This window comes from Aphelocoma coerulescens, chromosome 2, assembly GCF_041296385.1.
Source record: "Aphelocoma coerulescens isolate FSJ_1873_10779 chromosome 2, UR_Acoe_1.0, whole genome shotgun sequence".
Lineage (NCBI taxonomy): Eukaryota > Metazoa > Chordata > Aves > Passeriformes > Corvidae > Aphelocoma > Aphelocoma coerulescens.
The window spans coordinates 4902815-5033070 of NC_091015.1; the positions used below are offsets into that span (position 1 = coordinate 4902815).

The following is a 130256-nucleotide window of genomic DNA, read 5'->3' on the forward strand; positions in this document are numbered from 1 at the left end:
GAGGGTGGTCAAGCACTGGAGCAGGCTTCCTAAAGAGGTGGTCCGTGCCCCAGGCCTATCAGTATTTGAGAGGCATTTGGACAATGCTTTAAATTTGATCAGTCCTGAATTGGTCAGGCAGTTGGACCAGATGAACCTTCAAAGTCTCTTCTAACTGAAAACTTCTCTTCTCTTTCTCTGCCTCTTTCCCTTTCCCTTTCTCTTTCTCTTCTTATTTCTCCTTCTCAAGAGGACAGACAGGGATTTGAACACTCACCCCTCACTAATCATGTTTGGACAGGGCTAAATCCTCAAAGGTGCAGTTTTTACTCTGGTGTTTCCCAATCCAAATTCCTGTTAAACCCAAAAATACCCCCAGCCACTTGGCTGCTCAACTAGCACAGCTCCTGACCCTCCTGGAGCCACGAGCAGAACCTCAGAAACCACTGCTGCTTTAACCCACTGTCTTGGACCTTCCCAGTGGGGTTGCCCTAAACTGGGAGCAGCAGCACAGGGGGTTTTTGTGGTGTGGGGGATTCTGTGGTCTTGGGGTTCCCCGAGGCATGGGACTTCTCCAGGGTGGGGAGGCAGCAGGGTCGTGTGTGCCACCACCCTCCCGGGCAGGAAAGCTCTGGTTAAACACCGTGACACCATAGAGGAACCAACAGGTGGCCTGAGAGAAATGGTGGCCACTGAGAAGAGTTTCGGTTTCGTCTAAATTTTCCGTAGAAAAATTCCCCCTTTTCAGAGAAAAGCTACATGCCCTCTTGTTATGGGGAAATACAACTGTGTACATATACACACACTATTATACAAAATGTAAACACTTTCTAGTGTGTATGTGCACATCCATAATATATACATCTCCATGGACATCTTTTGCTTTGAGGGATTCAGTCTTTTCTCCAGCAACAAGTGTTTCCAAATTACAGTGAGTTCATTTGCAGAAAAAGGATGAATTTAAAACCCCTTTAATGAAAACTCAATCTTGAAAAGAAATTGATTTTAAAAGAAAAGCTTCAGCCGCTGCTGCTGATCAGCATTGACAAACCATTCTCAGAGGAGCATTCACTGGCAGGGATGGGGGGACTGAGGCTTTGCTGCTCATTCTCTAACCAGTTGTCAAAATGGAATAAATGGGCCAGGAGAAGGATTTTTTTTTTTGAAGAATTTTGCCTGTGCTAGGGCTTTTACTTACGGTGGCAAAGCTTGGCTGCTCTATCTCCCTGTAAATCATCACCTGGCACAGATCCAATTAGAGTCTCCACTGAATCACCCATCAGCAGGTGACTCTGGTGTGTCCTGGCCTGACCTCTTCATTTAAGTAGGTTGCATTTCTCCGGTGTTCTGGAGCTGCCCAGATCCTGCCTGGATGTGTTTCCTGCTGCTGTGCCCTAGAAATGTGACTCTGTGGTGCAGATGTGCTGGTCAGCCCTTGTGGACACTGTGAGTTAGTTGTTCCTCTCTCCTGAGGTTGTTCTGCTGCAGACTGTGCAAGTGCATGTACTTTGCAGGAGCTCGAAGCACAGTCACTATTCACTGGGGCACAAGGAATAAACAGCTGGAGAGACAAAACAACACAAGATCAGCAGCACTTCCCTGCATGAGTTGGGTTTTTCCTTACCCTCTGCTGACTTTATCCATAAACTCCCAAAAATGTCCTATATCTTTCTCCTCCTACACCGGGTGTCTCTTCTAAACCCCTCACTGCTCCCATCTCCTCTAAGGAAGCTTTCTTTTCACTAGGCAGGTTCTTCAATTCAAACGATGCCTGTGTTACACAAAAAAACCCCTGCCTCTTTGTTCTTCCTTCTGCACAAGTTTCCTTTTAAGTGGCTGGAGAGACCTTGATTTCTCTAAGTGCCAGAACCCTTTGTCAGGTTGGCTCTCTGATCAGGCTCCTCGGTGGAGCTAAATCCTTTGCCAAGCTTTCCCACATTTAGCCAACAGCCCCTTTGAGCTGAGTCTTGAAAAACTGGCTTGTCCTCAGCAGCAGCTCCCTCTTTGTCCAACTGAGCTCCATTTGAATGTGTAACCATCAAAGTTTAATGAGGCTCTTTTGTAAGCCTTATACCAGGTGGAAGCATTTTTAGATTTTTTTTTTTTTCCTTGTGGTTTTTGGCTCAAAAATCGGTAGGCAAGAAGAGAAAAGAGCAGAGAGCTCCATACCCAGAGCAGAGTTTGATGCTTGATACCTGCCTAAAATTCTGCAGGAAAAATGCACCAATAATTCAGAAAAGGTGCAAGGAAAGACAGGGAGGATGGGTCAGCACCCAGCACCTGGCAGCTGCCTGGGGCTTGAGCAGGATGTGGAGAGACACAGCCACAAACTGTTGAACTGGGGCTGAGAAAGTTCTTGGCTTGTTTAGAGTTAAGAGTTTCCAGCTATACTTATGAGAGGTAGTTGAGGGAGCTGAGATTGTTTAGCCTGGAGAAAAAGAGGCTCAGGAGGGACATTATTGCTCTCTACAACTAAAAGGAGGTTGTAGAGAAGTGGGGGTCAGTCTCTTCCCCCAGGTAACAAGTGACAGGGCCAGAGGAAATGGCCTCAAGTTGTGCCAGGCATGGTTCAGATTGGATATTAGGGAAAATTTCTTCACTGAAAGAGTTGTCAGGCATTGGAACAGACTGCCCGGGGCAGTGGTGGAGTCACCATCCCTGGAGGGATTTGAAAGGCTTGGATGTGGCACTTGTGGACAGGGTTTAGTGGTGAACAGTGGTGCTGGGTCAACAGTTGGACTTGATGATCCTACAGGTCTTTTCCAACCTTGATGATCCTGTGATTAATTTTTACACACTTTGCCTCCAGCCCAGCTCTCAGCTGCTGCATTTGTGCCCTATTTCTGACCCTGCCAGGAGCAGAAGAGTCTTAATTATGAGTCCATGACCAGAGAGAAGGAGCTTTTCAACTCATTGTTTATCTACATTGGAACAAACTCAACCAACCCTCTCCTGGAGCTCCACAAATGTAGAAAAAAAAAATCACTTTAATGAAACACTGCCTGCCTTTTCAGCTAGCTGGTGCCTCTGGTATGTCTGCTCTGATAATTAAATCAATTTAATCTCAAATTCTCTGTTGCTTCAGGGTTGACCTCTGCACATGGAGCAGATTTCTCCAGTTCAGCCTCTAGCCCAAGAATCAGGGAGGGGGCTGGAGATTGATAGCTGTGCTGTGAAGATAAGTTATTTTCTCAGAAAAGGTGAGTTCTGGCCTGCCACATGGTATTAATATGCATTTCATCTGGGCAGGTGACTTCCCTGAAGATTTTCTAAGATTTTTCCATCTCCAACCCCTCTGGACCTCTTCAGGCCATGAAGTGAAGTCCACAGCTCTCCAGTGGCCTCCTGAATGGACTCACTTCTCACCATGGTCCCAGAGGAGTGGTAAAGGATCCAAAAAGGGCTCAGGTTGAGGTGGATTTCAAGCAGTTGAGCTGTCAGCAGGTGCTTTGTGGCTGGCTGTGGCACTGTCTGGTGGAACATCAGGACCCAAAGGGGCACCCAGGCTTTAATTCAGCTCAGTGTCTTGAAGACTGAGGGAGAGTCGGAGCAAAATTAACCAGAAGTGAAGCAGGAAAGCCACAACATAACATGCTAAATTCTTTGAAATCAGGCCTTAAAACTAGGTATTATTTCCTCATTTTGCTGTGAGAGTTGAGAAGAAAACAACGAAACAAGGTTGTGTTTTAGCAAAAGGTTTGGGCTGGCTTTCTGGCTGGGAAATGTTGTCTTCAGCAGACCAGCAGCAGGCTGGGGCTGTGGTCTAACAAAGCCTCCCAAAGTATGTCTGGAGAAAAAAAAAAAAAAAAAAGGAAAAAAAAAGAGAGATAATCTGGCTGCATTCACACAGCCTGTTTACATCTGCCTGGTAAAAAATGCTGTGACAGATCATTCTGCTGGCAGGAACGGCTGTGGAGGCTGACTCCTCCACCCACGAATTCAGCTGCCTGTGGCCTTCAGGTACTCAGTTTCCAGGTAATGAGGCACTCAGGTTGTCCCCTGGGAAGGACCAAAAGCCATTTTTGTGCTCCTGCTGAGGACATCTTGAGTGGGGTTGATGTGTGACACTTGCCCAGAACATGAGTGTGAGTCAGAGACTCCTGCACGGGCTTCCCACACATCCATCCCTGATGTCACCTCACTGTGGCCAAACTTTGGTCACTATTCCTGCTTTCTTTATCACGCTGCTCTGCCTGGGCTTCCCATCTAGTTTAGTAATCCCCATGCAATGAGACATAAAGCAGGGTCTACATCCAAACCTATCACACAGCCATCAATATGGCTGGCAGGAGGCTCAGACCCAGGGATTCTCTTGGTGCTCATCTCTGACCTGAGATGGCAGCTTGACCCTTGCAATAGCTCCCTCTGTGTTCTCCAGTTGAATGGAGACCCATCTGAATTTAACCAACCCTCTTTGTGAGCCTTATGCCATGCATGAGTGTGACCCTGTCCTTTGGGGGATGGAGGCAGATAAGAATCAGACAAAGAAAATGGCCTTATAGCCAAAACTGTTCTCTCTGACACCAATGTTGCAACACTGTCAGTGCCACCATGGGACAAATTATCATCTTATTCCCGCAGGGAGAGGGGAATCTATCGATTAGGGTCACCATCTCACCGTTTCCCATACTCCACAGATCACTCCCAGTCACATTAGATCAATTCAAAAAGACCTCTGTGCAGCTTTTGGAGGTGTCAGGAAGAAAAACCTGGATGCTACTTTTATCTGATTATCGTCCAAACAAAGTCAACATGACACGCTTCAGAATTAAACAGTGCTTTAAAACCAGTTTGGCTGCTTTATTGCCACCACCTGAGTGAATGAAGCACCTGGATGGAGAAGGCAGGTCCCAACAGACCAGAGGCAGACTTTTGGCAGCGATATTGAGGGCATCTCTCAGCAGTGGGGTGGTTAAAACTCACGGACTTTTCCAGAGAAAGTGTTTTAATTGCTGAACACCAGTTAGCAGCGCCTGCTTTGATGGATGCACTGATGTCTCTACTTTCTCTCAGCACTGCTATTTCCAGCTTTCAGGCAAACAGCACTTCAAATTTAGCTAATTACTCTGAGAGAGCAGCAGGGTTTCTAGGGCTGCAGATTTCACACAGTTTCTATTAATATCCCCCGGGGCTTCCAGGTTTGTGCTTCTTGGGGATAACACTGATCTCTCTTTGCCAGCACCACTCAGGTCTTGTGCATCCACTCACTCCCAGCCACTTAACATGGCAGCTAGCTAATAATTTCCCTTATCACACAGCCCTCCTGATAAAGCTTCTCTGGCAGAATGATGAAGGCTGGTGTCTGGTTCCCTGAGACCTCCCTGGCTCCAGTGGAGGCTGGAGGCTCCTGGCAGGAGAGGAACAGATGCCTTGGGCTGGAGCTGTGTGGCGCTTGGTGCTGTCTCACCCCTCACTGTGATTTTTATCTTGCTGTCGCCAAAACCCCACTGCCTTGAGCTAAAAACCACAGTTCTAGAGGCCATGAGGAGGGGCAGGTGCCTAAAATCAGCTCCCTGCCTGGCAGCCTCCCATGTGGGTGCCCAGGGAAAAGCAGGGACAGGAAACACCTCCTTTTGCCCGCAGAGTGGAGGGATATGAGCACTGACATAGGAGAGCCCAAGATATAATGCTTTAGAAACCAAAGGCAGCTCTAAACCCCCTCATGCATTTGCAGCCCCCTCCTCCTGCCTGCACACAGCCGTGACTGCAGTGAGGATTCAGATGGGGCACATTCATTCTGGTTTAAAAAGCTCATCTGGCTTTGCCTTAAATTTATGGGGATCACAGTGAATCAAAGAGCGCAGGGCTGCGAGTTTAAGAAGTGTTTTGTTCTTCTGAATTACATGAATCCTAAAAGATCGCTGGCATCAAAAGCACCCATTAACCCCAGCAACTTTGTTATTGTCATGAGGGACTTGTTTTTACTCTCTGTTGCACTTCCCAAAGCTTAAAGTCAACAGAGACAGGTCTGTTGACTCCGCTGCACTTTATTAGCCTGATAGCAGAACCCATGACCATCCTCTTTGGAGTGATTACAGAAAACTTGAGATAGAGGGAGAAAATTTAGAACAAGACAAGCACAAGTAACTACATGTAAAAATGTCAAAAAATTTGCATCAGTCCATGAATCCTCCTGGTAGTCCTTGTGCTCTTGCCATCACAGCTTCTTTTTTGTAAAGAAGTTTTCTTTCCCACTTTCTTGAATGATTAACAGGAATAACTCACAAGTGAGAGACGGGGAAACAAGGTAGCAAAAAAGTACTGTCCTATCCCATGCAAATAGAGAAAGGAAAAAGCAATACTTATAATCCCCTAATTGCTTATAGCCCCAGTCACTGGCTGCCCAACATCTTTAAACCAGTGACAATCCTGAAACTCAGATCAAGACTTCATTGTTCTTCCTGGAAAAAAAAAAATCCAACATTGTGTTAGTGTAAACTAAAGACTTGCAGGCAATAAAAGGCTGTTTTGGGGATGGCTGGCATGGAGGTTACAGGCGACAGCTGGTGGGTGTCTGATGGGGCTGCCCTTTCTAGCTACCATCTGGACTTTGCATAGGACAGGCGAGAATAAGCTACTTATACCTTAATAAGGAAAAAGCCTGTAAAAATGGGATGGGGGGTGGCGGTTTGGCTGCGAGATCACTTTGTAAATAAACAGGAGCGCGAGCTTGGTCTTTGCTGCTCCGCCTGGGCTGAGGCAGGGACAGCAGCTGGAGACTGAAAGCACCTAGAAGTCTCAGGGATATATAAACATTCTGTCCCAGATGCATTAGAGTGTGTGAAATCTGTTTAACAAATTAATTTGGTTGTTATTATTGCTGTTTAATCACAGCAAGGACAGGAACACCAATGCACCGACAGGGCTGATTCTTCCATGGACAAACAAAAGGCAGAACTGCAGCTGCAGTCCATTGGAAACAGGTGGATGGTGCCAGGGTTGCAAAGTTAGAAGGAAATGATGCAGGAGAGAAATGCAGGACCAACATGACAAGCGTGTGGACTGCTGTCAGCATACAGAGATGTATGCTCCTCCCCTTTGGGAGGAGAGTTGCACTACGGTAGACCAAGTTTACCCCCTTTACTTCAAAAAGAGTAATTTTACTGGGCCTGGCATTTCCCCACAGCCACTTGGCACTGCACAAGTAATGTAAATTAGACATAAATAGGCAGTAAACTCACTTAAATACCAGTTTCCCTGCAGGAGGGGTCTAAAAGGTCTATAAGAGCTGTTGACTCCAACCCTTGGTTCACCTTGGCTTGAAGGTGACCAGGGTGAAGTTACCACAGCAGCAATGCTGAGAGCTGTCAGCCTAAAATAGAAGATTTTGGCAGATCAGCTCTGCCCATTCTGCCTGCAGCTGTTTTGCATTTCCCCTCTGCCCCACCAGCCCCGAGGGCACTTGGTCCTGGCACTGGTGCCTAAACTGGTGGTGGGATGGGTCCAACCCCAAGCAGCTGAGCTCTGAGGGCAGTCGCTTTTCTGACAGCAGAGATGGAAGCTGCCACAGCTCTTCCTGCCAAAGCTCATCTGTCATAGCCTTAATTTGCTCCTCTGCATCCCAGATCTGCTCCCTTCCCCTCCCTGCAGCTGGGCAAGAGGAGGCAAGGCTTGTCACCGTGCCACGTGGGCGCAGCCCCTGCCTATGGCAGCCCCTGCCTATGGCAGCCCCTGCCTGCGGCAGCCCCAGCTGAGGAGTTGCAGGTGGTTTCCAGTCCTTGCAGCGTGGCCTCTTTGGCAGTCTGGATGCTTGGGATGCCTGTCCTTCAAGCTCCTTCATCCCATCCTGTCCCATTGGCTCTGCGGGAGCAACATCACATGGAAGGCTATTTCTCTGTTTTACACCCATGCAACCCTTTGTTCCATTTTTAGCATTTTTGCCCCAAAAACCCTTTCCCATGCTAGCGTGCACATGCTGCCCTGTTGTAATTAACACACAGCATGACGAAGATGTGGAAAAAGCAACACCGGCAAAACTTTTGCTCCCTCCAGCAGTGCTTAAGCCACGTTTCAAGCCCTGTGTCAAGCAAGTCGCCTCCCTGTCAGCATCCGACGTGACCCAGTATCCAAACGCTCTGGGCCATAACTCGAGCAGGGAGCAGATACCCAGCAACATCAGATGCTACTTAGAAAGCATTTTGTTCCCAATTAAAGCGAAAACATGCGCTAAGAGCTATTGAGAGAAAGAGCAGAGCATCTGATTTCCCTCTTTTGCTAACACACTCCGAGGAAGAGGTGACAAGTTTGTGGAAATGGCTGCAATTTGCAGTCAAACGTGCGTGCATGAATAGGAATTGGAAGGGAGGAGACAAAAAGCAACGTACTGTACGGATTTCCTCCAGTGATTCTGGAGTTTATACAAACCAGTTAGCCCCTCATCAAAGAGCAACCCTATCGCTATCACCATACTTTTTATTTCCTAACATCTAGGTAGTTGGTGTTTCAGTAATTTTTTTTTTTTTAATTCTTTCTCTTCTCTTTAATTTTCCTGGGGGAAAATGTACCTGAAGATCCAGGCAATCGCTTCTCCGTGCTCTCACGTGGTTTTACCATGAGGTAAATTTATGGGTGTCAAATGCTTGCTCGTGATGCCAATGTCACAGAAATACGAGTGTGTGGGAGGGCTGGTGGCTTCTGCTTAGTGGAGTTGCCAAGGATTGTGCTAATTAGCAATTGGAAAGACTTGTATTTTGGAGGTTTGGAGTGATCCAGGGAGACAAGTCTAGGCTTGTCTAGAAACTTGTAAAGGCTGTTCTCCATAGACCAGCTGCAAAGGGACTTTGGGCTTTTTGGGAGACCTCCAAAAATTTGTCTGGCTTAGGTTCAGGGGTGTGCATCACTCAGCCCTGCCATGAGTGAACTGAGCTTGTAAGGGCTCTGACTGCATCTCCAGCTGCTACCTGAGCTCAGGAGTTGGAAGCTGATGGAAGCTGCTTTATGCTGTGCTCTCTTCACAGCTCCGGGCTGCTGCTAATGCCAGTGGCTGGTGGCTGTCTCAGGGCTGGGCTGTCCATCGTTTTACCCCTTGTGGTTATTTACAGTGGTGAAAAGAGGAAGCAAATCACAGGTGAATGAATGAAGCAATGACAGAATGGAAGGTGATGAGATGGTCCTTGGGTGATGTGAGGAAAGTTTTTCACCAGCCCAGATGCTGTGTCTGTGCCAGTGATCAGTTGAAGGGAAAAAGTTGTATGTCCTGTGTGTGAGCTGGAGCTTTACCTGCAGCCTGAGCTGCCTCATCCTTTCCTATGCCTCAGACATAACCAATAAGGAATTGTTTGGCCTGCTGTAGCCCCAACAGCACCCCATGGGAATCTCTAAATGGGTGCATGTTGGGGAACCTTCTCCTTTGTAAAGGCTGGAGATGACAGAAGGAGTTGCTTGTGCCCCTGCATCACTGTTGCCTCACTCCCTGCAGTGGCCACATATCCAGAGCTGGAATTGCTGGGTTGTAGCAGCTTTGACTGCTTGACATCTAAATAAACCCATCCCAGGACCCACAGCATCACCAGCACTGGAGAAGGTGTTTCTCTTTAGGGAGAGCAGCTGATCCAGGGTCCAGCAGCTCCAGCACGAGGGAAGCCTCTGGCCATACACATTTTCTGACATGCAGTGCCTCATGTTGGGGGGAAAGTTGGAGACCAGCTGAGACGACAGTGCCTGAGGGAGCACAGTGTGTCATCCAGCATGTCCCCAGCTGCCAGAGCCATGGGAAAGGCCCTTTTCCAGAGGACTAGCATGCTGATCTCAGCTCAGGGAGCTCTTCTGAGCCGAACAGACTGGGGTCTGGACTCCAGGGAAAAGTGGCAGCAGACTTGAGGTGAGAGGGTCTGTGTGGAAAGTGGTGGGGGCAGAAAGAGCAGGTTGGGAACATCTCCATCATCAAGCTGAATCCAGAAGGAGATGCATGTTGACAGCCTCAGTGTCTAGCTTTCGACAACTGATTTGGCAAATTTGGGCCTGTGCAAATAACGAAGAGCAGATGTGTCAAATGGTTTTTATTTCCTAGAATTAACACTAGATACGAGAATACTAAAGGAACTGGCCTGCATATCCCTGCTGTGGGAGGCCCCTGACGCTCTCATACCTTCTCTTTACCATCCCTTGACCAGATACAGCTTTCACTTGCACTAGAATAAATGAGATTGGCTGAAGGCACAGCAGGTATCAACCAGCACACAGGAGAGCTGAGGAGGAGTGGCTCTTTTCACACCATTTGCTGTGTACACGCAGATAATGTGTTTGCCTGTTACTTGTTTTTAGCTTCCTGCCTCAAGTCTTTCCAACGAGGGGGGATCACTCCATGACACCACATCTCCCCTGATTTCCGCTGGAACAGAAACGCTTTTGAGATCCCATTTATAACTCTGTTCACACAAAATGTGACAGTTTTAGCTATATTGGAAGACCAGCCTGACCCTGGCAGCCGCTCGCACTGTGATCAGAATAGTTATCAGTCAAACCCTGGTGTGTGATGTCTGGTGGCAGTGAGGATGGATCTGCTCTTGCAATAATGTGATCCACGCAGTGAGAAGCAGTGAAGCACAGCCCCGCAGAAACAGACAGGTGGAGGAGGAATTGTCTCAAAGTCAGGCACAAGTCTGAGCTAGCCATCCTGGACTCCCTGTATGGTCCACGGGGAAAAACAGGTTCTTTTAGGGAGTGACTCATCTCGGACTAAAATAGGTCAGAGGAGCTGCTCTCCAGCAGCATCTGACTCCTCTCCACAGGCTGTAAAGGGAACCCAAGGGGGACTAGTTCAGATTTAAGCAACTTCTTTTCACTTGTCCAGCATTCATTGGTAAGAGTTGCAGCCAGGCTGTACAAACTTCTCCTGAGTCAGTGGGAGTCAAAGGGCTTTGGACCTGACACTTCATGGTCTGAGTCAGACTTTGCATTTCCCAGAAAATCCCTGGATTTAAAGAGCTGGGCAGGGCTGAGCCAGAAGAAAAACATGCACCTTAACCCCATTTTCTAGAAAATAATGACAGGCAGCGCATCCAAACAGGGAAATTCTGTCTTTTATTTTAAAAACCTGAGCAGCAGAAGACACTGCAGAGTTCGGTGTGGCATCTTTTTTTCCCCTGTTATCTTTCCAGAGAAAATGAGGTCACACTTTTCACTGTCACAATTCCCGGGACTCTCATCATCTTTCAGCCCGATGCATTCTCCTTCCTCCAGATTTTCCCCTTGATCTGAAGTATGTTGAAGTCAATGAAAATCGACGACGCTCGTAAGACGCGCCAGAATCCCTTGCTGGGAGAAGGGCACCAGATTTCTTGCTAACTCCTCCCTTCACCCTTTCTCAGCAGAAGCCGATGACAGGATTATTTTTTATCAAGAAGCACATACTACACACAACCAGCACAAAAGATCAGTGATTAGCCTTTAGATAAGCAGCCAAGATTGCTTTTCCCTGACCTTATCAATCTGGTATTTGAATTTCTAGGGAGTTTTAGTGAGTGGGTTTTCTCGGGAAGCTGAAATCCTTCCTTTTAACCCTCATGCAAAGTTCCTGCTAACTTCCCCGGAGTTAGTTTCTCTTTCAGGATAAAAGCAGATAGCTGTCCATGACTTGTCTGAGGTCAGGAAGGCCTTCATGTTGCCAGGGATTTCCTTTGCCTTCCTTTGCCCCACATTTTGACACAGGCCATAAAATGAGAACGAGTTATTTCCTGTGTAGTGCAACAGGAACAAAAATACCCAAATGCACGTGGCTGCCTACCTACAAGCTACAAGTCTGAGCTTCCAGGGAGATCCAGGGTGGAATTCTGCTGCTTAAAGGCAGACATCTGGTCCTGTCTGAGATGCCTGACGGCATCTCAAATGTGTGCACAGGTCTGGCAGGTACAGCACAGGAACTGCAGGAAATTCTTCTAGAAATCCCCATCATTTGGCAACCAAGCTCCAGAACCCAGATAACCCACTTTTTTATTCAGCCTCAGCAAATGATGGTTCATTTAGGCATCTAAAAATGCAGTTTGACTGGGCATTTCCTGGTAGGTCCTGAGTACCCATTGATTGTGTGAAACTATAGATCTGTGCAAGAAGCAAGAGATCTGGCTCCCTTTAACACTCTCCTTAAAACAAATTTTCAAACTTAGCACTGAACTTTTCAGACAAGTTTCTTTAACCTGCAAGGGGAAAAGGGATTTTTTTCTCTCCCTGTGTCCCTGCAGTACTGTTTCACTGACTGAGCAGGATACTTTTAAAAACAACATCTCCTGGGGGCTGAGGAGCTAGAAGCCCACAGCTTGCTTTGGGTCTGCAAACTTGGGACCCTCCTTGCAGCTCCTGTGGCCTTCTAAACACTAAAAATCCATCAAGTCCACATCTGTCAACTTGGGGGGCTTTAGAGGAAGAGCACGGGGCAGTTTGGGAAGACAGGTCCATGTAGCGTGTTCTGTTGAAAGCCAAACTCATCCCTGTCCTTGTGACTGGACAGTTGCTGAAGGACTGAGCCAAGGGGCCACTGCAAATAGGAGCAGTGAAGCTCGTGGAAGTCAGCCATGTGGCTTTGCACTGCAGTGTGGATCTCAGGGGGAGGCATTTTGGCACAGAGGACAACCTTCCCCATGCTCACTGCTCTGCTTTCCACCTTCTGACCTGCAGTGCTCCTGACAGCATCCTTCCCGAGGCTGTCGCTGCTGCAAGGCTGCAGGTCCTTTCTCTGGCAGAAGCAGACACAGGAACTAAAGTTGGGATGAGCACTTTTCACAGCATTTGGTGTTTTTTCTCACCTACTTTAGCCCTAACTCTGCAAGGCAACAGGAGCACCATGTTAATTCTGGCCAAGTTTTACCCCTTGGTCACTTGGGTAATCCAGGTATTTTGTAGGAGGCCACAAAAGGAGGAAAAGGATTGGGTCTGGGTGAAGCACATGGATCCCAATCCCTGTTTGCAGGCAGAGGTGAAGATGAGCAGTTGGACCTCTGATCTTCTCGAGGGAGAAGCACAGAAGCAGCTGCTGCAGGGTAATAAAGGGAGCCCTGGCACGTCATACAAAGAACAGAGTGAAGTAATCATGAAGAAGTCATGCTGTGGATATAGAAAACAGCCAGGGGAGGGTTTGCTTTGCCAGTCAACAGGTCTAGTCTGCACATTCTGCTTTGCTTCAATGTGGAGGAGCTTCTCAGTGAGCCCCTGCTCCCGTCTCCTGTGTGCAGGCAGTTCAATGGAAAGCAGTGCATTTATTTTTAGCTTTGTGCAGCAATTAGGCAATGGTGGGGGGGATGTTCTCAGGAAGAAAAATTTTGACAGTTTCCTTGAAAAGATAAGACCTATCCCATTGCAGCAGGGAATAATACTTAGCACAGAAAACCACTGGGGGATTTTCTCTGCGTGTGTTGCTCTTGTGAAAGTCGCCTACTGACACCCTTGGATTTCGGCCAAGTGTCTACCTGAACAACAAGAACCTTCTTCCAAACTGCCTATCCACCCCAGGCAGGTATGTTCCCTCTAATCCCTAGGGACATGGTAGGCAGGTATTTCCTGGGCCTGGCTGTGATTCCCCCAGTTCCATGGCCTGCCACCTGGCATTCTCCACCCCACCCCTCCAGCTGCTGGTGGGGTCCTGTGACCTCCTTGAGCAGCCTCAGACAAAACCAGAGCCTTTGCCACAGCCAAGAGGTCTCACAAAAAGCATGTGAGTGCTCAGCAGACCCACCTACTCTGTGACCTTGGGGAGGGACTGGTAACACCAGGGAAGGGAGGAGGGCAATTGTCTTGCACTGGCACAGCTGCTTGCTCAGGGAACATCTATTCAGACTTAGGAGCAAACAGATGGTTTTCTCCCACTGGCCAACCCATTCTTTCTTTTCTTTCTAACACTGCCCAAAGGGGTCACAGCAAGAATGGTGATCTTCTGTGTCTCTAATGTATGTACATTGTCCTCCCTCTCCCACACAGAGCAGCAGTGACCAAAGTCAGATGGATTACAAAGCTTCTTGACCTATTGGATGAGTAAAAAGTGCAGCTTTCCCTGTCCAGCCTCAGATCTGCTCGTGCCACGGCCATTCCCGGCTGTTCCCCTGCAAGGCCAGGCACGAGGGGAAATCGGAGGCTGGTGACAGAGCCAGGGGCTGAATCGTATTTCAGCAGCTTGGGCATATCCGTGTGCTCTAAGCCAAGAGGAATGCAAACTGCTCAGCAATGAACAACTGCTCCAGCAGCCCCCAGCCAAAAGGAGCCACAGTGGGGCACGTCAGGCACTGACCCAGCCCGCCGTGGAGGGAGCTGTCAGATTGTGTTATCACAGGGGCAAAGCTGCACCTCCCGCTTGGGAAATAAATGTCGCTGCTTTGGCGTGGTGGTTGTAGAGAGGCAAGAGACCATTACCCAGCAATTATGCTCTATCTCACTGACGTTATCTCTTAATTGCACATTTGCAAGTGCTTCTACTTGCAGGGTGGTTGCAAGGAGGAAGGTGAAGTGGGGTTGCCTGTCTGGGAGATACCCAAGGGACCTACGCTGCTGCTAATTTTTAAGATATAACAGTACAGTTGCACTTCTGCACCAGTTAATAGTTATCCCTGCCTTTTCCCCGGAAAGAACTCCAAATGGTACAATTGGTGCAGACCTGCTCATCCAGGACTTTATCAAAGCCCTCACAGTGCCAAGGGTGATCAGATATACCTTGACAACATAACTTTTTATGAAGAAGCACAAGAACAGCCATTCAATACACAGACATTTCTATCTTCTTCCTTTCCTTCAGGATTTTCTACCAATCCATGGCCATCCAGGAACATCTGGTCCATCATTACGTTACATAACATGACCACTCGCAGCTTGACGTCGCCTGCAGAAACAGAACTCAGAACCACCCATCCTAAAAGCCATCTGACACCGCAGCAGGAGAATTGTCACTGGTGGCTGCCAGAACACGGCATATGACACATATTTTCAGGGCTGTCTCTTTCCAATGTACGGCAGCAACACTCACAAACATCTGCCTGTGCATTACAGCACGGCTGATTTTTGAAAACTGGGCCTTGGATCTTGAAAGACAGTTTGGCACATGGATCTGAGGAAATCATCCAGGAATTAGGCTTCTGAGTACTTCAGCTGATGTGTGTGTCTGCTCCTTAATTCCAAGGTCTGTGCTCTCTCTGCTAGGCTTTGCCACCTCTCCATTTTTTCTGAAGGTATTTTAGGCCCGGAGCCACAGTTTCTTTTTAGGACATTGGAATGCTCTCCAAAGGAATTAATTTTAATTTTTCTGAGTATTGCAATTAGCTGGGCGCCTTCAGCTTTGGTTAACTCCAAATTCTGATGGTTGTTTCTGTCATCAGTGTAGTTACAAACCCATAATGTAGGTGTCTGGCTAAAGCTGTACCTCATTCTTTTGGGACAATCTTTCCAAACACCCCAAGCTTGAGGCCAGTGTTGTTGGGGTGACAGAGGAAAACCCCAGAAACAGCAGTCTGAGCACCAATAATAAAACTGAGATATGTTGGGCTGTCCTTGGCTCTCACAAGACTGAGCCCCAAGATGACCTTGGCTCTGGGACTTGAGATACCTCTGCTTGCAGACTCCCCTGGTACTGGAACCACCAAGAGATGGGGACGTGTCACACCAGAGGGATGAGGCTGATTGAAACCGCCACTGAATGTGGCAAAGCCACAAGATCGGCTGTCACTATCAATGCTACTTGCTTTTGATGGTAACAGTGTTGTTTTGATCAAACCTTTGGTGGCTGAGAAGGTTGGTGATCTTTTCAATCGCTTTTTGAATCGAAAACTAAGCTGAGAGCTACGTGCAGGCTCAGAGGGAATAATCTGATTTCAGTTCCCTGGCGGGATATTGCCTGATGCTTCTGCCCTGGTGGATAACTGGTGTGGCCACACACCTTTCCATGTTTCACTGCTGCTTAAAACGTCTCTGAGATGATAATAAGCCTTTTTAGCTCAATTCTTTTTCTTTTTCGGTTTTTAGCTCAATTCTTTTTCCCTTCTTATGTTTTCCTTCATACATTTGAAAAGTAATTATGCTCAGCATTTTTTCCACCATGGTGCTATTGGAAATCTGGTCACTGCAGAGTCCCTGGGCACATGTCCGTGCCTCATCACAACCTGGAATGTTTTCTGCCAGGAATGATGAGATGCGACAGTTCCCATTGAAGGGTATTCCTCCCAGATAATTCCAGTTTCCAAGGTCCCAGGCTTTGAAGATAAACTTGTTGCTTGTTTGGTTTCCTAGCAACTTGTGCTCCGCGGCAGAAATGCATTCCTGGGACCCCGAGCTTGACGATGCTTGGAGCTGGGATGTGCTCTGCTCCGGTGGAAGCAGCTGCCTGAAAACACAGGACTAGAGAGAGAAAGCTGGGGCTGGAGCAAACACTCTGATTAGATCCACCAGTCTCCATCAGACTTTGTTGTTCAACAGAATTCTCATTTTAAATTAAAACAACACATCTGGCCAGCTCTGAAGGTGGAGGTAGCTTGGCTTTGGCTGGTTGTCCAGGTGCTTGCTGGGGAATTTGGCACCGATCCCACGATGTGGCTAAACTGATAATCCTGAGTAAAACATAACAGCCTTTACCAGAGCTTTAATCTTCAGAGGAGAAGCCCAAGGATCCATTTTGCCATGGAATACGATAAGGCAAATCATCACCACTCGTGAGACCCCTCAGGTGTGAATCTAGAGAAAAAAGCAGATTTGGTCACCTGTAAGGCACATGAGTCTTAGCCTTGCTATTTTTATTGAGCTGCTGAAAAGAACAAAGGACAAAGCCACCTTAATCTGCACATTACATGGTTATCAATATTTGTTTCATGGTTTCTTCTGGTTATTAGAAGCTCAGCTCCACTGCAACTTTTAGCATAGGTGCTTCAGCTCCAATGTCCCAAGGAACCCTTCAAGCTCAGATTCAGTTTTACAGGTCTGCATCCAGGTGAGTGAAGGGCAGACCTAAAAGTTATTGCATTTGATCTCTGTATTTCCCTCAGTCAGAGGCTTTTGCAGGTGTTGCTCACTGGGTGCCTGGTGGGAAAAGATCTCCCTTCCACTTGTGTCCCAGTCAAGAAAGGAAAAGATGATCAGTTCTCCAGCTCAAGAGAATAATAGCAAAAAGAGCAATGTGTTGATTTCAAAGAGGCTTCTAAGGCCTGAAAGTCTTGGGGTTTCAGCATGATCAAGAAAAGGGAACAGGACAATCCTGTGCCAAAGCCACTGTCACCTAAGTAGCTGCAGCATGGAATGAAAAAGTCTCTTACTTTTTAGACAGGGAGAGCATTGCTAAATACCAATGAGGTCTTGATCTTGGGGCTGAACAGGGTCTTCTGAATCCCAGTATTACACTTTTATATAGCCACCTTTTCTGAATTTGTCTAATAAATTTAACCAGAGCTGTCACTGACCATAAGAAGATTTTTGTCCTATTTCAGTTTACTCAGGGCATTCTTTCCTGAGGATAATCTTTAGTGAATATAGCACTGCATTGTGGTTCAGGGAAAAAACTGAATGTATTGTTCAGTTTGAATTATAGCATATTACTGTCAAGGGTATTCCTTCAAAAAGCTGACACCTTTTAATTACATCTGTGAGACTCAGAAAAATTGTATCCTGGGGAAAAAAATTGCTTGGCACCCACTTTGTTAGTTTTAGCCTGATGTTCATTTCTAGCCATTCATATAGGGCTGAGTCATACAAGAGAAGCCTGTAAGGGAATCACAAACAATCTGTCTGGCTTGAGGAAATCGGGAGCCATTTCAGGTGTGCATTGCCTCATTCCATAGTTAGTGGCAGGGGCTATTAGAGACTCTGAAGACTCTGAAAATAGAGAGGGCATTTTTCTACCTGAATAGTTCTGCAGATAGACTGGAGACAGGACAAAAACAAGTTTTGTGAGAGAAAGACCATCCCAGGCAGGGCCAGAATCAGATGTACCATTGGAATCAGATGCAATCATCCTTCACCTGCTCAGGGCATCTCTAAATCTCAGCTGACAATCTTTTCCTTCTGTCTTTAGGCAACATTTTTCACCTCCCCTGAGCTAGTTTGAAACCTTTCATTCCATTCTGCCTGTTCTTCCAAGAATGTGGTGCGACAAGTGGAAACTCATCTCCACATGGGGGAAGAAGGGGGGCGGGAAGAGGGGGGAGCACTGCGTGAATATTAAAACATTTGCAGTGTGAAATGTTGAGTTATGAGCAATGACAGCACACCTCAGGCTAATAGCATGGTGCCAGGGCTGTGCTGGTACATGGGGTGTCCCAGGAGGGCTGGCAGCAGTGCTTGGGGGGATGCATGCTGGGGGCTCAGCAGGAGCTGATCCAGGTCTGAAATGCTTTGGCTGAAGATGCACAAAACCCCTGCGTGGTGCAAACCTGCTGGTGCAGGAAGCTGGTACTCCCTGTACTGGTGAGGCTGGTGTATGCCTAGAGGCAGCATTATGATCCCTTTTAAACATCCATCCACTTCATGTGCACGCTCTGATTTACCCATGTTTGCTAAGGGATCCTCTTACTTCCTAGCCCAAACAGGTCAGTGTGGTGGAGAAAAGTTTTTATTCTTCTAATGCCATTTGGTGGTGGAGTTGCAAAGCTTTGGCCCTGCTCTGGTGGGGACCCAGAATGCCTGTCCCCCTTGGCTGAAGAGTGGAAGACAAGAGGTCAGGTCTGAGCAAAGCACCTTGTTCCTGCTCTTGGTGCTGATAAAGTACCAGAAAGGTTGTGCAAGTCCTATCAGAGGATGAGAATGTGCCTGAGGCTGTAGACTTGGTAAGCTCAGAGTAAAATGGTTACTGGCTGATGAGAAGGACATGGAGTAGTTTAAGTCTTGGAGGTTTCTAAGGTGTTTTGGGCCGTCGGAGCTTGAAAGGGGTGAAATGCAGTAGATGTCCAAGGCAGGGAGCATCTCTGCTGGATTAGTATGGAGTGAAAATGGGACACAAAATACATCCAGGGAACAGGGATGGAGAAAAATTACCCTGGCAAGAACTAGTGCTGTCATTCCCTGGAACCTAGGTCTCTGCTTCTCACACTGCTGCACTTCACATGGTCTTTGGCTAATTCACAGGAGAGTGGCTTGCTCCAATGTCTGGAGTAACAGTGCATTTCACTAGGAATTTTGGTCTTGGAGACCTTGCAACTCTAACCCTGAATCTATTACCCTAAGCCTAGATAAAAGAGCCTAAGATTTGTGGTATGAGAAACCTGATGTGCTGTAGGGAAGCAAGATGAAGCAAACATATTGGCAAACTTGGGATGCTCAGCTTCAGAAGGGTAATAAAGTGGAGTGGGAAAACCAGGAACGTGCTCAGAGAGCTCAACCAGGAGAGAGGCCACTGCTGTGGTAAAACCTGTGCTACAGAGATGTCTTTGCCAAATGTGAGATGGTGGGAAGGAGATGTGGGTGACCCAGAAAAGCACATTTCTTACTGTGCAGGCAGCACCAACACACTTCCCTGTCCAGGAGTTCCTCCAGCATCATTGCAGATTCCTGCTGAGAGGTACCTAAAGGGACAATGAGACCAGGGTGCCTCAGTTTCCCAAGAGTGCTCAGACCTTTGTGAGGGCCTTGATCCCTGCTCCCGGGCAGTGCCAGGTCAGAGCAGACAGCAACTCTCATTCCGTCGATGGATTTGCCATGTAATTTCACTTCCTGGCCCAATTTCTTGTGCAGTGTCTGGCTGAAAAGACACAATGTCCCTTGAGAGTGCAGTGGCTGAGAACTTGGTTTTAGCTTTCCCTTGGCACAGCAGCCCTCATCTGCTGGCTGTATTGGTCCTGCCCGACCACGGAGCTGTGTTTCTCCTGGATGATTTTATGGATGACTTTATCAGAGGTGAAGGTGAGAGCTGTCTGCTTTTTGAACGCAAGGGGACGATTTAGACCTTTTGTGAGGGATGATCAACCACAGTAAATAAAGTTGCTGCTTGTGGGAGTAACAATTAAAACCCATTATAACCTGCTTAACTAGTCAGGGACTGAAGTGCCTGGAAGAACTTGCTCTGTCCTCCCTGAGTGCTGTTTTGCTTGGCCCATTTGCCTGATTTGGGAAAAAGATTGTGTTCTGAGGGGGTTGGCTTGCAATTCCTGCTCTCGTGACCGGGGCAGTTTCCCAGTTCCTAAGGATGGCTGATATCATAGAAAACAAAAGTTCCCCAAGTGATCCTTCAGAACTATTTTGATTCATGGGACATGCAACACCTCGTGTTCAGGACAGACAACACATCACAAATTAAACCAAATTATGTTTCAGATCAATCTCTGAATTTATCGAACTGCCACTCCAGTGCTTTCCATGGAGACACCTGCAAGAAGGATGAGTTAGTGTGATACCTCCAAGCGTGAACCTGCCTCAAGATGCTTGGGGGAGGTAATTGTGTGGGCTTCTTGCTGGCTCAAGGTTTGGAGAAGGGAAAACAGGGGCAGAGAGCCCATGTCTGCATGGAAAAGGCAGGGTCTGAGCTGCTGGGGCCTGTGAGTTGATGACTCATGGGCTGTATTTATGAGTGTGAGCCATAGAAATTGGCTGGGTGTCTGATTGCCCCCACTGCCAGGCAGGAACACTCAAAAGCCTTATTTTCTCCTTTTTTTTTCTAGAAGAGTACACACATGGCAGGGCTTATCTCCACTGATTATTGCTCTGCTTTCAAGAACTGTAAGAGAAGAAAAGCCATGCCTTTTCCCATCCCTCTCTCTCTTTTCAGGAGGCCTGCTCATGGCCACGTTTTTTGCATGCCTTCCAGATACCATCAGAAAGGAATGGCTTTTCCCAGGTCTTTCGTGCAGCTCAAGGCATTTATTTGGCTTTTGTGGCTTCTCTGTGTGTTGCAGTGCTTTTATTTGGGGCAGCATTGGGACAGGTGGGGTGTCAGCCATAGTTTGTCAAAGCCAAGGGGCCCATTGGTTCCATGTGCTTATGGCATGGCCGTGGCATAAAGCTAGGAGCTGGGGTTTGATGTGCCCAAATATGTGCCTGTGGGCTGCAGAGTGACCACACCCCATGGCTGCTTGTCTGGGATTTGGGGATGTCTAGAAATTTTGTCCAAATAGGCAAAGTCCTCATATTGCACCATGTTGCGAAGTTAGGAAGGAGAAAGGTGACACATCATGAGGATCTTTTCTACCAAGGACGAAGCTGCCCATGATGTCCTGGCTAAGAATGATCCAGACATTTTGTACAGCTGGGTCAGTGGGGGAAAAGTTGCCTTTGGCACATGTCCAAGATGGGTGGTGAGGCACTGGGACAGGCTGTCCAGAGAGGTTGTGGATGTCCCTTTGCTGGAAATGTTCAAGGCCAGGCTGGATGGGCCTCAAGCTACCTGGTCTAGTGGAAGGAGTTGGAACTATGTGATCCTTATGGCCCTTTCCAACCCAGACCATTCTATGATTCTCTGACAGGTGCCAGGATGTCCATTCATGTTCCCCTGCCACCACCCACGCAGAAAAAGACAGATGTTTAACTTCTCTGTGCTCTCCAGAACACCAAGTCAAAAGGGCAGAGGTGTATTTAAATGTTACACCCCATCTGCCACAGTAAGACTGGCAGTCATTTGCTCCCTGCTCCCAGAAGGGACAGCCTTTTTCAGGGAGGAAAATGCCATCAAACCAAGTGCAAAGTACATGTGTTGGAGATACAATATCTCTTCAAGAACGGATGTTCTTGGCCGAGATGCCATTGTTTATTTTGCTGTGGGAAGTGTTCACTAGAGGTCTTGTTTGTCTTCCCTCTCCTCTCTGTGCTCTCAGTAGCATCTCTGACGTGCCCTGGATGACAAAACTCTTGTCCTTCCTCCTCCCTCTCCATCCCATGAGATGTCAGCCTGAAAGAAGGACGTGTTGCAGGACTAAAGCTGAAGAGTGTGTGGGTCTTTCTGCTGGGCTCTTGCCTCCCCTTGCTGAGAAGGAGCTGGCAGCCTACCAGAGAAGTGTGGAGAGAAGATGGAGAGAGGAGAGGCTTGTGTTGCTCTGTGATGTGAGATGGGACAGGCGTGCACCAGTAATGTGTCTGGTTTTGTCCAGCATAGTGACGTGGTCTGGTCCCACTGGTGACACCACGTGTCCCCTTGGCCACCCATGGAGGAAACCACAGAGGTGGTGGCAGGGCCATCCTTGTCCCCACACTGATCCAGGAGCTCACCCACACTAACCTGCTCCCTTCTCTCCCTGGTTTTAGCTCTGAGCTCACAGACCCTGAGTCTTCTGTGTCTCCAACAAAGATGATCCTCAGGTTTTTACCAGCTTGGACACAGCAGCCTCATGGCATGAGGGGTGAGCCAGGGGCAACCCCACAGGGCAGGCAAGGCTTCATTCAAGTGGTTTTGGCTTTTGGCCAGTTGTGCCATGTCCATCCCCTACTAAGTATTGTGATGGAGGGAGCCAGCCTTAGGTTAAAAATAAATATTTGTTAATTAACAGGCATGGTTGGGGTACTCCTGAGCACCACTCATTTCTCAAAGTTTGAATTCTCAAATTCAGGGCAGTTTTGTCCAACTTGCTTTTAGTTACACATCCACTTTGCTTTTCGAGGGGGGTTGCTGCTGTTCACATTGCAGTGACACAGAGGTATTTATGGTCTTAGATTTCTGCTTATCTGATCCACCCCTGCCCTCCACACTCCTGGTATGGTGCCAATCCTGAAACACTTTTCCTCCCTCTGTTTGTGCCTCCCCAGAGGAGGTAATATCCAAACACAACAAAAACCAGGTAGCTCTCCCAAAGGGCTTGTGGATATGATTTTTTTTTCAGTTTCAGCAGCCTACAGCAGAGGCAACACAGTGACTATTCTCTTTTGGACATGGTTTTCAAGAATAAAAATCCTTATGGTGTTTAATACAGTGGAATAAAACCTCTCTGTGACCATGTCACCACCGCTAAGGAAATTTCAAGTGGAACTCTGGCTGCTCTCCGAACTGCAGCCAGGATCTGAGTTACTGTCCCACAGGGGGTTGCTGTTGGAAAATAACGTAATTGACTTTGTCCCGTTTCCAGTTTCACAGAGAAACGAGCTCTAAGAGCACACAGGGTACCGGGACTGGCTGCTCCCGGGGCTTTGGGAGCATGATAAATGCAGTAATCAGCCCGGGAGTGCACAGAATGTCTCGTTGTGCTTTCCTCCCCTCCTGCCTGGGGGACAGCATCATCAGGGGCTGGTGCTGCCCCGGCCCCGCCGTGGACCTGGGGCTGTCACAGTGGAGGCACCGCTGCCCTGGGAAGCCACCGGCTCCCTCCCCCCGGGATCCCAGCACGGCTTTTAACCCAAATAGCTGACCTTTCATTAAAGATTACCTATTTTTACTGCTCCTCAGGATGGGAAGAAGAAAAGGCTGAGGCTTGCAGAGTCAGGCCAAGCCAAGATGTTGCTTATAGTGGGGACAGGGAAATTACTCAGGGCAAGTTTAAAAAAAATTTTTTTTTTTTTTTTTGTTAAATTAAAGTAGTCCCCAGTTAAGCCTGGACATTATTCCATTTGATCTGTTACTAACAAGGCAGCAAAGACCCTGGGGCCCAAGGGCTACTGGATAATGCTGCATCTGTGCTAGTAAGTTAAAAGTGCTTGAGTTGTAGGCTCTCAGACCACAAACACAAAAGGTTCTGTGTCCACTAAACCACTTTAGGCTCTGAATTATGGCAGACACATGAAAATTTTGTCTTGGGAATGGCTCCTGGCCTGTGCTGAACTGCAAAGTGTCCTGGGGAGCTGTTTGCAACGCTGCTGGCTGGTGTGGGGCAGAACTGCTGGGGGCTGTGCTGCTGAAGCTGCTGCCAGGGCCAGTGTACCTGCAGAGCCATCACCCCAGCTATGTCCCATCCCTTGGTACCAGGGGCAAATGAGGCACAGAGAGATGGGGTGACTTGACAGAGACTAAAGAAAGTCTGTGTCAGAATAAGGACTGGTTCTTCATCACTGTCATTCACATGGAGGACAGGCTTTGAAAGCTGCCTTTGCCTCCTCCAGATTTTCTTTTCAGAGACACACTGGATGTGCTTCCACTTTGGGGATGCTCATCTGGCCATTTTGGGCATCCTGGAGTCCACACTTTGGTACCTGCAGGCCCAGCACAGAGCAGAGCCAAGCACTGAATCCTCCCTTTGCCCCAACCCCACATCACCTTTCAGGGCAGTGTGTGGGCATTTGGAGCCAGCTGGGGGAGAAAGTCCATCCTCAGGCTGACACCCAGGAAAACACAACTTTCCTATCTTGTCAGACTGCCTCACATCTCCATTTGCAAAGCAGAGGTTGTCATCTTGCCTTGTGTGCAGGGCTGTGAGGAGACAGATACAACAGTGATATGCATCATACCAGCCATATCTAGATTAACAGGTAACTGCTACAACTAGATTAGCAAGGCAGCAATAGGAGAGCATAAGGAGAACAAACAGGCTGGTGCTGTGGGCTCAAGATCTTCTCCATGTGCAGTCCACAGTGGTTACTCCAGGTCAGATTTATTCCAGTCACCTACCCTGAAAATCCCCACCCAGCACACTGTCTGAGGCTGGCTGAAGGACCAGATACTCATTTATTACCTGACATTCCTAGGAGGGGTTGTGACAGAGCTTCTGGTTCCATTTCCACTGAGGGGAAAAAAAAAAAAAAAGATACAAAATATTAAATTGTCTGCATCAGAGCTGCTTGCAAACTGGATCACTCTGGTGTGGGGGAGGCCAAGCCAGAAGCTGCTATAAAACAGCATTACTGCTCTCAACCAAAATGCTAAGGCAGAGGCAGCCAGAAGCACCTCGGGCTTAATCCAGCATTCAGCAGAAAGATTCTCATTTACTGCAGTTCTCCTTGAGTCAGGCCCTGAGGGCTTGTCTGTACACAAAAATTAATCTGGATTAGGATGGGGCAGGAATTTAAGGTAAAGTAGCTCTTCTGGAATAACTTCACTTCATAACAGACAAGCCTCTGGACGGTTTGGTTCGGAAGCGTTGTGTTACATCACATTTGGGATGATGAAATGCGCTTTGAAGAGAATGTTCTTGTGGTATTTGGTCACAATTACGCAGAGAACACTTAAAAACACATCCATTTCCTGCAGGAGGAGAAACAGAGCTCCCTGCAGATTTGGAGTTCTTTCCAGGGCTGACTTGCCAGAACAGCTCAAAGGGGTTTCATCGTTCATCTGCTTCCATTCACACTGACAAAGGGCACAAAATCTCACATGTCCAGCACAGCAGCTCCCCTGACAGCAGTGAGTAGGGACAGGTGCAGCATCAGCCCAAACATGTATGTGGCTGTTACTTGAGGCCTGTTCCACACACACTGGCTCACATAGAGGGAATCAGTTCAGAGCTGTGTCTGAAATAATGAGTCCTGCAGAAGGGTGGCTCTGCATGGGTACAAATGCTCTCCCCAAGTGAGCCTGAATGACACCTGGAGTGCAGGTGGGTCCCCCTTTCCAATATCTGCACCTCTGCTTGCTCTGAGAATCACACATTAAGTAGAGGAAGACTAAATGATGTTATTAAGTTGGGTATCATTGAGCATAACCCCTGGAAGGACCACCAGGCCTCCACATCCCACTGCCCAGAGGAGAGAAAGGCAGAAAATACCTTGATGGTTGTGAGCCTTCCTCCGGCACTGAAACCATTTTTTCATTCAGGATTTTTTCTCCTACCTGACTGCTCCTGCACAGCTTTATTTCCAATCAGGTTCCAATGGCCTGGTAAATATTTCTACCAATAAACACCCACTCCCAAAGACTCTGTTTGCACTCAGCTCGAGTTAATTGTTCGTAAGCAACAGTCCATAGGCATAAAAGTTTCCACATACTATTTTTTTAGCTCTCTTGCTATTTATTCTGTGAGGTGATAACATTGGTTTCTCTCTGGCTTTATCAGTCTTGCACAAGGACAAACGAGGAGCAAAAGGGAACCTCCCTTCTCTCCTGTGGAGTGGAGTCTACAATCAAGCAGCCAAGGCAGAGGAACAAGCCCTTGTCAGCCTGTATGCACAGCCTGGCTGGCAGAGTACATTTTCCTTAACATGCCTAATCCCACAAGTATGTGGTGGCTTGCTCTGCAGAAACCTCAGCTTTTCAGGTGCTAGAAAATATGTGTGTTCCATGTTACTTGATAGTTTGCTCACATCCCTGTCTCCTGGAGGCGAGCAATTGCTGACCCTCTCAGCTTTAACCTACTCTGAATAAACCCCCCCACGCAACACTGCAAGGAATAATAATGTACTTCAGATTTCTTTATATTTTTCTGCTGTAAATCCAGGAAATGAGACCTGAATTATTCTTTTCTGTTTACAGTGACAGACACACAGTCCTTGCTTCCCAGCAGAGTGACCTGTGTATGCTGAGCTTTCTCACAGCTTCCTCAGAAGACTGGAAAGAGCTGGTGAAGTTGGGGTTTGATAAAGGAGCTTGTCACAACCACAGAATAAAAAGTTATCATTGCTTCCCGGGTCCAACCCCCCTCAGGAGTAGAGGTGCACCAGTTGGCCTACTGGGCAGCACTGGGAATTGAATGAGGGCCCTCCCAGTAGGTGGGAAGGATTTTTCCCCTTTTTAAAAGACTCTCTGAGGTTTTAAAAAAAAAAAAGTGCTTATTCTGGGATGAGGTGGAAGAACCAAATTGCCACATTTTTGTAACCTACATGAAAGGGCTCACACAACTGCATCCCACTTTGCACAACAATCACCTGCCCTGTGCGAGACCAGCTCCATCCCCTGCACTGTCATTATCTCCCGGGTCTCCCACAGCCAGGCTAGAGGACGATCTGCAGTCTCCCTCACCTCCTTTTCTTCTGGAGCTGTTCCACTCTGTATAAACACCACTCATTGATGCAGCTGTTGGGAGACTTCCCACATCCCAGGGGAGTGCTCCAACCACAAAATTATCCTCACCCTTGCTCTCGTCCAGTGGGTATTTAATTATTCTTACAAAGTGAAGTAATTCCAACTGAAGAAAACAAGAGGAACCCGAGTCAGAGTACCCCATCATTAACACAGTAGGGAGCATTCTCCTAGGACATGAAATTTCCCAATCAGACGCTGAAAACACCGGGGGAAGCTGGGAAGAGAAATGTTATTGTTTTCTCCTCCATTTTGTGAATAGTTCCTCAGAATTCATGAGAATAACAGAGTTTGAGGTAGATATTTATCTGTATGTGTATGTTTCTGGATATGCTGAAATGAAATGCTTCAACATTTCCAATTTTTTTTTTTGCATTTAATCCAAAGACATTTGAGAATATGCATCATATTTGGCAAATGACCATGGCCACCCTGAAACCACATTTTTAGCAAATAAATGATTCACTGAGTAAATTTAGCTCATCTTAAATGTCTATTTATATCACGGGAACACACCCTGTCACTGTTGGGACTTCACCATGTTGAGTACTATCCAGAGCTCACAGCCAGACATGCTCTACCACAAACAGCCTGAGAGGGAAAAATAAAGCCCTGCCTATTTGCTTTTTGCAACAGCACAGATGTCAGCCTCCCTGTCTCAGAAGAGCTGTGCCCCATCCTGTAAACCTACCCCAGATACCTCACACCATTTTGGGACCGGTGAGCAGAGCATCTTCTTGCCAATCTCTCTGCCACCAGCACAGCAGAGCCTTTTTCAGTCCCCTTTCCCAGAAAAGAGTCATCGCAGGAAAACCTTTGCCTTCCACTGGCAATATCCCGTGAATGCCGAATGGGTTAATCCCCTTTAACCAGCATCCCAGTAATGAAAGGTTTCACTCTTTGTCACCTAATGGTCTTGTGTCTAAAATAGAAGCGGAGCTGCCTTCACTCGAAATGTTTTTAATCATTGTGGAATAAAAACCTAGCCTGGCTAGTGCCAACCAAAGAGATGTTTGTCTGCTCAGCAGATTTTATCAAAGCTTCCTTGATGTCTTTGCCTTTGTAATGCTAAGCACTTCACTGTTTGGCATATTTAAAGTAGGATGCGGTACATGTGAAGCATTTCACAGAGTGATGATGTATCGAGTGTGCTTTAGGAAGTAATGAAAGCAGCAGACTCATGATTTTTGAGCTTTTAATTACTTATTAAGTGGCATGACATAAAGGCTACGGGGGAGATTTTTTTTTTCGGCATCCAACTTATTGACTTTGAAGTCGGTGCCTAAATACCCTTTGTGCCTTTGAAACTTTCCGTCTGCTCGCAGGGGAGCGTGCTGCTGCTCTGGGCTTTGTTTCACGCTGACCACATTTGTTCGGGGGAGAGGAGCCGAGGGATGGGAGCCTGCTCAGACACAGGTCTCTGCCTTCGCCATGGTGGATAAAGATGAGGCACAGGCTAAATGCGTGTCCTTTGACAAAGGATATAGAGAGGGCCCTCAGCACAGAGCCTGGAGCAATGAGTTCTGACCTGGCCTCAAAAATGCCAGCACTACAGGGGGCAAATAACCATAGCAGCCCCCAGGGTGCTTTTAATGAGCTGAATCACAGTCCGAGTCCAGCTCTTCATCACTCACAAGCCACTGCCACAGCTGGTTTTAGCAGATGTCCCCTCGGACAGAAAGAGCTCGGCAAAGCACAGTGGTTGGCCTTGCCACCACCTCCTTCAGGTCTGGTGTCACCGCTGTGACAAGAATGCCAAAGCTGCAGGAGCAATAAAGTCAGGAGAGGCCAGAAAGAAGAAAAGACCCTCAGATTCAGGTTGGAGGATTTGTGGGTACTTTATGCTGGGGTTTTTTTTTCCATATTCTGAAGGGGAAAGCTTTCCTCCCACTTATTCTCACTATAAACCAGGAGTCTGTGGCCTCATCGAAGGGTTTCTTTGTAAGGGTGGAGCCAGAAAAAAGCATTTTTCCTGATATTGAAGATGAAACCAGATCCTTTCCTCACCACCATCTGTACCGATGCTCATTGTGTCACAGGATGTCCTTGTGAGCAGGGATCTCTTTGCTCAGTCAGCAGGTGACCCAGCAGTGAGAACACATCCTTTTTACAAGTCCTACTGATTCCAAGAAACCTTCATGGACCATGAACTCAAGATGCTTGCTCTGGCTCCAGAGGCTGCTAAATTCCTGGGGATCATGTCAAAGTTGGAGCGACATACATGGGGAGAAACTCACCCTGCATCTGCCCAAGGCACCCTCTCATCCTCTGGTCTATGAAAAAGAGGTGTCATTCTGACATCTTGAATCAGTATCAAATGCTCCTTTCAAAGAAAAAGAAAACAGGGGGAAAAAAAGAATAAAAAGAAAGGGTTGCTGCTGAAAATCTGCTCTCTCCACTAATGGAGAAATGCAGTGCCAAAAGTGAAATATGTGTGTTTTTATCCCCACTGAAGGAAAAAGCAAAGCCACAGCTTCCCATGTTCAGTAAGTGACCAACACAAACATACAAGGGCTCAAGTGCATTTCTACCCCCTGGAAAAGTTTTCTTTAATTAGGACAGACACAGTGCTCAGTCAAAGCAACATCAATGTCCAGGCACACAATTTGATTAACCCACTTCTTACAGTCTTTGCTGCTTGTTCAGATATTGCAGAGGGAAAAAATAAAAGAGTGGAAAGACTAAAATCCATGTTTAGAACAGTTGGGGATTTTTTCTTCCTATCATTTTTCCCCCAAAGAATGACAAATACCAGTGAGATACTTTTTAAATTTTCTGGGTCTGCAAAACATTGTCTCTAACTGGATTTTTCTCAGTACTGGTCGGATCTGCACAGGGTCATCTGGGCAGGCAGCTGCAAGAGGATTTGGTTCAAGAGTAGAATGACTCAAGCTGCTTCCCAGTATCACAAGCAGGACATGAAAGGGTTGTGTCCTGGTATTTCCCTGAAGCTTTATTAGGTCATATTATTTAGAAAATGTGCTGCATAAAACAATAATTAGTTTTTTTCAAAAATTCCTGCAGTCTGTATTGCTCATGATAGATTAATTTGCAGGCCTATTTTGGGTATAATTATTTTGCATTTATTACTGCAGGTCCAATAATGAGCAGAGGTGAATGCTGTCTGAAAAAAAAAAAAAAAGGAAGGCAAAGGGCTGAATATTAACATCTTCATTTTACTACTGGGAACTAAACATCAAAAGGACTAAGGGCCTCGAAAAAAAACCCAACATCTAAGTTCAACATAAAGAGCCTGAAGGGTCCATTTAGCAGAAACTCAAGTCTGAAGGTGATGTGAGAATTTAATTTTTAGTTTTGCAGTATTTTATGGGACCCAGGGTTGCTCATGGACACAGTCAGCTGGAAGTGGCCTGGGGTTTAGGTCATGATGAGCTCCTCAGCATCCAGAAATGAGCCATTCCTCTGACTAATTCCCCAGTGGGATCCCACCCACTCAGTGCTCTGTGCACAGGATCAGCCTGCCCACAAAACGGGGCACTGATATCCCTTAAATCTTCCTGTGGCATAAAGCTGGAAATCCCAGGAGGTGGGAAGTGGGTGGTTGATGTCCTCCACAGCCTGAGGACAGCCCCAGCTCTCTCCATCCCACCCATGTCCCTTAACAGCAGGTCAGCAGGCTGGTCTGGGGGGGACACTCCTCACCCACCTTTTGAAACTGGGATGTTGCATATTAAACCAGTCAAGTGCAATTAGGTGCAAAGGAGAAAAAAGGTGATGGCTCTTTGCCCCTTTCACCAGATCTACCTGGGCTTGTGGGAGAGCTTCATTCTAGCAGGACTTTTGGGCTCTCTCCTGTTGTTCCAGTCTCTAAAGATTAGGTGCTACTATGGCTTATGTTGAAATATGGAGGATCCTTTATCAGACTGAGCCCCAAACAGCTTCATTTCTCACCATAAGCCAGTGGTACATGAGGGATGTGACCATGAACTCTGAAACTCACAGCTAATGTGGGGGGGATTTCTGCAAATTTGAAGCAGGAATTTGTGCTCCCTCACTTAGAGTCCACTAACATCCCTTTTCTGAGACTCCATCATTGCACTGGGCTTGTGGGGGCCATTCTCTCACCTGGGGCTTTCTGAATAGTATTTATGTAGTGGTTTATTTGTTGTTGAGGGAAGGGAAGTGAGCATCTCCCCTAAAAGGCCTGAAGGAGAAGTTGGCCTTGGCACAGATTGGAGGGGTTGGTGTCATGGTCATGCCTGTCACACTGCAGGTCACGATGGGAGAGGTGAAAACCACCCAATGGGGTGACACAAGCTGACCTCCACTGGAAGCGAGCAGGGGCAGTGGGAAAAGTTGCAAGTGGTTTTATAACACCCTCTTTTCACCTTTGCTAGGAGCAGTTCAAAACCACCCCAGGAAAGCCAGGAGAGGAACTGAACTTTTATCTCATTCTCAAAATCGGAAGGGCTTGTGTTTCCTTTAATCCACTCATGCAATTCATGCTATGAGGATATACCATGAAACACTTTGGGCCCAAATTGTATCCTAGCCATGTCCAGATAGCTCACCTGGAGTTGCTCCAGATCAACATCAGGGTAGCTAAAATCAAGATCTGATCTTTCATCTCCTCCAATGAAATAAGAATCAGAGGGTTTAGATGCTGATGGGCTATTTTCTCACTCAGTTCTCTTATGCCAATACAGAGGCTGAGGGATGCTGTCTATAAAAGAATTTAATTGCATTTATTAGAACAATGTATGGTTTCAGTGGGTGTCAGCTGGGAGCAGCTCCTCAGTCAGGCCAACTGCCACATGACAAATGAGCATAGACAAGTGAGATTGCTTGGTGTTAGCCACTGCAGGAGCCTGGAGTTCAGCAGCAGCTTTCTCTGCTCCAATCCCTGCATTAAAACTGGAAAACCAGGAGCGTGCAGCCTGTGTGTGTGGGAGAGTGTGTGCAGGAGGGGAGGTGAACCTGGCATCGCGTTCGTGGGTATTTAAAGAACTGCAGTGACTCCAGAGTAGTTTCCCATGTGGACACACACATATGTTCACACTCCCACTTACTTCAGGGTCTCTGAAATGAGAGTATTTTTTTTTCCTTTTTAGCTGGTTTCTCTTTAGTGGCATTTGAAATGGAACTGTAAGGAAGTGACTACGATTCCAGAGAAATAGTCTGATGCCTAAATGCTTCCTTTAGATGGCTGTATCCAAGCAGCATCATCCAAACTAGTCACCCCCACCTGACTAGCTACTAAAGACCAGCCCACTGAGGTCTGGAGCACAACTGATCTCCTCCTACAACAGATGACTAAAATATGGCAGAGGAACTGTAGCCCAAAGTGCCCGTTCCTCTCCACTGACCATCAGGGTGTGCTTGTGCAGATGATTCATAGCAAAAGTGCCCACGGAAGAAGAGATAATGTGCAGATCCACAGGGTCTCTCAGAAGAGCCTAAGGCATGGGCTCTGCCTTCCCTGCCCAGATGGTTTGTGTTGTTACCCACCTCAGAATCACAGAATCACAGACTGGTTTGGGTTGGAAAGGACCTTAATGACCCTCTTATTCCAAACCTCCTGTTGCAGGCAGCAATACTTTCCACTAGACCAGGTTGTTCAGAGCCCTGTCCAACCTGGCCTCGAACATGCCTTGTTGGAACAATAACTTCCATTACTTAGTCCTAAAATATAAAGAAGCCTTTACCAGTCCTACTCAGTGGTTTTGAGTTTTGCATCGCTGCTGTGTAACTTCCCAAGCAGACAAGCTTTGCATGGGGTTCAGTATCCTCAAAACCTTCTTCTGAGGAACCTTTGTTATTTTTTCTTTGATAAAGACAAAAAAAACCCCCAAAAAAACGGTTCAGATGAGTCAGCTCACGGGATCTGGAAGTTCCCTTCAGTCCATGTGCACTTGCAGCCAAAGAATTCACAATTCACACGAGCAGCACCCGGAGATAAGATTACACAGTGTGGGCGAGCATCGGTAATCCTCCACTCTGACCCACAAAGAGGGTATCTTTTATTATCCCATCTCGAGGCTTTCAGCTTCAATGGGCTGTGGTTTGCACATCCAGAGGTTTCTGCCCTGGTTGCTTGACTGTAGCCAAGGACTGATGGGGCAGAGGTAAGACTTCGAGGGATTTTTTATAAGGCCATGAAGTGATAGGACAAGGGGGAATGGCTATAAATGGAAAGAGAGTAGATTTAGATTAGATATTACAAAGAAATCCTTTACTGTGAGGGTGATGAGGCCCAGGCACAGGTTGCCCAGAGAAGCTGTGGCTGCCTCTGGATCCCTGGAAGTGCCCAAGGCCAGGTTGGACAGGGCTTGGAGAAACCTGGGATAGTGGAAGGTGTCCCTGCCCATGGCAGGGGATTGGAACTGGATGATTTTAGGGTCCCTTCCAACCCAAACCATTCCATGATTCCACATTCTTTTAAGGCTTCTCCCCTCAGGATGTGTGTCTGCAGCTGGGGGGGCACTGTGCAGCTCAGTTTGCAGGATCAGGTATTTGCAGAAGAGTAACTCAGTGGCATCTGATGAACTATTAAAGTAATATTTAGATGACATCTTTTAAAAGAAGCTTTCTGAGTTCACCACAGATATTCAGGAAACCTCATTCTTTGTTCAGGCTTAGTGAGAGTCCAGAGAGCAGCTCCAGAGCAGGTGACGAGGCAGCAGCCAGGACAGGGCCAAGCCTCCTGCCTCCTACCCCATGCTGCTAACCACAAAGCATCCCCTCCCCTTTGTCAGGAAGGCTAATCCTGTAATGTGACTCTTGAGCAACGCTTAGGAGCTTAAATAGAACTTCATTCCAAAATAGCACGTATGAAAATGAAGATAAGGCTCAACAAGTTGTAACAGATGCCTGTTAATTAGTCACTGCAAGGCACTTTCGAATGTGAGCTGAGTTTGGTGCACCAGCCATCCATAGAGGCTGCTGTCCCCTCTCTTCTCCAGGCCTGAGTAAGGGATAAGCCTGGACACCCTTATGCCCCTCAAACTCCCAGTCTGGCTGCAGCAAGGTGATCCCTGCTTGCTTTCTGACACTGGGCTCAGCCCAGCATTAAAAAGGCAGGAGTTTGGGTTGCACACTTGCACACAAATCCCAGCATCAGACAGTTCTACTGGGTGTAGGACAACCTCGGGAAAAATCAGCCAGGACTTATGTGCCCTTATATAAGCACAGACAACACACACTGGTATCATTTCATTACTTTTGTCTTGATACTTGCATTTTATCTTCATTTATATCTCATATTTCTGAACCCAGCAGTAAACAGTTTCTCCCTCTTTCATAACCCTTAATGACACAGGTTGCTTTTTTCCCCAACTCTTTCAGATTACCATTTAAATTAACTATATAAATCAGGCCCCGGCCTCTATTACACGGGAAAACAATTGGGTTCTGTTTAACTTAGGAATCTGCAGTGTTTATAGATAGACAACCCTGAAGGTAAGTTACTAAACTAGTTTCTAGTTGCATTGATCTGTTGCCAGAATACATAAATTATTAACTGAGAAATAACTCCGGAGAGTGTTGTGTATTTAAGTTCATATTTGGTAGGGCTGGGGATACGTGGCTTGGCCATAAGTCGACACTAGAAATATTAATCACTTTCAAGTAGAATTCTATATTTTAATTGCCGAGAGGAGACTTCTTTCTTTCAGTGTCTGAGTAAGAAACCTTTCCCTTGCTTAATTTAAGTTACCGCAGTGCAATCCTATGGGAAAACTCCCACTGATTTCCCTGAGGACTCTACTGTTGAGTCCATGGGAGTTTGACCATTTATTTTGGTTGATCAGAGTGTCTAGATCCCTCTGCCACCTAAATATATCTCCTTTGAACTCCAGCTACTGCAAATTTATTGTTCTGTCACTGGAACATTAAGTGGAGAGTGAGATAATAGCACTTTCCTCCCACAATGACACCAGGCACTCAAAACACTTGACAGTGCCAAGGTCTGGGTGAAGAACACTCTTTTCTGCTCTTTCATGTTAACCAGGAGGCTGACCAGAGGCTAGCTGTCCTTCAAAGCCTGGAGGGTCACAGAAAAATTTGAATTAGTTCCTTGGCTGCCTTTTTGAGGACTGAGACAGTCTTTTCTTGAAAATTAGGGGATGTCACTGGGGCACAGCATGTGCCCCTAGAGAAGCACAAGCTGAGAAAACAGATTTACTCTTTATCTTCCAAATCTCTTTAATTTCTGAGGTGTGGAACTTTGATCCTCTGGAGGTTAACAGGACAATATGTGGCATCCTGGCTGCTCCATGGGGCCAGCCTGACTGCAGAGGACGGGGCTGTGAGGAATGCAAGCTGTCTGCATGCCACTCGGTCCCTGGGTGGATTCAGCACTAATTCCAATTTGCCTCTCCCACCTCCTTGGAATAAATTCCTTCCCAGTTGAACTGCACTGCATCCAGCAGCTCAGAGAGCAGGGAAGTCACAGCCTGAGCAGGCTTGGTCCCAGCTGGGCAGGCACAACTCCACAGTCAGCCTTTTCTTGGAAAATGAGGGAAATTTAACTTTGTCTCCACAGCATGGGGTCTCAACCTACTTTTCACACAACAGGGAGAAATCCCAGTGCATTGAGTAACACCAAAAATAAATTGTCTTGCAGGAACAGCCTGGAGCCTTGAGGTGCCCCATCCCTCTGCTTGCAGCAGGTCCATTCCAGAGCAGCTCAGGGAACAGCAGGAGAGCCATTTGCATGGGCAGCAATTCAGAATTAAATATCTACATCCAGCCACATCTTGTCCAGGCACCTATGTACAGCATCCCTGCTGTGAGAGAAGGGTGTTCACCTTTTGTATAATCTTCACCACACCAGAAGGAAAGCACCTTTTTGGCTGTACAGGTGCCACAAATATTTCTGCAAAGCCCTGTGGTTCTTAGCAAGTCAGTGTAAGGTTTAAACTCATTAGGAGCTGGTTTTTTTTCTGCTTCAAAACCATGAGGGGCTGAAGGATGAAACCCATTGCCTTTGTTTGCACAGTACCTGAGGTTCTGCCATCCTTGTGTCTGGATCCTTCTGCACCAGGAGGCTGGTGCTGACACTGAGCAATGCAGATGTCAGGTGTGGATTTTAAGTGGATTTAAGCACTTAAATAACTTTAAGCAACAGGGATGGGCAGATTTGCGGGCTATCACCCAGGAAGTCCACAGAAATTCAAGGAAGGGAGCCCAGTTATCTAAAGATGTGCGACAGCTCTCAGGCAAACGTTTCCTCAACAATGGCAAGACTGGCAAATTCTGTGGAGCTGAGTGTTGTGGGGATCAATTTTGGATGCCTTGGCCATCCTATGTCCTTCTCTAATAGTTCCTTCTCTAGGGAAGCCCATTCTTCTGAAGTGTAGCTTTGAGATTAAAAAGAGAATTGTCTTTCTTGTATTAGGCATCATGGTTGGTTGCTAGAAATTGAAATAAAATTGGCCCTGCACACTTCAGAAATTCAGAGATTTTGGTTTTGCAACTCTCAAAGGCCCACAAATTTAGTTTGATCTGGATGTTTTTATGTATGTAATGGTGTGGCTGACATCTGGACTGAAGTACTATGCCAGAGTTTTGTGTTTCAGGTCTATTCCTCAGCAGCAGTACCAGGGTAAAGTGGAAAGTTTTGTGGTGGAAATTCTGAGTATGTTGGTAGACACCCCCTTTGTGACTTTCTGCAAGCCACTTTATCCCTCTGCACAAGTTCTCCCCAATAAAACAAGGGGGAAAAATCCCTTTTCCTGCACCAGGAACAGCTTGTGAAGATGCTGTCAGGATGTGAGATGTTTGGAGACCACCGAGATGGGGAATGGTCCAAGGGTTAAGGTCCACTTGCTGTGACTGAGGTGGAGCTGCCAAGGCTGAGGCAGCCGTGAAGCTGTCGTGGTCCTGGCTGGAGACAAAACTGAGACAGAAAACCTGGATATTGTGACAATTTCTGTATTGATCCTCCTGTTTGTGTCCCTGAAGTGCAGCAGCAGAATTGTGGTTAAGTGCTGTATCCAGAGAGCTTTTGCGAGAGTGAGTGAGCAGCGATCTCCAGAGATAAGGGGCAAGGCAAACACTCTGCTCTCTGAACTGCCTCTGCAGACAACTATTCTCTGCCTCATAAGCTATTAATTACCAGATGTTAGAATGTATTTATTTTTCCTGAAAAGAATTCTGACAGCATGGAGTCTTTAGAAAGGAAAGAAAGAAAGAAAAAAAAAAAGACTACTCATTTAAAAATTCCTCTTCTTCTCCCTCCAGTTTTTTAAATGCTGCTGGGTTGCTGAGCTGTGAAATACGATGTCTTTTTAAGAGTTCCAAGATTTTTGCCCAGAAGGAAGAAAACACTGTTCAGGTTTGTCTCTTGAGGATTTAATGATCACATCGTAAATTTCTCTGGAGAAATGAAATAGCAGTCAGTGGGTAATATCCCATCTAATGCTGTTTCCCCCTCTTTTCTTCCTCAAAGGCCCAGCCTCTCTCTTCAGGCCTCTGGGATTTTCTGCATAATGGCAGGATGCAGAGACACAGGGTGATGTGCCCTTCACAAACCAATTTGACACACTCAAATGTTATTCCTGCTCCAGCTTAAATCTTCCTGCTTGATTTAAACCCCTCTGTGCCCTAAAAACAACTCTGTTCAGTGCTCTCAAAAGACAGAGAAACTAAAATAAGGGAATTTTTCTATATAGGTGGTATATGGTAGTCCAAACATCTGTGTTCCTGCATCCCAGCACGTTTCAGAGGGATTCATCTTTTACTGGAAGAACTCAGATACCAGAGCATAATGATTTCCATTTTCTTCATCATCTCTGCAAGGCATGTGAAGCCAGCCTAACTCTTTGCTCAAAAAAGTCTACATGGGAACCTGTGAAAGGATGAGACAAGGGGGCAAAAAGCTGTTATTTTTTAAACATCAGCCACCAGCCATGGAATCAAAGACTCAAAGAATATCCTGAGCTGGAAGGAACCCACAAGGATCACTGAGTCCAATTCCTGGCCCTGCACAGGAAAACCCATCGTCTGAGATCAGCTGCTCAGCTTCATTCCTGGACACAGGCAGAGCAACAACCATCCTTTTTGGATGCTGTGTTTTTTCCCAGAGGCATGTGTGGAACAAAGAGAAAGTCCATCATCAAGTGGGGGTAGAAACACTCGTCAGCCTATGGCCAAAATCAGTGTATTAGTGTTGTCTTCCACACTTTCTCCACCTAAACCCTTCTTACCCTCTCTGGGGTAAGAGTTCCTAGTTCTGGTGTTGGCTTTTCTGAGAGCCATGTGTCTTTACCTGCACCCAGTTTTCATCATAAATACTGCAAGATAAGGAGGAAGGATTTATTATTTGCAAAATCATTGGTACCCTTGGGCTGAGGTCTCTCCCAGACTCAGGATTTATGCATTTTGCTATTTCCTAACCACCAGCAGCATGTGACTCTCAGCCCTTTGTTTCCCAGGCACCCTCAATGAAAAAAAGCACAAGACTCCCTTATTATCTGGTTCTTGCCTTGCAGCACAAATCAGGTTTCAAGGGAAGCCAAGCCATGTCCTGCTTCACCCGACAGAGTTTTTAAGTCACACCTTACCCTATTTGCTCATCTTTTTCCTGGACAGGGTTTATTTCCATGTGTGAACAGGCTGACCTGGCTACTCACAGCAGCTGCATTAGAAAACACCATGGAGAAAGTGGAAATGGCATGAATGTTTGAAACCCTGCCCTGAGACGGATGGAATCCCCTCTTACCCAGATCACCAGTTCTGGTGTGTGGTTTGGGGGAGGAAAATGGCTGGATCTAAAGTAGGGGGGACCCCTGCCCCCTCCTCACACCCACATGGCATTGCAGTTCAGTTTGCAAGGCAGCTGATGTAGGGGTTTTGTATCTTTGGGCAAATCTCTTCTTTGTTCTCCAGGTCTCCTGCTGCCTTGATAGTCACAAATGCCCCAGGTTGTGGGCACAGGCAGGAGATGTGGTGGGTTCCTACTCCAGCCTTCTCACTGCCTGATGGTGCTTAGGGCAGGTCTTCCCTCCTTCAGCCCTTGGGGATTTGGTTTCCTTCTCCTTCCCGTGAGTCAACGTGCCCGGTCACAAAATAAATATTGTACAATATTCCTTTGGAAAACACAGGGCATCAGCTCTGTATCCCAGTCTTACTCTCCTGAATAACCCATTTCTGCACAAGGGCACATGGACCTCGAAGTACCTGTTGAACGTCAGGATGGGACACCAAGCCTTGGATGTTGTCTCCTGACCACTGGCTCTGACCACACCCTAACACAGAAAAACAAAAGACAGTTTACATCGCACCTGGAGATGGGCCTAAGCCACAAATTCAAATATGAATGAAGACAGAAGGCGTTTGTCTCCAGGGTTTTGGTTCTAGTCCTTAAGTAAAGCAATTCAATTTACAGTGTGTCTGGCCCAGAGGAGTTTGTAAGAGGGAATGGAAATCCTCTACCAGGAGTTATGGGTTTCATATGGAAATCTGTGGAGGAGTGTCCTACAGCCTCTGCTCTGAAGACATTGGGACAAATCATCAGCAGGGAGACTTGTCATTTAAACCACTGCTGCAACACACTTTCACTTGACATTGGCACACAGTGTCTCCATACACCTACATAACTGTTTTATAAAATGCTAGGCCTGACAGGATGCAATCCCAAAGGATAAATTAATAATAAGCCACATATACAGACACGTAATACTCAGAATTGCATAACAGTTCCAGAGACAAAAAACCCATATCAAGTTGGGAAAAACTACTCTGTTTCTGGTCCTCTGTCAATGGGCACATTCCTACTTTGTGCTGCCAATATTTGCTGGATTTAGTGTGGCAGGGATCGGATGTGACTCACGGTAAAACAGGCAAATCCTGCCCAAACTAGAAGCATCCCATTTCGTGTGTTGAAAAGGCACCAAATTAGCTATTTCCTCAACATTTGCATAATTTTTTTTGCATGAAACGTGCTTCAGGGTGTATTCGCTCTCTCAATCTTCTAATTTATTAATCTTCATGGCATGGGCCGTAATTATTTTCATGGTGCTGACATGGTTTCTACAGGCAATAAGCATCACCACGTCTAAATAATTATATCACCTTCTTCTCTTGCTTCCTCTGTAGCCTCCCAGCGCCAGTACTCTTCTTCTCTTGGCAAAGCCTGCTTTCCTCCTTTCTGCTCCCAACCCACCTGAAAGGAAAGGGATTAAGTTGGAGACAGTTGTGCTGGCTGCAAGTCTGGCTGTGTGGTGAGGAGAGACGGGATGGCTGCGAGGTTACCACAAAGTGGAGGCTCCTTCCAGCCAGGGCTTCTACATGGCACCCTCCAGACACAAGGGTGGAAAGGCAGCAACAACCAAAAACAGCTTCAGTCTCCCTTGTCAGGGCAAGAAAGGAGATTGTAGGAGGCCTGGAGAGAGACAAAGCTTTACCCAAGGGATTCAGAGTCAGTCAGGGCCTATCTGCAAAGGGGTTTTTAGGTATTGCCAGTAGAAAAAGCCCCACAGCCCCATGGCCTCACACTGTGCACGTTTTCCTGAATGCACCCTGTAATTCTTTTTTCAAGTGTCCCTGGCTGAGGTGCTGGGAGGTGAAATGACCTCCTCAGGAACTAGCTGAGGAGCAGCAACACAGGATGAGGTCCCTTCACTCTTTGCACCCAACTGACTACATGGACAGGTCCTCCTCCTGCTGGACTGGCCTTTCAGCCTTGATACCACAATGCTGTCAGGGTCTCCACATGGTCTCTATCAACAAAATTCAGCCCTGTTCTTAATCGATTTCATGACATTTTCTGTCCTGGGGCAGAGCCATGGGTTTGACTCGAGGTGGGTGTCAGGTTCCCTGTGTTTCTCCAGCACTTGGGGATGAGCCTTGTTTGAACATTTCAACCTATCAATGCCTGGCAGGAGAAGCCAGCCCATGCCTGCTGGCAAGCAGATTGTTTCAGAGCCCTGTTTTATGAATGTCTCCTTCTTGGACCTGCTGGACAAAGGAAAACAGGAGACCAAGCTCACTTGTGCTACTTGTTCTTGGTCCCAAATAGAAATCAGACCGAGAAACGAATGCACGGTGGTGTCTGTGCCTGGACCACCCCAAAATCACACACTTTGAGTAATCTCAGTGGTAAGGAGCTCTCTTTACCACTGAGAAAAAAAATAAATTTACATATTGGCTAAAAGCCGAGTCGCAGTGTTGGCAGCCGGTTGCTGCTGATGCCAAACGAGCCGGTTTACTGGCTGGCAATAACCAGCTGCATTCCCATCCAGAAAGCCAAACTTGCACCCAAGAATCAGAGCAGGCATGCAGGCAGCAAAGCAGGGGACTGTGATCCCACTTACAGCACAACAAACCCAAGTTATTCTAGTGGATTTCTTCCAAGCTCCTGCCAATAAAACTAAAATCATAATCTGGCTTCTAGTCATTGCTTGGTTCCAGGGCCATGGAAATATTTTCTGCTTGCTGCTGGGTGAGTTCTCCTCACCATGCCTGTCATGGGGAATTTTTTTGCCCCTCACAGCAGTCCTCAGGAGAAGATTGCAGACATAAAGGAAAAAAAAGAATCAGAGCCGTTACAAAAAAAAGCCGGCTCTTCTCTGCGATTGTTATCGCAGGCAGACAGCAAACCCACACAGCTGGGTGCTGATGTCTGCCCAGCCCAGGAAGAGGAGGAAAGGGCTGCTCTGGGTGTGGTGCCTACCTGTGCTGGCTGTCGAGGGGAGTGTGGCAGCCAGGGCAGGAGAGCGCGGGCTGCAGCAGGGCCTGGCGAGCGGCAGCCCCCAGAGAGCTTCTGTGGTGGCTGCTAACACAGCTCTCAGCCAGCCCTGCACAATCCTGTGCCAGCTGGATGAAGCCATCCTTGGGACACAGGGGATGGAGCTGCGGCGTCGAGGCTGCTCAGTGGGACGGACAGAGGGAGGTATGTGGTCCTTGCCCAGCGTGCAAAACTCTGCTGAACCTGTGGACGTTTCTCTTCAGGAAGAGAGCAAATACAGCCTCAAGCTGCACCAGGGGAGGTTCAAGCTGAACATCAGGAAGAATTTCTTCACTGGAAGGGTTGTCAAGTGTTTGAACAGGCTGCCTGAGGAAGTGGTGGATTCGACACCCCTGGAAGTGTTCGAGAAATGAATGGACGTGGCACTTGGTGCTATGGTTTAGTTTGGCCAAAGCTTTGACTTGATGATCTCAGAGGTCTTTTCCAGCGTTAATGATTCTCTGATTCTGCAGTGTTTGGGTGCAGCACCTTCATCCCTTGAACTGTTCTTCCTATCACCTCTCACCCAGTTCTGTGCCTTCATAGTGCCAAGGCTGGAGCTTTAGTGCATGTAAAACCTGCCCTGGGGTTTTCCATCGGCATTCAGTGCTGGCCATGCTCAAAGCACACCAAGGCTGGCTGTCACTGACGCCGAGGGATCCAAGCCCCTCTTCCTGCCTCTCTGAGCTGGAGGGGTCAGTCTCAGACCCAATGCAGACTCCAGGAACAAAGCTGGCTCTGCTTTACCTTGTGGCAGGCTGTTCCCTCTCCTCCTGGGACCTGACAACCCCGTTAGTGGCAAATGTCCCCATTGTCATTGGTGCCAGGCAAATCCGCCCTTGGGCATCATTTGGGCAAGTGGCGCCAGGGCCACCTACCCCGGAGGCTTTCTCCTGCTAATTTTGCTGGCACAGTGTGTACTGGGACAGGTCAGGTAGCTGTAGGGCTGTCCCCAAAGCCTGTCTAAGTGCAGTGGCTTGCACCTGGGTTGGGATTCTTGAGAGGGAAATGAGTTTCCATGACATTAGCCAACAAACTTGGAGCAAACTGCCTCACCTTGCGCTAGACATCTTCCACTTCAGGCTGAAGGAAACCTCTGAGGAAAAATGCAGAGGAGGCCATAGATTGATAGCCAACTCTGCAAGGTCCTGCTCTAGAGAGGGATGAGAAACAATCCCATGTGTGACCCCCTCAGTGCCCCCAGTGCTCTCTGTCCCTGCGCGACTTTGCTGAGACAGGAACCGAGGGTCCTCCTGCTGCAGCAGCGGCTCAACACAATTTGCAGAGCAGGGAAGCAGTTGCGAAAGAGTTTGGGAAGAATAAAAACCCAGTTGGAAATTTCACTACCAATATTTATGATGCAGAGCCAAAGGCTCTCATCAAGATTTGGTAAGACAAAGTCCTGTAGCCTCCCTCATGAGAGCACAGGGGACCTCAAGCTGGTTTCTCTCCCAAGGCGTGACGCCAGGCGTCTTGCACGGTTCCCCGTTTCCACGTGTCTTTGCGCATGTTTGCAGACTTTTGAGAGTTGCAAAATTTCCCCTTCCACCGTCATCCGAGAAGGGTGGACACTAGCACTGTTCCCAGCCCCACGGTCAAATTGCTCAGCCTTTGAAGATATTTCCTTGGAGTCCTTGAGCCTGAGTTTCTTGGCTTCTTTGAAGTTTCCCCTTGATGTTGGTGCATCTCTGGGTGACTCAGTTCCCTCCCTCTCTGAGTGAGATCAGATCTTGTTTGCCAGCTTTGTCTTATGCCCCCTTGCTCAGATAACTCCCTGATATGTGGTCTCAAGCCACTGAGTCCAAGACCTCTGAATTTATGCGGGACTCTGGATATACTTCTTGTGGTAGCACATTCCCCTGGTACAGGGGTCTTTGAGGCATCCCTGCTTTCTGGAGGTGAAATCCTACAGCCCAGCTTCATCAGTCCCAGGACTCCCACCAACCATGAAAACCCTCATTTGCTCCCAGTTTTGCTGTGTGGGACTGAAATGAGGATGAGAGAGTCAAAACACCTCTCCTAGAGTCATAACAAAAATCCCTCTCACCTTCTTTTTATTCCTCCTTCAGGAATGACTCCTTTGTTCACATCTTTCCTGGGGAACTTTTCCAGCTGCAGTTGTCTCCGGAGGGCAGTTATGGTCACCTTCAAAAGCAGGAATCAACCTTGAGCTCTTCACGCTGCCCAAGGCTGGCATGAGATGCACGTTGGGTTTTGATGCCCATCCTGCAGTCACAGTGAGCATGCAGAGCTCACTGCCACACAGAGCCAGGCTTAAGGGGAGTTGCCCTTATCTGACATCCATTGATTTAGGCCTTTAATCTGGGAAGGAATTTGCTGCAGGTCACAGGAAGCCAATGGATAATTCCACAATCGTCAGTTGTGTCCCAGTCCTGCAGCGTCAGCCTCTCGGGCATGTTTTTCACCAATGCAGATATCTGTGTGCTTCTGGAGGAGGAAAGCAGTCCCTCAGCTCGGTTCCCTTACACCCACTGACCCCTGAAACCTGGAATCTTTTTTGGAAAAAACAAGGATTTAAATGCTAAAAGCCAGAGGGCAGAAAGCAGAGCCCATCCCTAGGTCTGCTGGCACTGCTGGAATCAAGTGCCATGGAGTGAGAAGGATGAGATGGGGAAACCCAAGATAAACAGACTCATGTTAGTGCTGTTATCCCAAGCCAGCAGTAACTCTGCTCCCACATGAGAGTAACCCCCCCCCCAAGCTGGGGAGCTGGACGGCTTGTGGAGCTACAACAAAGGATTCAAACGTGTTTCCTCTTGGAACAGGATGAAGTGAACCATCTGCAACCCCATCCAGTGGGCAGGTTGTCTTTCCCCCTCTCCCTGCCTCCCTCCAGAGCAGCAGCTCTGCTTCTCATCCACATCCACCCTCCCCTTTGAAAGCCAAGCTTCCTGCTCTGGGCTATTTCTGACCTCCAGAGCCAAGCTGCCAAGCACCCAGGGATGAGCTGGCCGAGGTGAGTTGCTGGTGCAGGACAGAGACCAGCAGGGAGCGGGGGTGCTGGGGGCACTTTTCGCATTGAAACAAGGCAAGATCATAGAATCATAGAACGGTTTGGGTTGGAAGGGACCTTAAAGATCCAACCCCCAAGATGCTTCCCTGGTCAGCCATGTCCAAGTCGACAAAGTTTCTCCCACCCCCGTCCCAAGGCAAACAAGGAATTGCCATTTTTTGGCCCTCATTTTCAACATTCTGGTGTTTCTGCATGTGCATTTATTCCTTCTTATTCACACGGATGTATAACCAGGCAGCAGCTGTAATGTAATACCAGAGTCCTGTATATAACTCTGAAAACACCACTGGAGCAGCCCTATTATCGTGAGACCAATCTGAGCAGGAAATATTATCATTACCAGGGGGCATTATTTTTTCCAATCACACTTCATATCAGTTGTCATCAAACCCTGTGTTTTATATAGTGTTACAATAGCCACAGTTGCCATGAATTGTCTCTGGATGGACTGTAAGTATTAAAAACAAAATAAGAAGCATATGTTGGAATGTCTGAAACTAGCAGACAAAACTCAAGGCTTTGACAATGTTAAGGGTTTTTTGGAAGGAGCCAGATTTTAGCAATAACATTCCACTTTTGTGAGTCTACCCACCAGCATCTAACCTGCCCTATAACATCTCACTCGAGTTTACAATTTCCTTCACCTCCTGTTCCTCTCTAATGTAAACTCTCTGGCTTTTCTCGAACGTGTGGCTTGGAAGTGGAATAGCTCCAGCCTCCCAGGTGCCAGCTGGAAATCCTCCTTTGCAGTGGACAAGCAAGAAAAAAATCTACAATCTAAGGAAAGTGCTCATCCATAGCTCTTTTTTTTTCCCTCCCCTCCTGTTCTAGCTGTAGCAAAATGTCAGAGGCATGATGCACGCATTCCTTTGAAGCCATTCCATCGCCTGATGATCCATTTTGCTTACGAAAGGAATGTGCGCTCGGTGCTGTGATTTTTGTTGGAAGGCCTCAGCAGCAATGGAATAACTGCAAGGAACACTGCCAGGTTTCCCCCCCTTCCCTGTGCATTCCAAAACATCCATCCAGCGAGCAATAAATAGCAAAAAAATATTAATTACCCAAAGGAAGAATTCTCTCCTGAACAAATATTGGCTTTGTGACAAGAAGGAGCTTGTGAAATGTGTGTTTGCCTACCAAGCCCACTCAGTCTATTTCTGATTCCCAAAGAACATAATGACCTGTGTGCCAGATTTTATTTGGGCTTGTTTTTATTTTTTTGCATGGCCAGCAAGAACTGTGACAAACGTACAGAAAGGAAAACACTCTATTGTTGCTTTTGGTCTTACGGTAGTTTTTGTTCTGTGCTTTTAACTGTGCTTCACTTCTGGAGATGCACAGAAAAAAAAATCCAGTTATTCTTTTTTAACTTATTCACCAGTTCTCCCAGCTTTTCCTGAATTCATTTACTGCTTAAAAGTCTTCAGTAAACGAGCTTGAGAGAAATCAGTTTTGAGTTACTGGATACCACACACAGAAGCACATGCATACTTTTATATATATATATTTTTTATATATATATATTTTTTTTTTTTTTTTCACAGGTACACAAGTAAGGGCTTGATTCTGGGGCCACATGGGTTAATTTAAAAAGTATAAATATATAAAAGCCTCCAATCCACACTCCAAAACAAAAATGATGGTCTCCATCCTGGGCACAGTGTTGTGCAAAAGGGTCATTCCTTGAAGAACTTGTTGCAAATGAAGGTGAATAACTGTTTTTGCATATGGTGGTGAACACCACCCACCCTCATCCCTGCCTCCCAGCCTGCAGGAGCTCAGCTCTTGGAGCTACTGCAAAGCAGGAGCTGTGGTGAGCATGAGAGTGGCTGAACTGGGCCAGAAAAAGGGTCCTGCCTGCCTAGAAGCCAGCCCAGCCAAACAGAGATGCCATGGGATGGATGTAGGATGCAGCCCCCACAGTCTCCTGCAGCCTCAGCCTCTCACAGCTCAAGGACTGCCAGAGATGAATGTGGGGTTTCTGCGTTCAGTAACTCTTTACCACCAACTTCACCCTTGAACCTGCAAACTGAGGAATTTCCTGTAGACTGGGAGGGATAGAGGAGAACTGGGAAAAGGGGATGTTTCTGTTCCCACTTTGGTTTCTTTCTGCCAGAGTGTAGGTCACCCTGCTGCAAAACTCCCATGGCATTTCCCCAGCAGGTCCCACAACCTTCACAGGTTACGTCCCTTTGTAACAGGCTCAAGTCTTTTGGTCTAACAGGAGCTAAAAAACATGTTGGCATTTGCTCCTTGCCTGACTTGTTTTGGGGCTACTCTTTTGGGAAAACAAGCAAACAAGCATACAAAAAACATCACTTGGGCAGGCACTTGGAAGAAACCAGGAGGGAGTTCAGGTCTGTGTAGCCCCAGGGCTTGGTTACCACAGTCCCAGGACATGGAATGCCAGCCCTCTCCTGCAGAACAGCACGGCAGTGACATTTGGAGTCTAAGTAAAATGATGGCAGCCTTCCTGAAAGCAAAGCCTGCTTCAAAACACTCAGAGGAGACCACCCAGAGAAGACATGCCTGGAGTTCCCCATGAGCAAATCTCTTACATCCTAAGCTATCCCTCATCTAAGTTGCCCAAGGCAGGACAAGATCCATTCATAGGTTGTGCCCTTCCCTGCTGCGGGGAGCCGGTTGTATTGTAAAGGCAGTCAGCAGTTAGGAGCAGTTACATAGAATTATTTATCCACATAGAGATCTTTTCATGAACAGAATAGTAAATCTTTTCATTCAACAATTTTTAGACAAAAGCTATTTGTTAATGTGACATTTTTCAGCTGCATCAGTGCAAACATCCATCCATTTAGTTTTTCACACAGAGAAAACTTCTTTCTTGCTGTTTGCAAAAAAAAAAAGAGAGCGAGGGTGAATGAAAACAGAATGTATTTTTGTTGTTGTTGTTGCTGTTGTTGTTTGGGGTCTGTTTTGCTGGAAAATAAAAAAGGGTCACAATAAGACGATGCTATGAGTCTTTAATTTAGGGGAAAGGTCATTTTTAACCATCTAAATTCACTTGATTCAGTAAGTGTTGCCCAGATCCAGTGTCATGCTTTGCTAATCAGATTTCAGGAGATATTCAGCACAGCAGATCATGCTGCCATGTCTTATCATCCAAACTAAACGTTGTGATTCCACCGTAAGGAATATCACAACAGGAACACTCTTCACAAAATACTCTTGTAGTATCCTGAGCAGTGCTGCTGGTTTCTGGGGATGTGCAGAAAAGAGGAGCAAAAAGACAGGGAGACCAGGAAAAGGATTGCAAAGGTCAGCAGCATCCATTGGGATGCTTTGGGGCTGAGACCCACCCAGTTTTACCTCCCCTTCCCCACCTTCCCCACCGTGGTGACTGTATAACAGGGGAGGGGTGCCATCCTCTCTCCTTGTCATGTTTGCTCTGAATTTGTGCTGTGGAGTTACAATTTCTGATCACTGTCTTTTTTCTTTCCCTCTGTGCTTGTCTACCCTTTCAACAGGGTTCCTTTCCCCTCCACCAATGGATGTGAGAGGGGATTACAAAGCAATTTACCTGGGAAAAACTGCCAGGAAATGAAAAAACAGTTTATTAAATAGTTTTCTGCACAAAAATCCAAATTCTGGCTTGAATTTCCAGAGCTGGAATACCACCTGGGGGATTATGTGCAGTTATCTCCAACCCTGGGTGTTCATCTTCCCTCCTGGTGCGTTCCTCTGATCTTCAGTGGGTTGTAGCAGAAGATAAATTTCTTTCAGTTTGAGGCTATTCCTGGGGCTTCTGTGGTGTTCCCACACAAAACTGTAATTGTCACAAACACCTTGAAATTTACTCTGCATAGAGAAATGAACTGATTTGATAAACAACACTCATCACACCAAAGTAAGCACAGACTTGATTTCTATCATGCAAAATCAGATGTGGTGTCAGAGTCAGAATAGCAAACAGGAGGTTTCATGGGAAAGGCTGCTTGTTTGCAGCAGGTAGGATGCCTTTGAATGTTTCGGGTGTGACTCATTCGACAGGAGCAGACACCCAAATTGCCCATCTGAGCAAGTCTCCCTGGTCTCCCTTTGCAGTCACTGGAGATCTCATCAAGAGAGACTGTGACTCCTCCACAAGTGGGCAGCTAAACCCGGCCTGATATCCTGTGCTCTCAAGCCTGACCATGTGTCTTGGGGTGACCATGACACCATGGCAGTGTCCCTGCGGCTGGCAGAGGTGCTGGGCTGTAACACCTGACGAGGTGAATGGGTTTTTTTTTGTGTTGGAGCAAATTCTGGAGTTCTGGAGTGCTGGAGGGCATGTTAACAGCAGAAACGTTCAACCCAGACCTTGTCCCTCTGCAGGAACCAAGCTCTTGGTTCTGTGTCAGGTTTAACCCCGCCCAGATCTGTGTTCAGCGTGAGCTTTCTCATTTGATGCAATGCATTCATGAACACCTGGTGGTTTGTCACGTTCCCACCTTAAGAAGTTGCACCCTCAGCTTGCTCGGGCTGTGTGCAAAGCCTTGAGTCTGCCAGGAAGATCTGGCCAAAATCTCATTATCCTTGGTCAAATCTTGAGTTGGCAGCTGGGTGTCCTTGAGTTAAGATATTGCCCTCCCTGATACTGGTGTCCAGCTGAGTGGGAATCAGAGACTGTCTGCTCACCACCCTTTGGGCACTAGGGGAAGGACAGACCTCCTAAATTACAGGAGCATGAAACCATACAATTGTTTAGGTTGGAAAAGACTTCTAAGATCATCAATTCCAGCAGTGCCAAGTCCACCCTGTCCCTCAGCACCACAGCTGTACATCTTTTATGTACCTTCAGGGATGGTGACTCCACCACTGCCCTGGACAGCCCCTTATGATACCTGACAACACTTTTCAGTGAAGAATTTTTCCCTATAAGCAATCTAAACCTCCCCTGGTGCAACTTGAGGCCATTTCCTTCTTCTGATAGACAACCATGGCCATAGGGAAGGTGAGGACATGGAGCTAAGGCCAGATGGATCTCTACCAAAGGATTAATTCCTCTGCTCCACAAGCTTCAAAGGGAATAACCTCCTGTCTTGCCAGCAGGAAACCATCTCTTTTTGGCCAAGGCAGTCCTGTGAACCTCTTGGAGTGGTCAGGAATTGCGAGGAGGAGCAGGTCTGGTTTAGCTGAAAGATAAATTGCTGTTCCCAACTGGCCCCTGGAGCTGTCAATACCCTGACCACACCTGGGCATTTCTGACAAAAAAAATCCAGTTTTCACCCAAGCATTGCTTTGAAATCCATGCAAATGCATCCACCACAATTTCCACCTCCTACTCTTCTCGTGTGGTGATTATCTGTATTTCAGTTGCACAAAGACCTCAGATGTGGCATGTATTTTCTCCTGCAGAGGTAGAAACAGACTGTCTTATCCCTGTGTCCTGCATCCTCTAACACAATGTGGTGCCACTACAAATGAACCTGAAATTTCTTGTAGCATCAGACTTTCTAAAATCCAGCCTTGACCCATCCTTGTATTCTGAATAGATCAGAGGTTATTTTGCTGAGGTTTTTTTTAACAAAAGAAACCCCAACCCACTGAAAAATGTTAGAGGGAAATTGCAAATGTTATGCTTGTCTGAACAGGAGTCACTCTGGGAAACACACTACAGACAGACTGATTTCTGAGAGATTCCCCCCACGTTCCCCCATCCTGTGTGTAACTCAGACGAGGAATGTTCTGGTTTAGCTTATTGCCATCTTCTAATGCACACACACTGCTTATCAGAGATGCACTAGTTAAGGTGGAGGAAATTGAGGTGAACTCTACCAGTTCAGGTCTTTATGCAATTTGAGATGGTCATTAGTCACATATCTTGGCATGCAGTGAATTAAGAGCTCTGACTTACAAAGTATCTCAGACCTTTTGTTTTGTATTTTGCTCTCCTTTGTGTGACTGAACACCCAAGAAGGTTGTTTTATTCATCTGACTCATAAAACTGATTACTTTATACAATTTAAAACAATGATATACATTTTAAAGATCTGCATGTCTTCTCTGGCTCTTTTAGCTAATTACGTGTGAAAAGTCCTTCCCGACTCGGTGGGAAAATGTTTCTCAGCTATTAATCAAGCCATTGATTTAGGAATTTTGCTCAGGGAAAGAACTTAGCCCTCACACAGGGAAAGGACCATAAATCTGAGAGAGGAAGAACTTCTGGGGCTCTGTTACTCATCCTCTTCCTGCCTGTGTGAATAGAGTGACTTTTGCAGACCAGATGCAGCAGTCAGCACTGCAAGAGTGGCAGGGAATTCCCTGCTTCCCTCTCGGCGTGAAGGAGGCACGATTTGAACATGTGTGGCTGCAGCCAAGGAGGAAAAGGCAGAAAACAAGGTAAAAATCACCCCTGGGCTCTGCAGTTGTGCTGACACACACTCACTGATGGACAACAGAAAATGTTGCTGTTCAGAAAAAATCCTGGGCTGGAAGGGACCCACCAGGATCATCGAGTCCAACTCCTGGCCCTGCACAGGACACCCCCAAGAGTCACACCGTGTGCCTGAGAGCATTTTCCAAATAATTCTTGAGTTCTGTCAGGCTTGGTGCTGTGACCACTGCCCCGGGGAGCCTGTTCCAGTGCCCAGCCACCCTCTGGGTGAAGAACCTTTCCCTAATAAAGTGTTGGGACACCCAAACTTGTCCCATGTATGATTCTAAATGCTGCACAATGAGATGCCACCACACTTCCCTTTGCAACACACCTGGACCCACACCATCTCCCTAATCCCAAGGCTTCACAGACCACCTCCTCCTCTTCCACCCCCTCACCCCACCCTGGCCAGTGCTCTCACCGAGGCTGAGGTGCCCCTGGGGGCAAAAACCCAACAGAAAAGCTTGGTAACTGCAAAAAGGAGCAGCCAGGGGTTGTGGGGAAGGACCTGAGTTTATGCCTTTATGGCTAAAAAGGGCTGTGAACAGCTGATTTGGGTGAGTTATCTCCCTGTTAAACAAATCTTCCTGTTTGGGAAAACATTGCTCAAGAGCAAAAGAGCCAGAAATTGCTTTTAGAAGCTGATTTATTTTGTGTGGGCCTACACACTTTTTGCCTCTGTCCTAAGAAGCACAACTCCCACTGACTTACTAGAAATATTAAGAACTAGTGACTCAGTTTCTAAGAATAATTTTGGGTGTTTCTATTTATAGGTACCAGCCCTAAGCTCAAAAGCACTGGCAACACCCAATCATCTATTTTTCCATCATGCTTTGATATCACACCGAAATAGCCTGGAAATCAACACTTTCCACTGTTCCTTGTTTCTGGATATCTGCACTTTCCAACCCAGATAGCTCACAGCACTTGATTGCTCAGGAAGGGACTTGAGCCATCAACTATTTTCAGGAAGTGCCTGGAAGCCCAGTTTACAATAGAAGTGGAGATGCTGGAGGACAGATGCAAAGTCATCCTTCTGTGGTGGATTAAAGACATTAAAGAGCATTTCTGAGGGGCAGCTGGTGGGCTGGAAGTGTCACTGGTGGAAAGGGTGTGAGTAAAGGAAGTTCTGTTGTGGGGCTGAGGATGGAGAAGCAGAGGATGGAGAAGGAAAGGATGGAGGTTCAAGGCAGGGCGTGGAGAGGTAGAGGTTGGAAAGGCAGGGCACAGACAGGCAACCTTGAAATTATTTCAACTTATGGCAACCAAAGTACCCTCAAAAACATCCCCAAAGATGAATAATCACTCCAATCACTTTTGACTCTGCTTTTCAAATGTAACCTATGATTTTTAGAGGACAGGCAGAATCATGGAATCACTAAGGTTGGAAAAGCTCTCTGAGATCATTGAGTCCAACCATTCCCCCAGCATTGCCAAGGCTACCACTAAACCCTGTCCCCAAGTGCCACATCTACATGTCCTTTACATCTCTCCAGGGATGATGACTCCACCAGTGGCAGCATCAAAACTCACCAGACATCAAAAAATTGAGGCTAGAAAAAACCACTCTTGAGCACTTAGACCTAAGAAATCAGTAGTGCATATCTGTAACCAAATAATGAAAACAGACACCTACACGATTTAAAAACTGCAGAAAGAAGAGATATCTACTTGTTACAGGAATCTCCCAAGCCATTTAGTGCCCTTTTTTAGGATAATAGCACACCTGTTGCTTTAGGGCAAAAAAACCCCTGCTTGCTCATGTTTATTATTTAGAGGGGTGATCCCATTGGGAAGGTGTTGGGGGAGGGATGGGCTGCACTTCCCCCTCCATGGTGCTCAGCACGGCATCCCCACAGCCCCGGCCACTGCCAGCACGCCGAGGTGAGGTTACAGAAGGAACTCTGAAGGTTCTCTCACCCTTCCTCCGTCCTGCCCTGGGCTCGGGGTGAGAGGCAGGATGCCGGACGTCAGCGCGTGACTCATCCTCTGGGAAACGGAGCTGGTGTGGCTTTCTGAGGAAAGAACCCACGAGTAAGGGCTTTTCTTTCTTTTTTTTTTTTTTTTTTCTCTCACTTTTTTATTTTTTTTTTTTTCCTTTTATCACTTTTTTTTTGGTTTGTTTTTCAAGTGGAATTGGGCAATGCAGAACAGTGGCACATCGATGAAGGTTACATCAGGTTGGCAGGGAAGAAGGGGACTGCAAGAGCCCCAGTGCTTCCCACTTGCTCAGAAGCCACAGAGTTTAATGCTGTGGTTGGGGGATGTTGCTTTCACAGGTTGTAAAAGCTCATTCTGAGCAAAAAGAAATAATATGAAATAAAACGTAATTGCTTCTCAGAAGTTGTTGTCTCTCCTGAAAGGGTGGATTTGAATAGTATTATTTTAATCAAGTGTTTGGCTGCTGCAGGATGTTGTAAGGAGGCTGGGATACACATGGATCAAAACAGGTTCAAACCAGCTTTGCAAAACCAATAATGTGTATTTCCTTACAGGGCTTCAGTTTATTATTTTTTTTACCAGTTCTGCTTAATTACCGGTTTAGATGGCAAAACCAGTCCATCTCTGATTTTTAGGAGAGATGAAACAAGCCTTTCAGTAACAGCACCTCCCTGCCACACCAGGTGCTGCGAACCTGTTGCTATTAGGAATTATTAGTCACGTAGAGTCTGTCAGTGCACTGACGTGCCTGGATGGGTTATGCTTTTTGTGGGATATCCTCTGCTCAGCATTCCCTCTGAACATCCTCCTGCCATCAGCTGGCCAACCTGACCCAGGGACTGCCTGCTGACCGCTCCTGGGCACGGTGACACAAGTTAACACTGTCCTGACACTCACACAAGCTCATTTTGGGTATCACAGGTGAGCCAACAACCCCAAAGTTGGGAGGAAAGAGGACTCCAAAAGGGGCTGCACTGAGTGTCATGGGGAAGGCTGGTGGGACCCGACATCTTCTGCCAGCAGCAAGGGTCTCAGAGGTGATGTGAGCCCACAGCCCTGTCCACAGTGAGCTGGGGTCCTGCCAAAGAGCCCTCCCAGTGGCATTTCCCAGAAATAAAGCAGAAAGACAAGAAAAACTCAACCAAGTTTTCTAATAGATGCAGGAAGGCTGGAGCAGCTATTCCACCTACTCACATTATGCCCAAAGAAGGGGTTAGAAATAAAAGGGAAGGAGTTAGGGCTGGGGACACATCCCTTTGACAGGACAGCTTTGGTTAATGGGTCTGGGGAGGGGGATTGTGACAATATCCCCCCAAATAACTACCCAGCTTTTGCAGGAGAGGTCACCCCACTGGCAGGGCTGGCACAGAGGGGGTTAAGGTTCGTGCAGGTGTTTCCCTGTAATAGGCACTGTCAGGTACCTCTGCAGCCTTGATGACCATCTGGTTACTATAAAGCATGGTTTATGGGATCTCATCCTGGGTTTTGATGACTATAACATAAGTATTGAGGGCCTGTGAGGTACAGCTTCGTAAAAATAACAGCTTAATAATGAGAACGACTTTCCCCTTCCAGAACAAATTCAGGTGTATTTTTCCCTTCCATTAGGATTGTAAAATGAGACAAAAGAGACCCAGTCATCTAGGAGGGGAAAAAACCCCACAATCCCACAAACTTCTTAGAACTTACAGCAAGGTGCAAGCACAGCTCAAAGCTTCTGCAGGGCAGGGCTGAATCCCAGCCTCCAACTTGAAGAAGGGGAAACTGAGGCACAGAGGTGGGAAACAGCTGTAACAGCATCATCCAGGCAGCCAGTGGTCAGCACAGGAACCTTGGCCCTCGCTTCCTCCTGCACTCCTGTAATTAAAGACATCAGCACAGCTACCCAAGGGTTGTCACCCTTTATCATGGCTCTGTCTTGATCTTTCAAACTCTTTCTTGTATTTCCAAAAAGCATTAGCTCTCTTCAGCTCCAGTTTCTCAGTGGTTTATCAAATATCAGGGCAGTTTGTAAACATGACTTTCTCCTTTCAAGAAATGCTTGCTAGGTCTGGCCCAAAATTGTTTTATTTCTCCAAAGGTATGGGAGACCTTCTGCTATGCATTTCTTTGGGACACTGAAATCTTGGATGTGTAAAATCAATGTTTTTGAGGTTTTCCTTGGGCATTCCTCTCAAAAATATTTTCTGAATTTGCTCTTGCAAAAAAAACCAAACAAACAAACCAACAACCCAAACCAAACCAGAACAGAAAACAAACAAAAACAAAACAAAAAAACCCCAACCCCAGAAGGTTTTCATGCAAGTATTTTGAAAGAAAGATTGAAATTCAGGTAGCTGAATATTTACAGGCAACAGAGACAGTAATTTCACCTGAGAACAGGGGACCAGGACCATCCTTTGGAGACACCTGTTTCTACAGAGCGTGGGCTGGGCACAGGAGCCCAAGGCTGAGCCTTGGAGAAGTGGGGTCAGCTGGGACTGCAACCTCCCAGGGAGCAGGGACATCCAAACTCCTGGTCCTCCCCTAACCCTTCTTTTGCAAACCAATCAGCAAAGAGTGGAGCCATCACGAAATGACACCTGGCCAAGAGCCAGGGCAGGCTGGGGACTCCAGCCTGATCCTCACAGCACTCAAACCTTGCTTGGATAGCACAGAGAACAGCCCCTTGCACGGGGGGCCTGGTGGTCCCAGAGGCAGGGAGGGCATCACTCCCATCCTTTGTCTGCCAGGGAAAACTCCCTCTCTTTTTCCTTTTTAGAGCCAAGCCAGCTCCTGATGTCCTGAGATGGGCTAGGGGAGCTCTGGATTGGGCCAGGGCACTGGAGATCATTGGCTGCATGTCTGGGAGGAGGTAGGGGTGGGATTATCTTTCTTATGCCTCCAGTTTGACCTCTTTGCCAGCAGATTGTTCTGATTTTCCACATGGAGGAATCTAGGGACCCTCTCGAAAGTTCAAACTCCCGGCGTCTTCCCTGCCGGCAGCAGCAGAGCTCTGGGCTCCTGCAAAGCCCTCACAGGGAGCTGGGCTGCAGCAGCGTCACTGACCCAGATTGCTTCATGCACAGATTTGGACATTTCATGTCTTTTTTAGACCATGTGGTCTTTCCGCTAGCCAAAAATTTCCATGGAAAAGTAGGAATTTGTGTTTGCTTTTTTGTTGTTGTTTTTTACCACCTCGCCAAAAGACCTGAGGGAAATTGCTGAGATGATTTCAAGTCGAAGCAATTCCATTTTTCTTATTGCAACAGAATTTTCTAGCAAAATTTGCAAGCAGTTAACAACCAAAAACCTTAACAAGTGAAAAACAAGAAACAGGGTTGTTTCTTTCAGATTTTTCCTTAGCTTAGAAAAGCAAAACATTTCCATCTTTAGTCAACCTGAATTCACACTTTTTTTTTTTTTTTTTTAACTTGCTTGGATCAGCCAGCAAACCTGAAAGATCAGCTCTTTGCACAGCTTCATCTGACAACCTCCTTGACTTCCTCTGTGCTGGTGCAAAACCCTGGGCTTAGCTTAGCCAAGTATTGTCCATCAGTGCAGCACAACACAAAGCTATAAAACACATGGGAATATCAAGCACTGTCCTTCTGCCCTTTCCAGCTCAAAGCAAGCACTGGAGCATCTAAAACCAGAATTTCCCAGCCCGTGGCTGGAGCACAGAGCCTCCACAATCACATATCTTAATAACAGGTCTGACCCAGCACAGGAGTGCTCTGTGGCATGCACGTTATTGCTCCATCTGCCCTGCAAACATTTATTATTCTCTGTGACACACGTTGTAAAATTGCACTGAGGGAACCACGTCTAGTTAACAATTTCCATTCAGATGAGCTGAAGGAATTAATGAATTTGGAAGATCTCAGATCTTTGGAGATAGGGACAGGCGATGGCACGCTTGAAAATAATCACCCTCAACTGTGCACAAGCTTGAAACCACCCTACTAATCACAGGCAGCCGGAGTGCTTATGGGGCAGAGGGAGAGCTCAAGCACCATTCAAACTCTCTAATAATGGCAAATGATTCCACAAATGCACGTGTTCAGGGCTCGGACTGCTTCCAAAGCTAAGTGCTTATGAAAACTTGAAGTGCTCCACTGGTTTTAAATCACAGTGCAGGGGTGACTGATTCAAACTACCAGAGCACTTCTCTTTTCCTTGCATTTTCTTCTCCCCCCCCCCCCCCCCCACCCTCCCTTTTCCTTTTTTTTTTTTTTTTTATGATCACTTCGATTTGGAAGCAAGTCAAACACTTCAGTTTAGCGGTTCACCACCATATTGAACCGATTTAGAAATATGTCAAAAAAAGAAACAGTAAATTACGGTTTAAAACCCTTTTGTTTCAGAGCATTTAAGAAGCAGAGGCTGCAGCTAGAGCTGGGATGTATTAGCAGGGGCTGGAAGACAGCGCTGATTGAAGGCATGGACACTTATCTGTTTGATCACATACCTACTGCAGGACAGATCTGCCCATGTGCTGCTCCCTGCCCTGCACCTTTGATGTGCTGACTTTTTTCTCTGATCCTCAGTGGCCTCTTGCTGCAACTGGAAAAATTCCTCCGTTGTAGGTGCAGTGCTAAAAAGGGCTTGAAATTTAAGTGCTGTGCATGGAAATGGGGAAGGGTGCAGCCCTCATATGGGGTTTTTAGATGAGCAGTGTTGGAGTCTTGGCAGCCTCCAACACCGACAGCATCACAACCCAAAAGTGAAACTTTCTGGTGGATTCATAACTCTCAAAAGACAGAATAAAACTGAAGCAGACAGCATAAATAATGGAAAAGTGAATTAGACTTTAAAAATTCTGTCCTATTTAATAATTCAGAATGATTATAACATGCTGAAAGGAACTTTTTTTTTAATTACTTCTAGCCTGGCAATCTCCCATTAGTGCACACACATCTCCATCAAAAATCATCAGCTAACAAGAGCTGCATTAGTGCGAGACAAGTGGCAAAGTACATCCCTTTGGATGTTTATTCACACCAAGGACATGCCCTGCTCAGCCTTGCCACACCTACAAACATGTTAAGGATGGAGGAGATGCTACGGCCCCCAGGGCCTCAGCCATGCCCTGGCTGCATAAAACATTCAAAATGAAACCCCCTGGGAGCCAGTAAATCGAAGCTGCTTGTCACCCTGGCTGGGACAGGAGTGCAGCGGGAAGGAAGCCGAGCGCACGGTCGCAGGCGGGAGCTGAGGTTTGCCTCTCGTGTCATGTGGCAAGGTTGAGGCACTGATACAGCCACATCCAGTGGGGGAATCGAGGACATGGGAGCACGCCAGGCTGAGTGCTAAAGGCAATATCAGCAGAGCCTGAACGATGAGTCCTCCCTCCCTGAAATGATGGCAATCCTTGTTTAGTGACTCAGGCTGTGCACCCTGCCTTAGGATGCTGTAGGTGGAGAGAGGTGTTGGCTGCTGCTGGTATTGACTTGACAGTGGAGGCTGAAACACAGGCAGACCATCAGCATTCCCATCATCAAGAGCCACTTTTTCCTCCTACCAGAGCAAGGAGCTCCAGTGGTGAGAGCAGGGAAGCATTGCCCGGGTGATGCTTTCCACGAGACGTGGAACCAAATAGCATGTGGGTGAGGAGCAAAGCTCTGGAGATGTCAGAAGGGAGGAGAGCAGATGGCAAGAGACGAGTGGTAGGTGTCATGATTGATAGCTAAGAGCTCTAGGTGGCTGAGTCCAGCTGAGTCACAAGCACTGGCACGGCTGGAGGCAACGGGACAGCGGAGTAGCCGAGGAGTGCACGCCTGAGGAGCAGGAGAACATGCACAAAGGACTCTTTTGTACTGGGAGGTGAGCACGGCTCCGCTTGCACGGCTCAGACCTGTGGCCACAGGAGCCAGGCTGTGTTCTGAGGCTGCAGCCAGACTCATTTAGCATTTTGAGGGCCGTAATTTACAAGCAAATATAAATACTGGCCACCCACAGAATATACCCAGCTCCCGCGGCAAAGCTGGTGGGTGGGGAAGCACGGCCACCCCTCAGCCACTGCCTTCCCTGTGCCATCTGGCTCGCTGCTGCCAGGCCCGTGATGGCCATCTGCCTTGGGGCTGCCAAGAGAGAAAGTTAATTATATTTTTTTGTAGAGTCGCCACGGCAGCTGGAGATGCCAACCCAGCATACGTGAATAAATCACACCCAGATTCCATTGCCAGAACTCAAAGGGAAGTTGTTTCTGTGTTAGCCATGCTTCAGCCCCACCACACCAGCAAGGACAAGGCTTTCCAAGTGTTTAGGAGCTGCTGCTGCTGTGTCATGGTTAGGCTTTGCTATGATGCCTCAGTGTGAGGGAAGCTCTCCTCTATCACAGGATGTGTGGTGGAGCAGCCTGCTTCAAATCCTGCCTGGACTTGCTGGTGGACAGGAGGAAACACCCCTTCACCTGATCTCCCACTTCCCACATCCATCAAGGGAACACAGCCATTCCCACTTCCTTTGAAAAATGCCTCAAGCAGGAAAAAATAGTGTAAGGACAAAGTACAAGAAAAGCAGAGCTTTCTTTGGCTCTGTTAAAGCTCCTGTGTGACAATGCAGCTGTGCAGGGGCACTGAACAAATTATTTTCTTTGCAAAACCTCACCTTTTTGTACCAACCAATATTCATTAACTACCTTCAGCTAATCACAACTCACAGACATCAGCACAGTCCTGAGCCCAAACCAAGCATCTTTCCTTTGGCTCCCGGGGGGTACAGAGGCAATGCCACACTCTTGCACCGAGGCCATTCCAGGTTGGCATCCCTGCACTCACCATCCTGTGCTGTGCTGACATAACCCTGCATCTTTTCGTTTTGCTTCATAGGTGAACCCCCCAGGGATCAGACCTTTCCTCCCCTGTGATTTTCAGGGCACCAAACATATTCTGACAGACACTCAAGGGTCCTGTTTTCATTTAGGTCTGGAGGAAGCTGCGTTGTCCTCACACAAAAGAAGCACCAGGGCATGGATTAAACCCTCTCAAGAGACTGGAGTTTTCCAAACTGCCTCATAAAGGGAGCAGCACGTTGTGAGAGAGAAAGCTCCTTTGTTTTGGATAGCAGCTGTAATCTCCACATCAAGCACATGTTGGAATTCGTAAGTGGCCATTTAGCCATATTCTGACAGCAGAACAAGCAACCTCGGGGCAGCAGCCAGGCCTATTTATAGAGAGGAGGTTTGAGGTAATATCCTTACCTTGGATGCACTGTCTCCACTTAAGAGCCCAGCTTATGAGGGAAAGTGATGCCAGACAGGCAGCCAGCAAGGAAGGAAAAGAGTCACAGCTCACTCAGCCTGGCTTGCTCTGCAGAAGAGCAAATTATGTTTTACAGCAACAATAGAATTCTCTGAAAACTCAGTTTCTTCGCAGGTCTAACAAGAAAAGGAACAGCAGAAGATAAACAGGTGGAGAGATTCCTCAGGCCAAACCTGCACAAGCTTATCAAGTTAATGTATCACTCTTGTCACAGCACAGGAGCGTTGGGAAATCATGAGCTGCCCAGGAGGTCAGAGATCTGCCCACAAAATGTGCTGACCTTTTTCTTGTTGACGTTACTGATGACACCCAATGGCTTAGGAAAGCTCTTGGGATGCTCACTGGGTGTCATCATGAGTCGGGGCTGTCCCCACATCTTGCGTCAAATATCGATGCTTCGAGTCCTCTAAGGCCAAGGTATTTGGTGAAGCTCAAGCAGTGCCAGCTTTGGTGTCCTGTACGGATGGGGTAGGATCCAAGTCCAGCTGGAATCACAGGGCTGGTCTGGGGCACCTGAGAAACATGGATTTTTCCAAAACAAACAGGAATCAGGAACCCATGGAAAGCATGAGAAGGGGAGAGGACACCAAGGTGGTGGTGAGACACCTTTGGTTAGCAGAGGTCTCTGAAGGGTTGTACTCAGAATAACAGGGTGTAGATATGATAATTCAAGGGTAAACTGGGGCTTGAAATAAGGCATGGTGGGATGAGACAAAAAAAAAAATCTAAATATAACCATTTCATTTAAATTTATTGCTGCACTACCTGTAGGTCAGCTACAGGTGCTGCCTGGAAAGGGATCCCAGTGGCCCCAGTGGGTGGTTACCTTCAGGTATGTTGCCCAGATATGTCTTTATTCCAACACTGGCCAGCCCAGCACTGATTTTTCCAAAGGAAGGATGTTACTTTATACTGACTGTTGAACCTTGAACCTTGAGGTCATACCTGTAATTAACCTGGTCTACTTCTGAAGCTCCTTCTCCACGGAAGCAAAATGCATTCCCAGTCAGGGGACAAGTATTTGATTCGTCAGGTAAGGAAAAGAGGAATATACACGGGAATTTATATTTATATGAATATCAATTCTAACAGCAAAGCTCTAAGAAGTTCCCAGCAGCACATGGGAATGGGGGGAACACCCCTCTGAGACACCTCTGAGTCCTTGTTCTCTTCTGCAAGTTAAAGTTGTTGCTGCTGCTGGAGGGACAGCTGAAAAAATCCTGGTGTGGGAAAGCAGGAGAAGCTGGCAGGTATCCAGCACCAGCTTCTGCCATGGGGGGAGTGTCCTGCTTTCCAGCAGATGTTTGGCTTTTATGGCTCCTGAACCCAGCTCCTTTATCTTCCTAGGACATCTCCAGCTACTCCTTTACTGCCTGAATTAAACAGAAGCAGGAATTGAACTGGGAGTATGCAGATTTTCTAATGTGCACACAAAAAGCAGCAGATTGAGGAGAAAATCCACGTGCATGTACACACACATATATGGGCACACTACATGCATGTTGAGCTGCTAAAAATGGCCAGATTCCTAAGGCTGATATAATTTACAAGCCAAAAAAGTAAAAAAGAAAGAATTTAAGGAAATATGTGACTGATAATTACAAATTCAGCGAAGCATGTTTTGCCTTTGCCCCAAAATGCATATGCCCTACCTGTAGGGTAATGTCTGTGTGCCCACTCACAGAGTCAAACTGGGCACATTCAGAGGAAAAAAAAGCTTATTTTAACAATAAGTAAAAAGGAGCAGTCAGAAATTGTAGGATATCGGTAAAGGAGGCAAAAGGACAGAGGGAAGAATTGTTCAGTGAGTACCTCTGTGCTGTACTGGTGAAACAGCCCAGTGACAGAGTCTTATTGTGTGCTGAAAATTAAATACCTCCGCTCCACCAATACTTGTTGTGGTCATTAAGCAGCAAGTGACTCAAGCTAAATGGATAACTTGAACCCCAAGATTTTCACCAAGCTGCCCGAGGGCTATTAGTATTGGATTTCATTATTTCCAGAGTGTCTGCGAGTTACAATTGGAGACTGTATCAATTCTAGCACAATAATAAACTGCTGATAAGTACATCAGTTCAAATGTACCAGATTAATAAAGACACTAATGTAGTCAATACCAATCAGCACCGGTTCATGGAAAGGAGATCCTGTCAAAGTAAACTTACCTTTTCCCTGTTGATAGGGACAACAGTGCTAATAGAATTGGCACTTTATAAAGGTATCAGTAGCACAAGGTATTTTAAGCTGATTAAATCCACTTGGCATACATAAAATCTGCTAAGAACAAGACATTTGATAGATCTCAAACTCTAATTGCAACAGGAGACAGTTCATTGAGCTCCTGTGCTTCTAGTGGTGCTTTGCAGAGTTGTTCTCGTCTTATACTTCAACCTCTTTTACTGATATTCTGCAGAAAAAATGTTACTGCTGTCTGCAAGTGATGGGGAAATCTGGGAATGGCCAAAGAAAGAAGAGATTGGGGTAGTGGAACCCTTGATTGGTTGCTGTGCTCATCACAGGCAATCAATATTTAATATATATTGTACATCTCTTTCGAGGAATGAAGATTTTCTGTTCACATTTACTGTGCAGCACAGCAGCCCAGGAAGCAAAAATTTTGGAGAATATCTTCCAGGGGTTTAGAGGGCAAATGCAAGAAGTGTTAATAAATTGGAGGGAGTCACAGGACTGGTGAAAGGATTTAAATATATAGCTTGCACCGAAAGGCTTAAAGGGCCCTCAAGGTGTATAGAAAAGCAAAGAAATAGCTTAGGGATGACTCTGGTAGGGCATCAAAAGATGACAGAAGGATATTCTGCTTACCTGACATGGCCAAAATAAGATTGCACATGAAAAAAATTGAGACTGACAAATTTTTATTCGAAGCAATATTTATTTATTTATTTATTTATTTATTTATTTATTTTTCCAACAATAAGAACTGTCAATCCCAGGAACCAATTTCTAAGGTTTGCATTTGATTTTCCATCTATAGATTTTTTTTTAATCACACTTTTCTTTTTTTCCTAAATTATATACATTTGAGTGATAAACCCAAAAATTATTTCCTTCAGGCCTTACAATGAATAAACCTAAATAACATGTAAGTCTATTAGGTTTATATGTGTCCAGTATCCAACAGATCCCTAAAGGGCCATGAAGTTACCTACTCTGCCTCTTAGACCTGGGATGGAAAGCCAGGATCAAAGAGCTCACCTGATGGAAAATTCACAGCTAAATCAGTTCTTCTGCAGGTCAGTCTTTATCTGCCAGGTCATGGACATTGTCTCCACTGTGTTTTGTCATTCTGCCTTTCAGGTTCTGCAGGATTTACCTGGATTCTGTGGTGTGCCTGAACCCCTGGATGTGTTCATCCAGACAGAAGAATAGAGGAAATAAATCTGGAGTATTTCTGCGGTGTCCTCTAGTCTGGCTCTTCTGAGTCATCACTTAATGACATATTTAATCACATTAATGTTTTCCCTAGTCCTGGTGAGACTTACTTGTGTGCTTAACTTTACCAGGTTGACCTACTATTTAATGTAAACCAGGTACAACCTGGAACTTCCTCCCTCAGAGCTCAGATAAATTTATCTCCTAATGCCTTAATGGTTACTGTGTCACATGCAAGAGCAGAACATGATAGCTGGATTTTTTTAATTAATTAGTTTGTCAAGCTTATTTTAAAAAGGAGAAACCTGAGCCTAAGTTTGCCTGTCAAGCAAAAAATACTATGGCTAGGTAGATTTTCCAAAGCATGAAATTCAAGAGGAGTTAGGTTTCCTTTTGTGCTTTTGAAGAGCTCTCCTTCGGGTCCAAGAGCTTCGTCTTGGCTAAAATGCTCCAGGCACTTCCCCACAGCCATTCCTGGAATGTTTGGCTGTTTCCAGGAGGCCCCATGACCAAAGGAGCCCAAAGGAGTCCCGTGCTGCCAAAATGTCACGGTGCTTATTGCAGCATCCCTAAGGTTCATCTCCATTTCCCCCCCCCCCCCCCCCCCCATATTTAAAGACTCAGTCACAGAAATGCCTTTGGCTACACACTGGGAATCAGACCACAACATGATGACTCTGACCTATTTTTCTGGCACAGCACATGTCTGGTTGACAGCACTGCCTCAAGAGCCCTGGAGTTTTCCAGCCAGCTGGGCTCAGAGCAAGGACAGTGGATATTTGACAGTGGGCATTGAGAGTAGCCTTCCCAGCCTCTTTGGTCAGTCCCAAACAAGATTTGAGTACAAGCTGCTGTGGTTTTGATTAGGTAAGCAGGGTCTGGGTACCTTGCACGTGATATCCATATAAAATATTTTCTCATTCTCAGCAGTGATTCCAACAAAGCTGCTTTACTGTGGAAGGAAAGGGAAATTCTGGAAATTCTCCGTGTCACCAGAGCATCCCAGGATGCAAAGATGAGGGGGAACCTGCTGCAGCACCAGCTCAGATGTTTTTGGAGTGAAGTTCAGCAGATTGGTAGAAAAATTAGATATTTGTATTTACTGGTTAAACTAATTTTATTAAATAGATGACTCATTGTGGGCAAACGATGCAAACAAACTTACATGAAAATCCTAAAACAAAGTCTGGAAACGTCTTAGGAGAGATTTATAATGGAATCATAGAATGGTTTGGGTTGGAAGAGACCATAAAGATCAGGCAGGGACACCTTCCACTATCCCAGGTGGTTCCAAGCCCTGTGCAACCTGGCATTGGACACTTCCAGGGATGGGGCAGCCACAGCTTCTCTGGGCAACCTGTGCCAGGGCCTCACCACCTTACAGGGAAGAATTTATTCCAAATAGCCTCTCTAAACCTACTTTCTTAGTTTTAATTTCTTCTTCTTCTGTTGCTGGGGAGGACTCATTTGCTTTGCAATCTCAATGAGCCTTGCCTTGTATATGTGTCTTAAAACCTTCTGTTATCCTTCTGAGAGGGCATTTTCAATGTCAATGCTCCTTAAAACATGAAAATTAACCTCCAAAACAACCCTTCAAGATGAATCCAGATGCTCCTCATGCAGCACGTCCTCCCTTTTCTTCCATTTATGTCCTTTCTCCCTTTTTCATTGCATCCTTTGCCCTTATGGAAATTGAAGTGCAAAATCCAGCCTGGAAGCACAGGAGCCACACTTTGCCATCTTGCTTTAATTAAATCTCCAATCCCTCTACAGAGAGCCCAGGCAACTTCAGTGAAGCCATGTGACAACCAAGACATACCCACAAGCTGGGACTTCCAAAGCACCCTTTAAACATTAAGGACTCAGGAGCACACTCTGTCCTAGGGAGTTTCCAGCCAGGACAGAGGAAGAGCAAGAAGTGAGATGAAGTGCAGCTAAGGCTAATTTGTTCAGTGAACACTGATGTATCATGTATATTTTATTATTCCCGCTTTGTAGGATTCTCATAGGATTTCCTGGGAAAAAATTATGCAGCACATGAATATCCTGGGCTTGTCAGGCTGCTGGAAATGCTCTATATGGATGGGCTGAGCACACAGAACATCTGTGGCTGGGGCAGGCTGAAATCCCAGGCAAGTGTCTGACATCCCAAACACACGGAGCCTTGATCTTTGCTCAGAGACACACGGGCTGGCTGAGAAAACCTGGGGAAATATTAACCTCCCCCATTCCTCTCTCCTTTTTATTTCCCTACTTTGATGTTTTATAAGGAACCGAGGCATCAGTTTTTAAGGATTGTTAGTGGGGGAAGGGAGTTCATTGTGACTGGCCATAGCTCCAGCAAGGCTTCAGGCATTAGGAGCCGTAGCTGAACTGATGTTTGCTTAAATGTGATGCTAATTTAGCTGCCTATTTTCCTTTTAATATGGGTTTTTTAGTCTTTAGGGGCCATCTTAAACTCCAATGGGAGGGTTTGGCTGTGGCTGCAGCAGCAAATCAAGCAGGGCCAGATTGACCCAGACCCACCTGGCCTTAGAGATAAATATAAGAACATGGTTCATATCCAGAGTCACCTCCTCCCCGACCCTTCAAAACATCCCACAGCGTGGTCTTGTTTATGAGGTCCCACCCCCTGGCCTTTGGAATGCCCTGAACTGTGCCCACATGGGAGCCTGAGCATGGGCCAAAAGCGATGCCAGGGAATGTGCAACTTCTTAGTGCTCTTGGGAGGGTGTTTGATCCCATGCCCAGGCTCTGGGGAGGTACCAGAGCATTCAGACCACCTACTGCCAAGCCTCATTCAAGTGCTGCCATCACCTCCCTCCACGAGGCCTGGGAGGAAGCAGGAGCCAGTCTGCCAGCCCGGGGTAGCAGGAGCCCCTTTGATGTCTGCAGAGAAGGTGCCCCAGTGACAACACGTGTAGGCAGCCTGGATGTGACCTGAGTGCATCTATCATCAGCCTCTCCTGATAAGCCATCTCTGGGACAGAGAAGTGTTATTGCCCTGTTTATACCTGATGGAGATCACCTGGGACAGCAGACAAAGCCATCCTACACATCTCTCCAGCTCCCTGCCTCCCCTGGGTTGCACCAGGTGGGTTCAGTCCCATTCTGCTCCCCTTTGCAGCTTAATCTGGGGGTGCATATCAGTGACTTTGCCCTGCCAAGATGATGGAAACATTCTGCCCTGAGGCTCACCCTGCTATTTCTTCATGGTATTTTTTATTGAGAATATTTATTAATATGCCACCACTGCATCTATTGTATTTTGGAGTGGGGAGACAGATGTTGTGTTTTCATTGTCAGTTAGACATGAAGACTCAGCATTAAAAGCTTCAAACTTTTCATCTCTGATGCCAGAGGAGCACAGAGGGGTGTTTTTCAAAGCCAGGCTGTCTAGGAAGCCTTGGGAATACATGAAGCTATTTCAATACTTAGTGAAGCAACTTCCAGATAATAAGGAGAATTTCTTTACCAGACCCTAAGCTATGTTTTGTTGGAATCCTGGGTTCAGATAATTTCAATCTTTCAGTGTTGACAGTCAATGATTTTCAAAAGCACACTGCATTTGACCTGAGGCCTTGGGAAAGGCTTCCCAAATTATGGGATAACACTGAGATTGTTGCTGTGTAATTAAAAGTTATATCGCTGGGTGGAATATGTAGAGATGTAGAAAAATCAGGTTTATGGGATTTAGTAACAAAATGGAGGATTTTGGGGTGTGGGTTTGTTCCTCTTCTTTTCTCCTCCTTCTTCACGAATCTGTGTGGTTTGGTATTGGTTCAAAAAACCCACAATGCAGATTATAAATGAATAGTTACTGGGTTATAAGTAAAAATAAACTAGTTGGCATTCCCTAATTGGATAGACTGGACTTTAAATGGCCTTGGAAGTTAGAACTAGGGGCCATTTTCCACCTTGTTAACTAAGAAGCACATCCCGTGCAGCTGTACCAAAGATAAGAAAATAATAAACATCAAATTAGAAGAACAACTCGGCATCTTCTGCCTTTTAATGCAAACTCTGAGTAAAAGAACTCGTGAAACAGAGGCAAAAGAAACAAGAGAGAAATCAACAATTGGTGCCAGCGTGTAAGGACTCAGGGTTTGGAAACAGAAGAAATTGACAGTGTTTTCCATCTGACCTCTAAAAAACCAGAACCTTTTATTTTTAAGTTTTAATTTTTGACTTTTCAAGGGTTCTGTCTAGTAGGAAGTGCAGTGTAGAAATAGCTTGCATGGCTTCTAATGATGCCAGTCTTATATGTTAGGTTTTAGGGCCCCTTATTTAATGACAAAATAGGGGTTCAGCCTGCAGCTGTAGCCCCATTTACCTGCCCATTTGCACCCTGCTGCAGCTGCGGAATGTGGCTGTTGATGTGTTAACGAGGAACTGGCAAGTTGGATGATATCTGTTCTTTTACTGCTTTTTTTTGTGCTTCACAAGGTCTTGGGAACTTTATGTTTTATTGATGATTTTTTGGCCTTTCTGAAAGTGGAGGAAAGCTCCTTAACCTACCAGGGAGTTGCCTGCAGACTCAAAAACCAGGAGGCAAGAAGAGAACTTTAAAGTCGGAGATTTTCCTTGAACACCTTGTGATTCTTAAGTCAATCTTTTCCTTTCAGAGGGGCTCATGAGGCTGAGATCTGACACAACCAGAGGTGGATTTTGCTTTCAGTGAAGAAGATATAAGGCATTAACTGAGTATGTGCAAGGGGATGATCTGCTCCCAGCTCTCAGCCTCACTGCTGAGGAGAGGGACAGGAAAACTCAGTTCTGGCTCATTATGAACTTGATGGTATCTGCCTTGTAAGTTACTAAACCCATTTTGTTCATTTTGCAACACATCAATTTTATGGCTGAGGTTGAAGTATTTACTCGTCCTTGGGGTTTGCAGTTGTTGAGATACAGGATGGAAAAGCAGCCCGTATGTAAAATGTGGCTGAACTCTGCTATCCCTTCAACAGAGAGTCAATAGTTCAGGAGTTAATTCATGAGAAGAAGGGAGTAAAAACACACCAAGGTCAGGATCTCATGACCCACAGGCTGTCTATAGCTCCATCTGAAAGACCTTGTAATAGATAGGTATGTGGCTTGGAAAATGCATAATATTGTGGTTAAGTGAGGCATTTCACAAGTTTTGTAACATCACACTGCTGGCAGACCTTCTCGAGTGCATATCATATTCATATCAGAGCTCTCTGCGGGATGGGAAACGTTAGGGCGATGAAGGTTTTAAATCTCATGACACACAAATTGATATGCCAGAAAAATATTTACAAGCTGGTGAGTGTCCCGTAAGCTCAGGCCAAAGATTTTTCTCTTCAGGAGCTGTGCTGATTTACACCAGAGCTCTGGTCCTTTCTGTACCATATCCCAGGAGCCAGGGAGTGCCAAGCCCAGGTAGTTTCTCCCCATTACCCACTTGCTGCTCCTCCTCACAGCACCATGAGATTTGTGTAGTGTCAGCACTGACAGCCAATTTCCTGCCTTTCCCTCTGCTCATTCCTGGTGTGGTGCAGATAAGGTACAGGTTTCCAGCTCTGCAGATCCCAGAGTGCAACAGGCCCACCCCCAAGTATGCTTTCAAGGCATCCTCCTTCCCACCTTGCCTTTAAAACACCAAACTGCCCCAGCCCAGGAGCGAAGACTGTAGAAAGCCACCACCTCTATAGGGAAACATGGACCTGGTGAGGCACAAGAGCAAAGCTAAGCTCAGCAGGGCTCATGGGCTGTGTGCTTCCTGCCTGTCCAGCTGGCCCTTAGCCTGGAGGTCTTGGGATTCCAGGCACCAGCCTTGCTCCAGCCCATCACTTGCAAGCTGGAAAGGGCTGGACACGGTCTAAGAGCTGGAGCAGTGTGGATAATGGGTTTGATCCTTAAAGGCTGCAGTGGTGGCAACCAAGGGGTTCATGGGATGGTCACACCTGGCCAGACCCTCTCTGCCATCTCTGAACTGGGTTCACTCTCCTAGCTGGCCCCAGGAGATGACCTAGCTTCAAAAATGAAAGGGAAGGGAATGAAAGACTGGGTTTCCAAAATCTGGGTTATTGAACAAGAAGGGAGCTGGGGCTGCCACGGCAGGGGAAGTGTCAGGGAGCAAGCAGGATAGGAAGGAGGGATCAGGGAGGATGGGAAGGAAGGCTGCTCTCAGCCACCACTGCCTCAAACACTTGTTCCATGATTCCTGAGGCTGCCACCAGCATCTTGTGTGAACTGGGGGAAAATCACTGACTTTCTGTTCCTCTTGTGCAGGATGAGGCTTTTTAACTTCCCTCCAGACCTGCCCTCTTTGTTTGCAGCATGAGACAGATGTGGCAGAGAGTGTCTCTTGCTGCGTGCAAGTGCACAGCTCCCAGCAGCACAAGCTCCCTTTGGGGCCCGGAGACGTTGCTGGAGAATTAATCCAGAGGAATATTTGCACCCCAGCCCTCAGTGTAGCCTGTGCCCATGGAGGGCCCCTCCTCTTCCACTTGCAGGTTTTCCTTGCAGCAATTTGAAAAGCGAGGGGTAGGAGGAGGGAGGGAGAGAGCATTAGTGGCCAAAAGCGGCTCCAAAAACATTTCCATCTTCCGGCAGAGTAGCAGCTGTGGCATGTCCTACGCTGTGCTCGGCATAATGGTCACCAGCTGGGAGGAACTGCTTTTTACTGACCAGAGCATTTCCTTGGGGCTGCAATGGATACCAAACACCTCCAGCTCCAAGTTTGGCAGGTGCCCGGAGCTGGCTGTGCCTCCCTTGCGCTTTGCCAAGGAACTCCTGGAGCTGAATTTTCCCCATGCCACCCCTCTGCCCACGCTGCCCTCCAGCCTCCAAGCAGCAACAATGTCACTCAGGATGGGAGAACTGGTGCTGAGCTCTCCTTGCCCAATGCTGCCCGAAGCCAAATGCACACCAACCCTAAAGCCACAGTAATTAAAGGACATTTAATGAGGTAATATCCAAGATAAATCATATGGCAATAATAATTTAAAAATAATAAAAGCTAAGGCTTTTATTTCAGGAAGATGTTTTGAGGAGGGGGGCTGGATATAATCTTTTTGAGTGCTCTATTATAGGCTCTGAGTTATAAATAAATCCATATTTTAACATCTGGGATTCATAACATCTTGCTGACAGTCAAATCTCATAAAAGATGTGGTGACTTCTACAGATGTGGGAAACCTCATTCAATGAGCTGCATAACAAAGGAAATCTAGTTCTTTTTCATTATTTACTGTTAAATCTGTGTCTCTCTGGCTCCAGAGATGGAGCAAAGCTGTGGGGTCACCCGTTCTCAAACACACCCTTGCCAGGAAACTGAAGAGCAATAGCATTGCCTGAAAGCTGGGGTGAAACCAGCACTCTGTGCATTGTGGGCTGCCTGCAAAGGACAGGATTTTGATCCCTCCCTGATGCTCCAGGCTGGGTGTTCATGCAATAACAAGCAGTCCCTGGGAAGCTGGCAAATGGTGGGGGATGTGAAGGTAAGCACTGCCTGGGCATCAAAGACACTAAGATTGGCACAAATCCCCTCAGTCTCAGTGTGGGATTTTAACAACGTGAAACAGGGGAAAGGAAGGGAAGAGAAAAGCAGGACACCCCATCTCCACATCTCCAAACTCTCCTGAGCAACCGACTCCTCAGTGAGGATGTAACTAATCAAGGCTACAGCTCCAACACTTTACAACTAGCTACGATTCCAAAGGAAGGAGGGGAAAAGGCTGAAGTATTTTCCAGCAAAACTTACTAACAGCAACCATATCCCCACAAACTACACCCAACATTGCACTGTCACAGGCGTTACGGCAAACTGGAATCTCCTTTCTACTGGGTAAACCCAAAGAAAGTAAACAGTTTATTATGGTCACGTTTAATTTGGGCTTATACAAAGCTGGAGCACTGCAGCCTATGTTTAATGCATTTGTGGTGGTGGGGATTTGTTTTTTTCCCTCCCCAAATAGCTCACTATTGATTTTCCTCTTAACAAGTGCCGTTGTTCTGACAGTCTGTCTCACTCTCTGTGTGCAGACTGAGAGGTTGTAATCTCCACGTCGGCGATACCTGAATCCTCTGGCCATGGGCATGGTTATGTTTTCACTAAAATAGGATTATGACCTATTAATCAATAAAGATGAAGTGGGTTAGCCGAGCTGTGACAAAGACGTGATTATTTTGCATGGGCCTGGAGAAGCAGGCAGGTGCCAGGCATGAAAGAAAACAGCATCTCAGCAGCCTCATCCTTGGTTTTCTGTGTCCAACAGAAATGGGTGGTGTACAAAAGAAAAAGAGTCCCACGAAGAGCTGCTGTTTGAGTGATCAGTCTGCTCCTTTGTGGGGACCCACACAGGAGGAGATGCTTCCCTGCTCTTCTCAGTGCCAAATCTCAAAGCACTTTATAGCAGAGAATAGAAACCTCTGTATTTGACAGGGGGAAACTGAGGCAGGCAAAGGTGGTGGGATTTGTTGGTGAGCCTATAGGATATGGGAGCCAGGGCTGGATAACAGAAAATAGGCTTTGTGAGTTTAGTGAGTCCAGCCCAGCTGGCTGCATTGTGTGACTTGCACTAAGGGGCTGGCAGGACTCTAGAGCTGAGCTAAAGCACTGGAACTATGAACTTCCAAATTTTCAAATATTTGGATAGCCTATAAAAATAACTTTAAGCTCCTAATCCCTCTCTATCAAATGGTATAATTTTTTTTTCTTCTTTTTGGTTTCAACCTTCCTTCTCTTTTGGTTTTGCTAAAGCAGCCTCAGCTCTGACATCATCTGAGAATTTCATTTAACAAAATGTTTTGAATCATTTGTGCTGGTTCTGGTGACTCTGCCAATGGAAACAACCCCTGCAGCAAGTGATTTTAAACCTTGAATATGAAATTTTTTTCCCCCTCCTGTAGTTACATTCAGAGCAATACTGTTCCCTTGACTTCTGGCCAAATGACCCAGAGGAAAGGGTCACTCTGGGATGTCAGGAGAACACAGTTTGCACAGGCTGGAAGAGCCCATCTCATGACAGGGCCGCTTCCACTCATGTCCCTGTTCCCTCTGAGTCCTCCTGGGTGGGTAAGAGGAGGATGAGAATGGACTGAGGGAATGTTTGGGCATTTTTGGGGCTGCATCACAAAGTGATGGTGAGACTCACAACTGGTAAAGGGAGAGGGCACAGCTGGGAATGAAAGCTGTGACCAAACCACACTCTGTACCCACCAACATTATGTTTTATTATTATGACAGTGTTTGCACATTCTGCTAACCAGCACCACTCCAGAAATTGATGTTCTTATATTGGGCTCTCCTTTATCCTCTTTTTAATGGTCATGGAAGTAGGAGCATCATGTCCAGGAACCAAACAAAGCAGCGATGCAGGATCCCATCCTGAAGGCCACATTTAATGCTCAACAGCCTTCAGATAGCAAAACCAAGCAAAAAAACCCATTGTGGCCCTCAGATATCCCTGATGCACAACTGCCAGATGTCCTCCTTGTCATGAGGCACAAATATTTGGTGCTTGAGGTTGCCTTCAGGAAGCAGGAATGCCCTTTGCAGATCCTTGATCCTCCACAATGTGTCTCTGACCTACCAAACACAAAAGGCAGACATTAAAAGCCTCTTCTTAAAGATCAGGACTGGGGGAATGAAGTTATAGGTTATTTCCAAACTAAATGCTCCCTGAGTCCTTCTGAGCCCCAGAACCACCCCATGAAACCTTTGGGTGCGGCACCTCTGTTCCAACAGCAAAAGAGACTCCAAAAGTGGAGATGTGGGAGATTTTATGGCACCATTGTGGCTCTAGTGATATTATTTGAAGCAAATGCAAACACACTCAGGCTTATAATAAGAGGGTGTAATAGATAGTAAGTGCAAATGACTCATTCACCGAGATTTTCCAGGATTAGACAGCAGCAGAAGGACAACAGCTGTGTAAAACGGACTTTAAAAAATAATCTTCTAATAAGATTTTAATAAACCTGTTAGTAAATTATAATGCTTGACTTCAAGAACTATTTCTCCCCTGCAGTGTTCCTCTGTGGAGTTGAAGCTGTGGTGTTCTCCAGCGTGCATGATACAACCTCGACTGCACCTCAGGCAGGGCAGGGATTCCTCAGGTCCGTGGACGAACAGAAAATCACACCTGTGGGGAGAAGCTGAGCCCTGAAAACCTACTTCAGGCCCCCTGCAACATTAACTTTCTGAATTAAACTCGACCTCCACTTTTATACTATTCTTGAAATCTTTTTCTTTCTGTTGCCTTGAGTGGATTAATTTCCAAAATAAAATAAATAGTGTTTTATGAAAGAAAAAGGCTGCTCTTTTCATTGCACTCCAGACTGCATGTAGCCAATGCTGGCTTACCAAAGCCTTCCCCTAAATCCCACGTCTGGACACGCATGTGCACATTGCCCATGCAGGGAAACTGCCACAGTGTTGGTCCTTTTCTCAGCAGTCTGTCTCCTGGGGTCAGGTCATTACGTGGCAATCTTGGCTCTTGCTTGGAGGAGAGAACTCATTTTTGCAGCTGCCACAGTTTGGAAGAAAATCCTGTATGTGCAAATGTTTAGGAACTCAGAAACCAGAATGGGAACCAAATGGACTCAGGTTTATTTCCCCTCCTTAATCCCCTCTGAGTTGCAGCATGGTTGGGTTTAAGCTGGACTGGCGAAGCTGCTCCTATTTCCTACGAGTTTGTGGGTATTTCGGCCTCAAAAGAGCAGCGTTCATCTCCATTTCTCCCTCTGCCTCTTGTTAAGTGAGGTGTCAATAATTTATCCTGTTGTCTTACAGAGGTTTCTACCAACCACAGATGTCACCACAATGTACACATTATGTTAATAAGTGTATCTGTAAGTGTGTATAACTTACATCTTCATTTCTACTCTTTGGGGAAAGTTGAGGGGCAGAAGCACAAATGCAGGTTCTCAGTTTTACAGGATGATTGGGGAAAATAACCTTCATGTGGGGTGAGATGCATCAAACCCCGAATCACCCATCCTGCTGCACTGGGGGCAGGTTATGTTGTGGGGCTGTCTGGCTCCCTAAGACCTTTGCAGCGTTAATGGGGCGCTGTGTGAGCCAGGAGGTTTTGTCCTCCAGGACTGTTAGCACTGCAGATATAGGAGATTCACATACCCCTGATGGAATGATCCAAAAAAGTGAGATGCCCCCTCGTGCAGGGGCATGAGGCCAGCTCAGCCCAGCATTGCCCCCCAGACAAGACTTGAGTCACACTACCACTACCCCCATGATGTCTGCCACCCCTTTTGTGGGTTTTAATTCATAGCAAGGAGTGCAGTGGCTCTGACAGAGCAGCCCCAGCAAGGCAGGAGGTCTCCCTGTGCCCCAGTTTCTGCCCGTCACACCCCACATGAGGTCAGGGGGGTGCTGAGCTGGTGGGGGCACAGCAGGAATCTCCTCCTGCAGACTCAGCAGCAGAAGCTGAGGGCTGTGTAACCTTTCAGAGCACAGCAGCCGCTGCTCCGTGAACAGGAGCCAGAGCTGAACAGCATCTCGAGGCAAGTGCAGGGTGCCAGGGGGCCAGCGTTGGCAGGGAAGCTGAGGAGGAAAAAGCCAGATCAGTCACAGAGTACTTAAGCAAAACTGATGCAAGTGGCTCCTGGCTGCAGATGGGAGGACAGGTGGATGTTCCCAGGTCCTCTGAGGTCAGGCCTCCAGGTTTTGAAGGTCATCTGTTTTGGCTGGCAATGAAATTACCAAGGGCTCAGTATTTTGCCATAAACTACTCAGTGGGGGTTTTCCCTTGCAGCTTCCACCTCGCAGGGCAGTGCCTGTCCTGCTCGAGTACCTGTGTTCAGTAGGTGCCTGCAGAGAGGGTTTAGGATTCCTACAGAAACCCCTGAGCTGCTGCATGGGGTAGTCCAGAGTCTCTGTTTCTGGAGCTTTTCCCCTGTACTGATATCAGAGCAGCTTGGCAAGAACTGGTTTAGGCTCAGCCTCAAAACCTCAGGCTTGTGCCCCCCCTTCTGCCTCAGTTTCCCACTGGTAAAACTGGGGGGTAAGAATCAGGATCTTCTTCCCAGGGAACAATGAGGCCCAGTTACAGCAGGAACACCAATACCCCTGGACATGGCAGCTCTGTCAGTGGCCTTGTTGAGAGTTAAAGAGCTTTACAGCAGATGAGAATTTGGCTCAGAAGTCCCAGCATTGACCACATGGACTTTGGGAGCATGACCTGCCACCAAACCCATACAGAACACTCAAAGACAAATAATAATTAGCTCTCTGTACCTAATTCCACACAGTTGCCCTTTTCAGGGTAAGTTTTTCATGCTACCAGGATCTGACTCTAAAACCCAGTGACCCTGGGTGTCCTGCAAGTGTCAGAAGGATAATGACAGCTCACAGATAAAACCAGCACATAAATGTGGCCCTAGTGCCCTTTTGATAGCTTCCATTTTTAAACAAGCACCATCATCTAGAGGTCTGGCACTGAGGAGAAAGCACTGAAGCATCACCTGTAGCCACTGTGGCCACCAAATGCTGCTCCAGCTCTTGGTGACACAGGAGAAGCATTTTTTAGCTGGGAGATTGGCTGTGATTTCTGTCAATCAAGTAAAATATAAAGAGATGCACACACACCTACCTGTGTATACATAATTTTCACATGTATTTTACTCATGTTTCAGTCCAGCTCAAGCATCCTAAGAGCTGCTCAGGGGAAGCAATGCCCCATACTGTGGGCGTGTGAAAACCTTTGTTAGAGGAGAAAATTGAGCTTTAGTCATACTGTTATTCCTAATGGATTTGGATCCTGACTTCTCTGCTCTGAAACTCTTTACTCTTAAGGAGCCACTGCAGCCCTCTCCTGTGCTGGAGGTTTCACCCCAGCACTCATGGGGGCAGATGTGCAGCACCCCAGATGTTCCCATTCACAGTCCAGCCCATTTGCTCCGACTTTGCATCAAAATAGGATCATGCTGAGATCCCGGATTCAACTCATCAGCCTTTGCTGGAGGCAGGGGGGTAGTAACTTTTTCAGACAGCTCAGGTATTTCCTCCAGAGCTTGTCTGTCACATCACTGCAAATATGTCTGCTCCAGATGGTTTTTGCTGGTTAAGAACGGGGTGTGACGAAGGTTTAGGGTGCTTCTTGCAAGGAGGGCAGCGGCTGGTGAGGCCTTGCAGGCAAAAGCCAGACACAGCGAGACTGGAATTATGATGTTGCCATTGTGAGCCACCAAAGTGACAGGGCAGGGGCTTACCAAAGCTCACAGGGAGACACTGGCAAGCGCAGGAAATGAATGCCCAGCAGTGTCTGGCCAATCCCATCATCCTACCCAGCTCGGGATCTAGAGCAGCTTCACTGCAAAGTGACAAAAAGACAAAAAACCCCACTTTTTCTCTCTAACTGCTGTCACCAGCCAGCCCAGCAGAAGTGAAATAACCCTCTCGCCCAGTCTCCCCCATAGTTTACGATAAAGAGCCTTTTGTTGCAATTTAATTTGCAAACTTTCTCTTCTCTGCCATTCTCATGTGCCACGGTTCTGGAGACTCATATAAGTATTTTTACAAGAAACGCTTTCAGACAAATAAGTCTGGGGAGGTTTGTAATTTCTATTACCTCATGGCGACTCCATTGATAGACAGCAGCACACCTTGGGAGAATTAGAGAGCATAAAGTAATGGAGGTTTTTGTCCTCTCAAGACAGAGCTGTGAGTGCTGCCTGGCTCACGGCCAACACCACCAATTACCAACCTGGAGCAGGAGACAGGTCCTAGTGCTGAAAAACTGCAGTTTTCCAACAGTCCTGGTAATGATGGAGCTGTGCTGTGAGCTACCATTTCCTCCTGGGCCTGTTAGGCATCCAGGATTGTGCAGGTTTTGGCCACCTCCATGTTTAGGGACAGCTGTTGTCCTTTGGGGGGAAAAGGATGGAGTTTGTGTTGCTTCCTTTTGCCTTTGCTGTCACTCACAACTCTTCCCTGGCTTATTTTTACAGAAGCCCTTTCTGCCAGGAGACAGAACACACAGTCGAGCATAAAGAAGCAATTTTGGAGGCATTGTCATTGGCAATTATGCTTGAAAGCCAGAGATTTAATTATTGTGTGAGAGTGATACCCTTGAAAGAGAAATTGCAGCGGTCCCATCACTTGAGACGTTTCAGCGCTAAAACAGACGACTCACGAAATGTCAAGGAGCGAAAAACGCAGCACTCCTGCACTTCCCACCTCCAAACCCTGGTGTGAGGCTTTCTGATGGCACCCAAGTTAACTGGGAGCTGGGTTAATTGAGGACACAGGTGCCCCACTTGAATCCAGCTGTCTGCATAACGTGGGGTTTTGTCATACTTATTTTCCTTGCCCGCTAACCATCGCTAGCGAGCGGCTGAAGCGATGCGGCGCTTTCCCAATTCCCATTTCATGCCTTTAAATTAACGCTTATTCGCCCAGGGTGACGGTTTTTGTGTGTTTGTTGGGAATCTAACAATTATATCAGCGCTCACCAGCAAACAGGTCACATTCTGCATCTCTCTCAAGCTCACAGGGTGCCTGTGGATGTAGGAAAGCACTGAATTACCCTGTCCCGATCTCTACCAAGGACTGACAGCGTGAAGAAAGCACATTTTGGTAAATGTATCAATAATTACCCAGCAGGTCCATAACACCACGGCACACAGGGCTTTAAATCCTATAGATGTGATTGTCTTAGAGCATCAGGTCAAAACAGGAGCAACGTTGCAGAAGATGGTGGAGCTGTGTTGGTCTAAAATCAGTGAGGACCAGGGTCAGACAGCGAGCTGGGGACAAAGGGGGTGATGCTGGACATCTGACTGCTCAAGCTGGGCTGGTTTAGCCATGGTTTCTTTTCCCATGTCCCTGAGTTGTCAGTCTGAGATGGGCTGTTACATTACCCAGCAACACAACCACAGCCAGATACAGCTGATAAGCCTTTTTAGAACTGCAGCAGGGATGTGACATAAAACTAGGAAAAAAAATCCTATCTCCAAGCCCGGATATTCCTGATTTATGCATCCTTAAGCGCCAAGAGGCTTTTAACCCCAGGGAAAGCGCCTCTCCCGCTGCAGGGCGAGCATGAAACCAGCAGCGAGGAGCTTGACATCCCGAGCTTGTCCAACTCACACCTCTTATCTCGCTGCTCGTGTATCGCGCCGAATCCTCCCCCGGGCCTTTCCCGCTGGGCTCCCCGCTCCCTGCGCTTGCTCTGCGGCCGCTGCTCCGTGCCAGGGCACTTATCCCTGCTGCGGCCGGTCAGCAGGGAATTTCCTCCCGCCGGAGCAGCGCTCGCGTGGCGCCCAGCCAGGGAAGGCAGCTCCAGGCCACTGCTGCCAGCAGCCTTGCCAAAGCAGAGAGGGCTTTCCTGGGCGCAGGGGCTGCGAGCTGCTCCGGCTTCGCAGGGAGAGGATGCTCCTCGAGAGGTGAAAAAGCTGCGTTAAAAACCTTGCCAACCTGGCTCAGGGTAAAGAGAAACAGAAATTTTTTTTTCTCTCTTTTTTTTTTTTTTTTTTTTTTTTCTCTCTCTCTTTTTCTCATGAATTAATTTGTTGGAGGAATGAGGCTCAGAGAAGAAATAACAAAATGCATGTTGAGTCAAACTGAGATACTTCTTTTAACCTACACAGGAAAACATCTTAGATTGGTTGATGGCTATTTATCCTCTTGTGTAAGCTTCCAGTTATTGAGGTAGTAGTGCTTCTAGGTTGATTTAAAAAAAAAATAAATTAAAAATTGCCACGTTAAAAATAAGTTTTGTTTCAACTCCCCCCTCTCTTTCACACACACACAACTCTGGGCAATGTGGAGGCAGAATTGTTCATTGCCTGACTGAATCACCAAATAATTTCTGCCCTGTGTGGGACTCATTTCTCATAGTGGCTTTACTTTCATTAAAACTATTAGAAGCAAAAGAGAAAATGTGTAACCTGGGGGTTGCTGGCAGCCTTTCCGGCTGTTTTCCAGGATATCCCCTTTCCCCCGTACCCTGGGTTTCATTGCCAAACTCAGCTCAGGGAGGGCAGCAAATGACCCCCCCACCATCCCACAGACACTGTGTAGAGGCAGGTGATGTTGTAGCCTGGTCTAGTCCCATCGAAGCTCTCTGGACCCCCAGGGGCTGTGTGGTGACACCTCCCTGGCGCCAGGACCCATTTTGGGCTCAGCCCAGGGGGACTGAGGGTGGGTGTAGCCTGTGAGGCAGGGGAAGCGAGCAGCCAGTGTACAACCTGAACTTGGCCACCCTCGACCCAAACCCCAAAGAGGAAAGCCTGCACGCATGACTTCTTCCTGTTAGGAAATATTAATCATGGCCATGTCCAAACATGGTAAGTGAAACCTCAGGGAAACCGCTCCTTCGGCGATCGAGGGCTGCACGCTGGGATATTCAGGAAGGCCCTTGTGCCTCAAAGACAGGATCCACCCGTCATCAGGGCACCACCTTGAATTATGGATTACCTCCCTGACATTTGCATATTTGAAGAAAAAGCTGAGCTCATCCCTCCCGTGCCTCTGTACCCAGCTGTTGTTTCATGGGCTCGGGAGAGAGACACAGGGTGAGCCAGGTAGAGGGGTGAAGCACCTGGACAGAAGAATCAACCACGTACAGCAGGAAAATCAGCTTGAGGATGTTCTCAGCTCACCCTCGCCCTTGCAGTGGTGTTGTTGCGGTGACCAGTAGGGATGTCATGCCCACAGGAATCACTGACACACACAGGGGCAAGGCCAGAAAATCCTGATGGCACCACTTCCCATGAGACACCTGTGTCACAAAAAAAATAATGAAAAAGACCATGAAAAGCATCCCAAGAGGTTTACAAGTAAAATAATGTTCCTGGAAAGAAGCGTCAGCACTCTGGCTTGCAGCACTGTGTGGGCAGCCTCTGGGAGCCAAGGAGCCCACAATGGAGCACGGGAATAATCCCACACACCCCAACCCAGCCTCATCCACCTTCTCAGGCAAGGCAAATCCAACATGACTCCCAGGTCTGGATCCCAACCACCAGGGACCAAAGCCCTTTCTGGGGCCAATTCTTGCTTGTGGGCAAAGCCCTGCTTTTGGACCTCAACCCATAGTGGAGGCCAAGCTTCTCCTGTGGAACTCAAACACAGTATAGGGCTCAAATTCCTTGTGGGGGCCACATCCTGCTTGTGGGACCCCTAATCCCTGTGGGACCAACCATCCTGTGAGGCTCAAATTTGTTCCAGGCTCCAAGCCTTGCTCATGGGTCCCAAATTACCAGTGGTGTCCAAATCTGTTCTGGGATCCAAGACTTGCCTGTGGGTCACTGTCCATCTGTGGGGTCCAGACATTTTCCAGGGGCCAAGTCTGCTTATGGGTCCCAAACCACTGTGGGGTTCAAAGCCCTTGTGATGCCCAAAATCTGTTTTGGGGTCTGAGTTTTGCCTGTGAGTTCCCAGCCCCTTGTGGGCTTCGAGCCCCTTGAAACAACCACATCCATGCTGGGGTCCAAGTTGTGCCTGTGGGTCCCAAATCCCAGGCAGAGACCCAAGCCATTTGTGGGGTCCAAATCCCTTTCAGAGCCCAGCCCTACTTGTGGGTCCCAAGCTCCCCATGGGACTCAAATCTGTTTAGAGTCCAACCCTCACTATGGGTTGCCAAACCTTTGCATGGCCCAAATCCCCTGTGGGACCCAAATGTGTGTCAGGGTCCAGGTTTTGCCTGTGGGTACCCAACCCTTCGTGGGCTCCAAACCCCTTGAAGCACCCAACCCCCTTTTGGGGTTCACACCTACTCCAGGTTCCCAAGCCCCCTGTGGTATTTAAATACGTGCTGGAGTCCAAGTTGTGCCCATGGGTCCCAAATCCCAAACTTTTGCAGGGACCCTAACCCTTTGAAAGGTCCAAAACCCTTTCAGTTCCAAGCCTACTTGGGGGTCCCCAGCCCCCTGTGGTGCCTGAATCCATTCTGGGGTTCAACCTTTGCCATGTAGGTGTTCAACCCTTAGTAAGACCCAAAGCCCCTGTGGTGCCCAAACCTGTTCTGGGGTCCAAGTTTTCCCTGTGGATTCACAACCCCTTGTGGGCGCTGAAGTCCTTGAAGCAGCCAATACCCGGGGTCCACAGACTCCTGTGTGCCCAAATGTGTTTTGGGGTCCATGCTGTGTCTGTGGTTCCCCAGCTCCTTGTGAGACACAGCTTCCCCATGGGACTCAAATCCATTTCGGGGTTCCCAGCACCCCGTGGCCACTTTGGGGTCCAAGCAGTACCTGTGGCTCCCCAATCCCTTGTAGTATAGACACAGATCTAAATCCTTTTGAGGTCCCCAACCCCAAGTGGTACTCAGACCCAGTTTGGGGTCCATGCTGTGTCTGTGGCTCCCCAAGCCCTTGTGGGACACAGCTTCCCCGTGGGACCCAAATCCATTTTGGGGTCCTCAGCTCCCGGCGGTACTCAAATCTACCTTGGGGTCCAACCTGTCCCTGCGGCTCCTCAGCCTGTGGCGGGACACAGCTGCCCCGCGGGACGCGCGGCGGTGCGGGGCGGTGCGGGGCGGTGCGGGGCGGTGCGGGGCGGTGCGGGGCGGTGCGGGGCGGTGCCTCCCGCCGCTCCTGACTCAGCGCCCCGCCCGGCGGGGGCAGGAAGCCGGGCGGGCCGGCCGGCCCCGCTCCTGTCACCGCCTGCGTCAGAGCCCGGAGTTTTCCACTGACGGAAAAGGGCAGCGCGGGGCGGCGCAGCCCGGCCCGGCCCCGGCAGCGGAGCGGGAGGCGCCGCGCCAGGCACCGCCGCTGCAGCCGGAGCCGCCGACACCGCCGCCGCAGGTAGGGACCGCCGCGGGCAGCCGGGATGGGGATGGGGATGCGGGGGAGGCGGCGTGGGAGGGGGGCGAGCGGGAGGCTCGCGTTTCACCACCGGGGGTTGCGACTGCGGAGTCCGGTCGGTGCCTGCCCGGCGCGGGGTTGGGCTGTCGAGAGCCGGCTCGGAGCCGTCCCGCCGGCCGGGGGTCGCTGCCGGTGCCCGCCGCCCGTTCCCGGCGGTCGCGCCGCCCCGGCGCCGTCTGGCCGCGCTGCTCCCGCCCGCGGGCGAGCGGAGCCCGGCGGGGCTGCGGCTGGGGCTGAGCCGCCGGGAAGCTCCGGGACCCACCGGGGCAGCGGGACGGCGTTCCTTGGGGGAACGGGTGGGGGCTTGTTGCGCCCCCGACACACCCCCCCCCCGCACTTTCCCATCGGCTGGGCTGTGCAGAGACCCGAACACCTTTATAATATTTATTAGGAGTAGCGCAGAGTTCCCCTCTCACCCCTGCCCCGGTAAGTCCAGGCTCCGCTCCATCCCCACCGCCGCGGTTCCAATTTTTTGATGTTGAGAGAAAGGTTGGGGAGGGGGGGGGCGGGGGGAGCCTTGCCGGCTCGCTCTTCCCCAAATCCGCCCGGCTGGGGATGCTTTCCCGTCGCTACAGCAACACCTACCGACGGGCGCACGGAGGGACCGACGGGCGGACAGACGGAGCGGGGCACCCCCCACATCCCCCGCCTCCCGAAATAAAACATCGCGGCTTTTACAGCCCACCTGAAAAAAAAGGAGGAAAAAAAAAAAAAAGGATACCCCCGCCCCCAACTTCTAAGTTCTCTCAGGTTTCTATAATTTTTTTTTGCCTGCGCCCCCCACTCCCTCCTCTACCCCCGGCATCCTCAAAAGTGTCTGTCACCTCCGAGTTACATAATGTCGCTGTAGGAAGAGGCTGACACACAGGGACAGCGCTTTCCTAAAGCAGCTCAGCCTTACTAACGCCTGGAATGCCAACGCCTGGGTGGGATGGATGGAGAGAAAAGCCTCACGGCCGTTTTCAAAACTCGAAGTCACAGAATGAGGAAATCCTTAAGGTTGGAAAAACCCTCTAAGATCCCCGAGTCCAACCCTTAACCCAGCACTGCGAGGTTAAGTCTTGTCATTTGTTACCAGGAATTGATGTCCAATTATTATTTTAGTTTATTACTTTATTTTTTCATGAAAATTATTTTAATTTTCCTCTGCTGAGCAGTTTGCTGATATAGCCCATTAAGGTGTGTGTGTGGGGTGGGGGGCGGGGTTATTTTCAGGATGGTTGGGTTTGCTCTCCTCCCGGAGAGACTCCGCAGCTCCCGGCAAAGCCTTTAATAATTCAGCGCAGGAAATGCGTGCGTATATATAGCAGGGAAGGTAACGCACAGCGTGTACCTACAGGAGGACAAATATGGAAACCTGGTGTGAATTATTCATGAGGTGTGATCAAATAGAGGATTTTCCTAGACAAAGCACACTTCGCTGTTTTCCTGTTTGTTAGAGCACAATCTGCGCTGAGTACATCCGAACCTCCTTTCATTTTGGGCTGTGTCAGATAACCTTTAATGCATTTGCTAAAATTTCTTACTTACCTTTCAAGCTGTCAGCAAGAAGTAAGGGCTTGGTACAAAAACCTGACAAGCCGTTTTTGTTGTTTTCTTTTTTTTTTTTTTTTTCTTTGTGGCCTTCCAGATATTAGGAGATGAGGTAAACACTTCTGCTGCTCTTTCCGGGGAAGGTGTTTTGCCTGTTCAGTCTCTGACAGGAGAATAAACTCGTGGTGCTACGGGCTGATTCATGCTCCCACTCCGCAGCACGACGTACTTTGGGTTTTGCTGTTGCATAGTAGGCAGAGGCTATTTTTAACTGGAGCAAGGTTATGAAACCTTAGACCCAGCTGGGTGAAAATAATCTGGTCTGAACTGGAAAGCACAGCTTTATGTGGCTGGGAACACGCGTGGGACTGTCCCCTGGAGGGTCCTGGTGGGATGATCCCGCTCCCCTTGGCTCCAGTCAGCCCCGAAATTAGGAAGTGTTGTCATCAGGAGGCTGTCACGGAGGCACAGGGGAAACCACTTAAGTAAATATGCAAAGAATTAAAATAGTTAAATGATCGAGCAATGAATCAGTGCTGATAGTGTGGTGATAATTAAATAACCCAGAGGTGTTACTGGGATCTTCACTGCTGTTAGACATCAGATTTCTGGGATAGCTGAGCGGGAAGCTCAGCTCTGCAGCACTTTTTGGTGATTCTCACAGCGAGGTCTCTTTGCCCACAATAAACGGCAGCGTGCAAACAAACACCAACCCCAGCAACTCCCCCAGCTCTGCTCCACGAGCTGCCTTCGGAGCCGTACCTGGCTAAAATATGCAGTGGTGTTTTTTAAACTAATATTTACTCCTGCTAGACCTGCACAGCCACTGCAGCTCTGGGGGAGGGAGCGGGAGCTGCTCTGACTCACAGTCCTTAACTTGCTCCCAGCACCCGAGCCCTCGTCCCGGTGTGCTGGGAAGAGTTCACCTTGGTGTCCTGGGATGAGGCCACTTTGTCTTGCTGCAGGCAGGCAGCTGAGCTTTAAAGTCAGCAAACCAGCTCAAAAAGTCACTGGAAAACAAATACTTCTAGTGCATTGTGCTGAGTATCGGGGGCTCAGAGGTATTGTTGTTTTCTTGATGTTCCCCAAGTCACTTGGCAAAAGAAACTTTGCTTTCAATAACTCATGCACGGATTTGGGAGCCTTCCATTCTTTAGGATGCTCCACCGACAGAACCCCAAAATTTGAAATATTCTTGCTCCTGGGTGTTCTCCTGCGATACCATGGGAATTGTGGCACGAGCAAAAGGCAGCTGCTGGACTCGCCGGGAGGAGTTTCCTTTGCTTTGCTTGCACTGCTGCGATCGCCTGACACTTCAAAGCACATCTACAGCCCCAAAATACAGCACTGAAACATCTTCTCCTCGTAATTCTGCCCAGAGCCACGATGCCTCTTTGTGCAGTCTCCTGGAGACTGGACACTGGTAGGGACTTTCAGTTGCCTTCCTCTGCACTTGGCTAAACAAATGCCAAACCTTCTTAAATCTAAATTACTCGAAATATTTACTGTTGAGACGTCGTCCAAGAGGAGGATAGTTAAAACATTAATTCCTTGCATTCCAGTGTGTTAGGGCTTTGCCCTGTGACTTGCTGGGTGCCAGAAATGGGACTTTGCAGATCTGATTCCCTTCCCCCCAACTAGACTGCCCCCCCCCCCCCCAAACTTTAATGCTTTAAAAAAAAAAAAAAAGGAGGGAGAGAGAAAGAAAGGAATGCACATCTGGGCTAAATATTTGTTAGAAAGTATTCCCAGGATAGTGGGAGTTCTGGTGCCAGAGAGGAATTCCTGCGGGTTTGATCCATTGCATTATGTACTTGTTCCAAAAGCTGTTTTCAGTAAAATAGATGAGTAAGAAGTCTTAGCCAAGAACAGAATGTCTTTTTTGGCAACTGGAAGGAAGATAGGATTATTTTATTTCAGGTTATGTAAAAAAAAAAAAAAAAAAGAGAAGGAGAAGATGGTAAAATCCTGCACTCGGTGGTACCTGCAGAGATTTGCAGTGGCTCAGATGTAGATATTTATTTTTTCCATGCTGCTGTGGACATTTTTGTGACTTGCTTGTAAGACACCGCTGTGGGTTTAAGGTTCCTTGCAAAATTACTGCAATTAAAATATCCTCATTGTGTCTGGGCTTTCTTGGCTGAGTGGCCAGTGGCCTCAGTGACATGGCTTTAAAGGCAGCATCCAAATTGCTGGTGTGAATTCTGTCCCCACGTGCCAGGGAGAGGAGGGGAGCAGAGGATCATCCTGGCTTTGACAGTAACATGCCTATCTGGAGGATTTTTTGGGGTAGGGTAGATGCCTACATCGATGGGTGCAGCTCCACTACATCTCTTCTGAGAAGGATTTGAAAACTTGACTTGGAAAACATCACAGCCATAAATCAGCAATGAGGGGGAAGGTGTAAGTGGAAAATTAATGTATTTTGGCTGGTGGGCAGCAGGTTCACCAGCTTTTTCCCATTAGCTGGATTAGCTGTTTGCACAACACCTACTTGGCATCAACAAAACAATAGGTGTCTTGAAGAAGACAGCATGCCAAAAGTGGGGTTTTTCCCTGTTCATCTGGCTCATTCTCATAGATGGGGAGCTGCACACACCTCCCTTCATCCTCCTGGCTGATGACAGTATTTAAAAAATAAATAAATAGAATTGCACCATCTTATGCACAGCTTGCCTTGGCTCCAGCTTGGTGTTTGTGTAGCTCGGTTCGCTGGCTGGAGGAGAGTGCTCTGGTTTTCCCTGTGGGGTGGTTTGGGGGGATGTGGTGAGGCCCCTGATGGGCTGTTGGGTTGGTCTGAGCATCAGAGCTGCTGCATCTTTGGTGCAGGCCTGGGAGTTAACCCTGTCTCAGCAGCATGACCTTGGCTGCTCCAGCACCCTCCGGTGTCTCCCACGAGACTTGGATGTGGTCAGCATCGCATCTCTGAGGGCGTTTGCTGTTGGACATGTGTCCCACAGGCATTTTTGGGAGCTGGTTCCTCCCTCCCTTGGCTATAGTGGTATCCCTCACTGTCATCCCTCACTGTCCTTTGGAGCATTCTCTCTGCAGCAGGAACTGATGCTCTTTCAAGCCACGCAAGTGGGATTTTTTTTGCCAAGTTTTTGCCTATTCCAAGTGGGCACTGGGGTCTGCAAACCTCTGGCTGCAGCCCAGGCTTTGATTCAGACCCCTGCCGTGGATTTGGAGAGTTTCTTTGCTCCTGGTTGTTTCTTAAAGCAAATGTGAGACAGAGCAGGAGGCACATGCACAAAAATATTACAAATCAAAGGTTTGTTATTTGCTGGTTTGTGGCTGCCTGTGAGCTCAGCTTTGCTGTGGAGCAGGCAGGAAAGGGGTTAATCCAGGTGTTGGGTAGGACATGTGCTGCTGGGGCTGGACAGTGGCCAAATCCACCTTCTCAGCATCTATTTTGGATTAAGGCCAAAAAAACAACAACCCCTCTGTGGCAAAACCACCTGCAGCTCCAGGTCTGCTGAGGAGGAGGGATGGAGGGATCACTTCTCCCCAGCTTCAGGGGACCATGGGGGACATACTGGCTCTGTAAGTAAGCCTTGCAGAGAATGATTAACTTCTCCAGGCCAGAGAAGTGCTTCATCCAGGGACTTTTTTGACCTTTTGGGTGACTATTGTCTCCTGGGAAGCTGGTGGTAAACATAATTAAGGGAGGGTTGGTGCAGGGCTTGGAAGGAACTGTGTGTGCTCCTGTCCTGCAACGTGATACTGCTCAGTGCTGTCGGGACACTGAAAATCCCATCGTGGGGAGGCTCTGAAACTGGTGTGGTGTCTGTGCTGCCTCCTCAGGGCTGTCAGAATGGCAGGTTTAGTGTTTTTTTGTTGTTTTTTTTTTTTTTTCTTTTTCAGAGACTTAAATTAACTTCAGACATGCAAAGCGGAGTGAGAAAGTGTTTGGGCTGCAAAGAATTAATTTGGCCGGTGGAGAAGTTTCATGTGGTGGGAGGGGATGTGGACTGGGTGTCTGGCACCCCTGTATCTGCACTGTCACCATCCCAGGGCTGCCTACTCTCCCACCAGTATCCAAATTGTAGAGATGCTTTAGCTTTTGTGTATTATGGGGTGGCTGGGGCTCTCCCCTCCTTGCTGGGAGGAATTCCTGGGCTGGGGCTGAATCTGTCCCATCGTGGTTGTGCCTTACAGCCTGGTGGGATGGGGCCAGAGCAAGTCACCCCTCTGGCTGCAGCCTGGCTCTCAGCTCTGGGGATGGCTCACTGGCTCCAAAATAAGCTGGCAGTGCCTTCTGCAGGAGGAGGGGCAGCTGGGGTGATGTTGCCAGGGTCTAAAAGGGGGAATGATCTGTCATCAGTGCAGGAGCATCCCAGGTTGGGTGGGTGCTGATACCCATTAGAACCATAGAATATCTTAAGTTGAAGGGAGCCACAAAGATCATCAAGTCCCAACTCCTGGTCCTGCACAGGACCACCCCAAGAATCCCACCCTGTGCCTGAGACTGTTGTCCAAACCTACTGTGGGCAAAGTCCGTAGCTTTTGTGGGGTTTTTTTTTGTCCTCTGAATTTGCACAAACTTTATAAAAGCGAAGTTTAAAAGATGCAACGCAGTTATTTTTGGCTTTTCTTTTATTTTTTTCCCTTTAAGATGAGCAGGGGCAAAGCATGCAGGAAATTTAGGAATCTAGGCAAGTACAGAGCGCCTTTGTTTTTAATTAGCTGCGTTGTTTTTAATTGCTACTATGCTTGATACATAACCCAGCCTAAACAAGAATAGCTTATTGAATGGGGGACTGACTATGAAAGGCACCGTGAGGAGAAGGGCTGTTCTTCACAGTTGATATATTTGTATTTCAGTGCTTCATTTAATAAGTCTGTTTCCCCGGGGGGCTGTAGCAAGTAAATCATGCCAACAGATTGTTTTCTGCAAACTGGCTTATTTTTGTAATTAGCAAGACGTTAAAGCTGTAACTGCATAGAAAGCGATCTGGGTGAGGAGTGAGCATAAAAGAATTAGTAAGCAAAATGTAATACTTACTGTTTGATAACATTTGTGTTGATTGAATTGGTTTCTGGACAGTTTGTTGTCTGAGATGGTCTTTTTTTTCTGCATTGTTGTCAAATGGGAGAGAAATTCACAGGTGTGCACAGTGAGTGTAGTAAGGGGAGGTGTTTTAGGGGGAGCACTTTTTGGGGATCACATCTGCATGGCCAGGTGGATCTGATGGGGAAGCCTTGCTGGGGGTTACAGCTGTCTTGCTCATCACTGGAAACTGCCAGTATTTCCCTGGCTTCATTTTGCTTTTCTTCTTTGTTTTCCAGTTATATGACAAAAACGGTGTCACCATGAGCGGAGTATTGAAAAGGAAGTACGAAGAGCTGGGGGATGACAGCACCTACTGCTCCTCCTCCTCCTGCTCCCCCCTCTCCTCCTCAGCATCCTCAGGCTGGGACACTGATGAGGAGAATTCCCGTGGGGAGCCCAAGCCCAGCTCTGCCTTAACGTCCAGCTTCACCCGTGAGTACCTCTGGCATTCCCAGGATCAGCCATGCCTCTGCATGGGTTTTTTTTAGGGTGTTGGTGGGTCATGACCACACAGAGACCCCCTTGGGTACCTTCTACCTTATGGGTAGAAGTGGCTGTGATGCCAGCTACCTGTCATGACACCAATTTAAAATCATCCAGCCTCCCCACAGTGGTCTTCCTCAGCCCTTCCTTCCAGTACTTATTATTCCTTTAGAATGTTTTTGCTGAAGTCCAGGTTTCCAGGCATAGAAACCCAATGACCTGGGTGTGCAGAGGCATGTGGGTGCCTCCAAGCCCCTGCTGCAGGACCATCCCACCAATCCTCAATTCCCTGTCAAGCTGTTTAACAGGCAAAAACTAATCAGACAGTGAAGGCCCGTAATGCTGGTTTTTAAAAATGATTAACCAGTAGCGTAATTACCATTTCAGAACTTGTTTCCTACGTAAATTTGGTACTTTGCCAAAGAACATGACACGTTTGACATTGCCTCCGCTGCTAGTACAGATAAAAGCTATTTTGTTTTCCCAGCAATATAAGTTTTGAGAGCTTTTAGGAAAACACACAGAAGGCAGTGTTGTAAAGCCCTTTATCTGCCATGTGAAGAGAAAAATAAAAAGTACAATAGAGGAACATCTTCATGGAGGAGAAATAGTCCAACCTAGTAAATTATACTGAACACCCACTGTATATAGCAGTTAAGGTCCACTTAGCAGACATACACAAACACGCAGCGGTCTGAAAAGGCTTTAGAAGTCTTGTAATAATAAAGAGTCTCATTCTTGCTTGTCTTCCCAGGTTTTGTGACAAAACAATGAACTTTTTGTATTCTCTGGCTCAATTGGAAAAGGGTCAGGAATGGGAAAACAATTTCGGAGGAGGGGTGCAGGGAGAGAGAAGCAAATGCCAAAGTGCAGCAGCTTGGCCAATAGATGATCGTGGTGGTTAACTTGCCTACTGATAAAGAGCTCGTGTTTTAGGAGATTGAGTCAAGGTTATTGTGAAAATGCAACGCACAGTGCAAAGATATGATCAGAGTGACTGCAGGGCCCAGTGTGAACCCCCAGCTATTGAGCAGAAGCTGCTGACACAGCTGGGTGAACATTTTTCTCTTTTTTTTTTTCACACGAAACTGAAACACTGTATTTTGGCAAGTGAGACCTGTGAAATGTGGGTGCAGTTAACTGTCCAGTCTTGCACTTTCACAGCCCTTGGGGCCCACCAAACCAGCTGAGCCCCTCAGGTCCTTGTAGTCCTTTCCTTGGATCCCACTGTAGGGCTGCCTGTGGCTCTGCCACCAGAGGAGCCAGGCTTGATCCCAGCTCTGCAGCAGTCACCCATCCTTTTTGGGTTATTTTTTTCCATGGAGGCAGCTGAAACACCCATGCACCAGCAGAGCCTGGGACCAGAAATACCTCCCCACCACAAATTTGGGTGTAGCTGGCTCTTGTTCCTGCCACACTCACGCAGCTCTGCAACCCAGGGCTGCTGTGCCTCGCTTTCCTTTCTTGGCCAGCCACACTCGTGGAAACTCACTGACTCTGAACCTGCCCTGACTAATTAATCCCCCTCCATCTGCCGTGTTTGCATGTGCAGATGTGCTGGGCCAGGTATCTCTGGAGAGGCTCTGCTGTAAATGGTGTGTAGCATGTTTCAGCAGTTTTAAGATAAACCAGAGTCATGTATTGCCATGTTTACCCGGGGATCACCTGCACAAAGATTAACATCTTTGCAGCTGCTCTCAAATGAGTCTCTGGAGAATAAACCATAGATTCAGAGTTCCTCCCAGTGGATGGTGAAAGGAAGTACCTGAAAAAGCAGACGTTTGGGCTATTTTCCTGCCACAAAAGCTGGAGCCATTCAGCCCTGGAAATGCCAATGTCCCGGCATCCCGGGAGCAGACCAGGGGCTCCTGAGCGTGGGGCAGAGTGGATTTAGAGAGACAGATGTGTAGGATGGCTGGTTGCTTGTTCATTATGCTGTGCCACACGTGAAGAATAAGCAAATGGATGTTCCCTGGGGGAAGTCAAGCGGGAAGGAGAAGCAGCAGCCGCCATGTACGGTGAATCTCATCGGTGACTCCGATGCAGCGGGGCTTGGCTTAGCTTCCTCTCCATCCTCATCCCACCTTTGAAGTGTTAGCTCCTAAAACACCACCAAGGAATGTTGTAGCCCTGTCCCATTGTGTCCCTGTTGAGAGACTTAATTGCAAGTCCCACCTGTTTGTCATATTTCTATTCCATCTGCAGCATGGCAGCACTGACTTTGTGCTTTTTTTTTCTTAATTCTCCCCTTTTTAGCCACATCTATCCTGAAGAAATCCAAGCGACTAAAGAAGAACAATGTGGAGTTTGACCGGGTCACTGTGTTTTACTTCCCACGCTGCCAGGGCTTCACGAGTGTGCCTAGCCGTGGGGGCTGCACCCTGGGGATGGTGAGCAAACACAGCTCCTCCCGGCAGTTCACGCTGGCAGAGTTTTCAAAGGAGCAGGAAAACGTCCGTCGGGGCAAACTCGAAGAGAAATTAAAAGAGGAGAAGTTGGAAGCATTGAAATGGAAAGTGAGTAGGAGTGTGGGGCTGGGTTGATGAGGAGCTGGTGGATGTTGTTAGTTAATTGGCCAGTTTTTAGTAAGAGCCTCTGGGACTTGGGGGCATCGATCCTTGGCTCTCAGTTTGGGTCTCCAGGAAACATAGGCTCCGGTGGGGAATCTTCATTGAGCTCTCCACCTTTGAAAGGTGATGGAAAGGATGCTGAAGATGTTTTTACTCTTTTGGTAGTAGCTCTCCATTCTGGCATCCACTTGAGAATCCTCTTGGCGTCTCCCGAAGTCTTTTCATTTCTCATTTAGATACTTGATATCCCAGGACACAGCTTCAGTCAGGTGTCAGATCTGTGTGGGCTCTGACTTACTGATCCTGAGGCTGGCCACCATGGGGTGGAGGTCATTCCTTTCTTGTTTTCCTTGAGCTGGGGGTTCCAATGGCTCTGAGTCCCCAACAAGCCCCTAATGCTTTGTCCATTTTTCGCCCTCAGCTCACCATGAACGGCACGAAGGAGTCCGAAGAGGCCAACCAGCTCACCATCGAGGACATCTCCGACGACGACATCGACGTCAGCAACGTGGACCTGGAGGACGGCTTCTTCCTGCAGCCCTACCCCGCCAAGAAGAGGCGCGCGCTGCTGAAGGCCGTGGGGGTGAAGAAGATCGACAAGGAGGAGAAGCGGGAGCTGCACAACATCCGCCTGTCCCGGGAGGACTGCGGCTGTGACTGCCGCGAGGTCTGCGACCCCGAGACCTGCAGCTGCAGCTTGGCAGGCATTAAATGCCAGGTACTGCCCTCGCCCCTGGGCACGGGGGGATGCCACGGCTCCAGCTGTGCGTTAGAGCAGGGGGGTGTGAGCAAGTTGGACGAAGTTGGGGCAGCCTGTAAATCCATCTGCTCCTGCCTGCGCTTGGAGGCGAGGAGAGATCTTGGAGCATCCCTCAGGCTGCAAGGCAGACTCTGCTCGAAAGTGTCCTCTTCCCAAATCACACGTGCAGCCATTCCCACGCTGCCAGAGCCTGCAGTGAGAATGTCCCTGCTCTGCATCCCCACGAGACCCACACCTGCTTGATCTCCTGTTGGAGATGGGCCACGTGGGAATGTCTTTAAGGAAGAGCTTCTTGCTCCTCACACGAGGCTGCGCTTTCTCCCCCTCCTCCAGGTTTTATTTTTAATTCTTTCTCTTTTGGTGTGTGTCACAAATCCCAGCACGCTCAGGCAAACGTGGGAGTGTCAGCTGAGCATCAGCCCACAGCGAGCTGTGCAGGCCACCTGCGCTGTGGGATAATCCCTCTGTATTCAATTAGTGAGTTATATTTTTCAGGGTGTTTTTTGCGGGTGCCTGCCCAGCTGTATTTGGGGAGCCTCAATGCCTATTCTGGGCACCGCTCGCTCCCTCGGTGCCGTGTTTGGAGGCTGGGGGTGGCAGAGGTGGGTGCACACGGGTGCTCCATGTGTGTGTCACAGCCCCCCTCTAGTGGCTGCTGCAGACCAGATAATGAGATCATTAAACAGCAATAAAGAAAAAACTCACTTTTGCCCCTTTATGTCTCCTTTTGGACCATTATATTTTGCCTTTTTCTTGGAATCTTTAAATTTCCTTCACTTGTACTGAAAGCCAACTTTTTATGACGCCTCTTCAAAAGAGCAGAGTGTCTCTTTTTTTTTTTTTTCTGCTTTTAAACCCCTCAGCTGCCGCTTGGTTTCTCAGGGCAGGCGAGTCACGGGCAGTTTTGGTTTTGTGCCAGCGGGTTCCATCCTAATCCTCCCCCTCTGCTTCTCCCTGTGCCAGATGGATCACACCTCCTTCCCCTGCGGCTGCACCAAGGACGGCTGTGGCAACACCGAGGGCAGGATCGAGTTCAACCAGGCCCGCGTGCAGACACATTTTATCCACACCATCATGAAGCTGGAGCTGGAGAAGCAGCAGCAGAGCAGCGAGAAGGTGGTGGAAGCTGAGCCCCCGTTCCGGGAGCGGCTCCCGCCGCTGGGATGCACGGCAGGGAAGGGCTCCTTGGAGGAGCGTGCAGTGCCGCTGGCACCTGCCTTCCAGTTCAGCCCCGACCTGGAGGCCCTGGGGGAGAACAGCTGCAGCAGCGACATGACAGACTCCTCCATCTCCTCCCACCCCAGCGAGGACCTGGAGGAGCCCTATGAGAGCCTCCCCTCTGACAAGTCCCAGTCAGACGTGGATGACGACGGCTTGGCGCGCATCCTCCACTTCAACGACTCGGATGCCGAGGAGGAGAGCGGGCGTGGCCAGGATGACCTCAGCTGCTTCCACCCCACCGACTTCTTCATTGAGGACCATGGCAGCGAGGCCAAGCCTGTCCCTGGCCACTTGTCCCACCTCTCGGAGTGCCTGGATGAGAATGCCAACCAGGACAGTGGGGGTTTGCTGGAGGATGCAGCGCACGTGAGGTGCGAGGGGCTGTCCTGCTGCGCCTCATCCTCCACTGAGCCCTGCTCCAAGAGCTACGCCGACCTCAGCCTTTCCTCTGATTCCTTGGATTTCTTCCAGTCCTTCTCAGACTATAACTTGGGACCCCTTTACAACTCCTTAAAGGAGTACGAGAACCTGGATAACTTCTCAGCATTACAGTTTCAGTTGCCTAATTTCCCTGGCTTCCCGCAAGCTGGAGATCAGGGCTCCTGTTTCTTGGAGTCCCTCATTGGTTTGTCCGAATCCATCCCTGAAACCCCAGCCCCTTTCACAGACAATCAACTTTTGGAGGATGCCATCAAGTCATCGCTGATGGAGACAGTGAAAGTGTGAAACACCTGCATGGCTCGGGCAAGGACTGATGCCGACAGGAAAACAGAGAAACAGTTGGACAGGCAAACTTTCACTGAAAGGATGATGTGTGCTACTCAAATATAAGGAGGAAAAAACAGCAACAGCCCAAGACTTTCTAAGCAAATGAACTATTTTTGGTCTTTATAGAACGTGGTCGTTTTGACATACTGCAGCTACAATCAGTTCTCTCGCTGTTTGTGCAAAAATTTCTAAACTTTCATGATGGGGTGGGGAGGGGAGGGGGGGAAAAAGACTTTCACCTGAGAATTTCCTTGTGTTTTGTATGAAAAGACCTGTTGAGAAATACTCCTCGCTAACGTTGCCAGTCGTCCATACAGCCCCTTCTAGAAACGTTTCAGTGTTGCAGGAACTTTTTAAGGCAACTTTTTGAAGCTGTATTTATTGTGAAAATTTGTGGTTTGCGTAAGAGTTGACCCGACACACTCTTACGTTTAAATCTGACAAGGTTTACAGAAGAGATCCATACACTATATACATGATCATTCTTCATCTATTTATTGCAAGTTCCAGAATTTAACTAGCCACTGAAGCTTGAACTAGCATGAAACCTTATTTAAATTGGTAATACCTCAGATGTATTATGTGTACAATCATATTTTTTTGCATAATATATCTGTATTTATTTATTTTCTACCTGTAGTACGTGAATAGCACTGTGGTTTGTCGATAACCTGGAAGGGCAATAAGGTCTTCAAGAGGAAGATGACCCTGGTTTTTCTGAGTCTGAATGATGTTGGCTGTTTGGTCTTCACTTCACATTTCTAAAAACACTGAACAGAAGTGGGTGGGAGGGGAGGGACGAGGGAAGAGTTCATGCAACATCCCTTGGTTTCTCTCAGCCTTGTAGCAGACGTGAGAGTGGTGTCTGGTCTGCCTAATACCACTGTGGAGAGCAAAACAAGCAAAACCTTCAACTATTTAAGAAATGACATGAACTAGCTCGAAACAAAACCCAACCCCTTTTTTTGTAAATTATTTTATAATTTATTTAATTTCGTAAGGATTTGGCCATGAGATCTTTCCCCATCAGTTATGGTGCCTGAATATGCAGAGGAACTGTCAGCAGCAGTGGGGAGGTGTAACCATAAGGACCTGGGCAGCCCTTGTAGGGGGCTTTGGGAGAGCAAAGCCAAAACAGCAACGCTGTGCTCAAGCTCCTCAGCAAGTGCTCCTTAGGACTCCCCAGCACTGAGGATATCGCAGCTCCAAAATCCAGTGGGTCACACTGATTGTGCTATTTTTTTTACATAGGTGAATCGGGTAATTCAAGCAAAACAGTTGGATATGAATTTTATTGGGTTATTTATTCTGTGAGTACAGTTTTTGAGGGAAGAAACAGCAACACCTGAAGACCAAGCTGAAAAACTGAAGGCTTTTGGTTTTTAAAATGAGATAAAATGAGAAGGATACTGGAGGCTGCCTTGGCCTTTTGCTATTTAAGTCAGTCTGAGAACATGACACTATTTGGCCATGAGATGTAACTGGACAAAAAATCTGAGCATCAGTGATACACTAAGTGCCTACACCAGTGGTATGGAAAAAGCTAAACGGATTTAAAACCTGCCGGCTTTAAAGTCCCCCTTGGAAAATTTGGTGATGGGAGTGATTCCCGGCATTACCAGCACAGGAGGAGGAGACAGTTCTGGTGTCTCAGCCCCGCTGCCCTGGGAGCAGCTGGAGGGAACTTCTGGGGGTGCAGAGACACACAGACAAGGGAAACAACCCCAAAACACAGATCTGAGGATTTTTCTATTGGCTGAACTGTTTCTATCCCCGACCACAGGGATGGTGCTCTTGGATACCTGCTCATCGACAGGTGCCTCACTGCAAACCTGCCAGCAATTTAGGAAACTTCTGGCGTACGAAACATGGGTTGCTTGGGGTTTTTTTTAATCCTTATTGTTGCTATTTAATTGTACATCTTCTCTGGTATTGAGCCAGTCAACTTGGAAGTGGAGCTGACCCCCCACGGCCACAAGTGAGTCCTGAGCCCGCGCTCGCCGCCACTTCCTCCCGCAAGGCATCGCCCCTGGGGCAGGAGGGTGACTGTAGGAATACTACTGGCAGATGGAGGATTTCCTGGATATATCTATTATTATTATTGTTATTGTTATTATTATTATTTTTATTATTATTATTGTTATTTTTTGTTGTTGTCATTTTTTCTTCAGACTGAAAAATCCCTCTTTCAGTTATCTCCTAGGTGGTAGTTCCTTATCCTTCAGACTGCATCAAAAAATACTGACAGTTGAAAGTCTGGTACCGTTCTGTATTTATTGGCACTAATATATTTTGTAACATTCCTAAGTTTCTCTGCATATGTATATTTATATATATAAAATATATGCCTATATTTTATATATATATATACACACACTTTTTTTTTTTAATGAATGATTGGGATTGACTCCTGCCTTTGTGGATTTTTTTTTTCAATAATTTATTCTTTTTATTTGTGTTGGTGCCAAAAAGAAAAAAAAAAGATTTTTTTTCTCTTTTTTTTTTTTTTTTTTCCCCAGGGCACTGAATTGTAAATATATAATTTTTTTTTTCTTCTCGGTATCTGTGTAAAAAGTTGCCTGTTAAACAGTTTTAAAACTGGGTATTTATTGACACAATTTGTAATTATCTAATGTATTGGTTGAAACGCTTTGGTTTCAACATAGCTTTATTTTAGCTTTCTTTGTGTATATATTGTGATTATGTTGCTTAAAGGTACAAGTTAAAAAAAAAATGCTTTATTTTTACCTTATCCATTTGCATTTGTTTATAAAAAAAAGCATATTTGTCTACAGCTGCTGTCTCTCATTTCATCAAAGCAATATGAAGAAATTTCCATTACACTTTCAATAAAAGAATTTTGTTTGAATATGGCAGTGTCTTCTCCCATGTCCTTTGCTGACACAATAACCTTTTCTCTTTTCCCTAAATAGAGTAAAAATCAGTGCATGGGATGTGGTGTTCCCAAACTTTTTGGGCTTGTGGATGGTGGCGGCTTGGCTCTAAGGAATGATGGAATAGACAACAGCCATGGCAGCATCCACATCACCAAGGAGAAATCTTGGGAAACCCTGGAAACCACTTTCCCTTATGGGTTACAAACCATTTCTCATTGCCCCATGAGACCCCTGGGACCTGGAAGGCTGCAGCTGGACAGAAGCATCACCATGGTCCTGTACCCCCGGGGAAAAACAGAGAAAATACTCCTGGTCATGGCAACAGCACGGAAAGACGAGGGGAGGATGTGAAGCAGCCCATGGTACAAAGGAAAAAGGATTAATAAATCCCAGGAATCTAGATGGGGAAAAGTGCACCTCTCCCATGGGTTTGTGGCTGTCAGCACAGGCATAAATCATAACCACTACCATTGACCTGAAAACAGGGGAAATTGGCCAAAGAATGCCATTGTCTAGTTTTCCATTGGGAATCCATTTTTAAAGGTTGCCATCTGCCCCCAGAGCAGAGAAGCTCAATTAATTGAATAAACTATTTGTTACAAATTATTTACTGAGCTGTAAAAGCAGAAATACTGAAAAGAGGCTCATCCTTGGAGGCTCTGCAACACACAGTGAAGCCCAGGCTGTTTACCCACCCAGAAGGATGTTTGGTTATGGGTTGTTGTTTTTTTCTTCTTTTATGGGGTTTATGTCTATAGTTCCTTCTTACATTAACTATTTTCTGTTTGGGAGAGAATAATCCCCATCATACAGCTCCAGCTGCAGCACTGGGGGGATTTTGGCTCACAGTGATGACTTTGTGTCATGTCCCAGCACAAGGCATCATCACCGGACCCATCACCCGCAAGGGACAGTGCTGGAACAGCCCCAGGGTGCTGCATCCCATCAACCAGCCTCTGGCATGGGCATCCCCATGGGGAATCACAGAATCATAGAATGCTTTGGGTTGGAAGGGATTATTTCGAGACCACCTAGTTCAGCCCCTCTCCCAATGCCTTTCACTAGACCAGGTTGCTCTGAGTCCCATCCAGCATGGCTGTGAACACTTCCAGGGATGGGGCATTCACAGCTTCTCTGGGAAACCTGTGCCAGGTTACCCTCACAGTAATGAATTTCCTCCTAATATCTAATGGAAACCTGCCATCTGTCAGTTTAAAGCCAGCCTCCCTGTTCCATCACTCCATGACCTTGTCCAAAGTCCCTCTCCAGCTCCTTTAGGCACACTGCTTTGGATGCAGCCCAGGACATGGTTGGGGCTTTCTGAGTTGCCAGTGCACGTTGCCAGATTGTGTCCAGCCTTTCATCAATCAACACCTCCAAGTCCTACTCCCCAGGGCTGCTCTTGATCCATTCTCCACCAAACCTGTGCTTGAGATTGGGATTGCCCTGACCCAGATGCAGGACCTTGGGTTTTTTCCCATCCCATACCAGTGACAGACTAAAACTCACTTGGGAACTTGCCAATAATGGACAGTTCTGCAGTGCCCTTTCCCTGGGAAAGGCATGCTGACCTCCAGATCTGAGTTAAAACCTCAGCTCTGGACAACTTCTGCTGAATTCCATGGAAAATGCTCGGGGATGGGCAGAGGAAGTGCCAGTTAGAGTGGCACAGGTCTCGAAGCCAGCAGGGATGCATCACCGGGAATGCTTTCGTTGCCCCTGCGGAAGACCTGAGACACCCTTACCCACTGCAGTGTCCCGCTGCTCAGACATGCTTTACAAACCTGCCCTTCTATCAGCCACACTAGCGACAAAAAAAAAAAAAGTTTTCCCCCAAATCTCCTGCCTCCAAGGCAAGCACAAGCCCTCGGCATGCAGGATCTGGCCCTATGGAAATGCCCTCAGTGCTGCAGAGCCAACACCCCTGCCCTCACCTTGCCCTGCATCTCCTGTGTTGTTCGGTTTGAGATTTTTTGTTTGGTTTTTCATTTTTTTCCCCTGACGGAGTTAAAGTCCATCCCATCCGTCATTTTATAGCTGTTCCTGACGAGAAAAGTCCTCGGGACTCTCATTCCCGCACGGCGCCAGGTCTGGAGTCACCGAGCCTGGCGTCACAGCCTGTTCCCGTCCCCGGCGGCCCCGGGTCGCCAAATGACTCATCCCTTTTCCGGAGGCAGCTCCGCCACCCGGGGACAAAATGCTTTCTAGTCTGGTGGCTGCACGCACAGCCCGACCCGTGCTGGCACCTCGGAACGAAACGAAAGCGAGCGATGAGTAATGCTGCGCCTCCGGGCGCTGCGAGCGGGGCGGGCGGGGTGGCTGCGTGCAGGGAAAGAAAAAGAAAATAAATGGAAATCAAGAGGGTGGTGAAGCCCTGTGCAAGGTGGGGAGTGCACGGACGGGTTTATCTGGGGTCAGTGAATCACCGATTGCCAGGGATGGGAAGGAGCAGCACTGCCTGGTGCCAAGCGGGGCGGGAGTGCCAGCTGGGTGTCACCGGGCTGGGACAGGTTGGAGTGCATACAGCTGGCTGGTTTCAGCCCTGCCAAGGACGGGGGAAACTGTGGGTTGCAGCTGGTTTAACCCCTTCCAAGGTGCAGCCCTGTAAAAGCAGAGTGGGCAGGGCTTTAAGAGCAGCGCCTTGCAGAGGGACCATCTCCAACCAGCCCAGAAACTCCCCTAGGGCTTCTCTGGCCTCGCATTTCAAGGGAAATGTAAGCTCCTCCTGGCACAGAGGCTGTGATAAACTGCTGCTTCCTGGACATGGAGCTGCTAGAGCATGTCCAGAGCAGGCCATGAGGATGCTCTGAGGGCTGGAGCCCCTCTGCTCTGGAGCCAGGCTGGGAGAGCTGAGGGTGTTCACCTGGAGAAGAGAAGGCTCCAGGGAGACCTCAGAGCCCCTTCCAGAGCCTAAAGGTGTTACAGGAGAGCAGAGAGGAACTTGGGACAAAGGCATGGAGTGATGGGACAAGGAGCAATGGCTTTAAAATGAAAAGGGAGAATGGCTTTAAACCGAAAGAGAGGAAGTTTGGATTAGATATCGGAAAGAAATTCTTCCCTGTGAGGGTGGTGAGATGCTGCCCAGAGCAGTTCTGGATTCCCCATCCCTGGAAGTGTCCAAGGCCAGGCTGGACAGGTTTTGGAGCAACCTGGGATAGTGGAAAGTGTCCTTGCACATGGCAGGGGATGGGAACTGGATAATCTTTAAGGTCCCTCCCAACCCAGACCAGGAGATGATTCTATGAGTCTCCTTCACAGCTACGACCATTAGGAATTTTCAGGGTGCTTAATCCACACGTCTCCATCAGTTTGTTTTACCCCGCCCAGCCTGCTGTTGAGTAAATGGCAGTATTGCCATCTACTGGGCAGCTGCCTCCTTCTCCCAGCCTCTCAGCTGGCCAAATTGCTCCTGGGAAATGCTTGTCCTCCTCTGTGGGACCCGAGGCACCACGTATCTCACAATATATGAAAGATATCACAGTAAATGAAAACAAAATAAGGCTTAAATGGCCCACTGGGGTTTGGAGGAGAGATGAGGATGTCCTGGGGCTTCACTGGCCTGTCACACACATCCTCAGCTGGATGAAACCATCTCCAGAAGGTAAATGCTCAAAACCCCACCATGGATGCACCTCTATTTTGATTGGGAAAGCTGAGTGAGGACAAAATGCCTGTGCTGGACATGCCTGACTCCATTACATCAGTAGGTGCATGAAACCCACCAAAACTGGAACATCTGCAACCAGCAGAGCTGAAATATTCTGTCACAAACTCAGAGGCTGTGAAGACTTTCAGGTCAGCCCAGCTGAGGAGGCTGAAAGACTTGAGATGACCTTGACACCTGATTCCTTGGGGACCACATGAGCCACACACTGGGGGTAAGATATTACAGGAACATAGAAGGATCTCCCTCCAAAATAAACCTGCTCCCCTGAGATCCCCTGCAAAGGAAACTATTACCTGTTACATTTCCCTGGAAATAAATACTTGGCTACTACTTTGGAGTAAATAGAGATGAAAATTTAATGGTACCTAAGTGCTTTTCATAGTCAAAGCATCCCAAAGTGCTTTCTGGTAATTAAGGCCGAATGGCTGTCAGGAGGCAACAGAGCCCCTCGCAGCCACACTCCCAAATATCCATCATTTCTGCCTGCGAGTGAGCAAGGAATGATTGGTGAAGGAGTGGTACAATTTCAACTACAGAGATTCTGGGGGTTATTCTGATAAAGAACAGCAGTGCCAGGGTAGGATTTGGATGAGGAAATGTCTGTAACCAGAATATCTCCATGCAGCTATGGTGTGTCTGAGGGCCCTATTGCTGAGCTTAGCTCTGTGTGACTTGGAAGCTCCTGAGCTCTGTTGCATTTTGGGCCAGCTAGGGTGCTCAAGGCTATGACGACATTCCCGTGGGGGTGGTGAGATGACAAGGGACTTCAGGAGAGCTGTGCCCCTTTGACACAGAAGGATGGGATGGGATGGGATGGGATGGGATGGGATGGGATGGGATGGGATGGATATAATGGGATGGAATGTTCTCAGACATCCCTAATGGCACAGACCCCTATACTTGACCCGTGCACCCCCTGTTTCACAGCATCTGCAGCCTTACCTCCCAAAATATCTCAAAGTGTTGCAGCCAGCCTTACACCTCACCAGAGCACCCTACACCTGGCAGAGCCAGCCCCCCAGGAGCTATTTCTCCTGTTGCCATGGTTGTCTCCTTTTTCTGCTCTCCACAGGGATGTGGAAAGCACCAGTTTTCCAAAATCTAGTTCATTCCCTGGTTCAGCTTCATCCTCACCACGCAGTGTGTGAGGATGAAGCAGGAAAAGGATGTGGACATTCCCTATGAGCATTATAACACTGTGCCCAGCCGTGTTTTCCCAGTACCACTGGATATTACATTGCTGCTAAACCTATCATCTCCACACAGTAAATCCTGTGGAGCGCTGCATTTTCCACAGGCTTTCCAAGGTGGGCTCCTGGGATCAGAGCTTTGCCCAGCAGTGCTGAGGAACAAGCAGCTCTAGCCAGGCACTTGGATAGTGACAGGGAAATGAGGCACAGGAGAGGCACACATGCCCTGCCCGTGTGCTGCCAGCTCCTGCCTCCCTCTTATCCTCCACAATAAATCGTGGCTGAGCAGCACAAGCTGTTCCTGTCAGCAAAACGTGGAAAGAAAACCTTGCTCTTGGCACCAGGGATGTGATAATGACCCTGAATTAGAGCTGTACGTCTCCAGCACCTGATTCTCCTGCTCCTGTGGGTACAGCCTGAGGTTTCTCCTCCTGGCTGTCATAGGAACAGGTCCAGTGCTTGCTTATGTGGAGGAAGGATTTAAAGGAGCAATGTCCAGCCTGGATTTGAGGGCAGCTTGTGACCAGAGCACCTGATGCCCTGTGGAGACAACTGTGGGCAGAAGCAGGGACAGCCCATCACTGCTGTCACATCAGGGGACAAACAGGGCATGGCTGTGGTGTTTTGGGCTGTGGCAAGGCACGTGCATAATCACTAAATTCCTGGCGTGGTCCCAGTAGCAGCAACATCTCCAGTGATTCCCAGGTTTTCTCAGCCCCGCCTAGGGACGGAGGCTGATGAGAAATTGGGACCCCTTGGGACATCCCCAAATCCTCCCATACAGCAAGCACACAAAGTTAGAGCCCCCCAGGCATCAGGCAAAGCAACACTTCACTTCTCAGCATCTGAGTAATTCTGGAAGTCGTTCGAGAGGCTCCCTTTAAAAACTGCCATTTCTCAAAGCCTTTGATCGATGTCCTTTCAATTCCTTCTGAAACGCGAAGGAAAAACTTGAAGAGAGTCGGGCCAAGATCTCAGGTGCCAGTGTGCTCCTGACACAGGGCTGCTCAGTGCTCTTAGAATGGACATTCCTGGGACAGAGCACACCACACCCTGGCTCTTTCAGAAGTGTCCCTGTCCCTGGCAGTGGGGGCTGGAACTAGATGATAACTTCAAGATCCTTTCCAATCCAAACCATTCTGTGACGTAGCAGCAGAAGTCACAAATGCTCTTAAAAGGAGCAAGAACCATCCAGTAATATTAAGGGGAGGAAAAACTGAGATTGAAGGGTTTTTGATTTGTCAGAAGAGGAGAACTCCCAAACTGCTGAGCACCCAGGAGATGCTGCCAAGTGCAGCCTAACAAAGTTGAGAGCCAAAAATACAGCCAGGACTTTGCTCCTTCACAAGCCTTACAGAAAATACCACCGGTTTCATTTTAGTTTGCCATAATAAGGAAGATTTAACAGTTTGCAGAGAAGAGCTCTGGGAAACAGAGGTGAAAAGCAGCTCCTGTGTGTCTCATTGCTTATCTGAGGGTTTGCAAACAAACACGGAGGGCAGAGTGCAAGGCTGAGACATGGCACGTTATCAGTCTTGACCCACAAAAACTGCTTTAGCAGTCGGTGATAACCGGTGTGGGACATTCCCTTGGTTGGCCAATGCCCTCTAGTGGCTTCTGGAGAGGAGAATTGTGCATCCCCCAAAGAGAGAGGATTTTGCTAAAATAGTGCTATGCCTCAGGTGTGTGCAGGTTTTGGGAGAGATAGGACATAGGTGCTTTAAAATTATTAAAGAGCTAAATCGAAATCCTTTATCCATAAATGCTCCTGTCATACACAGAAAAAGGGAGAGAGGGGGGGTTGTAAGATTCCCTGTGTTTTCCAAGAGGATGGTTTTGTAGTTCACAGAATCACAAAATGGTTTGGGTTGGAAGAGACCTTAAAGGTCACCTCATTCCAATCCCCCTTGTCATGAGCAGGGACACCTTCCACCAGACCAGGGTCCTCCAAGCCCCATCCAGCCTGGCCTTAAACTCTTCCAGGGATGGGGAAAGGATGGTTTTGAAATTGATCAGAAGATAAATGGTGCCTTATTGTGCACATACACCTCCTCCTCCTTCCGTCCATTTACCAGCCCTGCCAGTCTCTAATAGGGAGTGGACAATATTTGGAAATATTCACTGCAGACAGGCTTGCTCAGCTGGCTGAGTAAGGGCCCCTGCACACCTAACCACACAGGGGATTGTTTTACATGGAATTTATTGCTTCCTGCCTAGAAAAGCACCCTCCAGCAATGCCCTTTTCTATGTTCTCAGTCTTAAAAAATGAATTTTAAAAAAATCATCCTGTACAGAGTAAATTTAAGAGTAAGTTGGATGGATTGTGCTTTCTATGGATTGAGTTTGCCAATACACTTGAGGCAAATGCTCTCTCCATGAGCAGCGATTGATTGAAGCTGTTTATTTGGGAATACGAAGAGAACCCAGTTCTGTGAGCAAAACCTCTGCTGGTTGCTTGAGAATAGATCAGGAAAGGAGCATTTACACTTGTGCCCAGCAGCACCACACATTGCTCTGCTCCCACTGACCTGGAAGCACTGACCTGACCACCTCTGCCTCTGGTGGGGCTATCCCTAAGGACCCCTCAATGAGAAAAGTCCATCATGACCATTTTCTGCAGGTTTGGTGCCAAACTGACAGCCTTGCCCAGCCCCAGGTTAAGGGCACTGTCACAGACTGGGGCATTCCCTGAGCCTCCTTCCCTGCTGACAGGGTTCTGACCCAGAGCCTAAGTGTAAGCAAACACACCAACAGGTCACTAGCTGCATTCACTGAGACTTTATTACACCAATATTAGCCAAATCTTGATGTTAATAGCCCAGAGAGGTGCAGAAGGGATGAGAGAAGGGTTAATGAGCACAGATACTCCATTTTCTCTCATATATTCATGCACCAGGCGATCCTTCTCTAGATATCTCCATTTTTCTCTATAGTCTGGAAAGCAAAAAACAGATTAATTCAGCAGAGAGCAGAATAAGGCAAGTCTCTATGCCAGGGAATGCTCTGAAGAAGGGCTTGTTCCCAGTTGGACCAGGGGACTGATGCAACAACCTATTCCCATCCAAAAAGGTTTATGGACCACAGTGCCCTCCCTCTAACCCACACTGATTTAAAATACCTCTCCCCACCTTTGCTTCCAGAAGAACCCACAATTTACAGAGGCTTTTCCACAAAACCATCCCCTGTGCCTGGGAAAAGGCAGTGCCAGTCATTATTTCGGGAGCAAAGAGCTCGTTGTTCATTCCCAAATGTATAGCTGAGGGTGGATGGTGCAGATTTGAAGGATTTTCACTTTTAGAGGTGCTTTATGTTTGCTGCATTTCCCATCCAGCTAATTCCTCCTGTGGTTTCCTGCAGCAAGGTTTTGTCTGGGTGAATGGTGATGATAATTTTTTGGACACGGAGCCCAGCTCCTGCCTGGCTTGAATTTTGTCCATGGTCCTCAGCAGACCATTTCAGCTCCAAGGCAGCAGCTCCTTCCTTACAACTGTTTGACTACACCAAAAGTAGCTCCAAATATCCTGATTTTAGACCCCTCCAGATTTCCCAGTTCCACTCCTAATGGTTTAATAAACAAAAAAACTCCTCTGAATGAAAAATAAATGGAACATTCCTCTGGCAATCCCTTGCTTTCAGGGGAGATGCACCAGGTTACCTCACAGGCATGAAGAAACTTACGCTCTGGATCCAGTCCAAGTAGGCTGACACACGTGTGTAGACCGTGGGCTTATGGTAGGTGTTACAGTAGGGAACTAACCCAAAACTGGCAACCCCGTGGATTTCCCAGCGGCCATCCCTGTAGCAGTTGAGAGGGCCACCAGAGTCCCCCTGGATTGGAGGAAGGAAAGGAAATATTCAGCCAAATTATCTGAGCAATGACTGAGGTAAGGAGCACTATAGAGTTAAAATATATGAGGCTCTTCCGTGTCTCAAAACGTGGTTTGTAACAAGGTTCTGACATAATTAAGCCACATAAAAATACACACTAAATATCTACAGACCTAAAATTATCCCATACCTATAACTGTACTATGTAAATTGTACAGCCTGTTTTATTTCTATATATTTCTATATTAGATTCCTATATTTACATAATCACACATCATGCATTTTTCCACAATATTTCAAGGGCTCTGCATGGCTGCTTTTATCAGAAGCCACCTCTACAGTGAAAGGAATACAGGGAGAGGTAGCAAGTATTTCTTGACTTCACATGCCAAACCTCCTTGCCTTGATGCTGAGGCCACCTGGAGCCCCTGGGATAATGGGAATCTCACAACATCATCTTTTTCCACCTAACCTGGGCCAGAGGGAGCTGCTGGACATAGCCCAAAATTGCAGCAACCTCAGCTGTAAACAGAGTGGATGGGAAGGAGAAGGGTTACAAGCAGGGGGTAGCACTGCCTGGCCCAGGGTGCAACAACACAACAGCACTGGAAGAGTGGACAAACTTCCCTGCAGCTTCATCCTTTGGGTCAGGGCACAGGTGACTGCCTTGTCCCCAGGATCACTTGGGACATGCTGCTGAAAGACAGGGCCAATCTACCCTCCCAAACCAGAGGGGAGAAGCGCACCCTGAGGATCTGGATGTTTTTCTCTCTGTTCTCTGATGTCTGGGGAGATGGAGGAATGTGGAGAAGGCCTGGTTCAGAAGATACTCAGCAGAAAGCAGCCAAGGGGCCAGGGTTTGCAGGAGAGCTCTTGCAGGTGGAGAAATGGCAAAACCAGAACTGAAGGCACAGCAAGGTGAAAGATAAAGAAAAAAGAAAGAGGGCAGCTTGAAAACCCTCTGATTATAAGATTATAAGAGCTCTTACGCTGCATCCTGCCCTCACGCCGTCTCCACCTGCACAGATCATGGTCTCCTTTGCCTGGGATCCCCACCAGTCTGGCTGGGAGCAGATCTCGTGGTCCACCACAGGCACCATCACCTCCTGCAGCCTGTCTGGGCTGTCACCATTCACTACACAGAAAAGGGGACACGAGAAAGGGTGACACCTTAGCCCAGCAGCTTCAGGGGTTGAGGAAAGAGGCTTTATCTGAATGGTGGTCCCCCTGGACACTCCCCTTCCCCCTTACTCACCACTGACCACTCCCCAGCCAGTAATATAGCAGGGATGGTCATTGGGCAAAATTTGTCCATTAGGTGGAAGCGTTCCAATCTCAACGAATCCATTGTCATAGGCATGAGATTCGAGGCGCAGCAGGGCAATGTCGTAGCTGAAACAGGCCACAGGTGAAAGACTCCTTACTGAAAATCCTGGATGAGGCATGAATCAGACATCCTCAGTCCAATTTCAGCACTCACACAGGGCTCCAGCCTCTGCACGACAGACAAGCACCTTGCAAATATAATTAGTTATTCCTTACAGCTATCACAGGTGACAGGAAAATAAAAGCAATTAAGAAAGAAGAGGCCATGGTACAGGCTGATAAGGGGATAACAGTCCCCAAAAGTCTCCTACAGGTTTGAGGTGAATTTTGGTGCACCCTGGGTGGACAGGCATGTCTCTGAGGGGGGTCTCCTTCAGCATTTTCTTGTTGGCTTTCCTTCATCAGATGCACACAGTGCTGTGATTGATGGCAAGTCCACTAATCTTCTGTGCATCCTGGATTCATCTGTTTTTCCCATAGATGGGTAAAACAGGCCCATCTTTTCCCCATCTTGGGCAAAACAGGACTGAGATCATCCATGTGGACACCATGGAACACCTCCAAGAGAGGAAGCCATTTGGGAAATCTCCTTTGCAGCATCTCCCAGTGCCTCCCACAAATCCAGCCTCACTGGGAGCTGGACTGAACATGCATATAAACCCTAGTGGGACAGGAAGCTCAGTGTCATTCAAACACCTGATGTCATTAAAAATAATTACCCGTTGGCAATGGCATTGGGATTCCAGTCCTCATGAGTGAAGATTGCATCCACACCAATGTAGTACTCAGTGCCATCCACCTTCAGGAGGTTGTGCTCACCCAGAGCCACCCGGTAGGATACATCTGGGGGCCTGCAAAGGAATCCCAGAGTAATTGATGCAAAATCTACTCCCCACTGAGTGGTTTGCAGTGCAATTCCTGCACCACCCAGACCTTCTACCAGTGTCATCATTTCCAAAGCACCTTCCATCAGAGGATTTCCAATGGACTGTAGCCAAATCTGCTGTGAGTGGGTCTGGAGAAGGGCAGGGAAGCTGGTGAAGGAGCACAAGTCTGATGAGGAGTGGCTGAGGGAGCTGGGGGTATTTAGCCTGGGAAAAAGGAGGCTCAGAGGGGACCTTGTTGCTCCCTGCAACTACCTGAAAAGAGGGTTCTAGCAAGGTGGGAGTCAGTCTCCTCTCCCAGGTAACAAGTACAAAATGAGAGGAAATGTCCAATAGATATTGGGAAAAAAATTCTTCCCTGAAAGGGTGGTCAGGCATTGGAACAGGCTGCCCAGGGCAGTGGTGGAGTGGTTTTAAATCCCTGCAGGGATGTGTAGGTGTGGCACTTGGCGACAAGGTTTAATGATGGGCTTGGCAGAGTTGGGTTAATGGTTGGACTCAATGATTTTAGTGGCCTTTTCTAACCTAAATTATGATTCTAAGTGGTTTTACAAATCAGGCACATGCTGTCTGCAGTTTGCTGATGAAGAAACTGAAGGTGAAGCATCAGCTACCACAGTGATGAGCTTGATCTTGAACAAGAAGATTAATTTTGCATCTCTGCACCTTTCTGGAGCAGAGTGTGAAGGACCAGCTTGTCACACTTTGTGAGTGTAATCACTAAAGGCAGGAGCAATTAAAGGGGAGTGTTGGCTTGCTGGTGTCCCCCGGCATTGTTGGAGGTGTGCATGTCAGACTTGTTGTACAGCAAGGCCTGAGAGCAAGCAAACACCTCTTTTGTTCCATCTTTCCATCTCTCTGCAGGCCCTGGGGATGCAAACCCATGAGGAATGCTCACACTCATGCAAATACACCTCCTCTTATGCAAATCAGCAATCAGCTCGATTTCCACTCCCAGTAAGTTATCCATTAATATGTAAAATCAAGGCTAAAGCAGAGTTTTCCAGCGCCCCTGATTAAGTGAGCAGGGAGATGTCCAGCTGTGCAAGGCAGGGCACAACTGGGGAGCTCTGAGGAGGAAAAGGGTCTGGCTCCCATCTGCAGCAAGAATGAGGAGCAGAACAGGAGTTTTAACATTTTTTATCCTACTCACATGCTGACACAGTGGGCTGCAGTCATGACCCATTTGCTGCTGATAAGGGTTCCACCACAAATGTGGCCATAGTACCCCATGTCCTCGGGGTAGGAAATCTGAAGTGACACCTGGATCAAACAAGAACATATTTTACACCCAAGCCATGCCATGCCTCTGCACAAACAGTGTGTGTGGCTTTGGACAGTGGAAGCTGTTATTTTCTCACTGTTTTTTTTTTTTTTTTTCTCAAATTTAAGGCTTTTTTTCAAATATAAGACACCAGCTTTACCTGCCACTTCCAGCTGTTTGGTTGGGCTTCGTGGCCTCCAATTATTCGCTCTGCCAATGCATCTTTCTGAAGAGCATCCCTCAGGGGAGTCCCAGAGATTGCCCCTAACACAAATAAGGAAGGAGAGCAGTTTGTTGTGTGGATTCCTAAAGAGAAATAGTCACCACAGCCAGCCAAGTCTGAAAGATGGAGATGTTGATGTTTGCACATGGTGACACTGTGGTCACTCTCCATCCTGGAGGCCTCTTTAAGCCTCCATGAGTGAAAAAAACAGGTTAAGATACAGAGCTCTGATATAAACTGAGTTGTTTCCCATACTCCAACCCCACCCTGATGCACCAACCTACATCCACTTTCTTTCAGGTTGCAGGTTTTTGCTCCCTCAGAGAACTCCCAAACCTTTCCCATGGAGATAATGCTTCCATAATAGAGGAAAACCCTTCCACATTAGGTTTTGCCCTAGCACAGAAACTGTAGAGAAAAAAAAAAAATCTAATCTTTACCACTTAGAGGCTGAGAGGTTCACCCTTCCCCAGCTCAAATAAATTGCTACTTACCCAGGCAGCCGAGAAGAACCAGAAGCTGAAACATCTTTAATGAAATGGTCACACTGTTCCAGGAAATGTCTTTTTATACTAAAATATCTGCTAAGCAGCTGTGTCTAAATTTGGGATCAATACAGCTTATCTATACCCATAACTTATTAAACTGATCAAAAATGTTGCCTTGGGAAAAAAACCCAACTGCTCAATGTGGAGCCAAGGCTACACAAACACCTCCACACTGTATGGTTCCCTCAGAGCCATGAGGCAGAAAAATTCTGAGAAATTTGGAGTTCTTTCAGATCAAGTCAAAAACAAGGCAGGGCAGATCCAGGCTGGAGAGGCCAATGCTTCAGACCAGCAATTGTGGGTGCAGGTGTTGTATTAGTCCCTTGTAAGAGATTTATGTGTCAGTCCAGCTTTGTGCTACTCCATGTGACATGAACTGATCTTTGTCAAACAGATAAACAAAACCACAGCTTTTTTCATATCCTCATTAACTGCAGTCCCTTATATTTTGTGCTGGTGGAACGTCATGATTTATATCCATGTAATGGTTAAAGGTGCAGTCAAGGAGCATAGTAGATGCATAAGTTCTTCAGATAAAAATAAAAATAAAAATAAAAATAAAAATAAAAATAAAAATAAAAATAAAAATAAAAATAAAAATAAATATAAATATAAATATAAATATAAATATAAATATAAATATAAATACAGCCCTGCTTTTTGTGTCCAGACAGGAAGAAAACAAAAAATGCCTGCAGCTGATGGAAACCCAGAGATTTGGGTTCACAGTCAGGGGAAATCCCCTTGGGACACACAGGTCATCAATGGGTGGGAAGTAAAGCACACCTTGAACTGCAGTCAGAGAGTAGCTGTCAAGTAAAAAAAGGGAGAGTTAAGGATATGAACTGGAGAAGACAGCAAGGGTCACCCACCCAGTTGTGCTAATGGGATCCACTCTCTATGGAATGCACGAGCAAGGACCTTTCCCATATAACCCCTACAGACCTCTTTCACAAATAATTTTTATTTTAGTGGGAGCCATAAAAAGTTCAGTGTGATATTTCAGCACTGAGACCCTCTTTTAGTCATTGAGCACATTTTCCCCCTCACATCACGGATCACTTTTAGCTTCCAGTTAGTTTTGGTAGGAGGTCAGAAAGCAGCCTCCTACCCAAGCAGTCTCTTCCCTCACCTTCACTGAACTCATCATCCCAGTTAGGGCTGGCCAACTCACTCATTTTCCACCACAAATTTATTTTTCCAAAGGCTTTATGTGCTCCCTACAAACAACTGTGTTTAAGAATGCAGTGGCTTATTCTCCTTTTGGACATCAGGCATTTATCTCGAGCAGTTGCTTGTCTGTAATCTGTCCTCCACAGCCATGCACATGCTATCATCACTGTGGCTTTGATGCTGGGCTGTGTTGTAATGCCCAGAGGAGAAATAAATTACACTGGGGATGATGAATTACAGCTGTTTTCAGAATTCCTCCACTCCAGGCATTGTTTCAGTGCAGAGCTCTTGAGGGATGTCTGTGTTTCCCCCTGGGACCCACAAGGATCATTGTGTCCAACTCCAACACCACAAAACCAACTCAAGTGGTCCCTTTTTATGTCCATACAGTAAAACTCTTTTATCTCTGAAACAGAAAGGTCTCATCCATGTTGCTTATGCATCCTTATCCATACTGGCTTTCCAAACCGTGTGTAAAAGTTGCTATGAGGAGCATGGGCTGGTGCAAACCAGTGTTATGCCAGAGTGTGTGAGCATTTTTCTGTCCAAAAAAAAAGCAGAACATCTGAGTTGGTGCTCTAGCACTGTTCAGTTAATTGGACTTCTGGCATTGTTTCATTAATTAGTGATCTAGCACTCTTTAATTAGTACACAGCCTTTTGTCCTTGTTCACACAGGATCAGAATTAAATATTTTGATGACAGAAAAAATTTCAGGATGAGCAGAATATTTCAGGAGTGATGGGAAGCATAAGGGGTGGTAGCATATGGGATAGGATGGATGATGGGGAAAGATTCTGCGACTGTACAAGCAAATAAAGATATTTGGGTGGACTTGATGTGATCCAGTGCGAGTTACTGAGCACAGAAAAAAAGTTGTCTTTCGGGGAGCCCTTAAAGCACAAGCTGAATTCCAGACATACATATGTATATATACTCACTTTAATGGTAAAAATGTTTATCAGATTTAAAGTTGGTCTCATGAAATACAGACACTTAATCCACATTTACTGATGTTTCACATGGTGATGTTTGATGGAAAGGGCAATGGGCTGAACAGCATCCCAGTTTAGCACACACTGGGATGTACACATTCATGAGAAATGCTGCCTGATAAATTTATAGGGCAGCTGAGGTGCAGGGAAGTTCTAATGCACACAGAAACTCAAGTCTGAGAGCAATTTTTTAAACAAGTTTGATATACAGACTGTCAGAGGCACATGGAACACGAGAGCGTCTGACTCGCTAAAGTTACAAGATCAAGGGCTTTTTTAGTACCCAGGGGATAACAAGTAAAAGGGAAAGGGATAAACAAAACACAGGGACACAGGGGATAAACAGGGTGGGGATGAAGAACAAAATCTCCAGACCAGAACTGAGCTTTGGAGAGAGCTAATTGGGAAGGTGCTACTGATTAGAAAGGAAAAAAAAGGTGAAGTTGAGGATTTGGGGTATTCAAGGGGGATATGCAGGACAAGTGGTTGGACTTGATGATTTTAAAGGTCTTTTCCAACCTTAATGATTCCATGATTCTCTGACTAGGAAGTAAGTAGGAGATCCCACAGGCTGAGGGCATGCCAGGCTGGGTTCCAGCAGCTGGGCAGGAGAAATCCCAGGTCCTGGGGGTTGTCGGAGATGTCAGGCCTTATATAATGTTCCTAACACAGACTACTGCATATGACAGAGTTACTGGTTTTATTTAAAACCTTTCTGCACCATCTGGGGAGGGGATGGATTCAGGACTGCTTTGGCACATGTTCTACTCAGAGAGTAAACCAGTGCATAAGGCTCAGTGAATGGGGAGATGAGTAACAACAACCAACACCCCACTTTTTTATCATCAGCAGCATCTGACAACACCCAGTTTATTTTTGCTAATGGTTTGACTTGAATTCTGGCCTTGGCATTCTGTTTTAAGTATCACATGGACTTGGGTGACAGTCAAAATAATTGGAATGCTTTCCTTCCAAGGAAATAGCAGCTTAGAGCACCTTCCACCACCTAAAGGAGCTACAGGAGAGCTGGAGAGGGACTTCTGACAAGGACATGGAGTGGTGGGACAAGGGGAAATGGCTTCTAACTGACAGAGGGCAGGTTTGGATTAGATATTTAGGAAGAAATTCTTCCCTGTGAGGGTAGTGAGGCAGCAGCACAGCTCACACCTGAATTCCTACAGACAGAATCTCATAGTATAAATGAATTTATATATTAAATATTAAATCTATATATTAAATCTTTATATTAGGGCAACATATTATTGACAAACTAGATGGAATAGATGAATCAAAAGTTCTTGTCATTAAACCCCCTGTAGAAGCTTTTTAGCTTGTCTGAGCACAGAGGATACAAAAAGAAAACCATCTCCCCTGGTACAGGCAGTGATAAAATTTTCAGGAATAACATTTTACAGCTGGGTGCTGTCAGTGTGACAATGTTTACTCAGTGCAGTATGAAGAATTTGGATGGTTAGGCTCTTAATTATCCAAAACACTGCTCATCAAACCAAGGTCAAAGGGCTCCTTTAAGCAGCAAAACTTGCTACCTGCTTTAATATGTTTAATGATTGATGATTAATTTTGAGCATTCATAAAGCTCCATTAAAATCATTAAGTGTTCATTTGCAGCTCGTAATGAAATGTTTTGTTGGGTCAGACCAAAGTGCTCAGTTAGCTGTAATTTCACACTGTTATTTCCCAATATTGATTTGATTACATTGAAAAATCTAAAGAGAGGAGCAAAACATCAGTAACTCATATTATTTAAGCACCACACAGAACTGAAAGAAAAGTCTTGAGAAATAATGTCTTATTTATTTACTTCTAACAGCAGAATAACTTGACCATGCTCCAAATTGTGCAGAACCTTCAGTCCATAACTCAACCTCCTGTTTCAGTATTTAAGTAACCATTGCACCAGAAAGCAGTTTACTGAAATCCATAGATTTCAGTCCCATGACTCTTAAGAGTTATGTGTGTGGTTTTTCTATAAGAAAATAAATTGCATGCTTTAGAAAAAGTACTCTGTGGAACATTATAAACACTCCTAACTCCACTGAAATGAAAGGAAAACTTTAGTATTAATGACATCAGAATCTTGCCCACTGTGCTTACTGGAAAGGTTCACTTTGACTTTAAGTAAAGAGGAAAAAGTACAAGATAAACAGCTTACATTCTGTCTCCGAGTCCTTACTCAACATGGAAAAAATAGTAAAAACATTCATATATAGTATTTTAATATGCTTATTAATTTAATTTCAGTGCTTTTCATTTAAAGTGAAAAAGAAAATGCTATTCACTGTGAAGAAAAAAGGTGGAAAAGCAAATCAAGAGCTTATGTGTAATGTGCAACAGGAAAAAATGTGCATGAAAAGATCTAAAGACTATTTTAAGTAATGTTTTTTTCAGTTTCTACAAGTAGACTGAGAGCTTTTTCTACATCTTTTCTGTCTGTAGTAGCCATTACATAATATTCCTGTAATGTCTTTAGATGATTTGGCCCCTCTTGCAAACAAGGACAAAACTCCTTTAATAACTTTTCTGCTGCTCTCACAGCCTGTTGCCCCTCTTCATTCTATTTATCTCAATTACTGCAGTATTAAATTCTCGATGGCATTTGCCAGTTTCTCAAATAGTGACTAATATAAAGCAAAATGCAGCTTTTGGCTATAAATCCTGACTGCCACACGTGTAAACAGGGTGATTACGCATTTGGTTTTCTAATTATCTCATAAATCACACCGTGCCCCAGACTGGAAATTCATCACCTTAAACTGCTACAACCTGCACACCTGCTCTGTAGCTGGTGCCATCCTGCTCTTGCAGCATGGAGGTTTTTTAGAAGTGCTGTATTTTCCTGTATTTTTTAAAGTGAAAAGATGTTAAAAAAAAGGAAGAAATTAATATTCTGCATCTAAGTGGGTTGTCAGTATGTATATTTGTGCTTTTCCTCCATGTATATTCATGCACTCAAGACTGACAAATTTTTATCTCCGTTGTATGCTCAGGGAATAACATCAAGGCACCTTTCTCTTATCTTCCCTCCTCTCTTCTTTCTGACATTGCTCATGCTGGTGTCAAAAGAAAGGCACACACCCTGCCATACCTGTTTTTCTCAACATCAGAATTTCTGGAATAAAAACCCAACTCATGGCCCCAAAGCATGGATGTAGGAATATACACACTAAAACATAGCTGAAAGAACAAAATTTCAGCCAGTTTCAGGAAGTTCAGCATAAAGAGTAGAAAAAGGCTGAGTGCCTCCACGTGTGGATGTGGCTCAGTTTCCTCTGGCTGGTGTGGTTTAGCTGCAGTTTAACTGTGTTTGCAGTGCCACATGTTCCAACCAAACCAACAAGAGCCCCTGAGAAGACAGCAGCAGAGGAACACCTGTACCTGGATACATGGTGAAGATATTTTTGGCTGAGGATCAGGATTTCCCTTGCTAGGAAGTTGCAGGTGTGGTCTCATCCAGCAGAAAAACCAACACCAGCACATTGAACAGGGATGGCAGGGCCAGGGATGGCAGGGCCAGGGATGGCAAGCCTGGCCTGAAACAAGTACAAGGGCTGGAAGGAAGGCCAGGGCTCTTGGACCCACTGGGTACCCCCAAATCAGTAGGCCCTCAGCCAGGCTAGGACCAGATGGATCCCTGCTGGCAAACCCCATTTGGCAAGGGTTGTGAGTGCACCAGCAGGTGCTGCAGCCCTGCCCTCCCAGCCCTCAGCTGTCTGTGGAAATTGCTCCATTGGAGGAAAAGCTAAATGAGAAGGAAAAGCACCTGAGAAGCCTCATCTGGGGCTGTACCCTGGGACAGCTGCTCAGGTCCTTGCACTTGGTCCTGCTTGAGCTATGTTGTTTAGGATGCAGTTCCCCATCCCTTCTTCCCCCACTCCTCATTTCATGGCCAGCACTTTAAATCAGCACTTTTCACTTGGAACTCTCGGAAAATGAGCTCCTTGCTGTTTAACTTGATGGTAAGTGCTTGCTGGCAAAGAAGATGGGAACCTTTGCAGTATCTTATCTGTTGATGTCACAGCAGTGGGATTACCTGTTACTGTGTGGGGTTGATGGATTTTCTCCATGTAGGCCCTTGTGATATTCCCAAACATGACAAACTTTGATCTTTCAGATCACTGAGATGAACCTTCCAACCAGACAAAGAGGCAAACATGACTGTTAACTAGAGTAGCAAAGATAAGATGAAAGGCATTCTGATACACCCTTTCTCCACATTTCCCATGGAGAAATAAAACCCCAGGACTTTGTACAAAGAGGGATATTCAAGCTGATGAACTGATGAAGTGCTCAGGAGAGCTGCTACACTGACCAGCTCCATGCTCTGCATCTTCAACATCACCAATCCCAAACCAAAGGTTTAATCCAGAGGTTTAGTTGGCTCAAAGGGAACTTTTCCACACATATCTTCAGACCCAGATCTCTTTCTACACCAAGAACTAAACTTTATCAGAGCCAAGGGCTTGGCATTTCTTTTTGCTGCCTATGTTGTGAAACTGTTTGCACAATTCCTGGTGTGGTTTTGCCCCACGTCAGCCACCACAATCCCAGACAATACTTGGTTGCATTTTAGTGCATAATATGGGCCAGGAATGATTCCAGTGGGCAACTGGGTTGCACACACTCATGTTTAGAGAAAAAAGAGTTTAATCACATGGATGTGAGATGTGTCTTGCCAGCTGGACTCAGGAATAAATAATGTGTGGCGCCCATTTGGTTACTAATAGAGTCAGAATTATTTTTTTCATCAGCTGAAACCCTGTTCAGATTCCTCTTTTGTAAGGCTGATGCTGATGCAAAGTGTTGCAGTTAATCTTTTGACCCTCAAAGTGTATGATGAGCAATATCACCTTTTAAAAAAGTCTGGATGCTGCAAAGCAGTTGAGCAACAGAGCTCTCTATTCATGGTCATGGTTCTGATCCATGGTAAACAACATAATTCAACCTGACTGAGATCAGAAGGCAGTAAACCAATATCCTAGTGGGGATTTCCAATGGCAAATTTTAACAGCAGTTTTTGAATCACTGTGTCCAAGTTCCTCAAATCCTCAGTGGTCTCCCAGCCTCCTCTATTCTCTAGTAGTAGCAAAAAGCTGTTAGGAACTCTGCACTTAAATATTTTTAGATGGGTTTTGATATTTTAGGGTAAGATGTTCACCTGCAGTCATGGCAGGTCCTGATTGGAATCTCCTTCCTGCCCTGATAAATCCAAGGCAAAGGACCACAGGAGAACTGAATTGTGCAGCTCCAGGGTAGGATGCTGAACACTTATGGGTCTGGGCTGACAGAGCTGACAGCTTTGCGCTGAACATGTGCTGATGCAGAAAGGTGGGAAGGGAAAGGAAAGAGAAGATTGCTTTGACACCTGGAACAAGAACTCAAAATGCCTGTTCTGCTGCTAAAGGCCACGGCAAGGTACTCAAGGACAAAGCACAGGGTACTGCCAGTAGTGCCAGCTTCTAAAAGGTTCATGCTGTTCTTGAATGGCTCACGGTGACTGAAGCAAAGAGAACATTGTGAGCTTTAAAGGAGTTGAGGATATGGTGGCACATTGTGTTCTCCCTGGAGATTAACAGGATAACTTCTTGGAAGCGGTGAAACAAATTAGTCTTTTTCAAAGGGTCAGAACTTCGCTCAAGAACTGAAAAAGGACCGAACAAATGAGTTCTGTACTTCACAGTTAAATGAAAATGCACAGGAAAACCTCAGGATAGCAGCCAACGTTCCTTATAGACAGCCCTGCACATACAAGTCTTGGATTTGATAGAGACAAAGCTTGGGAATGTGGCCTTATCCCAAACAATGGAAGGGGTGGTTGAGTTCACCAGAGTAGAAAAATCACTTCCAGAAGTTACAAACAATCTGTCAGAGAAGTTGTGGTCCTGTGCCACATGAAGAGCCAAAGCCCCAGAGGATCTGGACGAATCTGAATCATACTCTTCATAGCTTTCTGTTCTTTCCAGTTTTCCCAAATTATCCCAGAGCTTGACTAAATTGTCCATGTGCCTATTTGGAAAAAGCAGAGGCTGACCAATCTTCTCAATGTGAAGTTTCCATATTTACCTATATAAAGCACCATGAAATAGAAAAGTTGTTTTACAAAAAAGAGAATTCTGAAATATTTGCAGTAAGCATAGATCTGCATATAATTTTATAAACAATAAGGGGATGGTTTTCTTTCAGATAGATGTCTAACTTTTTATAATATACTGATGAATGTACAGGTTTTCTCATACATATGCCATCCTTCATGTGCCATTTATAGCTTCACAGTTCTTGCAGTTTTACAGATCATGTGTTTGCCAGTTCTGATGCACAGATTAATGCAAAATCAACCACTTTAAAAAGAGACAAATCAGGCACCAAGCACATAAACTCTGCCAAGGAAGAAGTCAGCCTCGGCGGAAAATGAGTTTGTTTACTTTTCCCCAAGTACCACGACTCTTGCATTGAATCATGACAGCTTAAGTGCCTTGTTTCTGATTATATGCTTAGACAAGGAGTGCTGCTGCAATTAATGAAGTACTTCTGCCAGGCACTAAATAAATTTAAACTCTGTCAAAGGCATGCGTTGCTGGAAAGCTGCCAGTTCAAATCTGTCCCTGGGACATAAATGACTGCATTTCTCTAAACTTCTCCGTTAAACCTCCAAGCTGATGCTCCCACTCTCACCCTGAAATCGCGGCAAACCCCTGAGTTCTGCTAAAGGCACAAAGCTCTCTTTGTTGAGCAAGAGAATCGATGAGTCTCGCCAGGTGTTAACTGAGCTGCTTGACACCATTCACAAAGAGACACCTGAGCTACGGTGATGATGACAAATAAAATCAAGAGCAGTGTTGATAAAGAGCAGCATTTCCTTCAACAACCGTGCTCCGGAAGGAACAATCCCTTCGAGCAGCTGGGGAGGATAATTTATCTACCAGAGGAGCGAGGAGCATTAGGGCACTGACTCGTGGCTCTCCAGTTACAGGCACTCACAGAGCTCAGAAGCGATGATCAGCTGTGCCAGGGGTAATGTTACAGGCACGGCTGAACTGCCCTAACAGCTTGTTGCTGCAAAAAGAAGTGACTTGTTATCACTCTATTCCTGGCAACAGATCCCTCACTTGCCTTGAGCTCTGGAACCTTTCCTCTCATGGGGTGAAATGGTTGGATTCACTAAGCCGGGGAAAATGTATTCCTATTTTTGCTGGTCGTTTCTCCGTTGTTTCAGACAGCTGAATCAGGTGCAGAATTAAAGAGGCAGGTGAGACCCCGTGGCAAGAATTAAGGCTGGAGGAGGAGCAGGACCTTCCCATCTCAGTACAGCAAGTTCTTGAGGGGTAGCTGGAATTGTAGCTGGACATCAGTGCTCAGAAGTAAAAAAATTGCACATCTAAATAATGACCATTTTACTGTGCTTTTCATCCAGTGCTGCAGGCACAGTCCCGTGCAGGATGGAAGATCTGTGCCATCCACTCTCATGCATCCCAGGCCTGTAGAAACCCACCCTGAGCAAACATCCCTACAATCACTAAAGATGGGAAGAGACTCCAGCCACAAACAATCTGGGTTACAAACTGAGCCTTAGAGCAGTCACACAAACTGCACAGAGGTGTTGCTCTGAAAATCCCAAATCCACAAATATTCCCTTGTATGCCTTACCAGCAGTAGAGTCCTTTGAAGTAGTTATAGCCAGATTCCAAAATTTAAATATTCCCTTGTATGCCTTACCAGCAGTAGAGTCCTTTGAAGTAGTTATAGCCAGATTCCAAAATTTATCTTTTCGTCAACATTCCAAAGAATTTATTTTAAAATTTTAAATCTTTCTTTTCTAGTTTTATTAAGGTTACTACTTCCCAGCAATTTTAATATTTCCAGGGCTGAAAAGTTACCTAAAAATTATAAAGCATTAAAGTACATTTTATCTCTACCTTAGAATAACTCAGATGATATCAGATTGGGAAAAATTTAAATATTGATTTAATCATGCACACTTAATTTTGTTTTGGTTTGTGCCTGTAATTAATCAGATACAGCAATGCTGTTTGTCTCTTGGGAAAAGGGTCAGATTTTTAAAAGAAATAATGGCAAAGTCACAGAGCCAAGAGGAATTCAGATGCTGCTGATGTCTCCCCATTCCAGAAGCAGAAAGCTCTTCCAAACCGTCAGATCTATTAATTCTCCATGTCACACTACAGACACTCCTGTGAAATCCTGGATTTTACCCAGAAGGGGAAAATTTTGTAGGTGAAATTAAGAAAACAGAGTTTTCATATTTTCACAAGTTGTTTTTTTAAAACTTGGGATGGAAATCTGAATGAAATCAAAATTTTTAAGCTTATTTAACGTTATATACCTATGATTTTTCTACAACATTCTGGTAAAGGTTTTGTCTTGGCTTGAAAGACAGGTGTCTGCCAAGGAAGGCAGGAGCCTCCCTTGAAATGAAAAATGCAACCCCCTTCTCTGTGAATTATTATAATTTTGAAATTAAAGGGGCTTCCAGGCAAAGATGTGGGAAATAGGAATAACAGTTCTTTACTGTTATATATCTATATGTGTATAACCAGCCAAACAAACAGCAATAACTCTGGCAGTAACAGCAAACACAAACCCAGTCCCAGCCTTCTCGGCTGTCGGGCCCTTTCCCCTCGGGTGCAGTTCCGCTCGCAGCCGGCAGGGGCGCTGGCGGCTCCCGGTGAGCAGGGCAGGTGCGATGGTTCCCCCGCGGCTGCAGGGGGCGCTCCGGAGCGAGCTCGGGGAGCAGCGGCACCGGTGCCCTGGGATCCGGGAAGGGATGGAACAAAGGCTTCACAAACCCCTGGGCAGCCGATCCTGGTGTCCGGCTGGACCCTCGGGAACAGCAGGCTGGAATGGCAGGCTGGAATAGCAGGCTGGAACGGCAGGCTGGAACAGCAGGGACGAGCACAAATCCCGGGTGGCAGACGAGATGTATTGAGCTCCAGAGCTGCAGTGGGAACCCCTGGAGGTCTGGGCAGGCAGGGCGAGCGGGGCTACAGAGCAGCGGAGGCTCCAAGCAACAGCAGAGGCAGGGTGGCTGCAGCCCGGCTCCCAGCAGGGCAGGGAAAGGCAGGCTTTGGAATCCCAGGGTCTCTCCCTGAGGCACCCCATCAGATGGTGAAAAGGTGCCTGTTTTAGTGAGGTGGGGTGTTAGGGTCCCGGTGCAACAGCCGCTCCAGTGAGCAGGCTCCGCTCACTGTAGAAGGAAGGCAGCTGAAAGCAGACACCTGCAGTGCTGACGAATTCCCTCCACCACGAGGGAGCCTCTCCCTCCATCAGAACTCAGAGAACAACACCCCACAAGCCCAGGTGAAAGAGAGCAGCCCTTGGACCCCTCTTTCTGTGGCCAGGTCTTTTGTTTCTCCGAAGTACCCAGCAATTTGTCACCCTGGCAACATATATGGGAAAAATTCCTCGAGAGAAAAGAGAAAACAGAAGGGGACCTCCCAAAACCCCAACAGGTTTATTGCCTGTTGTTCCAGTTTGGCCAAATTTAGAAATATATTCTCTGAGAGAAGGCACAACTACCCCTTCCTCCCCCCCAGGTTCGGGAAAAAAATATTTTTGTTTCCTGAACATGAGATCACTCCTCATCTAGAAGACAAAAACTTGTGAAAATAAAAGGAGATGCACAAATAAAAAGCCCTACATGTGAACTGGCATTAAACAATATTCCAAATTTGCTTACTTTGAATATTATCAGAATAGATAACAAAAGAACTAGTATTACAATCCCCAAAAGCATGTAGAACATTTCCCCTGTTTAGGAAGAGTTCCAAACCCATCATTAGATGTCACACAAGAAAGGATGGATGTATCAGTGTCACCACTTTGGTGACAATTACCCACAAAACCCAAACATTTCTTCTATTTTCAGGTGTGCATATTGAATAAATATTTTTTCTGTCCTACAGAGATAGTATTTAGGGGATACCGATCTCTCATTTTCATAATTTCATTCCTTTACTCATTTTCTCTGACTTTCTCTGGAAAAAAATTTAGTGATGCCAACCTATCTCATGGAGCAATTTCCTGCTTATTGCTTTTATGTAAAAACAGTGTGCTGGTGTGTAGACTGGAGAAACAGTTATTGCATCTTGACAATCAATCACCCAAATTAAAATAAGCCAACTTCATTATTGTCTGAGAAAATAACAAGTAATTAAAAATGAAGTATTTAGATAACAATTGTAATAAGTATCAAGAGCCTCTTATTTTCCTTCTACTGAGTTCTATCATAAAAGAAACGGAGCAGATCAATTTTTTTCCCAAAACAATTTCAATCTAGTTTTATAATTAAATCAAAGATAGATTTCCCCATTAGCACAACTATTGCAGTATCTGAGTAATTATGAATAATCAGCCAAGGGTATTCTTTACTGATTTTTCCTGTGCATCATTAATTATCTGAAGTGACAGGCCTAACATAATTTCTATCATGAATAAACAAGTAGAGGAAACACAGAGGAAGTCAAGTACAAATAACAAGGAGATGGCCTCTCTTTGAAAATCAGAGCAATCCTGCAAAATGTTAATGGCTGTTCTATTTAAATGAAGCTGCAAGACATTAAAGCTTGTGATATGTTGCATATCATTAATTCTCAGTAAAAGAGTAGATGGAATTCATACTTAATTCAATGCAATTTTCTGCCAGTTAATGGCCCTGAGAATCAAACATTCACAAACATAAATGGGAGGTTTTCCAAACCAATACTTCATGGGCTTTAAGAACTGGCTTTTACTGTGAATAGAAAACTATACCTGAGCAATTTTCCTTTTTGTTGAGTTTGACCTTATTTTTATATTTGTAATATGATGGTCTCTTCTGATGATTTACTGTACTACATATGAATTTTAAAATATTTTTTAATTTGATGCAATTTATTTAATGGATAAATAAGTACAAAAATTGCTAACGTGGCTGGATTTCCTTTTTATGTTCATGTTCCTTTTTGGTTGTTATTCCATTTCAATGTCAGAAATACTATTTTAAAATTCCACCATGATAATTCCATGGTTTTGAAAAATTAAGCAATATTTCCTTTTCTATATTTTTGAGGATGTGACACCAAGAGAACAATTTCTCTCACCTTGTATAGGGAGATGCCAATTGAGATTTTAAAAAATACTTTCTTTATGATCTGTTGGAGGGGAGGTTAATGCATCTTTATAGCTTTCAGCAGCTCGTACATGGTCCTGGTGCTGATGGTGCTGGACATTGATCACTGCTGCCAAATTCTGCCGGGAAGAAATTGGTCCTGGCTCCTTCAAAGGGTCAGGGTTCTGTGTCCTCTGCTGTGTTTCAAAAACCTGCAGCAACGATGAAGAGTGCAAGAAAATGAAGTCACCATTACAACAATTTCTGACAGTTTTTCAGAGCAGTTTCGTGTGTGTCTGTGTGTCCTTTGGAAGGGAAGGGAACCTTGTGATCACCTTTTTCTGGTCCCAACCAGAGGACTGAAGTCAATGACTGGCTGGAAAGCAGCTCTGCAGAAGAGGATCTGGGAGTCCTGGTGAACAACTAATTGGACATGAGTCAATGAGCCCCCGTAGCAAATAAAGCCAACCATGTGTTGGGCTGGATCAGCTGGAGGGTAGCCAGCAGGTCAAGGGAAGAAATTCCCACTCTGTGTTCAGCAGCTGTTGGACAGAATTCCTGCAGAACTGCGCCCAGTTCTGGGCTCCCCAGTGCGAGGGAAAAGATTCATCTACTGGAACAAGTCCAGCAAAGCGACAATCATCATAAAGGGGCTGGAGCCTAAAGAGTTAATCAGCTCAGACTCTTTCAAGTCCCCTGGGAGTGACTCAGCCACTTGAGCACTGTCTCACAAGCCTTTGAAGTGCCCTTCTAGGGAAGAGTGCCTGACACATCCTCACTGGGCTGGCCGGCTGACTGCCCTGGAGAGTTGGCTCCAGGCAGCCTGGACCAGGTGACCTCCGAGGTCTCTTCCAACTTCAACCATTCCGTGGGAGACCCCTTCACTCCCGGAGCTCTGAGGTGACTTATCCCAAAACCCCAGTTATTCCAGTGTGCTGATGGCTGCATTACTGACTGCTACCAACCCAGCTGAGCTGTTCCTGCATCCAGTGCTGCTTAAATGCTGGAACATTTCCAAGAGCTCTGTTTGCACAGGAAATACCTTTGCCTACCAACCCGAGCAGGTCTGATAGCACTGGAACAGTGGTACAGTAAAGGAGACAAAAGAATGAGCTGTGTAGTTTCTGCAAAGCTTAGTAATAAGAAAAATCAGGCTGTTAAAACTCATATTATGCTCCATACAACTGTACTGAATGTAGCTGCACTCCATAGATTTGGAAGCACCAACTTCCTTTACCATCAATATCTTATTTATAAGAAATAGAAATTCTCTTTTGTGAATACAAGAGGGAGGCTTGAAACACACCAGTACAACAAAATCCACAAAACTGGATACAGCCGAATCTTTGCCCCTGCCTGGAAACTCTTAAATGTAGAATTTTCTTTCTTTATGCTTCTCCAAGGTTAAAAGATTCAGTGCTTCACAAGTTCTGAAGGGTGATACTGTTAACAATATGATGATCATTTAAATTGTTTATGTATGATGCAAATATGAAAATGTTGTCTAATCACTGTTAGAATTCCCATTCATGAGCATCCTGTGCCTGCCTTCCAAGAGGTATAAATAAATATGACTGAAGATCGTGACAGATTTATTAATATTTGCCAGTGAAGTGGATAATCCTGTCGGATACATAATTGTTCAGGATTAAATTCAATTGTTCACATGATAAAGGTCCTGCACATCATCTGCACAAGTGGAAGAAGAAATGAATCTCCTTAAGAAAATGTAATTTAAACTGGTTTGATCTACGAGATGCTCTTCCTTTTGATTTTGAATAATCACTTTCTGTAAACATTATTGTCCTCAGTAATGTTTCGTTCCTACTCCCAATTATTTTGATCAAAACATTGTTTAGGGTCAGCTTCTTTGATAATCTTGAAATTTATTATAGGCCTATTACTACACAAATATTTTGCATTGATAATGAGGGAAGAACTAATATTTTGTTAATATTTTTCATCATTCTTAACTAATTAAACTCATTCACAGAATTTCCTCTGTATTGCAAGCTTACTTCTGAAGCTTGCTGATTTTAGACAGTCAATATTTGAAAACATTAATCCTTTGAGATTTTGAATGGTTATTCCTTTATTCCTTAATTTCTGGTGAGTTCTACAGTAAAACAGTTCTGAAAGAGGCCAAAGATCTTTATTCACACTACACAGTCTTTCTGCTATACTGAAAAATTACTTGTACAACAGCCTTGAGAAGTCTTTAAAAACAGCTACAGCCAAGAATTGCCTGAAATTTTCTCCACCGACTGAAAAAAGAAACCTACAACTAACTCAGCTGCAGCTTTTTATACTGTATCTATATATCTAAATGTAGAGCAGTCAGCACACATATTACATTTACAGAGGAAGGTTTAGAAAAGACTGATATTTGAGAAAATAATGGTACAGGCAAGCTGTAATTGCTAAGCACACAAAGAGCTTTGAAAAATAAGCATTTAAAGTGTTCAGTTCTCTGCAGGATCTGCCAGTTCTGAATTACATTGTTTTAGTTCCATTGCCATGAATGATAAATGACATTTCCTTCAAAATTCGGTATCTGCAAAAGCAAAGACCTGATGCAGATATCATTGTGTGGAAATGTCATAACACTGCAGTATTTGTAGTGGCTTAAAGCCCTGTAACAACCACAATAAATTTCTGATGTCTTACCACCAGTTGTTATGGTTTTAACCTTGCATTACCAGTTTGCTGTTTTTTATCATGGACTGACTTAACTATAACAGGAAAATCCTCTGTTGACAAACTGTTTTGGAGAATACCTAAAATATTAATCCTAGCTATTTATTAACACTAATACAATCCTATTTCCACTGTCTAATACACAATTAACATAATAAAATTTTAAAAAGTACAATTTCAAGAAGAGTTTGCTCAGAAATTTGACAACAGTTTTCATCCACCATTTATGGATTTACCAGTTTTGATGACATGAAGATGCCACCTTTGTTTAGTGCCACATGGGACCAAAAAATCTCCTTTGCCTGTTTTCAGAAACTCTTTTAAATGCAGAAACTTAAACTTTTAAATGCAGACTGTTTCCTGTAGAACACAACTAATGAGGAAAGAATAATCACAGAAAAAAAAAGAAAAACCACAGGGAGAAGAGGCTGGAAAATCTTCCTAAAGTCCTCGTATCTTTTTGTCACTAGGTCAGGATTTGCCTCTTAATGGAACAGTCAGTAAGACCTGTTCAGAAAGCTCTTTGATTCCAGCCTCCTTGCCTCTGGCATATAATTACATCAAAGCAATTCCAAAGTTACAACCAAATGAAAGTAGACACAATAAAACAGTGTTAACCCCAAAGATTATTTTATTTTCCCTCCGTAGAAACAAATAAACATTCTTCCTCATCTGAAAAGGTTTTTGAATAATATAGAAGTCCTCACTAAAAAAAACCAAACAATGAAATATTCCAGATTTTATAGTAAACAAGAAATGTAATCTAGATAATTATAAACTTAGGTACAGTATGCATTAGTTTTTACATATTTATACTTATTCATATTTGGCTAAAAGTCTAATGATCTCATTTTACTTTTTAAATAGCGAGGCCTTCTGCCTTGTTATGGATGAAGTACCATTGATACACTCCCTCCAAGATCCAGGAGATGTTTCCAGCCTTCTGTTGAGTCCTTCATAATTTTTATCCATTAGCTATAAAAACATTCTTGCATAATATAATTAATTATCCATGTATTCTTCTGGTTTCTTTGATTTTCCAGCTCTGAACCAGCTTCACAATCCAAAAACTAAAATATTCAGATTCTAAAGACTAAACCAAAAATGTGCTAAATGTGTAAAATTTTGAAAAGTGATGTAACAGCAACCACATTCAAATGAAGTGAAACCCTTCCAATGCTTGAAACACACATGCAGGGCTCCTCGGACTGTGGTGCTGAAACCAAAATTACTCAACATTTGCCAGATTGGAAAACAGAGCAGTAAGTTTTCTCTTTTAGAAAGTATATTTAAAAAAAATTAAATATTTTTGCAAAATGCCACATTGACTATATTACATATATATATTCATACACACACTATATATATAATTCTCCACTGACAGACCTTTGTTTTCCTAAAATTTATCACCTCTAATCGAATAAATAACTTTCTTTTTTAGTGTCTGAAACAGTTCTGTGGTGATACTCCTGAAGCACCCATGCAACCATTTAAAGCAAATCTCTGTGCAGCTCAGAATCATCCTCAAGGGAGCTATATGAAAATAAAGCTTGATTTCTCTCTGTGAGAAGACACAGTGTCACTACAAATCCTGCTACGCAATGCTGCTCTTTAATAATTTATTGGAGTCTCTGGGCTCTGGGTAAGCTGACAAATTTAATATGGGAGTGCTGCTCAAGTGCTGAATAAATATGAGCTAAAGTATTTTTCCAAACAAACAAAACTGCTGCAAAAAAGTGGCCCAGGGCAGATTAGATTTTTTTTTTTAGTAATTTATTGACAGCAGCACTACTTTTGGTACCGGTTTCTTTAGTAAATTAGATAAAATAATAATTAAAACATGCCTACATTTACCAAATCACTCCTAGGTTTCTTTTATTCTTTATTCTTTTTATAGGTGGATGAAACACTGGACTAAGGGATCACCAAGTTTCAGGCTGCTGAAACTCGTGACAAGCAAAATGTGAAAGCATAAGTTAAAAAAAAGACCACCTTATCTATATTTTTACACCTTTTGTCATCTCACTGCATATCTCTCTTTCCAGGTTTTTAGATTATGAGGCAAACCAACGTTTGGGTTTTTTTGATAGCTCTTTGGATGATCTTTCCGTGATCATTCACTCCCATTATCTATTTCTTATATTTTAGCCACTCATTGAAATAAATATAACTCAAAGCATTGCTGCTTAGTTTCCTTCGAAAAACCTTGATAATGCTTTGATGAGGGAGTTGTGAAATCCAAGCAAGCAGATCACTCTTTTCTGTGTATTTCCACAGGACAGCCCTTTGTCAGAGCCATGTTGGCTCTTCCCAGGCATGTAATACTCAGGTACCCACTAAAACTGTTTTTTATTGTAGTTTCTATTACTTTATTAAGGCTTACAGACCTCCCCTTCAGATCTCTGCTAGAATTCCTTTTTAAAAATTGTGTTTGGCACTTCCCAGTCCCCTGCAGCCAAAGCACTTTGAGCAAAAGGTACAAAACACGTGCTTGTGGTGTGCCAGCTCCTTCCCCTGTTCCTCCAGAAAAATGGGGCAAGAACCACCTATTCCTGCAAATTGACTCTTTGTTTTCTCTGTTCATGGGCTCTTTCACCTCCACCTTAACACAAGAGAATGCAAAGAAAGGTTTGGGAATGGAAACCTCTTCACTGCCTTCTGTGATAAACACAAATGCGAAGAATTCCTCTAGATTTTCCTTTTTTTTTGTTGTTATGGTCTTGTATTTCCTAATTTAGTGCTGGCATCAGACTCTCTTCTCTGGCATCTGCTTTTGGTACGTCTGAAGAAAGGTTTCTCATTTCTATTGTTTGTAGAAATACAATTACATGGCCAGAACTGCAGCTCCTCATTGGCTCACCTGTTACAAAAAACATTCTGAAGAAAAGCAGTTTAATAAAAAATACAATTACAAGATGAGGTTCCCAAACATACAGAGCAAAAAACCCCACAGATGAATACTAGGCATAATTTTATTTTTTCTTCTGAATACTTTTACTTCCCATCTGCTCAATGAACGTGATGCACGGATCTGCAGTCACAGCTTAGAGACAACTCCAGGGAAAAGTTACTTAAAAATGCTTCTGAGACTATCCCGTGCTTTCTTTGGATAAATATGAACCAATGTCTGTGGATTTTCAAGCATAAATAGCTCCTGAAGTGACAGGGAATGCAAGAATTTCACATGGAAGCAAAGGCAGAGGATGAAAAAAGCAGCTTTTTTTTTCTCTTCTCTTATTACACATCGGACTTGAACCAGGGAGATTATGTGGATGGATCCTTTGGAAAAATGAGATCTTGGAGGTGAGAGCAGTACTGCCATGGAGTTTTAATGAAACCAGTACTTTTATATGTAAATGAAAATGCTCATGCAGAAAATATAACTAGCATTTTAACGATATTAAAATAGTAACATTTCAAATTAATTCTGCTACTTTAAAAACTTTCAGAACTTTTCCCTTCATGAGTTAAGGCAGAATCAGAAAGATCCATCTTAAGTAGAACACAGTGGGGCAGACACGAAATACCACAACTTCTTAGTGATCACTTACACCTTGGAAAACAGCAACATTGGACTATTGATTTGCTTCTTCAGCTATTAATGCTAAAAATTGTCTCAGCTGGTAGAAATACTGCTCTTGAGCACAATTCTGTGCCTACAAAGAGGAACAGAAACACTATTGGTAAAAAAAATAGCAATAATCTCTTTCTGGATTATGCTAACAGGGGAACAATTTTTAAAGGCTGTTAAAATGAGAACAGTAGTGGACAGGTTTTGGGTTTTTTTCCATAGTCTTAAGCTGTGCCCAGGGAGTTTTAGGTTGGACATTAGGAGGAATTTCTTCACTGAAAGGGTGA

At 46.5% G+C, this 130256-nt stretch overlaps 2 protein-coding genes and 3 long non-coding RNA genes across 5 annotated transcripts; 2 read left to right on the plus strand and 3 right to left on the minus strand.

The window, feature by feature from the left end:
• Positions 1-52530: 52530 nt before the first annotated feature.
• LOC138105583 (uncharacterized) lies at positions 52531-60114 on the minus strand. The gene is made up of 3 exons (XR_011148537.1): positions 59958-60114; positions 54464-54631; positions 52531-52848 (listed from the first exon to the last, which is right to left on the minus strand). It is a non-coding gene; the product is annotated as an uncharacterized lncRNA (long non-coding RNA).
• A 6149-nt stretch (positions 60115-66263) lies between these two features.
• LOC138105585 (uncharacterized) lies at positions 66264-73630 on the plus strand. Its single transcript, XR_011148539.1, has 3 exons — positions 66264-66626; positions 68037-68220; positions 73410-73630. It is a non-coding gene; the product is annotated as an uncharacterized lncRNA (long non-coding RNA).
• Positions 72603-81855, minus strand: LOC138105584 (uncharacterized). Its single transcript, XR_011148538.1, has 3 exons — positions 81783-81855; positions 79941-80120; positions 72603-72967 (listed from the first exon to the last, which is right to left on the minus strand). It is a non-coding gene; the product is annotated as an uncharacterized lncRNA (long non-coding RNA).
• A 169-nt stretch (positions 81856-82024) lies between these two features.
• Positions 82025-97426, plus strand: CSRNP1 (cysteine and serine rich nuclear protein 1). The gene is made up of 5 exons (XM_069006331.1): positions 82025-82140; positions 89023-89218; positions 91526-91785; positions 92261-92557; positions 93563-97426. Exons 2-5 carry the CDS (start codon positions 89047-89049, stop codon positions 94544-94546), a joined length of 1713 nt encoding a protein of 570 aa, XP_068862432.1. The 5' UTR covers positions 82025-82140; positions 89023-89046; the 3' UTR covers positions 94547-97426.
• Positions 97427-105167: 7741 nt separating this feature from the next.
• On the minus strand, positions 105168-116185 carry LOC138105586 (elastase-1-like). Its single transcript, XM_069005723.1, has 8 exons — positions 115979-116185; positions 109805-109908; positions 109534-109643; positions 108216-108347; positions 107426-107562; positions 107160-107305; positions 106021-106170; positions 105168-105276 (listed from the first exon to the last, which is right to left on the minus strand). Exons 1-8 carry the CDS (start codon positions 115986-115988, stop codon positions 105250-105252), a joined length of 816 nt encoding a protein of 271 aa, XP_068861824.1. The 5' UTR covers positions 115989-116185; the 3' UTR covers positions 105168-105249.
• Between the last annotated feature and the right edge of the window lie 14071 nt (positions 116186-130256).

What these genes read in the sequence shown, in the direction of transcription:
- CSRNP1 (XM_069006331.1), top strand. Translation starts at nt 89,047, where the DNA reads ATGAGCGGAGTATTGAAAAGGAAGTACGAAGAGCTGGGGGATGACAGC. An exon ending in CTTAACGTCCAGCTTCACCC is followed by an intron (nt 89,219 to 91,525) that starts GTGAGTACCTCT and finishes TCCCCTTTTTAG; the next exon opens with CCACATCTATCCTGAAGAAA. An exon ending in TGGCAGGCATTAAATGCCAG is followed by an intron (nt 92,558 to 93,562) that starts GTACTGCCCTCG and finishes TCCCTGTGCCAG; the next exon opens with ATGGATCACACCTCCTTCCC.
- LOC138105586 (XM_069005723.1), bottom strand. An exon ending in TGGCTGGGGAGTGGTCAGTG is followed by an intron (nt 107,306 to 107,425) that starts GTGAGTAAGGGG and finishes TTTTCTGTGTAG; the next exon opens with TGAATGGTGACAGCCCAGAC. An exon ending in GCGTGAGGGCAGGATGCAGC is followed by an intron (nt 106,171 to 107,159) that starts GTAAGAGCTCTT and finishes CCTCCAATCCAG; the next exon opens with GGGGACTCTGGTGGCCCTCT.